General features: G+C 36.9%; 3 protein-coding genes across 31 annotated transcripts in view; 2 read left to right on the top strand and 1 right to left on the bottom strand.

Moving 5' to 3' along the window:
- LIN54 (lin-54 DREAM MuvB core complex component) overlaps positions 1 to 43,114 on the top strand; it is a 76,204-nt gene extending 33,090 nt beyond the window's left edge. For 6 of the 7 annotated variants that reach the window (XM_019932844.3, XM_019932841.3, XM_019932840.3 and 3 more), the window contains exons 5-13: positions 24,316 to 24,532; positions 29,466 to 29,539; positions 29,907 to 30,104; positions 31,501 to 31,592; positions 32,403 to 32,474; positions 33,473 to 33,575; positions 33,735 to 33,872; positions 37,398 to 37,600; positions 40,315 to 43,114. In XM_019932844.3, the coding sequence (XP_019788403.1) occupies positions 24,316 to 24,532; positions 29,466 to 29,539; positions 29,907 to 30,104; positions 31,501 to 31,592; positions 32,403 to 32,474; positions 33,473 to 33,575; positions 33,735 to 33,872; positions 37,398 to 37,600; positions 40,315 to 40,516 (1,299 nt within the window). In that variant the 3' untranslated portion in view covers positions 40,517 to 43,114. The other variant, XM_073805410.1, reaches the window with a different exon arrangement.
- A 3,459-nt stretch (positions 43,115 to 46,573) lies between these two features.
- THAP9 (THAP domain containing 9) lies at positions 46,574 to 69,063 on the bottom strand. 3 transcript variants are annotated; one of them, XM_019932839.3, is made up of 6 exons: positions 68,860 to 69,011; positions 66,448 to 66,542; positions 62,115 to 62,310; positions 59,821 to 60,124; positions 57,670 to 57,820; positions 46,574 to 50,299 (listed from the first exon to the last, which is right to left on the bottom strand). In XM_019932839.3, the coding sequence occupies exons 3-6, from the start codon at positions 62,256 to 62,258 to the stop codon at positions 48,319 to 48,321; spliced, it is 2,580 nt and encodes an 859-aa protein (XP_019788398.2). In that variant the 5' UTR covers positions 62,259 to 62,310; positions 66,448 to 66,542; positions 68,860 to 69,011; the 3' UTR covers positions 46,574 to 48,318. The 3 variants fall into 3 exon arrangements, with proteins under 3 accessions (XP_019788398.2, XP_004327291.2, XP_033713075.1); XM_004327243.4 differs by lacking the exon at positions 66,448 to 66,542 and having other exon boundaries at positions 68,860 to 69,063; XM_033857184.2 differs by lacking the exons at positions 62,115 to 62,310; positions 66,448 to 66,542 and having other exon boundaries at positions 68,860 to 68,991.
- Positions 69,064 to 69,193: 130 nt separating this feature from the next.
- On the top strand, positions 69,194 to 143,223 carry SEC31A (SEC31 homolog A, COPII coat complex component). 21 transcript variants are annotated; one of them, XM_073805403.1, is made up of 33 exons: positions 69,194 to 69,365; positions 69,828 to 69,947; positions 70,309 to 70,404; positions 72,047 to 72,120; positions 74,599 to 74,673; positions 89,371 to 89,453; positions 90,108 to 90,231; positions 91,518 to 91,716; positions 93,654 to 93,749; positions 95,020 to 95,160; positions 96,529 to 96,671; positions 100,791 to 100,890; positions 103,220 to 103,381; positions 103,582 to 103,734; positions 105,903 to 106,139; positions 107,037 to 107,111; positions 108,544 to 108,582; positions 109,078 to 109,155; positions 112,029 to 112,104; positions 112,537 to 112,715; positions 113,924 to 114,050; positions 114,999 to 115,144; positions 116,405 to 116,578; positions 118,463 to 118,636; positions 121,351 to 121,443; positions 122,139 to 122,265; positions 123,935 to 124,276; positions 132,116 to 132,154; positions 133,641 to 133,699; positions 135,196 to 135,459; positions 138,398 to 138,517; positions 140,948 to 141,019; positions 142,634 to 143,223. In XM_073805403.1, exons 6-33 carry the CDS (start codon positions 89,375 to 89,377, stop codon positions 142,811 to 142,813), a joined length of 3,798 nt encoding a protein of 1,265 aa, XP_073661504.1. In that variant the 5' UTR covers positions 69,194 to 69,365; positions 69,828 to 69,947; positions 70,309 to 70,404; positions 72,047 to 72,120; positions 74,599 to 74,673; positions 89,371 to 89,374; the 3' UTR covers positions 142,814 to 143,223. The 21 variants fall into 21 exon arrangements, with proteins under 21 accessions (XP_073661504.1, XP_019788385.1, XP_019788387.1 ...); XM_019932826.3 differs by lacking the exons at positions 69,194 to 69,365; positions 69,828 to 69,947; positions 70,309 to 70,404; positions 72,047 to 72,120; positions 74,599 to 74,673 and adding an exon at positions 79,161 to 79,291; XM_019932828.3 differs by lacking the exons at positions 69,194 to 69,365; positions 69,828 to 69,947; positions 70,309 to 70,404; positions 72,047 to 72,120; positions 74,599 to 74,673 and adding an exon at positions 79,162 to 79,291 and having other exon boundaries at positions 89,374 to 89,453.
- Positions 143,224 to 144,179: the final 956 nt, after the last annotated feature.

Genomic DNA, 144,179 nt, shown 5'->3' with positions numbered 1-144,179 from the left:
GTGATATTGGCCTGTAGTTTTCTTTCTTTGTGACATCCTTGTCTGGTTTTGGTATCAGGGTGATGGTGGCCTCGTAGAAGGAGTTTGGGAGTGTTCCTCCCTCTGCTATATTTTGGAAGAGTTTGAGAAGGATAGGTGTTAGCTCTTCTCTAAATGTTTTATAGAATCCCCTGTGAATCCATCTGGTCCTGGGCTTTTGTTCGTTGCAAGATTTTTAATCACAGTTTCAGTGCTTGTGATTGGTCTGTTCATATTTTCTATTTCTTCCTGATTCAGTCTTGGCAGGTTGTACATTTCTAAGAATTTGTCCATTTCTTCCAGGTTGTCCATTTTATTGGCATAGAGTTGCTTGTAGTAATCTCTCATGATCTTTTGTATTTCTGCAGTGTCAGTTGTTACTTCTCCTTTTTCATTTCTAATTCTATTGATTTGAGTCTTCTCCCTTTTTTCCTTGATGAGTCTGGCTAATGGTTTATCGATTTTGTTTATCCTTTCAAAGAACCAGCTTTTAGTTTTATTGATCTTTGGTATCGTTTCCTTCATTTCTTTTTCATTTATTTCTGATCTGATCTTTATGATTTCTTTCCTTCTGCTAACTTTGGGGTTTTTTTGTTCTTCTTTCTCTAATTGCTTTCAGTGCAAGGTTAGCTTGTTTATTCGAGATGTTTCCTGTTTCTTAAGGTAGGACTGTACTGCTATAAACTTCCCTCTTAGAACTGCTTTTGCTGCATCCCATAGGTTTTGGGTTGTTGTATCTCCCCTGTCATTTTTTTCTAGGTATTTTTTAATTTCCTCTTTAATTTCTTCAGTGATCACTTCATTATTAAGTAGTGTATTGTTTAGCCTCCATGTGTTTGTATTTTTTACAGATCTTTTCCTGTAATTGATATCTAGTCTCATAGCGTTGTGGTCAGAAAAGATACTTGATACAATTTCAATTTTCTTAAATTTACCAAGGCTTGATTTGTGACCCAAGATATGATCTATCCTGGAGAATGTTCCATGAGCACTTGAGAAAAATGTGTATTCTGTTGTTTTTGGATGGAATGTCCTATAAATATCAATTAAGTCCATTTGGTTAATGTATCATTTAAAGCTTGTGTTTCCTTATTTATTTTCATTTTGGATGATCTGTCCATTGGTGAAAGTGGGGTGTTGAAGTCCCTACTATCAATGTATTAGTATCGATTTCCCCTTTTATGGCTGTTAGTATTTGTCTTATGTATGGAGGTCCTCCTATGTTGGGTGCATAAATATTTACAGTTGTTATACCTTCTTCTTGGATCGATCCCTTGATCATTATGTAGTATGCTTCTTTGTCTCTTCTAATAGTCTTTTTTTAAAGTCTATTTTGTCTGATATGAGAATTGCTACTCCAGCTTTCTTTTGGTTTCCATTTGCATGGAATATCTTTTTCCATCCCCTTACTTTCAGTCTGTATGTGTCTCTAGGTCTTAAGTGGGTCTCTTGTAGACAGCATATTTATGGGTCTTGTTTTTGTATACATTCAGCCAGTCTGTGTCTTTTGGGGGGAGCATTTAATCCATTTACATTTAAGGTAATTATCGATATGTATGTTTGTATTTCCATTTTCTTAATTGTTTTGGGTTCGTTATTGTACGTCTTTTCCTCCTCTTGTGTTTCTGCCTAGAGCAGTTCCTTTAGCATTTGTTGTTAAGCTGGTTTGGTGGTGCTGAACTCTCTCAGCTTTTGCTTGTCTGTAAAGGTTTTAATTTCTCCATCAAATCTGAGTGAGATCCTTGCTGGGTAGAGTAATCTTGGTTGTAGGTTTTTCTCCTTCATCACTTTAAATATCTCTGCCACTCCCTTCTGGCTTGCAGTTTTTCTGCTGAAAGATCAGCTGTTAACCTTATGGGGATTCCCTTGTGTGTTATTTGTTGTTTTTCCCTTGCTGCTTTTAATATGTTTTCTTTGTATTTAATTTTTGACAGTTTAATGTGTCTTGGCATGTTTCTCCTTGGTTTTATCCTGTATGGGATTCTCTGTGCTTCCTGGAGTTGATTAACTATTTCCTTTCCCATATTAGGGAAGTTTTCAACTATAATCTCTTCAAATATTTTCTCAGTCCCTTTCTTTTTCTCTTCTTCTTCTGGAACCCCTATAATTCGAATGTTGGTGCGTTTAATGTTGTCCCAGAGGTCTCTGAGACTGTCCTCAGTTCTTTTCATTTTTTTTTTCTTTATTCTGCTCTGCAGTAGTTATTTCCACTATTTTATCTAACAGGTCACTTATCCATTCTTCTGCCTCAGTTATTCTGCTATTGATCCCATCTAGAGTATTTTTAATTTTATTTATTGTGTTGTTCATCATTGCTTGTTTTATCTTTATTTCTTCTAGGTCCTTATTAAATGTTTCTTGCATTTTGTCTATTCTATTTCCAAGATTTTGGATCATCTTTACTATCATTATTCTGAATTCTTTTTCAGGTAGACTGCCTATTTCCTCTTCATTTGTTAGGTCTGGTGGGTTTTTATCTTATTCCTTTATCTGCTGTGTGTTTTTCTATCTTCTCATTTTGCTTATCTTACTGTGTTTGGGGTCTCCTTTTTGCAGGCTGCAGGTTCATAGTTCCCGTTGTTTTTGGTGTCTGTCCCCAGTGGCTAAAGTTGGTTCAGTGGGTTGTGTAGGCTTCCTGGTGGAGGGTACTAGTGCCTGTGTTCTGGTGGATGAGGCTGGATCTTGTCTTTCTGGTGGGCAGGTCCACGTCTGGTGATGTGTTTTGGGGTGTCTATGGACTTATGATTTTAGGCAGCCTCTCTGCTAATGGGTGAGGTTGTGTTCCTGTCTGGCTATTTGTTTGGCATAGGGTGTCCAGCACTGTAGCTTGCTGGTCGTTGAGTGAAGCTGGGTCTTGGTGTTGAGATGGAGATAACTGGGAGATTTTCGCCGTTTGATATTATGTGGAGCTGGGAGGTCTCTTGTGGACCAGTGTCCTGAAGTTGGCTGTCCCACCTCAGAGGCACAGCACTGACTCCTGGCTGCAGCACCAAGAGCCTTTCATCCACACGGCTCAGAATAAAAGGGAGAACAAGTAGAAAGAAAGAGAGAGAGAGAGAGAGAGAGAGGAAGGAAGGAAGGAAAGAAGGAAGGAAGGAAGAAAAGAGAGAGAGAGGGAGGGAGGGAAGGCAGAAGGAAGGAAGATTATAAAATAAAATAAAAATAATTATTAAGAAAAAAATTTTTTTAAAGAAAAAACAAGCAAACAAAAACGGACGGATATGGCTTTCCTGATGGCGCAGTGGTTGAGAGTCCACCTGCCGATGCCGGGGACACGGGTTCGTGCCCTGGTCCGGGAAGATCGCACATGCCGCAGAGCGGCTGGGCCCGTGAGCCATGGCCGCTGAGCCTTCGCATCTGGAGCCTGTGCCTGGAGCCTGTGCTCTGCAATGGGAGAGGCCACAACAGTGAGAGGCCCGCATACCGCAAAAAAAAACAACAACGGACGGATAGAACCCAAGGACAAATGGTGAAAACAAAGCTATACAGAGAAAATCTCACACAGAAGCATACACATACACACTCACAAAAAGAGGAAAAGGGGAAAAAATAATAAATCTTGCTCTCAGAGTCCACCTCCTCAATTTGGGATGATTCGTTGTCTATTCATGTATTCCACAGATGCAGGGTACATCAAGTTGATTGTGGAGCTTTAATCCGCTGCCTCTTAGGCTGCTGGGAGAGATTTCCCTTTCTCTTCTTTGTTCTCACAGCTCTCGGGGGCTCAGCTTTGGATTTCGCCCTGCCTCTGCGTGTAGGTCACCGGAGGGCGTCTGTTCTTCGCTCAGACAGGACGGGGTTAAAGGAGCCGCTGATACGGGGGAGCTCTGGCTCACTCAGGCCCAGGGGAGGGAGGGGCACGGAGCGTGGGGCGAGCCTGCGGCGGCAGAGGCCAGCGTGAAGTTGCACCAGCCTGAGGCCGGCACAGGCTCCCCGTAAGGGAGGTGTGCATAGTGACCTGTGCTCGCACACTGGCTTCTTGGTGGCGGCAGCAGCAGCCTTAGTGTCTCATGCCCGTCTCTGGGGTCCGCGCTGTTAGCCGCGGCTCGCGCCCGTCTTTAGGGCTCCTTTAAGCATCGCTCTTAATCCCCTCTCTTTGCGCACCAGGAAACAAAGAGGGAAGAAAAAGTCTCTTGCCTCTTCGGCAGGTTCAGACTTTTCCCCGGACTCCCTCCCGGCTAGCCATGGTGCAATAACCCCCTGCAGGCTGTGTTCACGCTGCCAACCCCAGTCCCGAGGCTCAGCTCCCAGCCCCACCCACCCGGGCTGGTGAGTGCCGAGTCGGCACCTGTCCTCTGTGCAGGAATCTCCCCGCTTTGCCCTCCGCACCCCTGTTGCTGCGCTCTCCTCCGCGGCTCCGAAGCTTTCCCTCTCCGCCACCCGCAGTCTCCGCCTGCGAAGGGGCTTCCTAGTGTGTGGAAACCTTTACTCCTTCACAGCTCCCTCCCACTGGTGCAGGTCCAGTCCCTATTCTTTTGTCTTTGTTTTTTCTTTTTTCTTTTGCCCTACCCAGGTACTTGGGGACTTTCTTGCCTTTTGGGATATCTGAGGTCTTCTGCCAGCATTCAGTAGGGGTTCTCTAGGAGTTGTTCCACGTGTAGATGTATTTCTGGTGTATCTGTGGGGAGGAAGGTGTTCTCCGTGTCTTACTAGTCCGCCATCTTCCCCATCCTCTAAATCTTCCATCTTACTAGTTACTTTTTCTTTTTCCCATCTGTTTTTTTTCTTTTTTAAATATTTATTTGTTTATTTATAATTTATAAGTTTTTTATTTTGGCTGTGCTGAGTCTTAGTTGCAGCATGCGGGATCTTTAGTTGCGGTACAAGGACTTGTTAGTTGCGATATGTGGGCTTTTTAGTTGCGGCATGCGAGATCTAGTTCCCTGACCTTGGATGGAACCTGGGCCCCCTACATTTGGAGTGGGACCAGCAGGGAGGTACCTCTTTTTCTTTAATTCTTTTTCTGCCTTTTTTTGGGAGCAAATTGAGTATTTTTTGTGATTCTATTTTACCTGCACTATTGGCATATTATACTTTAATTTTTTTTTTTGGTTGCACTCAAGTCAAATATAAATTTTTGACTTATCACAGTTTACCTTCAAATTTATATCCCTTCGTGTAGGGTGAGAACCTTATATCGAGTGCTCCCAATTCCTCCCTCCCATCCTTTGAGCTATCATTATTAAACATTTTACTTTTACATGTTATAAACTCCATATGATTTTACTGTTTTTGCTTTACACAAAATTACCTTTTAAAATGATTAAAAATTAAGAAAAACAAATCCTGTGTTTATTTTCATTTGAACTGAATCCTACATATGCTTTCTTTATGTAGGCCCCGATCTCTGTCTGGTATCAAACTCCTCCCTAAAGAACTTTCTTTGATGTTTCTTTTAATGAAAGCTGCTTATAAGAAATTCTTTCAGCTTTTGTTTGCCTGAAGAAGTCTTATTTTGCCATTATTTTTGAAAGATATTTCTGCTGGGTAAAAGATTTTTGGTTGTCAGTTTTCTCCATACTTTAAAAATGTCAGTTCATTGACTTCTAGATTGCATAATTTCTGCTGAGAAATAATGTTGTAATTTTTGTCTATTTTCTCCCTGTATATAATGTCTTTTTTTTCCTTTTCCTAGCTGCCGTCAAGATTTTCTCTTCATATTTGGATTTCTGTCGTTTGACTATTATGTGTCCAGATGTCTGTTTTGTTGTTGTTCTTTTCTTTTTAAAATATATATTTGTCTTGATTTTAAAGCTTCTCAGACCTTTGATTTATTGTCTTTTATTTTTGGAAAACTTTTGACCATATCTCTTCAAATCTTCTTCTGCCTTGTTTTTTCTCTCTTTTCATTCTAGAACTCCAGTTTCAAAAATGTTAGACTGAGATAGTTCCGTAGCTCTTAGATGCTCTGTTCTGCCCCCCCCCCAGCCCCCGCCACTCCTTTTTCTTTGTGTTTCAGCTTGGATAATTTCTATTGACCTATCTTCAAATTAATTGTTTCTTTCCTCAATTGCGTGGAGTCTACTAAAGGGTCCATTGAAGGACTTCTTCATCTCTGATCATTGTGTTTATTCTATTTCTAGCATTTCCATTTGGCTCTTTTTTATAGTTTCCATTTCTCTGCTGCATTTCCCCTCTGTTCATTGCAGTTGTCTTCGTTTCCTACTAGGTCTGTTAACATATTAATCGTAGTTATCTTAAAGTCCTTATCTGATGGTTGCAACATCTAGGTTATCTTTAAGTCTGGCTTTCATTTTAGAATGGCCATCTAGGCTATTTTTTTTTTTTAAAGCTTATACATCTAAGGTGGGGAAACTATATTCTATGAAAGGTAGATAACTTAGCACAAGGAGTGAAGCTGGGCTGTTGATTCATATCAAATCTGATCAGAAAGACTTCAGGATAGTTAAACTTCTGGATAACTGAAGTTCAAAAATGGTAAAAGTCTGCAGAGCTTGGGTCCTGGAAAATTGGATTAAAGAATTGAGGGTTAGAAACCTCAAAACCCTTTCTTTCTCACTAATTTGGTCTTAGAGTAAGTAAATATTTCAAAATGTCAGGCCTGTCACACTTTATGTAATGTTGATGGGTTCTTTTTTTTCCTGACTATCTTTATAATGAACATGAATACGTCTTCAAAATATACTACTCTTTTAAGAGTCTATGCAAATTATCCTGGACATCCTTGAATACATCTTATACATACTTCTTGTCAGTTTTTCTCTTCTACCCAGGGGAGTGCTCTTCTTTTTTGGCCTTATTTGGCAAACAGATTTTTCCTGTTTGCCCTGCCTATGGTAAGTAATTGAATCATCCCATAGCCATTTAGGATGCAGAATGTACTTAACTCCCAGGGGAGGAACTTCAGAGCATAAGCTATGTGCAAATGGTTTAAGAAAAGTTTCTTACTTCTCTGAAATCTATGACCAGTATAACTTATTGAACTCTTTCTACTTCTAGGTCTTTTAGCTTGGGTAGAATTCTATAAAGCTTCTATAATTAAATTCTAGATTCAACATTTTACTATAGTTGCTTCATCATTTATTTATACATCCCTCTATCCAACTTTTTTTTTTTTTTTCCGCTGTACGCGGGCCTCTCACTGTTGTGGCCTCTCCCGTTACGGAGCACAGGCTCCGGACGTGCAGGCTCAGCGGCCATGGCTCATGGGCCCAGCCGCTCAGCGGCATGTGGGATCTTCCTGGACCAGGGCACGAACCCGTGTCCCCTGCATCGGCAGGCGGATTCTCAACCACTCACTGTGCCACCAGGGAAGTCCTATCCATCTTATTTTTAAAATGCATTTCAGAGTAAGTTGCACATGTTCAGTATATGTCTCCCCAAATATTCCATCAAGCATACCATTAACTAGAATTCACTACTTGTTTAGAGGGTTTTCTTTTTCCTTTTGAGGTAAAATTCACATATACTGAAATATGCAAATCTTAAACATTTGGATGTTTTCAGCTAAAATGCATATATCTATGCAACAAAAAAAACCTCTGTTAAGATAAAGAACATTATCACCTCAAGAAGTTAACAATTAAAAATTTTTTTTTCCTATTTCTGAATGTATTAGGGTAAACAGTGCACCTGTCATTTGATAGGTTTTGGTAAAAAGCCTTTATTACCTATTTCCTAGAAACTGAGAAGCAAACAACTGCAGATTATTAATTCTTTTGCTTGTAGTTCAGAGTTTCCCTTTTTTTTTCCCTAATAAATTGAAGGAGGACATAAGTAAGTTTACAGATCATTAAAAATAATTTTTGATGGTAGAATACAATGTGATTTTTGTATAAAACTCAGGATTTCCAGGTATTAATGTATATTATTACAATAAATATCCTTCTGTTCATATAAACTTATTTGTGAAAATAATGTTTTTCACTATTTATAAAAACACAGGAATAGAATGGATGCTGAAATGTCTAGTGATGTGAAGTATTCATTTATGGATACAGGAAGTAATCTTTTAAAATGAGTCTGATCATCTTATTGAAAGATGCATTTCAATAAAGTCTTTTTATATTGTAATAATCACAATTTGTAATATATTTGTTGTTTTAAGTATATACAATAATTGTATTATGAACTCAATCAAGACAAAATTATTTAACACTTAGAGCTTTACATAAATACATCTTTTTGTTTCAGAGAATTATGATAAAAGAATTTCAAGGATAAAAATGTTACACTAGAATAAAATTTTTAGAGGATATGGAATTCAAACACAAGTTCACAGAGTAAAAGGAATAATATAAATTTCTGACTGCTAAAGAGTTCTGTGTTTATATTTTTAAAAATATAATAGATACTTGTATCAAATCACTGTGTTGATTTGATTCCATTGAATGCATTTTAAAAAGTAATGTGACAGTTTTACTTTTTAAATGCTAATATTTATAATGGGCTAGAAATTACAATAAACTGAGTGAAGTTCTCAGTCTCCCTGAAGGTTATCTCCACTCCAGCCAACTGGAAGGGAAAACACATGGAAAAGCACATGTTGGGAGGCTTTTATGGACCAGACCAGATGGATGTTGCATCGTTCACTTCACTAACTAAAGCTCAGTCTTGTAGGCTTACCTTACTACAAGGGAGCCTAGGAAATATAATCTGGCTATATGCCTAGGAAGCAGAAGAGAATGTGGATTTTGGTTAGCAGTAAGCAGTCTGTAGTGTAATCATCCATATGTAGTGTAGTAGTGCTATATTAACAAAGGTAGTTGACATTAGTTAGGCAGGAAACTGGAAGCCTGAACAATAATGAAGATTTCCTGTTATAAAGAGTCACTTTTCCATTCTCCATTTTTGAGTGGCTATCAATATTTATTGAGGTCCATGTGTGCTATGTGCTGAGGCTGTGGGAACTATGGAAGAGCTTACAGTGGTTGAGCAGACAAAATTCAATGCATGTAAAACAATAATGAACAATGAAATAGATGCTAAGTTGTGTGGTATAGACAAGGTGGTATGAAGCTAAAGAGAAAAGAAAAAGAGAAGTCCTGACGTCCCTTCATTCACCACTCAGCAGTGCCTGCGCTGTGTTAGGGACTGTATTCTTTGGGGAAATAGAAGAGAGCAAAAGTAGACGTGTGGAACCTAAGGTCTACGGAGGTGTGGAAGGGAATGTGACAGAAATGAATTAAATGATATACAAAAATATAAAATTACAAAAGACATGTGATGTCACGAGATCCTATATAAGGGGATTCAACCACAGTTGGGATGATTAGAGAAGGCATCCCTGAGCTAAGGGTTTTTTATGGGTAGAATTAGAGTGGATGTCAGCCACAAGAGTGAAGGACTAGAGGTAATTATACATATGATGAACACATATGTATACGTATGAGAGTACATACACACAGAGTACTAAGACAACTACTCTGATTAGAATTAGTAATCCTTTGCAGGGAATGGAGAACATAAAAAGATATGTTTAGATCATGGATAATTTTCAAAAGCAAGCAAATTTAAACTTAATTTTGTCATTAAATGGAGACTCATGAAATGTTTCTAAGGCAACAAGAGATATAATAAGAGTATGAAAGTGAAGTTTGCAAAAAAATTACTTAGGCAGTGTTCGTGTGGTAGATTCAAGGCAGGTAGAGACGAATCATAAAGCTGATTTTGAATTTGTTTTGCAAATATCCAGGCAAGAAGTGATATGAGCAATGACAGTATTGGAAAGTTGAGAGTTAGAACAGTTTTGGGACAGAGGTTTCAGAAGTTGATAGCTTCTTCTTTTGCTGTGAAGCTCTTAAATGTTTGAGTTAGGGGATGGTCCAGTGAGTACAGTTTGAAGTGAAGGGAATCTGTTTTCCTGATAAACTTTAACACAGGTGGTAAGATTGATAAGAGTGAGAGTTGAGGTGACTGCAGGTTGTAAGGTCCCATTGATTCTGTCGCCTGAATTATTTTGTACATATGTAGCTTCTCATGTCAGCACCCATTAGCCAGGATAAAGGAGTAGAAGGAGTAAATGACTGAGAATTTACTTCTTTTCTATGTTATTATATTGTTTTTGTTTTTATGCTTTTATAATTATGTTGTTTGAATACCTGTGGGGTCCTGTTGCTGTATTAACAGCTTTTTTACTATAGAAATTTAAAATATATTTAAAAAGTTAGAATAGTAAAATTAACTCCCATGTACCCTTCATCCAACTTTGGAATTATCCACTTAATCTTGTTACCATCTTTAACTCTCTTCCCACTTTTTTTTTTTTAAAGTAAATCATGTCATTTTATCTGTAGATATTTCTTTATGTATATAAAAGATAAGGACACTTTTTTTTTAACTTATCCACATTCCTTTAATGCCATTAAATACCTAGTTAATTCACATTTCCCCAATCATCTTAAATTTTTACAGTGTGTTTGAATTCGGGATTCAGATAAGTTTGTGACTGATTGATATTTCTCTTACTTTCTTCATTTTCCTTTTTTCCTCTTGCCTTTAAAAAAAACATCAAGGGGCTTCCCTGGTGGCGCCGTGGTTGAGAGTCCGCCTGCCGATGCAGGGGACACGGGTTCATGCCCCGGTCCAGGAAGATCCCACATGCCGCTGAGCGGCTGGGCCCATGAGCCATGGCCGCTGAGCCTGCGCGTCCGGAGCCTGTGCTCCACAACGGGAGAGGCCACAACAGTGAGAGGCCCGCGTACCGCAAAAAAACAAAACAAAACATCAGGTTGTTTATATCCTGTAGTTTTTCATAGCCTGGAGTTTGCTGGTTGCATCCCTATGGTGCCGTTTAGTTTTGAGAATTTTTGGAATAGAACTCAGATGGCTCCTACATCTTTAGACCTTAGCATGTGTTTCGCAGGTATTTTCTCCCAGTCTTTGACTTGTCTTTTTATTCTTTTAACAGTGTCTTTTACAAAGCAGAAATTTTTAATTTTAATGAAGTTTGCCTTATCAACTTTGTCTTTCATGGACTGTACTTTTGGTATTGTATCTAAAAAGCCATCACCAAATCCAAGGTAACCTAATTTTTCTCCTATTATCGTACAGGAGATTTATAGTTTAGTTTTATAGTTTTAGGACCATGATCCATATGTGACAGATGTTAAGATTTGTGTTGAAATTCACATTTTTGCATGTGAATGTCCTGTTGTTCCAGCACCATTCGTTGAAAAGACTATCCTTTCTCCATAGAATTGCCTTTGCTCCTTAGAGATGAGTTGACTGTATTTGTGTGGGTCTACTTCTGTGCTCTCCTGTTTATCAGTCATTTTTAGTCTTTGCCAAGCTGATTAAAATATCTCACATAGATTTGTATTTTTAAAAATTGTTCATATTTTTGTGTCTTCTGGACTCCTCTTCTGAACTCTGATGCCCTTTGGGTGGTTTGTCTTTTTTTTTGCTTGCTTGACGTATTAAGGAAAGTACTCCTTTGTTATCAATGTGGTTACAAACATTTTTCCCAGTTGGCGTTGTCTTTTTTTTCTTGCAGACATTCTGCACATTAAATTTGTCAAAATAGTGTCTTCAAGTATGAATTTTGAGTTTTTGAGCTATGCTTAGATAAGTCTTCCTTACTCCAATATTTTAAAATATTTATCCATTAAAAAATCATTATTTGGTTTTACTTTATGTAATTATTTTACATATAATATTCTTTTACTACAAATTAAGTACAAGAACAGATAGACTTATTCTTGTTTTTTAAACTTCATGGAATGGTTCAATTAATATTAGCCTCTGTATCAGTTTGATCCTGACTGATTTTTATAACCCATCTTGCAAGGTGGGTATCTAATTTTTGTATTGTGGTAAAATAATGCAACATAAAAATTACCATCTTTATGTACATTTTTCAGTGTTCAGTTCAGTGGTATTAAGTGCATTCGTATCGTTGTGCAATCATCTCTACAGTCCATCTCCAGAGCTCTTTCCATCTTGGAAAACTGCAACTCTAAACCCATTCTTCGCTCTCCCTAGCCCTTGGCAGTCACTATTCTACTTTCTGTCTCTGTGATTTTGGCTACTCTGCTTCATAAAACTGGGATCATACATTATTTGTCCTTTATTTGTGATTGGCTTATTTTACTTAGCATAATGTCCTCAAAGTTCACCAGTCAGAATTTCCTGCCTTTTTAAGGCTGAATAATATTCCATTGTATGTGTATATTCATTTGTGGATGAACACTTTAGCTCGTGTGAGTAATGTTGCTATGAACATGAGTGTACAGATACCTCTTGGAGACCCTGCTTTCAATTCTTTTGAATGTATACCCACAAGCTGAATTTCTGGATCATATGGTAATGCTATAATATTTAATTTTTTGAAGAACCACCATACCGTTTTCCACAATGGCTGTACTGTTTTACATTCCCATCAATAATGCACAAGGGTTCATATTCTTCATATCCTTGCCAACACTGTTTTTCTTTTTCTTTTTGTCTATTCTCCATTTATTTATTGAAACTGGACTTTGGCGGGGGGTGGGAAATAGCAGTATTGAAAATGCCCTGGTTCTTTTGTTACATCCAAGAAGCTCTGCTAAGATACTCAGTGAGAGCATTTACGGATGAGATAAAGGGGGGCCTATGAAATCCTGAAATTGCAGGCTGAATTCTATATGCTTTTGTGCCTTTTCCTGGAGAAACTTCCATTGATTTAATTAGATTATGGGGAGTGGTGGGAAAGGGCAGAACAGGAAAGAAAGAGGGGAGGGAAAGAGGCGCATACATGGTGGGAGAAGGCAGCGCTGTGAGGTTAGGTTAGGGAATTCGCATCTGGATGCTGCGGCCCCAGGTGCGCGTCTACCTGCAGGTCGTGGCGCCATGCGGTGCATTCCTGCCCGCCGACGCTGGAGGGCGCGCCCGCGCACAGCCCGCCACGCACGGACCCCGGAGACGCTCAAAGGGGCCGACAGGGGGCGCTGTAAAGGACGGAGGGAGCCCAACCCGGAGACTCTGATCCCAGCCACCTTCCCGGTGGAGGGAGGCTCTGCGGCCCTGGGTCTGGTGGGCGGGGCCGGAGGGAGGTTTTCCTTGTGCACTGGGGGAAGAGACCCCACCTCTTCCAAATCCTGAGGTCGCCTTTTGCTTTGGGGGCACTGGAGGGAGCATTGCCCCGAGTCCAGTGACCTTTGCAAAATCGTCTCAGGTTGTCTCGGAGGCAGGTGTCCCTGGATTGCAATCTCAGCTCTTCACTTCGCTGTGTGACCTTGGACAAGGAATCCACCTCTCTGAACCTCAGTTCCTTCCACCCCTAAAATGGGAATAATGACCATGCCCAGATGGTACAGCCGGGGCAAGAATTAAATGAGACCCTGTGCCTGCAGGGTACCCACGTAGCAGGGCACCTGGTACATGGTAAATTCTCAAACTACTATCTTACTATTATTAGTATTACCTATCATTGTTACTACAGTATTACTATATGATTACTATTACTGTATTACTATATTATTGTATTTATACATTGGGCTGCAGTTTGGCCATTCTAGATATCTGTTTCAAAAGACCCATGCTTTTGGTTAGAACACGTAGTTCTAAAGCTTTTCAATCTTTTCCATTCTTAAAAGTTATCCAAGGGACTAAAGTGTTTCTGTTTTTGTGCAATTCACTCCCATGCCATTGAATTTCACCCCATTTAAATTGATCTGACCAAAATACCTCTGTGGGCAGAGCGATCAGATGAAGACTCAGGATTGCTGGCTTGAAAGATTCCTGCCAGCTTCTTGCAGGAAAGAGAAAGAAAAGCCAGCCTCTTCAAGGATAACCCCAAAGGCCATGTGGCCCAAAGGCCCCAGGCTGGGAGGCAGGCAGTCTGGGTTCCGATTCTGGTTCTGCCCGCGTGACTTCAGCAGGGTGCTCCGTCTCTGAATGTGTGCTCAGCTGGACACGAGGAGGTCAGTGGATTCGCATCCTTTTGGTTCCTGCAGCTGTGATGACCTGGCTCCTGGTTCTCCCTTACCTATTAGAAGAGTCTGGTATTTGCACGGATGCGTGGGTCCGAAGAAGGAGAAACCAGCCGTTGCCAACCTCAAGGGGAGGACATGGATTCACAAAGTCCTCTGTTGGACTTAAGTTCAGCCACTGCCCACACATGACCTTGGCAAGTTACTCCTTATTCCTGCCCCAGGGGTCAGCATGTGGTGACATTCAGGGTTGGACACGTGTCCTTCAACCTTCACTTTCAGCTGGAGTCCCAGCCCGAAGCCCTGCAGAGAGAGAGGTGGCCAGAGGGGTCCATCAGCTGGAGCTCAGGGTCACCAGGGACCATGTTATGAAGGGAAAAGTGCCCAGCACTGATTGAAGTCAGGCTCCGGTCAAAGGCAAGTCCACCTTCCTCTATGGAACTCTTCTCCAGCTGAGCAAGGTCACAGTGCCCTCTGCAAGGACTCTGGATAACCTAAGACTGGGTTCATGTCGAAGTCCATCCCTCTCTAGCTGTGCAAAGTTGATGTGATGGCCTAACCTCTGAACCTCAGTTTCCTCCACTGGAAAATGAGGGTGTTGATTCTCCAAACTGATGGCACAAACATCACCCATGGAGCACTCCCCCACCCCGCCCTCTCACTGTGCTCGGGTTTAGATGCTTCAGTCCTGGTGTTGCTTTCTTCTTCTCCGTAATCAGGAGAACTGATACATTCTGTCCACCATCAAAGCTGAAGGTCAGGAGTTTAAATTGTGAACTAAGCTCCAAGATAAATGTGTCTCTGCACCCCAATGTTCATAACAACACTATTTACAATAGCCAAGACAGAGAAGCAACCTAAGTGTCCATCAACAGATGAATGGATTAAAAAGATGTGGCACATATGTATAGTGGAATACCACTCAGCCATAAAAAGGAACGAAACAATGCCACTTGCAGCAACTTGCATGAACCTAGAGACTATCACATTAACTGCAAGTCAGACAGAGAAAGACAAATACCATGTGATATTGCTTATATGTGGAATCTAAAAAAAATGATACAAATGAACTTATTTACAAATTAGAAATAGACTCACAGACAGAAAGCAAACATATGGTTACCAAAGGGGAAAGGAGGGGGAGGGATAAAGTAGGAGTTTGGAATTAACAGGTACACACTACTATATATAAAATAGATAAACAACAAGGTCCTACTATACTGCACAGGGAACTATATTCAATATCTTGTAATAACCTGTAATGGAAAAGAATCTGAAAAAGAATCGATTCATATTATATTATATTATAACTGAATTACTTTGCTGTACACCTGAAACCAACACATTTCAAATCAACTATACTTCAATTTTTAAAAAGGATACAACACTTTTTCTGATAGTAGCCATCCTAATGGATGTGAGGTGGTACATCATTGGAGTTTTCATTTGCATTTCACTAATGATTAGTGATGTTTGAGTATCTTTTCATGTATTTATTGGTCATTGTATATCTTCTTTGGAGAATTGTCTATTCAAATTCTTGGCCCATTTTTGAATTGATTTGTTTGAGTTCTAGAAGTTCCCTATATATTCTGGAACTTAATCCCTCATCAGATATATGATTTGCAAATTTCTCCTATTCTGTGAGTTACCATTTTACTCTGTTGACAGTATCTTTTGAGACCCAAAGTTTAAAAATTTTTAGGAAGTCCGATTTGTCTGTGTTTTCTTTTCTTGCCTGTGCCTTTGGCATCATCTAATAAGTCATTGCCAAATGCAATATTGTGAAGCTTCTGCCCTGTGTTGTCTTCTAAGAGTTTTCTAGTTTTAGGTCTTACAATTAGGTTATGGATCCCTTTTGAGTTGTTTTTTGTATATGATGTTGGGAAAGGCTCCAGCATCATTCTTTTGCATGTCGTTATCCAGTTTTCCCAGCACCATTTGTTAAGAAGACTGTCTTTTCCACATTGAATGGTCTTGGCACCCTTGTTGAAAATCATTTGACCAGGTATGCACATGTTTATTTCTGGACTCTATTCTGTTTTATTGGTTTATATGTCTGGCTTTATGCCAGTATTGGCCTTATATTTTAGGTTAAATCTTTGACCTATTTGGAATTTGTTACAAGGAATGAGTTACAGGGATTCAGCTTTTTTTTCGTCAGACTAAATGGCTAATCCATACCATTTATTAAATAACTCTCATTCTCCATTGATGCCAGATTTCATCATGAACTTTTCCAATATATGGGTCCTTTTATCTATTCCTTTGATCTTTAGCACTCTGTTCCTAGGCTAATCCCATATTTTTTGATTTACCCTATTTTGATAGTACATTTTAATCCTTAGTAGGGCTGGTTTCTGATTTGATTTTTGTTTGTTTGTTTGTTTTGGCCATGCTGCACGGCTTGCGGGATCTTAGTTCCCCCACCACAGATTGAACACGTGCCCCCTGCAGTGGAAGTGCGGAGTCCTAACCACTGGACTGCCAAGAAATTCCCTGGTTTCTGACTTTTTTAAGGCTGATGCCTTATAGAGCACATTGTCTAAACTTGCCGGATATGGTCATTTGACCCTTTTCTTGAATTCTTCCATAGATACTAACACATCACTTTAAAATTACTTATCTTTGTCACTATAACTCATGACTATGAATAAAACATAAGTTAAGTTAATATCCATGAAAAATTTGCAAATGAATACCTTAACCTATTTCATATTATTTCACCAGTCAGTAAATCAGTGTTGAAAGTTCTGGTGCCCATCTCAAGGTTTGACTCTGTCTTTAGTCACATATATTTATCTTTTCTCATTTGTCTCTTTTAGCTTGAAAGCATTTTAAAACTTTCTAATTTGATTCTTGGTAGGTTTATTTATTTTAGTAACCTAAAGTTTGGGAATTAGGATAATATAAACATAGTTTTTCCATGAAGTTAAGGTCTATAAACATTCTGTCACAGATTTTTTTTAAAAGCATATTAAGATGGAACCCTATAAATTCCTGATTTCAAACTATATTGCAAAACTATAGTAATCAAAACAGTGTGGTATTGGTATAAACAAAGATAAATTGATCAATGGAACAGAATAGAGAGCCCAGAGATAAACCCACACATATGTGATCAATTAATTTGCAACAAAGGAGCCAAGAATATACAGTGGGTGTTGGGAAGACCAGACAGCCACATGCAGATAATGAAACTGAACCACTATCTTATACCATACACAAAAATTAACTCAAAATGGATTAAAGACTTGAATGTAAGACCTGAAACTATAAAACTCCTAGAAGAAAACGTAGGAGGTAAGCTCCTTGACATTGGTTTTGGCAGTGACTTTTTGGATTTGACACCAAAAGCAAAGGCAACAAAAGCAAAAATAGGTGGGACTACATCAAACTAAAAAGTGTCTCTATAGCAAAGGAAACCATCAACAAAATGAAAAGGCAGCCTACAGAATGGGAGAAATTATTTGCAAATCACATATCTTATAAGGGGTTAAAATTCAAAACATATAAAGAACATGTACAACTCAATTAAAAAATAACCTGATCCAAAAATGGGCAGAGGAACTGAATAGACATTTTTCCACAGAAGACATACAAATGGCCAACAGGCACATGAAAAAGTGCTGAACATCACTAACCATCAGGAAAATACAAATCAAAACCACAATGAGATATCATCTCACACCAGTTAGAATGACTATTACCAAAAAGAGGAAGAAATAGCAAGTGTTGGCAAGGATGTGGAGAAAAGGGAACCTTGGTGCACTGTTGGTGGGAATGTAACTTGGTGTAGCCACTATGGAAAACAGTGTAAAGTTTCTTAAAAAAACTAAAAATAGAACTATCATATCACCCAGCAATTTCACTCCTGGATATCTATCCGGAAAAAATGAAAACACTAATTTGGAAAGATACATGCACCCCAGTGTTCAAAGCTGCAATATTTACAGTAGTCAAGACATGGAAACAACCTAAGTGTCTATCTACAGATGAATGGATAAAGAAAATGTGATACACACAACACACAGACATAGACATATATACAGTGGAATATTATTCAGCCATAAAGAAGAATGAAGTCCTGACATTTGTGACAACATGGATGAACCTCGAGGGCATTATGCTAAGTGAAATAAGTCAGACAGAGAAAGACAAATACTGTGTGATCTCATTTATATATGGAATCCAAAAAAAAAAAAAAAGGAAGAACTCATAGATACAGAGAACAGATTGGTGGTTGCCAGAGGCAGGGTGTTTGGTCGAAAAGAGTGAAGGTGGTCAAAAGGTACAAACTTCCAGTCATAAGATAAATAAGTTCTGGGGATGTAGTGTACAGCATGGTGACTATAGATAAGGTTGTATTATATATTTGGAAGTTGCTAAGAGAGTAGATCTTAAAAGTTCTCATCACAAGAAAAAAATTTATAATTATGTGCAGTGATGGATGTTAACTAAACTTATTGTGGTAATCAGTTTGCAATATATACATATCAGGTCATAATGTTGTACACCTAAAACTAATATAATATGTCAACTATATTTCAATAAAAAAGAAAAACATCAGATCCTCTTATGAAATTATGCAGAAATGAGTGACCAGTTACTTAGCTCTAAAACCTAGTCTTAAGTCATATTCTATGTAGAAATGCATATGAATTGCAACTTTAAGAGATTTCACCAATATGACTTTCAAGGTGCAGGGTACTTAGGATTCATTGTACTTCTACCATTCTTTAGCACAACTTCTGTGAAAAACTCTTTCCTGTCAGGTGTCATTACATGATACTTTCTCTTGCACCAATATATTACATTCACATTAAAAAAAAAAAGAGAGAATCGTTTTCTCCCCAAAAAGCTATTGTTAAGTAAGTTTGGGAAACACCCTGTACCATACCCATCTAGGAGTTTTGTCATGCTCATTAGCATTTTAAAGACTCTAAGAATTCCCATAGCAAAGACCTAACTTTGTTTACCTCAGGGTTTCATAATTAATGTGACAGAAGTAGGTTGTTTCATGTAATATCTGATTTTGAAGAGCTTATGTTTAATGAAACAAACGCACTATAGTAAATGCTACCCAGCCAGCATATGATTTTCTAGTAGATTAAACAAATAACAACTTAATGTCTGTTCAGAACAGCAAAATTTGTGCAGGTGTCCTAAAGCAGTATGTGAATTTCATTTAGTGGTAATATTCTCTCCATACAAATAGAGACAAAATATAAAGAAGTGTTAGGTTGCTCGCCAGAATACATACAAGATTGAGACAAACTGGAACCAAAGCTCATATGTCCAAACAATGATGTCTAGGCTGTGTTTACAAACAGAACCAAATTTCAAAGTGTACTCCCAACCCCCCCAAAAAAAGCAAACATATTTATATGGAATCCCACAAATTCAGTGTTTGGATATTGGTTGAGCTGTCTGTCAATCTCCAACTTCACCAAATAGGAATCCTCATTTACAGAACAGGAAGAGTGTTTTATTTTTCCCTTTTTTTAAAAAAAATTACCAAAAAAAAAAAAAAATTAATTAAAAAAATTTTTTAGGTAAATCTTCAATTAAGCAAGGACTTCTGGTATTTGCTAATTGGAAAATAATAAAGAAATTTATTCCTGTATATAATTATGACATAAATGTGTAAATAGAAATGGCTTAGGAAATAGTACAGATTTTTAAAAAAATCTTTCAAGTCCACGTTTTTCTGGACAATTACCAATACATGTTAAATGTAGCTATTTTGAATTTAAATTAAGATATTTGCTTTTTAACCCAGCTGTCAAGGGTGTAAATCAGGAAATAGCAATAACTGAATATTTCTCTTGAATGTACATGAACTGTTTTTCTGGTAATGTGGTATGTTCAGAGAGGCATTCACATGGAGTTTCTCAGGCTACTTTACTTCAAGTAAGGTACCAACTTGTGAATTCTCAAAGCAGTTAAGTGTAGTATTCAAATGCTTTTGTCTTTTACAAAGTTGGTAGCTTTTATATGTTACTTAGTATTTTAGGTGTTAAAAAATGTGGTTGCCAAGAGTTAGGGTTATAATTATAAAGGGAAGTGCAAGAGAGTTTCTTTGTGGTGATGGAACAATTTTGTATCTTGATGGTGATGTAGGTTACATGAATTTATACAGTCTTTAGTGTACATCCAAAAAAAAGTCTGTATAAAAACTGGTAAAATCTGAATAAGGTCTGTTGTGTGGTTTAGTTAATAGTATTATACTAAATGTCAATTTACTGTTTTTCATAATGTCCTATGGTTATGTGAGATGTTTTTCTTTTGGGGAAAGTGTACATGGGAACATTGTATTAGTTTTGCAACTTGTGAAATCTAAAATTATTTTAAAGTTTAAAAAAATGCTATTTATACTTCTATTCAGTATACTAACCGATTAAAAAAATACTTTCATGTTTCTTAGAGCCAGATGTGCAACTTTAGTTTTTAACAGAGTTCTTGAGGACTAAATGCTATTTACTTATATTCAGTCATTTAGTAACTGTTCATTAACTGTCTACAGTTGGAGGCATTACAGTGTCTTAAGAAAATGGGCTTTGGAATTGGCTCTGGTTCAAATCCAGGCTCTGCTACTTTTAGCTGTGTGAACTTGGGGAAGTTACTAAATCTCTCTGAGCTTCAGTTTCTCCATCTATAATGGGCATAATGATAATGATACACACTTATTGAGCATTATAATACGTGATGAGTTATTATTTGCACCGTATATAATTTAACTCATTTAATCCTTATAACAATCCTATGAGAAAGGTGCCATTTTAACATTGTCAAATGAGGCAACTTAGGCACAGAGAAGCTAAGTTACTTGCACAAGGTCACTCAATTGGGAAATGCTGGAACCTAGATTAAAACTCAGTTGGATTTTCTGTTTTTGCTATACAGAACTAGCTTGTTGATGACCAAGTGTCCCACCAAGAACAACTAAAAAGAAAAATAAAATTTAATTAAAAAATTTGTTTGAAGGTTTTTGAGACCTACCAGGGGAGCCAGGACATTATAGGCCACCATCCTGAAGTCACGGGAAGCCTAGAGAAGTTGCCTGGTGTTCAGTGTGACCCTTCCCCTTAGGGCATTTGCTGATTTGTAAGTTGTGGCTGAGAGACTGAGAAGATGAGCAGAAAGTGGTCCCAGAAAGTTGGGGAGCTGAGCAGACCTGTCAGTCTTATAGACCTTGTAGACAAAACTTTGGGTTCAGGCGCCAACAAGGAGGAGGAAGCCTGGTAGATACTGGAGTCTTGGTTGGGGGAGGAGTGAACCAGAAATGGACAAGGCCTCCCAAAGATTGAAGCTCAGCTTCTAATCAGCTCAGTTTGTTATTGGTTTAGGGTAATCTGCCCCTACTCTTAACTGCCTGCCAGAAGCCGAAGTGAATGCTTTCTGGAGAAATATAAAATCATTCTAAGCCTCAAGTTATTTACTTAATTTTCCACAAACGAAGTCTGGCACTTAGTCAGAAATCATTAGGCATATCAGGCAACCAGACCAAATTATTCAAAACGGAGAGGTATAAGTAGTGGAGTTATCAGATTTGCTTTTTAAATAAGATTAATATATTCAGAAATTTATTTAACAAGATGAAGAACTTCAGCAGAGAATTAGAAACTATAAAAAGGAATCAGGTGTATATTTTCAAACTGAAAACTGAGATTAAGAATTCAGTAGATGACTTTATCAAGCAAAAGAGAGATTATAAAAAAGGATTAGACATTTTTTGAGAACCAAAGTGTAGAGAATTTCTCATTAGCAGACCTGCACTTAAGAAAATCCAAAGTGCGTTCTTTAGGCAGAAGAAAAATGATCCCAAATGGAAGCACAGAAAGGATATAGAAAGGACAGAAAGGGTAAATTTGTGGGTATATCTAAATGAATGTCTTATAGAGTTTAAACTATATGGAGAATTAAAGAATACTTAATGGTAGCACAAAGATGGGGCAAGAATAAATGATGTTAACGTTCTATGGTTCTTTTATTGTCTTGGTGATGTGTAAAGTACTAATTTAATTCCTACATTGAACATTGTAATCTCTAGGGCAACTACTATAATAGTAACATAATGTATAAATAACAAGCTACCACAGAGGAAATGAAATAATGAAACATTTGACACTAACGCAGGCAAAAAAGGAGAGAAAAAGGAACAGAAGAGGACAGGTGGTTCAAATAGGAAACAGTACAACGGTAGATTTAAATCCAAATAGTTAATTAACTATGTTAGATGTAAATAGACGTATACTGATAAAAAATATAGTCAGATCTGGTTTTGTTCTAAAAGAGCCCTGGCGGTCCAGTGGTTAAGACTTCGCCTTCCAATGCTGAGAGTGTGGGTTCGCTCCCTGGTCAGGGAGCTAATATCCCACATACCTGGCAGCCAAAAAACCAAAACATAAAACAGAAGCAATATTGTAACAAATTCAATAAAGACTTAAAAAAAAAAAGGTTCACATCAGAAAAAGAATCTTTAAAAGAGCCGGTTATTTACAGCTTGTAAGAGTTGTAGCTTGAAGTTTAGGATACAGAAAAGTTGAGGGAATTCCCTGGCGGTCCGATGGTTAGGGCTCTGCTCTTTCACTGCCGTGGCTTGGGTTGGATCCCTGGTTGGGGAACTAAGATCCCGCAAGCCGCACAGCATGGCCAAAAACAAACAAACAAAAAAGAAATGTTGAACGTAGAGTTGGAAAAAGGGTATACTGTGCAAACTTAACTAAACCAGCCCTGGTTCTTGTACCATGCTGTACCTAGCTCATAATTTGGTTGCTAGATTTAAATCAGATAATCTTAGAGGTTTCAAAAGCAATGTCCTCTGTATGTGTTAGGTACCCAGTAAATTTAACTATTACATCTGAGGCATCTTGTTTCTTTTTTTTAAATATAATGTTTTTCTTATTAAAGAAAATTTTCAACTGAAGTATAGTTGATTTATAATGTTGTTAGTTTCAAGTGTACAGCAAAGTGAGTCAGTTATACATATATATATTCTTTTTCAGATCCTTTTCCATTATAAGTTATTATAAGATATTGAATATAGTTCTCTGTGCTATACAGTAGGTCTTTGTTGTTTATTTTATATATAGTAGTGTGTAAACTCCTAGTTTATCCACCCCCCTTCTCCTACCTTGTTTCTTAAAATAGTATTCTTTTTTCATTTTGAGTCGATAGACCAAGGACAATGTCTCTTGTACCATTGTACGCATCTGACTCATAGGTTGCTTGATTTTTCAGTAGCTTCCATATATACACATTTTATCCCTTTTCAAGTTTTATGTTTTCATTTAACTCACCATCACAGCTGTTATCTCTTATCTTTATTTAAAATCTATTCTGTGGTGCCTCTGCCTACTGATAATGTATGAATTATTTTATGCTGAAGTAATCTACTTTGAGTATTATCTATAGAGTTTCCAAACAAATGACATTCTTCCTTTTTTCCCCTGTACTTTTATGAAAATGTTCAAATTCTTCAGAATTATTCTTTTATAAATTATCATCCATATAATGAATATAGGTTTCCTCAGTCATGTCACCTGTCTTTTGGCATGAGGGCTTTTTGAAGAATAGGTAGTCGTGTAATTATTTATAAAATAATACCATAGAACTAATTAGAGAATCCTGTCTGGATCTTTGCTTTGTATGACAGTCTGTCGTACATTGGTTAAACATCAATTGGAGACATCTTAAAAGGCTTTTGTTCTGTTCTGCTTTTGATGTTTCATTTAGCTTTCTGGGAAGTCACATTGCTTTTTGTTGGACTGAAGGAAAGGATTAAAAATGATTAAAATGATTATATTGAGTCAGATCTGAATTAGATCTGAATCCAAAATTAGTTTCCCTAGAAAACCAAAACAGTGGTAATTTTGGATTGAATTTGGCCTTCTCCCCATAGGTTAGTGGGTACATTTGTATCTGTGGAATATTATAAGCCTTTCAGAATTGGCTAGACTTAATGAGGGCTTTTCTTTGGGGTTTCTTCCTCTTTTAGGACATGTGAAAATGAAATTTGCCGTAGTTAATTTGGTGGATAGCAGTAAAACCAAATATCTGTGTCCTTTCTTTCTGAATATGAGGCTTAATACTGAAAGTTTTAAAATAACCTTTTTCTTATAAATTTTAACTGATGTTAACAAAACTGTGTGAGTTTTTGCAATTTAAGTAATAGTTTCTTCATAGCAAGTCATCTGACCTGGACTGTCAAGGAAGTTAACTACTAGGGATGGTAGAACTCATTAATTTTGGTTTCACTCCTATATTTATTACTATTCATTTCTCTTTGAACAGGTTGTTCCTTTCAACAGCTTTTGATGAAATTCAGGAACATACTTTTTTACTTGAGCAATTGTCATGAGTAAAAATGAAGTAGGAAAATAAAATCGCAGATTAATGAGAGCCATGTTGTATTGTTCACTAGGCAGTGAAATCAGCTGTGCAGACCATCACTGTTGGAGGAGTGAGCACATCACAATTTAAGACAATTATTCCTCTGGCAACTGCTCCCAATGTCCAGCAGATTCAAGTGCCTGGAAGCAAGTTTCATTATGTCCGACTTGTTACTGCCACAACAGCCAGTAGCTCAACCCAGCCAGTTAGTCAGAATCCCAGTACAAACACTCAGCCTCTTCAGCAAGGTTAGTAACCATTTTTTTAAAAACAATAATTAATGCTTTGAACATTATTATAGAAATTGGTCCTTTTCTTGCTGAAATCCTGATTAAGTATGGCATTTCAGCTGAGTATGAATCAGCAGCTGTTGCAGAAGGCAGTGAAATAGAATCCCAGTTGTATATAACTATAGTATTTTGTTCTGCTAGAAACTGATACACAGTGTGCTGTAATACCAGATAATCATACTTAGTCATCAATTTGTGGGTAGCCATTTTATTGCTGGTTTAAAAGCCTACATTATGCCAGTGGGATAGTTTAAATGGAACCAAATGATTTATCTTATTTTCTAAACTACAAAGCCGTCTAAACTACACAAGGTTTGGGGGTCAGTTGAAATGACCAGTAGGCAAGGTATAAATGATAAGTATGAACTTTCATCCTTTACTTATTTTGAATCTGTAATTGCTAATGAAAATCAGTTAAAATGTTTTTATTTTACTCATTGGTATTTTTCCTGAAAAGTATTCCTGTTTGTAGTCCTACTTTGTTTGTGTTTAATCCTTCCAGCCACCTGATATACATACACAGACTCAAACACATAACCTTTCTCCATATTTATCTACTTGTTAAAAAATTGAAACTGTGAAAGGATGAGGACAGTTTATATCTGGGGCCTAATTTTTTTCCTTGGAAGACTACTGCATATTCTGTCAATGTCAAAATGACGTGGCAAGTGAATGATCTATTGTTTGCTGGATGTAAATAGATGAATTAAAGACCATTTGTTTGCGCCTTCAGTTTTGTTAAGGAATCAGAGGGTTGGAGCTGTCCATTGCTGATAGCTAGTTCATCTAAGGGAAAGTGGAAGAAAAATCTTGGATTTTAAATTACTGATGGGAGAAAATGGAGGGTGCGTGAGGGAAACAGTATTTTAGTGTGTATTCTATTAAAATTAGACATAATTATGTAAAATAGTAATTATATTTTCTATTCCCTCTTTAAACTGATTTTGAAAGGAAATCTTTTATTACAGTGTTCTTAATGAGAGGAAAAATGAAATTTGCATGTACTGCTGACTGAGGAAGTCAAGTGTATATTCTCTCAGTACTTAGCAAGTGCTACTAAGTGCTACAAGTCCAATTTGCTTATATATCATAATGATATAAAGCAGTCATTAGATATAGTTGGTTATATTTTATGTGTATACACACAAATGCTGAGTATCCATTTCCAGCATAACGTTAGCACTGATTTACTCATTATCAAGCATAAGCGTTTGGTATGAGTAGAAGAGGAAGCTGAAGATCCAGGAAGAGTGGAGGAGTGGGTTGGACATTTCATAATTCTAGTGTATTTACCATTTCCTTCTTTTCCAACCTTATGTCTGTCTTTCTGCTTCTCTCTACTTCGCTGTTCTCTTTGCCTCCTAGCAATCCCTCACCCCTCTCCTGCTTCCCTGCTGCTTCCTTTTTTGCTTTCCTTCACTTTCCCTCTCTGTTCTCCCCTCTGTCTCTCTGGCTTCTCCACCTCCCTCTGTATATTCCCTCTTCCCACCTGCTCACATACATATGCCACCCATGCTATTTCCCTCATATCCACCCATATTTCCCTATTTTTGTCTTGCTCTCCTATCCCACAAAAGATCTGGGTATATGTAAAATATATTATTTCATAGGAATAATGAGTTAAATTTACAATCTTCTTTAGAGATACACTGAATAGTTGCTGTAGTTCATAAAATGTATTGATGTGTTTTTCTAAAGGCTTAATTCCCTATGAGGGATTTACTTAAATGCCAAAGGGAATTGGGCTCATCTTGTACATTTTCCCATCAAAGCCATACAAACACCAGTATTCAAACGTTCCACCATATTAATTACTGGCTGGATGGCAGGTAGCACAGTAAAAGGACCCAGAAGATTGCTTGGTTAATCTCTTTAGAATATAATCTACAATCTTGGTTAGGGAGGAAATCAATTTAAGAAATTAAAAACCCTCAAACACTTGCAGGTATGGTTTCTAAAGTTTCAAAGGAGACTGTTCTGAAAGGATTGTTCAGAATTGCTATTAAAGACCAAAAAAATTAAAGATTATGCCAGCATCTATGAAAACTGTAGTAGTGGTAATGTGGGACCATGCTCAAAAGTTGAGGAGGAAGCAACTATGCCCCAGTTTAAAAAAAAAAAGTTGAGGAGAAATCCAGACTATTGACGTAGTTATATAAGTATGACCCCCTTCCCATGTATATTTTATACTGTTCTTTTTTCTGACCACTACGTTTTCTGTTTTCTGCATTCCCCAGATTTCAGTTAAAACGCAGCATGCGTATGCCAAGCTAATGTAAACCCAGAATTCCCCAGTTTTCTAGCTCTGTGTGCGTGCGTGCGTGCGTGTGGACACTTCCCTGTCCTATCCTTATGAGAATCATCCAAGTCTCCCATGGGATGTGGATAAAGGCAGGACACACACTCCTTCCCCGTCATTTCACAGACCACCAGGAAGTTCCTGCATTTCTCTAGCTGTGCAGTTACTTCAGAATTGCTGCTTGTGTGCTCGTGAAACAGTGACTGTCATTGCCTTGTCAAGGAACAAAGTGGTATAGGGTGTCCTCTCTTCGGTGTCCCAAGCACGAATTCAGGCTTTTAATTCCTTATAGTATTGCTACAGTGGTTATTATAATCAAAACAGAACAGGAAACAATTTCAAATCGGGTATCAGATGGCATGGCACTGCTCCTGTAATTCATGGTCATACACTCTTTTTGTATAGCAACTTTATTGAGATACAGTTCTCATCTACCATAAAATTCACCCTTGTTAAATACAGTACAGTTTAGTAGTTTTTAGTATATTCAGAGATATGCGATCACCACCACTGATCATACGCTCCTTCTGGAGGTCTCCCACCTTCCCACCTACCCACTTCTCCCTAGTTTGTCACCTTGCTGCCAGGGCCTGCTCCCTTTTAGATCTGAGTACCCTCTCTCTAATGTTCTTCCAGGGCTCTCAACTTCTCGTCTTCAGCCATCAACCCTTCCATCCCCACCAGAAGTAAAAAAAAAAAATTGTTAACATTATTAACAGTCTTTCTATCCAAGGAAGTCTGTTCTTTTTCTTTTATTGTTCAGAACAGTTTGTTTGATTCAGTGTTCACAGCAGTTTAGATCCCGTTATCTCAACCTCTCTCTTTCATAGCAGGCTCTAGGCCTTTTGCATAAATAAGACCCGAAGGGATGTCCTTTCAGTCTTCTTAAATCCCTCCTTTAGACTGAGGAAGTGGCAGTAGGCAGTATTAGAAATGGTACTTCTTTTGATCCAAACATACAGGTCTAGTACCAACCTGTTTCCTGAACTTCATCACTGTATTTCTGCATGTCAGGTTTCATCTTCCCTTTAGATCAACTCATCCTTGAATTTTAAATTCTAATAGCTGTCATTTTCCCATTCACTTGAAAGCTCCATGATAACCGATTTTTTTTCCCTTGTACCTACGGTTCCTGCCGTCCTTTCACCTCCACCCTGTCTCTTGCAGCTGTTCTCTCCTTTCCATTCCCAGTGCCATCACCGCAGATTAGACTCTCATGTTTTGTACTCTTCTAACTTTCTTTGTTTCTTGCAGCTCTGTTCTATTTTACATACTGCTGCCGCGTACAGTTTCTTTTTGTGCCATTCCAATGATGTTTCCGGACATCACAGTCCTCAGAAACTTCTCATTGCCTGCTGAATTAATAATACAGATTAAATATACAGATGTCTACCCTTACATTCAAGGCCTTCAACAAAACAGCCACAGTCTGCCTTTTTTTTTTTGCCAGTGCTTGCCTACTTTAACCCTAGGTTCCAGCCAAACCGGTCTGTCCCGTAGCACTTTGTGAAGTGCCCAGCATCAAGCCTCCACTTCTCTTGCTCTGCCTCTGTGTGAACTGCCCTCCTCCAGTCTGTATGCCCACTCTGCAGCCTGACCATTGGTCAGGACTGTCTCAGACACTGTCCTCTATGCAGCTTTCCCCGTTCTCAGCCCCTGCCAGTCAGATGTATGTTCTGTCTCCTTTGCTCTCCCACAGTGCTTTCTCTTTTTTTTTTTTAATAATGTTTATTTTATTTGGATACTCATCTAATCTGCTCTACTTGAATGTAGTCTCTTTGAGCAGGTGTCTTGTACTATAGTTTCCCTGGAACACTGTCTACAGTGACATTTATGTAGCAGTAATGGTTGTAATAACAACAAGAACAATAACAGTAATGGGAACTAACGTTTATTGAACACTTACTATCTGTTGAGCACTGTTGTAGTAAATTTTCATGAATTAACATATTTATTTCTCTTACCCTGTAAGGGAGATACTATCCCTATATTGCAGATGGGGATACAGGCAAAGAGAATTTAAGTAGTTAGAAAGCAGCAGAATTGGGATTTGAACCCCCAGGGTCTTATGATTTAGGAGACTACATTCTTTTTTTTTTTAGTTTACTTTTTATTGAAGTATAGTTGAATTAAGGAGACTATATTCTTAACCTTGCTGCTATGCTGCCTTTTAGTAGTACTCTGTAAATAATGAATTGTACACAGAATTAGAAATAGTATAGAACAGCATTGTTACCCAAGTTCCTGAATGGCAGTTTTTAATTTATGCATCATTTCATCTCACTGGATTTAGTAGTGAATATATAAAGCATCTGAATACAGATTGAAGTATTTTCAGTAGAATATCTTAAATGACAGACATTCTCTCATAAAGTGGATAGACTATAGCTACCTTAGATATAAGTTCCCTAGTTAGATGGGTTAAAGAATTTTGAAAGTAACTGTCTTGATTAAAGATTCCTCCAAATAGGAAACCAGTGGAATTCTTTAAGCTGTCTCATGAGGATATCCTGAGGGAACTAAGTATCTTAAATGTTTTAAATACTATTTTCTGTAAACAAACTGTCCTTTTCCTCCCTCCTTTTTACAAAGCAAAGCCAGTGGTCGTTAATACCACCCCAGTGCGGATGTCAGTGCCACTTGTCTCAGCGCAGACTGTCAAACAAGTGAGTATCACATCACTTCTTCTCTCAGTCTCTCCCAAACAGACAATTTACTTTTAAAATTGAAAGTTAAGATTTACGTTTAAGAGATTTATTTATTTATTTATTTTTATTGAAGTATAGTTGATGGACAATATTATATAAGTTACAGGTGTACAATATAGTGTTTCACAATTTTTAAAGTTTACACTCCATTTATAACTACTGTAAAATATTGGTTATATTCCCTGTGTTGCACAGTATATCTTTGTAGCTTATTTATACATAATAGTTTGGACCTCTTAATCCCCTACGTTTAAGAGATTTATACTGAATTGAGAAACTGTGAAATTTATTTTCGTGGTCATTGACATACTTCCTTTCTTTTTAGGTTGTTCCGAAACCAATCAATCCAACTTCCCAAATAGTCACCACCAGCCAGCCACAGCAGCGGCTTATCATGCCTGCCACGCCACTGCCACAAATCCAGCCAAACCTCACGAACCTGCCACCAGGCACTGTGCTGGCACCGGCTCCAGGAACAGGGAATGTAGGCTATGCGGTGCTTCCTGCTCAGTATGTGACTCAGGTATGGGCAAAAAATTAAGTCATCGCATTTCAAAAAGTTTAATTGGGTCTAAGATGTCTAGCATTATCACATTCTAAAACTATTCAAAAACATCTAACTCAGTGTTTAGACTGTTTCCAAAACCTTGAATTGTTAATGAAAACTTCTGAGTTTATTTTTATATATCTTTAGTATTTAGAAATATACAGCACAAGTCAAGTATACAAGTCAGGCAATTTGGAGCTGAGAACAGTTTGGTAGGAGGGCAAGATCATGTAGATATAAGAGAAAATACGTTGAGTTAAAATCAGCAGAGTCCCGGGCTTCCCTGGTGGCGCAGTGGTTGAGAGTCTGCCTGCCGATGCAGGGGACGCGGGTTTGTGCCCCGGTCCAGGAAGATCCCACATGCCGCGGAGCGGCTGGGCCCGTGAGCCATGGCCGCTGAGCCTGCGCGTCCGGAGCCTGTGCTCCGCAACGGGAGAGGCCACAACAGTGAGAGGCCCGTGTACCGCAAAAAAAAAAAAAAAAAAAAAATCAGCAGAGTCCCAGTGAGTTTAGAAAGCGCTGTGACTGTAATGGAGTTCCTCCTCACATTATGAATACGATGCCGCTCACCTGTTCTTGGAAAATAGACTGTGAGATGCACTTCCAGGTGACATATCGGTAGTGATCTGTCCAGATCTGGTCATCTTTAGATGACATCTGGTTATCTTTGGAATCAAAGCCACATATTATCCAATTGGCTGGCTTGGGTTAGGAGTGCTGCTTTCTAGGAAGAAGGTAGAAGTTGTTTTCTTTTTCATGTAAAAATCTAGCAAATTAATTAGCACCATATTCTAAGCTGTTGAGTTGATCTACTCAAGATTATAAGAGAGACAGAAACCTGTGTACTTTAAAGAAGTGTACTTTGGAGTATGTTATGTGGCTACTGATTGAAAAAATTAGTGTTCAGTATTTTTATCATTAGCATCTCTTTTCTTATGTTTAGAAATCAGTGTAAAATAGAAACTTAATTATTACGTATGTAACTTCTCATTCTCTATAACTTGTGATAAATGATCACATTTTATTTATTTTATTTACAAGTAGACACATTGCATTTTTCTAGCCAATACAAATTTTACTACAGTACTTTCAGGACATTCATCTGGAATTTCCTAATTCTGATATCCTGTGAAAGAATTTCTTACATTTATGCCATGTAGTACTTTAAAATGTCCACATTGTTTTTACCTCTGGTATTAGTTTTGGGTCTTTAGAAGAGCTCTATGAGGTGTAGTGAGTATGTTTGTATGAAATTCTCCGTTCTGTTTTTCCTATTTTAATAGATGAATTTGTGCTTCTTACCGATCATTATATTTAGGAGTATTGTCTATTTTTGTAAATATGGTCTGAAATTACCTTTCTTTATATGTAGCTACAGCAGTCTTCCTATGTGTCTATAGCAAGCAACTCTAACTTTACCGGAACACCTGGTATCCAGACCCAAGCAAGGCTTCCGTTCAATGGGTGAGTGAGTTATTTGAATATATGTAAGTTAAGTTGTTTGATCAGGTTAAATGCAACATCAAATATACATATATATTTCAAAATACATGTATTTAATTTTTTTCCCCTCAAAGCCATGTGAGTGTGCCTCTGCGGTACTTTTTATTTTGAAATACTTTAAACAGAAAAGTTGCAGGAATAGTCAGAGAACTCCCAAATTATCTTTTACTCCGATTCACCAGTTCTGGTACAGGTGATTTGTTATTTTCTCTCTCTTTTCTCTTTTTCTCTGTCTCCTCCTTAATATGTTTTAAAAATGATATTAACTAGTTTTTAAATTGTTATTTAGGTCTTTGCTTTTTCTTTTGCTTATTTGTTTTTTAATCTGTCAATTGCTGCCTTTGCAGTATTGAGAAGCAGTGCTTTAGTTAATTACATGGAACCAGTCTACCTCTCCTCTCCCCTCCTAAATTCCAACTTCACAAACCCTTTTCTACTTACTACCTTTCATAATTGAATCCCAAAGAGTTTAGAGATTTCAACTTTAGTGCTCTTAGAAGAAAGAGTATATTTTGTGGAATGTTCTTCAGAAACTATTGATAACTTCCTTTTCTTTTTTTTTAATCCATATCTTGGCTCTCTACCTTTCTTTTCATGGTACAGCTTGCTTTTCAACTTAATGTAAATGGAACAACATAAACTTTTATTAGAGATGGGTACATTTGTTAAAGCTTTATTTTAGGAGGAATTTACAGATTAGAGACTTTTCTCAGTTTAAATAGTTACCTTTAATTGATTAAAATGTATATCTTTTTGTTTGTGTCTGTGTAGCATAATGCCATCAGAGTCTGCCAGTCGGCCCAGAAAGCCTTGTAATTGTACAAAATCGCTGTGTTTGAAATTGTAAGTCCTTTTGCTGCTGTTTCCTCATTTGATATAACTGAAAATGCTTTTAAAAGTAAGTGGAGTTGGGCTTCCCTGGTGGCGCAGTGGTTGAGAGTCCGCCTGCCGATGCAGGGGACGCGGGTTCATGCCCTGGTCCGGGAAGATCCCACATGCCGTGGAGCGGCTGGGGCCGTGAGCCATGGCCGCTGAGCCTGTGCGTCCGGAGCCTGTGCTCCACAACGGGAGAGGCCACAACAGTAAGAGGCCTGCGTACCGCAAAAAAAATAAAAATAAAAAATAAGTGGAGTTAACTAAAAATTCTTAACAGACCAATTTCATAAGTCTAAGTAATTAAACATATGAGTGAATGAACACATACGACGGTGTAAAAAGACTCTTTCATTTATTCAGAAGGAAATAATTTTAGAGTCTTTACTACAGATGAGGCACTGGAGTAGGGCTTAGGGATCCAGCTGCATGAGACAGACATGATCTCTGTCCTTACTAATAAATGTGATCTTATTTAGGACCTTTATATTTGGTCTCTTAAATGAGATGATACTCTGAGTAGTTTTTTTTAACTTGTTGATTAATTTGCTTGTTAGTACTGAAGAGATTTGACGTGAAACAGTTAAATAAAAAGCAGTGGTCTTATGGGGGTTTAGAATCCAAAGAAACGTGACAGTAGTTCACGTGAGCAGGTTCCACTAATATAATAGAATATAGCCCATGTTTTTCCTTTTTGTGATTTTGAAATAACTTACTTTTGGGGTGCATAAAAATCACATAGCTCTTGTGTTGACAGCTGTTACTACTGGAACTAAGTTTCTAAACCAAAATTCTAGGAGCTGGTGACTTTACTTTTGGGCCTTGTCAGTACCTGTTGTTAACTCTATAAGTTGGTGGCTCTGAATACATTTCTAAAATGCTTTACTGCATATATAATGATAATTTCTAGTTTTGTTTCTCTTAAAAATGACTTTTTTATATGACTTACAATGATTTTTATATTCCAGATACTGTGATTGCTTTGCAAATGGTGAATTTTGCAACAACTGCAATTGTACTAATTGTTATAATAACTTGGAACATGAAAATGAAAGGCAAAAAGCAATAAAGGTGATTATTTCTTGTTTCATTTAACTGACAAAAGTTTACAATTTCACCTGTTTTTTTGTTGAGCTCAAGTATTTTATGAAGAAAATTAATTCCCTTTGCAGAATTTAAGTTTAATCTACTGTGATTTAACATCACTTGATATTTGATCTGTTTTGATAGGCATGCCTTGACAGAAATCCAGAAGCTTTTAAGCCCAAGATAGGGAAAGGAAAGGAGGGAGAATCAGATCGACGTCACAGCAAAGGATGTAATTGCAAACGATCAGGATGTCTTAAAAACTACTGTGAATGCTATGAGGTGAGTTGAGGTTGGGAAAAATAATCTAACCATCTTTTGAAAATAACTTCAGAAAGTGCATACAAAAAAAATTTACTTGTAAACTGGGAAATTACTTTGCAATTGCAGTTTGAAAATATTGCAGTTTGAAAAGTCAGCCCAAGGGCCCTAATTTGAGGAAGACCTACCTTCTCGCCTCCCAAGCAGGGCTTCAGAGTAACAGTACCTTTGTTTTGTCATTACAGCTTGGGGTCTCATTAGCAGAGTTACCAGCTCATAACTTCGTGGTCATTGTACCTGAAAGTATGCAAACCACAGCACCAGTTTGTTGATTTTCAATAACAATAACATCAAAGTGGACTGGACACTCTGTAGTAGTGGTTCTCCACTGAGGGGTATTACTACCCAGTTTCTCCCCTACAGACTTTTTGGAAATATATACGGATAATAGCCTGCATTTCAGGGTGCAGTCCTGAGAGTATAGTCTTATCTTGTTCCAAATGCTAGTAGTGCCCTGTTGAAGAACACTGCTCTGTGGAAAATTAAATTATGTTAGAAGGTTTGCCTTGTGAGCATAAAAATAGGTAAGGAGGAATATGTAATTGCTGGATGAGGTTATTGGCTACTGTGAGGTGACTGCATCCATTTTACCATCTAATCATCCCACTCAACTGGCTGTTTTTATTTATGGGTCAGGCAGCATCTTTTCTGGAAAATGTATATTGAAACTCTGCTTTGATAGATGCCGTGTAAATGATCCACTTGTTTCAGACAAAGTACTATATAGTTTGTTATTTTTATTTTCAAAGCTTAAAGAAAGCAATCTAGTCATACCCAAGATTAATCCAAGGTTACTACAATTGGTTTCTTGGTGCGTCCGAAACTCATTCCTACGGCAGTTGGCTCTTCTCATCTGTTATATTTTCATTCGTTCAGATTTCATATGCAGAGGGAAACCTTATTTTAGTTTTGGCCAAAGGCCTGGCCTGGTAAAGTAATACCAGCAAGTACTGCACTCTCCCTTGGCCAGGTGTGCTCTGCTCTAGGAGCGCGTACCTGCAGCCCAGTGCCCCACCCCCATACCAGGTGTGTCGTAGTAAAGATTTTGTGTACTGTATTCTCTCTGTAGTGAATTCTTAATTTACATATTTCAGAGGTCAAATAGTCCTCTCAAAAACTACAGTAAAGCAACATTTTGTTAGTCCTAAAGTCAGTAGGAGTGAAAATTGCACATAATCAAGATTATTTTTGAAAGTCTCTTAAACAGTGTCGCAGAGTCCAACAAGCCAGTTTTTCATTCACATTGGGAAAGACTGACTCTTGTTTGCACACCTGATGAGATAGGTGGCTTCTGTTCACAGACCGTATCATACAAAAATTGTCATGAATATGTAAGCATGTAAGCTATAAAACCAATTCCACACACAAAAAAGAGAAAATGGAAACTGTTATAAAGCTGGGTCAGAAGGGCAAAGAAAGCCTTTCTTGCATATGGCATTGAACAATCAATACATGCTAAGCATATGAAATTCAGACATACATGAACTAAATAATTGAACTGGTTGACAATTCTGTGAACTAATAGAAGTAGAAAAGGCAGTGGACTGGTTGAAATATGTTAGAAGAGAGAAAGCTGCTCTATCTATTTTGATAAAATCCTTGACATTCAGGACATAAACAATGTCTAATAACTAACATGTTGTTCTAAAAGACCAAGCAATGGAAAAACTTGGAATACAGTGAACTCTGACTAGCAGTGGCCAGTTGGCTCACTGTGAATTACTTATGATGTTGTCTGACAGTTTGTGTTGTTCATCTTTTGAACTGACTTGGCTTTTTTGGTCCAGTTGGTCTGCATCTGGATAAGACATTGATGTCCCTTTCACACGCCTTTCAGGGCTTGTTGATTGAATGAGTGACTGTCCACATTATTTAAGTGATTGTGACTTTTCTTGTGACCTTTTCCCCCCTCCCTCTTTTTTTTTTTTTTTTTTTTTTGGCTACAAGAGAAGTTGAATTAGCAATGCTAAATGGATGACTTGTATTTGTAATTTCTCCCTCCTGAGTTCCTATTAGACATTATTAGTACCTTTCTTATAATTCTTAAAACTTAATCCAAATTACCATTATCAGTATGTCTTCTTCCCCCGGAGGTTAGGAATTTTATCTCTTCACCATTAGATACTTATTATGTATTGCTTCAGTTGGATCCCAGACTGGCTCCTGGTAAATAAGCCGGTTAACTCAAAAGGTATATCCATTTTTTTTTCCCTTTGGTAAATGGAATTTATTAGTGTATTGTAAAAAAGGAGCAGGGTAGGTGTGTTCATAATATGATCCATTTATCTTACTGTCGAGAGGAAGGACAGTAGGCTTGTTTATTTATTTAAATTGATGTGGGTTTGCTCAAGAAAAAGTAGCCAACAAAAGATACTAAAATTTACTAGGAGTCTGGGAAATGTAAATTAAAGAACGAGATCTCACTTTATTAAAAAGAGCTATAGTATACATTGTTGGAGGGAATGTAGGAAAGGCTTCCTTTATCCATTGCTAATGAGATGTGAGGTGTTAACAGCCTTTTGAAAAAACAATCTGGCCACATCTATTAAAATTAAAATACATGTACCCTTTGAGCAGTGAGCCCAATTCTAGAAACCTAGCTCATAGAAATAAAAGCGTAATATATACAAAAAAATGTTTTTATGCATTGTTTGTGGAACTCAAGAACTGGAAACAAAACAAATGACCATCAGTAGAGAAGTGAATGCCCAAATAAAATGTGGCACATCCATACCAGGGATTAATAGCCAGTCATTAAACAGGATGAATTCAGCCTATGCCAGATGACTTGGAGGGAGGGATTTCATGAAGTATAGTGTGAGAAAAGGAAGATGCAGAAAAGTGGGTATATGATTATGTAAAACAAACAAAAAAAAAGAAAGACTTCTGTATTGGTGAGTTAATATATGTACATAAAGCCTGTGTTTTTCATAAATATACATATAGTTTATATATCTTTACATGAAAGGACACACTGGTTTAATACGGACTGTTGAAGGGTTTGGGGACTCTGGACAGGGGATTTATTTAGGGAGGGGGAGGTATTCATAATAAAAATAGTGTCTGTGAAATTCCTTTGATATGATACTGCGTGTGTGTTTGCATAAGTGGGAGGTCACCAACATGTTAATGGTGATTTGATTGAGGTGGCTGGATTCTGAATGACCCTTATTTTTGAATATTGTATCACTCATTTTTTAATAAAAGAACATTTGTTATTCATATCAGGAGGAAAATCTATAGTGGGGGAAAATTGGCGTGGAAGGCCTCAAACAAACATAGTATAGCCACTTTCAGAGTGGCCAAGAATACTGGACCTATGCACATGCATAGCTGGCCCCTTTGGTGTTTGTCACAAGAGATGTTTCCATTTTATCTATGTCAGTTGACCAGCTAACTCTGTCACCTATTGACTTGATTGTGGAGTCTACTATAGTGATGTCTTTTGGTTTTGATTTGGAAGCTTTTCTTTTGTAAATCTTTTAGGCAAAAATAATGTGTTCCTCAATATGCAAATGTATTGGCTGTAAGAATTTTGAAGAAAGCCCAGAAAGAAAGACATTGATGCACTTGGCAGATGCAGCCGAAGTAAGGGTACAGCAACAAACAGCAGCAAAGACTAAGTTATCCTCTCAGATTTCGGACTTGCTTACTAGGCCAACACCAGCTTTGAATAGCGGAGGAGGAAAGTAAGTCAATATTTGAATATCTTTTTATAGTATGATATATTCATTTTTGGTGAAGTTTCTTTTTTGGGGCAAAATTGGGCTCATACTTTTGGTTGTTGCACACCTGACTTTTGCATTTTCTATCTTTAATTACTTGTAAAGGAATTTAAAAGTAACAGAAAAATCACTGTCAGATATATCGTACAGTTCTAAAATGCACAGTAGTGTATTAGGTCACTGTGCTTAATTTAATTGGATTTCTCCCTAATAAGATGAGGGAAATTTGAATAATTTGACAAAAATTTGAATAATTTGACAAACCTTGAAGAAAACCAAAATTTTTATACCTCTTACTGGTTGTGTTGTTATGCACATTTTTTCACATTCTTACCTTCTTACCTTCCCGTGCCCATGTGGCACTTTCCCCACCCTGTTGGAGAGCCTGTCACACACTGTGTTATTGTACCTCCTTATTTCCCTAGACTGCTGAGCTCTGGAGTAGGAAAGCTGGAGCTTTACAGTCAGGCCGACCTGAGTTTAAATCCTGTCTGTGCTCTGTTGTAATTTGTGATTTTGCCAAGCACTTCACCTCTCTGGGCCTTACCTCGGTTTTCTTATCCTTCACATCACCCTTTTCACGTGGCTCTGAGGAGTAAAGCACAGCTTGGCAGGGCCCATTGCACATAGCATGCTGACTTGAATTTGTATTAGAGAGTTTGTTAGAGGTTAATCTGAGGAATTATTAAATGGAATGAGCCTTGAAAATGGTATTTCATTTAAAATGCCAAAGTTGAAATAAGATCCAACTTATAAAACTTACAAAAGTAAGGCTTTTGTACAAAATATTTCAGATATTAGTTCTAAAGAACTCTTTCTTGTAACTGGAGTATAATCAGCAAAAAGTTCTTGATTGAATGAAGTGGAAATGGACAGACACCTTAATGAGGGGTATCACAAAGGGTCCTTTCTGGTCATCTGCTTTCAGTAAACCTTAGGTTATTAAGTCTAATCTCTATGAGGAGAGTAAAGATATTGCTACACTAAAATATTTACAATTAATTTTTCAACTTGGGAAGATATCTGTTATTATGAAGTGTGAAAGAACACAAAATTATGCACTGTTATCAAAACTAAGTATAAAAAAACTGTATTAAAGAAGTCCTACTAGCGTATTAACAAGCTTTTGCCTTTGAGTGGCAAAAATTTGATTTTTTTTTTCCATTTTCTTTCCTGTAGTTTCCAAATACTATATAATGAGGGCTACTGTTATACACTATTAATTACTTTTTCAATATTATTGTAATATTAACTTTATTGTAATATTTTAATATTATATTTTCTAATTTAAAATGCTTTTTATATTTTAAAGATTTCTATACAAATGTATAGCAGCCTAAATCCTGTCACCCTATCTTGTCATAGTGGGCCTTAAGTTCAGACTTCATTCATTTTGTTGTTGTTCTTGTTTTAAAATTTATTTATTTATTTATTTTTGGCTGCGTTGGGTCTTTGTTGCTGCGCACAGGCTTTCTCCAGTTGCGGCGAGCGGGGGCTACTCTTCGTTGCGTCGCGGGCTTCTCATGGTGGTGGCTTCTTTTTGTTGCAGAGCACGGGCTCTAGGCACGTGGGCTCAGTAGTTGTGGCTCTTGGGCTTAGCTGCTCCGCAGCATGTGGGATCTTCCCGGACTAGGGATCGAACCCTTGTCCCCTGCATTGGCAGGCAGATTCTTAACCACTGTGCCACCAGGGAAGTCCCAGACTTCATTCATTTTGTTTTGCAGTTTCCTTCTATCAGTGACTGCTTACTTACAGGTTGTTGAGTTACTGGTTAGATTAGGTTACCTGGTTTTGTTTCTTAGGCTCTACGACTTGGCTACATATAACTAGCCTCGGGATGGATTCCTCTGCTTTAACACTCAATAGTTCAGGTCTTTATGAATAAACTCCATGTACAGAACAGCATTGGGTGTCCCTGTTGTTTCGTTTTTGATATCATGGAATAATGCAAAATTTTGGTGCGCTTTTTTTTTTTCCACAAACATTATATGGGACTATGGGAAAGTGCTTTATTTTCCATGTTGTCCAGGAGATAGTGCTTTCAATTTCCAATATTATTCATTCATTCAGCAAACATTCATGGGGTGTTTCTGTGTCAGGCACTGTTGTAGGCAGTGCAGAAACAACAGTAAATAAAACAAAAACTGCACTCAGAGCTTATATACATGAATCAGGAGGACTTTTGTTATAGCAGTATCCAGTTAACATGTAGAGTTACATTTCTGTTAACTAGGTAACTTTGTCTAGGTTATATGTATTTTACGTAAAACGTTATATATAATTTTTTTTTTTTTTTTTTTTTTTTTGCGGTACGTGGGCCTCTCACTGTTGTGGCCTCTCCCGTTGCGGAGCACAGGCTCCAGACGCGCAGGCTCAGCGGCCATGGCTCATGGGCCTAGCCGCTCCGCGGCATGTGGAATCTTCCCGGACCGGGGCACGAACCCGTGTCCCCTGCCTTGGCAGGCGGATTCTTAACTGCTGCACCACCAGGGAAGCCCAGGTCTAACTTTTTAAAAACTCTCTGGGATGTGCTTTTGTTCATCGCACATACTGTGATGTTCAGTGTGCTTGCTGAATCGTGAAAATGTCGACAGAGATTTCTAGGTGAAAGAATGTCAGCCACTCTTGCTGTTATTCAACACCATCATCATCTCTCTCTTTCTTAAAAATCATTTCAGATTGCCATTTACGTTTGTCACTAAGGAAGTAGCTGAAGCCACGTGTAATTGCCTTCTTGCCCAGGCAGAGCAGGCAGACAAGAAGGGGAAATCAAAGGCAGCAGCTGAACGGATGATACTTGAGGAATTCGGGCGATGTTTGATGAGCGTCATCAACTCTGCAGGAAAAGCAAAAAGTGACCCTTGTGCCATGAATTGCTAACTCTTGCACAAAAGACTGATAAATCGAACTGTACAGAAAATTGAAGGTGCAGGGACACTTGATTTTCTGGAAGATAGTTTAACAATTATTGTACTGTTAATTCAGTCTTGTGAGACCTGAAATTATAATATTGAAAGAGGAGAAATTTTAAACGAGGAAATTACATTTTAAATCTTAGTTAAATCTGCTTATGCCCCTTCTAAATTGAATTTTTCTTTATTGTATTATATGGATTTTTAATTTGCTTGGGTTTCTTAAGAACTAGATGTTCTGTCCTTCTCATTCTATTGACAAAGAACATTTATAAATTACTATTATATAATTTATAATGTATGGCGTTGTATGACTTTGTTCCAGTAGAAAAAGCCAAAGAAGCACTGGTATTACCCGGTCATTCTTTGGTACTAGATCTAGAATATAAGCAGATATTATGTCTACATAAACGATGTCTTATGAAACATATTCAAATGACATTTTGTGTTTAGAAAAGCACTATCTTTTTAAGAAAAATCAACATTTTAGGGTGGATTCTGGAATATATCCTGTTGTCACTTTGGGAATTGTCAGAAGGGGAAGTACTCTGTAGGCACACTTTAAAAAAGTTATTTTGTTTTTTTAAAAAACATATAAAGTGTTAACGGACAGAAAATAATTCTCAAAGGGCAGACAATTTGTTTCTATAATAAGAAGTGACTAAGAAATGCTCTGGGATGTTTCCATTTTCTTTCAAGGAGGCGGTATGTATTTGAAATAATAAACTGTCAGTGATTAAGGGGTACTATTAAAATGAGCGGTGCATATGAATAGAAGTAAACATTGTGATTATGTAGTGATAAAATAGAACCTTACATAATTACCAGTTAACAAATTTGGCTTGGATGGAGAAATAAAGAATATTGAAGCTCTAAGAGATGAATTTAGAGAAGGAGTTTTCATCTATACAAACAGTTCTTTTTATAGACTTTTGAACTAAGATGTTTCAAACCAATCTATGACTCTTACTTGATTTACTGAAAGGGGCCTCCTAACAAAGCTTTCAAAATTGTAGTGGGATTTCTTTTTATAAGGGAAGCTTATTATGGCATTATTTTTAGCCAGTGATTTGGTTAGCTAAAGGAATGAGTGTTTTCATATAATTACTAAGATAACCTAAATCATTTTCAGTAATTCAGAATTCAAAAGCTTTATGAATTTAAGAGCCTGTTATAATAGGACTCTGGATTTTATGATGAGAAAAAAACATGTTGGAATTCAGGCATTTTGCTAGGTACCTTAATCCTCAGTAATTAGTAGTATATGATTATTACATTTCCTACAAGGAATCTATAGTTGTATGTATTAAGTGTGTATATATGTTCATATGAACATGCAAGATATAGGCAATAGAAATTAAGTAATCCAAAAAAGATTCCGTTATTCATTAAGCATCTTCCTTTTAAAATTTGGATTTATAAAATTATAGTGCAGTAACTTTAAATGTAGATAGTGCAAACATTCTTAGCACCTCAATCTAGTATGTTTAATTAAAATTTGTAAAAATGTAAACTAGTGTAAGAGGATAAAATAATATCTAATCAAGTTATTTTTCAAAAGATTACAGTACCTTTTTTGTCTAAACCTAAACTTTGTTCATTCTGTATATATTCTGTGTTTAATTCTAATTGCACCTTTGTGATGTGTATTTATATACAGTGTGCATAAAATGTTTGTGAAATTTGGATTACAGTTGTAGATTATGTATGATGGCATTGCTTGAGAATGTTTTGCTTGTAAAAATTTGAAGGTGCAATCAAATGCTACTAGTTTTTCTGATTTTCAGGAAGCTATCTAAAGTATTAAGACTTTTCCTTCCTGTGTAGTACTTACTAAACAACTTTTTGTATTTAGGCATTTGCATCAAATTGCTGAACAAGATTAATATCCACATTAATTCAACAATTTTAAAAGACTATTTGGGGAGGGTTGGGTATATAATTTTTTAGCTCTATTTACATCCCAAAGTAGAAAGATTAAATTTATATTTACTAGAGCTATTCAAAGAATACACTTTTCTATATTGTAAAAACAGGACAGCAAAGTAAATCATACAGAAAATAAACATTTATACTATTCTGTAAAAAAAGGGTTTGCATTTTTTCTTTAATAACACCACTTTTAACCATTTAAGATGCAAGAAACCTTTTAAAATATCTGCTATTAAGTAAATTTGACATTACTTCTGAAAGCACACAACTAAAAAATAAATCTATCATTTTGCCCAGTTATCATTAACTATAAATTGCTTTGAAATGAGAATATGTCTTGTCTTTTTTCCACTGTTTCTTTTAAGGGCAGAAACTCTTTTCTCTTAATGTTTGATGTTCTTATGATGAGCACCTTTCTTAATTTCCTTTTCTCTCAAGAACTAAAAGCAACCTGTAGGTCTTACCTCTGGACTATTATGGGAAACAGAAACTTAATGTTACAGGTAAAAAAAACAAGCGGAGCAGTGACCTTGGGGGAGAGACTACTGTTTTGGCTTCCCCATTCTTTGATATGGACAACTGACATTTTCTCAGTCTTATGTAAAATGTGAATAAAAATACCTTTAGAAAAGTTTTCTATTTTTATTATTTTATAACACAAATAGCTAAGAAAATGAATGCTTCTTATGTAAATGCAGCTTCAAACCAGGACCTCCAGCCCTGTGATCATATTGCATCCCTTATGTGTTTTATAAAGGAATTCTGGAGCAGCAGCCCAAAGGAGAGGGAAGCCAACCAGCTAGAAAGCCTTGACTATTGTAGTTATTTTTCATTATGTAAATAACTTAGGACTTTTTTTTCCTTGTTAGGGCTTCTTTAATGCACATTTTGTCCTTATCTATAGACCAAATGTGAGCTTTTTATAATCCAAGTGATTTTATAAGATGTTAAGATATAAAGGCTTTAATTAAAATTTTGTTTAAAAATTGTCTTATGAAAGCATTTAAGGCATTTTTAGTTTATTCAAAAGCCATAAGGGTATATGCAGGGTAATGTTTAAAGCCACAGACTTTAGTGTAACTCTGTAGTTTAGTATATTAGTAAATGAAATCTGGCAATATGTAAAAAAAAAAAAAAACCATCATGACTAGGTTGGGTTTATCCCAGAAATAAAAAGTTGACCCAACATTCAAAGAAATCCATGTAGTTCAGTGTGTCAGCATACAAAACAAAAACTACATGACCATCTCAAAAATTGCAGAAAACCACCTTTTGAATATACCAAGTACTACTAGATTATATGCTTTAAAAGGGTGAATACTGTGGTATGTAAATTATCTCTCAAAAAGTTTTTTTTCCAAAAAGGTGCAGAAAATCCTCTGACAAAATTCAACACCCATTTATGATTAAAAAAAAAAAAAAAAGCTCTTCAGCAAATTAGGAATAGAAGGGATCCTCAACCAAAAAAGCCTACAGCTAACATCATATGAATAGTGAAGACTGAATGCTTCCCCCTAAGATTGGGAACAAAACCCTCCTCTAAAACGTTGTGTCTGAGGTCACTGTACAATAAAATTTTTTTAACAAAAATTATAGATTGGGAATGAATAAATATGACAGTATCTATTTGTGGATGGTGTGATGTGATTGCCTATATAGGAAAGTCAAAGGATCTTAATAAAAAGGTACCAGAACTAATAAGTGGGTTTAGCAACATTAGTATGCAAAAGTGTATTTCTATGTAGTAGCAATGAACACTTAGAAACTGAAATTCTAAAATTAGCATTTATAGTAGCACCACAAAACATGAAATGTACAAAAATATGTATAAGATCTGTATGTGAAATGTAGAAAAACATTGATTTAAAAAAATCAAAGACGACCTTCAAAAATATATACATATTATCGTATTCATGGATTGGAACATTAAATGTTATTAAGATATCATCTCTCCCCAAATTAATCTATAGATTCAACGTAACTCCAGTCAAAATCCCAGCAGGAATTTTTGTAAAAACAAGCTGATTATAAAATTTATATGGAAAGGTACTAGAATAGCCAAACATTTTTTTAAAAAGAACAAAGTTTGGGCTTCCCTGGTGGCGCAGTGGTTGAGAGTCCGCCTGCCGATGCAGGGAACACGGGTTCGTGCCCCGGTCCGGGAAGATCCCACATGCTGCAGAGCAGCTGGGCCCGTGAGCCATGGCCGCTGAGCCTGCGCGTCCGGAGCCTGTGCTCCGCAATGGGAGAGGCCACAACAGTGAGAGGCCTGGGTACCACAAAAAAAAAAAAACAACAACAAAGTTTGAGGATTCCTACTTGACTTCAAGACTTATATAAGGCTAATCAAGATAATGTGGTATTGATGAAAGATCCATGGATCAAGGGAACAGAATAGAGAGCCCAGAAATAGATCCATATTTATGTGGTCAGTTTTTGACAAGGGATCAAAGGTAATTCACTGGAAAAGGATAGCCCTTTAACAAATGGTGCTGGGATACCATCAATATGTGAAAATATGAACTTATACCACACACCAAAATCAACTGAAAATAGATCATAACCTAAATGCAAAACCTAAAACTGCAAAATATCTACAAGAAAACAGGAAGAAAAATCTGTGTCCTTGGTTTAGACGAAACTAAGAAGTATGATCCCTAAAAGAAAAAAGAGTCAATAAATTAGACTTATCAAAATTAATGTCTGTTCTTCAAAACACTGAAAAAGTAAAAGCCACATTATAACCTTTAAAAATTGTGACCCACTATGTTGTACACCTTAAACTAATACTGTACATCAACTACACCTCAGTAAAAATAAAAAGCCACAGACTGGGAGAAGGTATTTGCAGAACTCATTTGATAATGCACTTGTATCCAGAATATATAACTAACATTCAATAAGAAAACAACCAACCTTCCTTAAAATATGGGGAAGAGACTTGAACAGACATTTCACCTAAGAAGACTGTGAATGGCACATAAGCCTATGAAAAGATGTTCAGCATCATTAGTTATTAGAAAAATGGAACTGAAAGCCACAGTGACGTATCACTGCACACCCATTAGAATGGCTAATTCAAAACAAAACCCTGACAATACCAAGAGCTAGGGAGGAAGCAGAACTAGAACTTTTCATACATAACTGGTTGAAGTACTGCATGGTGGTACATCACTTTGCAAAAAAAACAGTTCAGGCAGTGTGTTATAAAGTAAAACATACACTTACCATGTGACCCACTGTATGGGTACAACACATTTTTTATTTACCCATTCATCAGTTGGACATTTTTTAGCTATTATAATGCTGCTATGAAATTTGTACATTTCTCTTGGGTGTATGCCCCTTGGTAGAACTGCTGGGTCACATGGCAATTCTACATTTAACTAACCTTTTGAAGAACTGCCAGGCTGTTTTCCAAAGTGTGCATTCCCACCAACATTGTATGAGGGTTCCAGTTTATCGACATTCTTGCCAACACTTGTTACCTGTCGTTTTTATTACAGCCATCCTAGTGGGTGTGATGTGACATGTCACTGTGGTTTTGTTTTGCATTTCCCAGACGGCTAATTTTATTGAGCACATACTCATGTATTACAGGCCATTTGTGTATCTCCTTTGAAGAATAACTATTCATATTTTTTACCCATTTAAAAATTAGGGTTATTTGTCCTTTATTATTGTTCTTTGTATACTCTAGATACAAGTCCTTTATCAGATATATGATTTGCAAAAATTTTCTGTGTGTTGTCTTTCACTTTCTTGATGGTGTCCTTTGAAGCACAAGTGTTTAATTTTGCTGCACTACAATTTATTTTGTTTTGCTTGTGCTTTTGGTGTCATATCTAAGAAACTATTGCCTAATCCAAGTCTCCAAGATATACTCTATTTTATTCTAAGAGTTTTACAGTTGTACCTCTTACATTTGGGTCTTTGTTCCATTTAGAGTTAACATCTTTGCATGTGCATATCCAGCACTATTTGTTGAAAGTAAGAAGAATAAATTTCTGAAAGGAATGTTTGTTTTCTCCGGGGAAAAAAAAAAAAAAAGAACAAGGGTGCTGAGTAGAAATTGTAAACTAAATTACCCTAATCAAATATGAACAAATAATTTATTTAAAAAATTTCACTGTCAAGCATATCATACCAAGTAAATCTGACATCACACTTGTACCACTTCACTAGGGCAAGAGCAATTAACTGTGCTAATGGCAGTGATGGAAAGATTCTTGTCTTCAAAGTTTGTCCAATTTATCCAGCACTTAAACAGCGCAAAACACTATTTTAAGAAATTACAGAATATATAGGACGTGAGTGAAATGTAACAGCAAAGAACATAAGACGCTACAGATATGAACCTAATTTTAAGTAAAGATCAAGTACAAAACTTGGATTCATATAAGCAATAAGATAAAGGTGGTGATCTATAAACAGGCTTCCTTTAAATAAGATTTATCCCAGCGCATCTAAACTCATTCTATTGCAAACAAAACAAAACCCACAATATTTAGACTTCTCAGCAATAGCCCCTTATAAAATGTAGTACAGTACAACTCTGGTTACATTTCAGAATTGAAGCCGTTGTTTGAGGTAGAACCAGCAGAAATATATCAAAATACACTATTTAAGGGGAATTTCAACTAATAAAACTAAACTTTCACCTACTCATTAGTCTTTTACAACTTTAAGTTTTCATATTAACTGTACTTTGTGAACATTCACTCAATGACAATAAGAGTAGATATTTTACATACACAGGCGAAAAATGTGCTTGTTTCTTCTTTTTCCATTAAAATACTCCCATTTGTGAAACAAATGTTTTTCTATTTATCGTTTCAGATCTGGGTATTAGAGAATGGAGAATATCGTTCTTAGTATGTTTCCGTCTTCAGATTATTTAAGCTAAATTTCTGAAAAAACTCATTATGTAATTAAGACAAATTTTTTCACTCTCATTGACTCAACTGACCATCTTTTTCCAATTTATTAATCACATGCTATGAAATGCCATTATTCAACACTGAAAATATGTTTCATTATTTTCCTCTTCAGAAAGAGAAGTTGAAATAAGGGCTTCTTTTCATTCTCTGATGAGCACTGCGCTCCTCCAACAGGAGTCAAGTAAGTATCCACTCTATTTTATTACTTGAAAGTAGTATTTTGAAGTCCAGAGACAATGGACTGTGAAGATTACATCTCCTATGTATTCCCCAGACAACATTTCCCAGCTTGGTTGCAGCACAAGGAATCATCTCATGGCTCGTGTTTACCTTCTGCCTGATAAAGCACAATGATTTCTATTTTAGGGTACCCCAGCAAAAGGATTTTGATGGTGGTGGTGTTTGATGTTTAATTTAGCCTAATTTTCATGTGTAAGTAAAGATTATATTCAAGGTTTGGTAGGCATTCTATTTTTTTTCTTTTTTTTTAGTGTTAACATTCTTAAGAGCTGAAAACCAAAGCTCTTTTAGGGAATGTAGTCTTTATAAAAAGGGTCGATGTTTTGGTGACTCCTCGTCATTATTCTCCCTTGTTTTCGAAGTATGTCCAGTCAGATTACTCAGTCGTATAACAGTAAATTCAAAGACAGCACCTGTTGGCTAGTCTGTTCCTACTGACTGACTTACTGCTTTCTACATTTTGGGTAACTCTGAAATGCTTGCAAGCTCCACCAAAGTCCGAGCAGATTTGATAATACGCATGATAGAAATTCCTAAGTCGGAACCACAAACTTGTCCACTCTGCAGAATGGTCAATTTGAAAAATATAGTAAGTTGAATTTTAAAGTAAATGTTGACCAATTGTTTTTAATAAAAATTTTAATATATTTTAGGTCCTTCATTTGAACAGACAGCCGTCGTTCCTTAGCAAATGCCTGTATTTATTGGTATTAGCAAAACTTGAACATTTGTAATTCTGTAAAGATGACCAGTGTTTCCTTGACAAAGTTTTCGTTTCAGTTCTTTCTGAATGGTGTTTTAAAGGGTACTGAGTTACACCTTTAGCTCTGACCTTTAAGAAACAGATTATGATGTCCTTTAGTAACTTTACAAAGTGATTGATGGCACACACTTCTCCATCAAAGAGATGCTTATCTAAATCTACAAAAAGATAAATATGCCCGGAAAGCTCATGTAATATTTTTTGCTGAAGATAAAATTCCCTCTGTTTAGGAAGTAGTAGTTCATAAACTGCCATCCTTGAATGGGTTCTTACGACTCGCTCACAAATATCTATGACTCGGCACAAACTTTCTGAAGGGAAATGCAAGCCATTTTCCTTTTTAACACATAACAGTGATCCAATTTTAGAGGATTTGAGATCTGATGCATATAGTGCACTGATGCAGTCCTCACATGTTAAAAGAGCTGATAACTTATTTGCAATATAACTAGCACACCAGGTAAGATTTTGCCTATGATCTGACAGGTCTAGTAATGCCTCACTTAGCGAACAGTCAGACCAGTCTTGGCAAATATCCTCTTTGCGAAAAAGAGTCTTTATAACGCTGATACCATACTGACGCTGAACTGTCCAAAGGGCCAAGTCCGTCCTTCGAGCAACTGAAATGTCAAGGATGCTTACTTCACCTAGAAAAACCTCATCTTGTAATCTGTATCTGGTCTCCAAATTATGGTAAGCTTTCTGGAATGCCATGCAGGTAGGGTTAGAACTGGTTACCAATACCTGTCTAAGCATCTTTAGAAATAATTCCAGATGATCTTGACTGAATTTGTAAGTCAGAAGATATGGAAAAGGCATGACTTTTGGGGAAACGTAATTTTGGTAGAGCCATTTTAAGCTCTCAGCATTAAGCAAAAATCCCAGGAATCCCAGTTTTCGCTTACCTTTAATTATTTGATTATTGCTAATGTCAGATAACGTAACAAAAATAGTCTTGGCTTCAATTAACACATGGTTGATTTTATTAAAAGTTTCGGGTAATAGAGGTCCTTTAAGTCCCTTTCCATAATAGTTCCTACTATTAAAGATGTCAAACAGATTGTTAATTAAGCGTAAGAACTGGATGGTACCAATACAGTTTTGAAAAGGAGGCAGGCCTAATGACAGCAAACATTCTAACGCGCTGGCCACGCTCTCACTGAAGAGTTGGGCAGCACAATTCATTTTCAGTATGTGGTTCTTCAAATTTGCAAGTTTTCTTGGGATTCTCTCCATATTTGATAATTCCTGTTCCTCTAGTGCTGCTAACCCCACAAGGTGCTGCCAGTGTGCTGTGCCATTAATGAACTGAATGCTTTGAAAATTCTGAAATGCATTTCTTATTAATCTAAGCAAGTGGCAAGAATCAAAGAAGTATGCAATCTGTTGACTAGAAGATGAAGGATGCTGAAATGTACACTTCATGTTGTCTCCATCAAGATGTATCCCCAATGCTTTTGCCATCTGAACACTGTGAGCTGTAGCATCAGACGTGACAGCTAGAACTGTGATCCCTATGTCACTCAGTTTGCCAATCGTCAGACGAAGCAGCTGAGCTTGCAAATATCCAGACGCCCTGTTTACAAAAAAATAACCAAGAGGTGTCCTCCAGTGACCAGAAATACCCACTGCCATAAGCAAAATAGTTTCTGAGGCAAGTGGCGTTTCATCAGCATCAAGTTTGCCAAGACCAAAGTCCATAAACCCTAGCAAATGGTGACTGCTGGGGTCCCACTGAAGTTGTTGCTTGAGAGATATACCTTTTATTATCAGTGAACAATACTGATATAGCTGGTCTCCATTCTCTACTTTTCGTTGAAGAAAAGAAAAAACGTTGCTGCTGAAACCTGGACCGGGTTTGCATTTGGACAGCCATCTAGAAAATGTAAAAAATGAAAAACATAAAACACAAATGAAGAAATTAAAAAAGGGAAAATGCCTTAAATGGCATTTTCTACTAAAGTAGCCTCAAATCGCTGTTGAAATAAAGCCAAGTATAGTAGCCAAATTCTATCAACATTTCAAGCATATATTCATAGTTATGATAAAATAGATAATAGAGAAACTTAGAAACACAGAATAGCAACTGAAGATGCAAACATACCACATTTTTAACTTCTTACTCACTTCTTAATAAAAATCAATTACCCAGTTTGTTCTCATTGATGTGTTTGTAATTTAGATCATAAACCAGTCTTACCTGTACATTCACTGAGATGAGAAAACTGTTGAGGGGGAAGGAAACTGAGAACAGCTAGTACATCTACCCAATTTTATAGATGAGGAAACTGGGAGGAAGAGGGAGAGGTTAAGTTGCCTGGCCCATGTTGTGCTGCTAGTCATGCACAAATGTGAAAACCAGCTTTCCTGAGGCCCTTGTTCAGTGCTTTTTCTCACTGCTCTTCGAATTATGCCCTTTGGGGCAATAGAGTGTCTGCATCTGTTTGCTCCTATCCAAAGTACCTACACTATTATCTTTATCTTAGGAGTTCTTTCATAGTATTTCTTTGATCTTCCCAAACTGCTGATTATTCTTTTCTATTTCTGTTAGTGTCTGTCACTAACAGAATTCTTTTCACTCAGTTCTAATTTACACTTTCTAATTTGTTATAGATCAGGAAAGGAAGTAGCCAAGTTTAATAATTGTCTAAAATAAGACTAAATGGATTCTGAGGTAGACTGAAGTGTTCATCTTCACTGAAGTTTACTTTTATAACTCAAATGACTTTTTTTTTTAAGGTTGAATTTCTGATTTTGGGGCTATATTCTAGGCTGCCAAGGTTTCTTCCTGGACAGCCATCTCTATTTAATAGAAATTTTAATGTACTTCCAGAAGTATTTCAGGACAGGGCTTTCCAAATATTTTGCTGCAACCAAGAAGTTTCATGAACACAATCTACCCTTACTATATGCCAGGTACAAATATACGTGTGTATATAAATGTATATACAAAATTTAATGCCACTTATGACCCACTAAATTGATTTCAAGATGCACTAACAGATCTGAAAAACACAGTTACAGAATGCAAAAGACATACTCTGACTATTTAGGAGACAAAAGTATTAATCAGTTGTTTATATTTAAAAACAGGGCAAAATAATAAGACAATGAGAAAACAGAATAGTGGCTCTCCACCAGGGTGCTACAGCTCACTAGTACATTGAAAAGCCTTTTCAAGTGTGTCACCAAATTTTAATCAGTTGTTTAAAATTTATTCTTTTGCAGTAGGATTCTCGAACACTAAAGATGCTAAATGTGTTACATATGCAGTAAGTATCTAATGAAACTACTTAATGCTTCAAGGTAAAAGTTCTAGTTTAAATAGGTTAAAAAAGCTTATGTTCCGGTGAGCTTGCTTTTTAAATGAAAATTAAATGGTATCTTAATATCCACAACTACTAGAATGATGTTTCTCAGGCAGAAAAATATGTGGACTTGTTGATTTTTTCTTTTTAAGTTTTTAAAACTGAGAGTAGAAACACTCAAACCAAGTTTTTAGTGTTGTAGGGAAGTGACTGATTTCTCTCTCAAACCAACTTTTTTCCCCCACTCAAAATGAAAAAAAACTTTTTCTGATTGTATAAAATGACACATCCATTTTTTAAAATACTGAAAGAATATAGTAAAGTGCAAAAAAGTAAAAATCACTGTTAATACATGAACTTATTTACAAAACAAAAATAGACTCAAAGACATAGAAAACAAACGCATGGTTACCAAAGGGGTGGCACGGGGTGGGGGCCCGGAGGGATAAATTAGGAATTTGGGATTAGCAGATACACACCACTATATATAAAATAGAGAAACAACAAGGGCCTATTGTATAGCACAGGGAACTATATTCAATATCTTGTAATAACTGAAAATGGAAAAGAATCCCAAAAAGAATATATATATGTATATCTAAATCACCTTCCTGTACACCTGAAACAATATAGCATTGTAAATCAGCTACACTCCAATAAATAAATAAATAGATATTTTTTAAAAATCACTTAATATTTCAGGGACATTCTTCCAGATCTCTTTATGTATACATAACTAGATATAATTTTCAAAAATTATACTGAACCTATTTTTCTTTACTATAGTAATGTTATAGACATACTTTTGCATGTTCTTAACTACTGACCTACAGCAATATTTTAAGTGTACACATAGTAAAACTAAAGCATAAATAATTGAACCAACCTGTATTGAAGGACACTTAGGTTGTTTCTAATTTTTAAACAATACAAAGAGCAACACAATGTGTGTTTGTGGGCACACATACACTTATACATATCTATGTCATTTATGCAATTCCTAGGAGTAGGATGCAGGGGTAAATTTACTTATGCATGTATTAGAATAAATGAACTCAACTTTTAAAGAAGTTTTGGGCCGCAGGTGCACATAATTGAGTCAATTTAAATATAATTCACATTCCCAAATTGTCCTTCAGACAGTTTATACCAATTATAATTGACATACTCATCAATATATTTTAAATTAAACATTAGCTTAGTTATGGAATAATTAGAGGGAGTCACTTGGGTAGCTTAAAGCTCTGCTTAGGAAAAATATTGTGCTGAAGAGCCATAATGCTGAGCTGGGTGTTCTTTTTTAAGACTATTAGCTCCTCCCACTGTCTTGGTTATTTCTGAAGCTCTCACATCAACTCACCTATACAGGGAGCTAATTTACTAAACTGCAATGAATACCAAAATAGAAAATTAAATTAGAAACAGAAAAAATCTACTAAGATCATACTAAATGTATCACTATTATAATTAGGAAAGCTGAATGTGCTATGACATTATTTCAAAGGAGTTGTGAAAACAAACTACCTTAAAGACCCAAAGCTCTGGAATTATAAGAAGCAGAGCCGTGGGAAGGTTCTGGACATAAAGAATTCAAGGGAGAACTGAAAAAGGATCCAACTTCAGTACAGAGAAAATTAGGGAGGTGACTGATAGTAGCTAAGAACTGAAGAAATAGTAGTTAGAAATGAGTGAGTGAGGTACCTATCTAACTGAATCAAGGGTTTTTTAAAATGTAAGTCTGGCTTGGTCTGTCATCCATACAATTGTTTCTCCATTATCATGGAGGGAAAAAACAACTATTCATATTTTCTCTTTTCTCCCAGACTTCTAATGCTTCCTTCCCCAACTCTTAGCTATTAACTTCATGTCACTGAGAAAATAGAAGCAATTCGATAAACACTCATTTTCTTACCACCAAATCTGTTAACCTGTTGCATCTGTATCTCTCTCTTTTTCCTGTTTCGACGCATGATTTGTCCCTGCTCCTAATTAAGGCCAGACCTCCCTCTACAGCAGTGTTGGATGTTGCCCTCCTGCAGTTATCCTTTCTGTTGGGCATCACTGATTTTCTTATCTGCACTAGATCACTCCCATGAGCAGGCAAACAAGGTGCAGCATCTGCTATCTCATCAAATATCCTCCCCTCCATTTATGTTCCTTCCACTTACGGACACATTTCTCTTTTCCTTTCACAGCAAAACTCCTTGAGAGAGTCCATAATCACTGTCTCTGCTTCTTTGCCTTCCAGTATCTCTTGATTCCACTTCAGCCAGGCTTATCTCTCCATCACTGTAATGCAACTGCTTTTATCAAGGTCATCACTGATGTCTCCATCTTGCAAAATCCAATGGTCAATTGACTGTCCTCATCTTACTTGATCTCCAGCAGCATTTGACACAGTGCAATACTATCTCCTTGAGATACGTTCTACACTTGGCTTCTAGGCCATCACAATCTCCTGGTTTTCCTCCTGTCTCACTGGCTGCTCATGATCAATAAATGTTTCTTGAATAAATGAATATTCAATATGATTAGACATCTAATACTTAAGCACAGATGTGCTGAAAATAGATATAAACAGGGGAAATGAAGGGAAATGTAATCAAATAAAAAATTTTGACCATTCAGATTTCTCAGTATAAAATCTAGGTATTTCTAATATGCTGGAATAATAGATGGCCATGAAAACAAAATTTGGGTGATGGATAGTTTTTTTTTAAAGTCTGGGAGAATACATACCAAATTGCTAACTGGTTATTTTGTGGGATTAGGGGAATGGAAGTATTATAAATATTTTTCACTTTCTGGTATTTATATACTTACATATTGTTTCAATGTTTTATACTAAGCATGTATTACTATCACATTAAACAAGGTAACTTAGTTTCAGACAAAGTATCCAAAGAAATAAGCAACCCTTTGAGTACTAAAATTGTAAATCAAAATAATGACACAGCAAAGGTTACAAAATGAAAAATGACATGAAGAGAAAAAAGATCAGTGTGAGCTGGAATTACCAGAGAAGACTTAATTCAGGAGTTGATGCAGAACTATAGAAATGAAGAAAACCATGGGGGACGGGGTGGGGGGGAGATGAGAAGTCGTATGGAATGTCTCACATAAACCATAGTGTAAAATCAGTAACTAATGCTTTAAAACCAGTGCAAAGGAGAGGACTTGACTAAAAAACATGTGGAAGTGATAGCAACATAGTGTCTATAAAAATGTCCCCTGCTTACCAGAAAGTAGACGTTTATAAATAAGTGTAATATCTGGCCTAAATGGTAAAATCACATATGGAAGAGAGTGAATCAGCCTATACACAGATGTTCATCTCAATATACAAAACAGCAGTTACAACCAAAAAATAAAAACAATATAAATGTCCAATAGTTGGAGAATGCCAAAGTTAAGAAGGGTACGACTACCTGATATTCTGCAGCTATTCAAGATCATAACTATGTAAAAAACTAGTAAATCTAAGCACAGAAAAAAGACTGGAAGAAAATTCCCTATGTTAATAGTAATTGTTTAAATATAACCTAGAGGAACAATTAATGAATTTTCCTCCTTTTTCTCTCATTTCTAAATTTGTTAGTAGTAGTATTATGTTAATAGTATGTGTGGAGGAAAATTCTCATTCATGTTTTTTTTTAAAGGGGATGTGATGTACATCATGGTGACTATAGCTGATAATACTGTACCTATATCTGAAAGTTGCTAAGAGAGTAGATCTTCAAAGTTCTCATCACAGACACATAAAATTTGTAACTATGTGTGTGATGGATATTAACTAGACTTATCTTGGTGGTCATTTTGCAATATATACAAATATCGAATGCAAATATCAAACGCATAATTACATTGTATACCTGAAACTAACATAATGTTATGTGTCAATTACATCTCAATTTAAAAGAAGTTTCCCCCCAAGTGGGAAAAAAAAGAACCCTCATAATAACAAGGTCCTTCCTCCCACCAAGCCTCAGTGTCCCCCTTCTTTAAAATGAGGGGGTTGGGGCTTCCCTGGTGGCGCAGTGGTTGAGAGTCCGCCTGCCGATGCAGGGGACACGGGTTCGTGCCCCGGTCCGGGAAGATCCCACATGCCGCGGAGCGGCTGGGCCCATGAGCCATGGCCACTGAGCCTGCGCGTCCGGAGCGTGTGCTCCACAACAGGAGAGGCCACAACAGTGAGAGGCCCGCATACCGCAAAAAAAAAAAAAAAGAGGGGGTTGGACTACATGATCTCTAGGAGTTTCTCCAGCCCAGAGCCCCTATGAGTCTGTTTTAAAGTTGAAGCAATAAGAAACCAAGAAGCACCTTCCAGGAGAGAAGGCTCCTGCCATTCCTGGGCGGCCTCTGCCCCAATAGCAGTGGATTAAATGAAGTGCTGCTCTTAGGCAGCGATTTGAGGTCCAATGCAATTCTTCTTTACATCTGTTCAAAATCCTAAACAACCATCCAGGCATCCTTTCATTCCACAAATATTTATCAAGAGACCATTGTGTTCCAGGCACCCCTCCAGGGCAGGAGGTGTAACAAAGAACCAGACACAGACCTCATACTTGGGCAGCTCACAGTCTAGCGGGGAAGACAGTGTTAAGTACTAAGATTCAGTTCCACATTATGTGCACAAGAGGGTACCTAGTCCAGAATCGGAAGAATGGCAGGCCAGGATTCAAAAAGGATGTGATATCTAATCTGAGCCTGAAGGGTGAGGACCAATCTCCAGGACTAACAGGGAGAATGGGCATTTCAGGCAGATGGACTAGTAAGTCTCGAAGGGAAGGAAGCAGCAAGAAATGCCTTACAATAGGAACGTGGAATCTAAGAGGGCAGGGAGAGAGGCAGGAGATGAGCCGCAGAGTCCAGCAGGAGCCACATCACATCACAGAAGCTCACTGAGCCACAGGAAGAAGTCTATGGGTAATGGGAGGCTTGGGCAGCAGGAAAGTGACTGGTATGGGTTGACTTGTGTCCCTCAAAAAAGATATATCATAGTCCTAATCTCCAGTACCTCAGAGTGTTATCTTATTTGGATATAGGGTCTTTACAGAGGTAATCAAGTTAAAATGAGGTCATTAGGGCACACCCTAATCCAACATGACTTGTGTCCTCATAAAAAGAGGAAATTTGGACACAGAAACATACATGGATAATGGAAGACGATGTGAAGAAACACAGGGAGAAGGACCACCATCTACAAGCCAAGGAGAGAGGCATGGGACAGACCCTTACTTCACAGCCCTCGGAAGGAACTAACCCTGCCAGCACCTTGATTTTGGACTTCTAGCTTCCAGAACTGTGAGGCAATAATACATTTCTGTCATTTAAGTCAAATAAGTAAATAAATAGAAATAAAAGAATCTGTAAATCCTGTGATGAAAAAAACAGTAAAAATTGAGTATTAAATTTATAAGGCATTACTATAAAAGTCACTGTTATTTGCTTCCCACTAAGAGAATATAAATATAGCTATGTATTTTGACCATAAATTCTAAAAAATTATTTTTCATAATCTGGTCTCTGGACAGCCTGCATTGGCACCAACTACAGTGCTTAGGAAAAATTCAGATTTTTGATTTTTGCCTCAAACCAATGGTATCAACCTAGATACCAATCAATTGTTCTCGATTTTCTAGATTAGTCACATATTAAAACTACTGAAGTGTCTGAGAAATTCCAATATTTCAAGATTTAGATTTTACCACCCAGAGTGTCTCTACCAACTGAAAGATGCAAAAAAAATTGTCAGCCTATATGTCTTCATTCTGTGGGTGAAATATCGACTGTGATAACATGCAAATACCACCTAGAAGTTTTTAAAAAGAGAAAGTGGACAAAAGGAGAGTATGAATACTAATAGCATTAATGTATAAACTACAGTGAAAGAACAAAATGTTTATTTTATTTAATATCTAAAATGTAATTCACTTACGTTCTGAGGATAGAAGAATGAGGCAGTTTAAGTATCTTTCTTACATAATCATAGACTTTGCTACTGCACAAGTAGAGTGTACACGCAAATTGCTTCATTTCTGTGGAGTACTCAGCTGTTTCTCTCCAGTTACACAACTCCCACTTAAAATCTGTTAAAATAAATTTATTCTTTGTGATGAAAAATGTGTACAGTAACATTTTCAGGCATAGACCATAGCATTTGGATATAAAATGTGATAAGCACCAAAATTCAAATAGTTACATTTTAACTGAGTTTGTTCAGAGGTTACTATCCAATCTTAGAGACTGTTAACCAATTTATCCTGTTCATCTTGGATCATTTCACTACAAAGAGGGACAAAAAATGTGTCAACTTCAGTCGTTATGTTTTACTATTCACTGGCAGCCTGAGTGGAGATTTTTAGAGGAACAGGGAAGAAAATGAAATAAATGGATAAATTAAGTCTCTGGATTATGAGGACATTTATCAGTTTTAGTTTGTTCCCTGGTCATCATTTATCTGAGAGTGAAAATTAGACACAAGAAATATTTTGGGGGATAGGGAACTATTCAGAATGAACAATCTTCCCTACCACTGAGAGAAAAAAAAAAAACCTCTGTTCCTGGTGCAGACCCTTATTTATAACCTATATTCCCCTCTTGGAAAAACACAAAATACTCTCTTCCATTGGAGATACCTACTCTTGTCTAGAAAAGGACATGCTTCTTTTACCAGAATGCAAATCCAAAATCTCTGCTGCTTTCATCAGAGAGTAAGTTGGCAATTCTTACTTTGCCCCTCTTCAAATATCCTGGTTCACAAAGAAGACTAGGTAGTCTTTCAATGAACATATATATACTCTATAGAGTATTACAGAAAAAAATTTGGAGACTTAACACAATTTTCAAACTCAAAGGGATTTTGCAAATTATCTAGTTCAACTCACTGCAAAAAAAGACTTTAGTGATAAATTATCTAGCAGTTAAAATTGTTTACAAAGAATTTGCAGTGACAAGTGTGTGATTATAAAAAGTGAAAAGTAGGGACTTCCCTGGTAGTCCAGTGGTTAAGCATCCATCCTTCAATGCAGGGGATGCCGGTTTGATCCCTGGTTGGGGAACTAAGATCCCACATGCCACAGGGCAACTAAGCCCACGCACCACAATTAGAGAGCCTGCATGCCACAACTAGAGAAGCCTGAGTGCCACAACGAGGAGCCCATGTGCCGCAACTAAGACCCGAAGCAGCCCAAAAAAATAAATAATAAATAAATAAATTAAAAAAAAATTTTTTTAATATTTTTAGAAAGTGAAAAGTACAGGGCTTCCCTGGTGGCGCAGTGGTTGAGAATCTGCCTGCCAATGCAGGGGACACGGGTTCGAGCCCTGGTCTGGGAAGATCCCACATGCCGCAGAGCAACTAAGCCTGTGCGCCACAGCTACTGAGCCTGCGCGTCTGGAGCCTGGGCTCTGCAACAAGAGAAGCCGCGACAGTGAGAGGCCTGCGCACCGCGATGAAGAGTGGCCCCCACTCGCTGCAACTAGAGAAAGCCCTCGCACAGAAACTAAGACCCAACACAGCCAAAAATAAATAAATTTATTAAAAAAAAAAAAAAAAGTGAAAAGTACAATATATGGTATAAACCATATGATCTCATTTCTGGGTAGTAGGATTATGTGTTATTTTTATTATTTATACATTTCTTTGCTTCTCCTGTAATAAACATATTACTTTTACCTTTTTTTTTTTTTTTTTTTTTTGTGGTACGCGGGCCTCTCACTGTTGCGGCCTCTCCCGTTGCGAAGCACAGGCTCCGGACGCGCAGGCCCAACGGCCATGGCTCACGGGCCCAGCCGCTCCACAGCATGTGGGATCTTCCCGGACCGGGGCACGAACCCGCGTCCCCTGCATCTGCAGGCGGACTCTCAACCACTGCGCCACCAGGGAAGCCCAAACATATTACTTTTAAAATTGTAAAATCATAAAAGGATTTTGGTGATTATTTTTCATTCTTCTTGCTTATGCTAGAGACTTTTCACTTCTCAGCTAAAAGCATATTTCCATTGGCAATACAAAATAAATATGTAATGATATTTCAGAAAAATTAAGAGCTACATTGTAAGTATTACAGGTCATTAGGGAAGATACCGGAAAATTGTGCTCGTAGCAGACACTCTGTTTCCTCTGAAAGTAGCTTCTCTTCTACAAGTGCATCAATTAATCGTAAGCCCTTTCTCTTCTTGATCATCCTGTAGTTTTTTGCGGAAGCAAGTCTTTTTCGGGACACTTGTAGCATCTGTTGCACCTCAGCCAATTTCTCTGCTCCTATTGTGAGAGGTCTCTTTAGACTGTAGTTATGGTCCTCAGTAGCAACCTCTTGAGAATTATCAGGAAGTGGCTGTTTTAGGATTTTCTGTCTTGCTTTACCTTTAAGGTGTACACCTTGGAGAACCTATGACACAAATAGAAAGTGAAGTTTATTTTAGAAATTATCACACAATGACTATCTATAAAAATACCACTGAATACAAAGCACTCACCTGGTTGCTGTGGAGAGTTAGTTATGAAAGAAAAGGTCATAATCTCTGACTTTTTAAAATATATGATCTCTGGGATAATGTAAACAAGTTTTGGGATTTTTGTTTTCGTTTTTGTTTTTTTTGGCTTCTATACAGAAATAGTAACATGATGCTGAAAGTTTCCGAAATGATTAAAGTAACTAGAGAAAGGTGGTGGTAATTTGGGAAGGTTTCACAGGAGTTTTGAGTTGTTCTTTTTCTTTTTTCTTTTGTTAAAGAAGATGTTGCAGGTAGGAGTTTATTAATTAATTAATTAATTTTTGCTGTGTTGGGTCTTCGTTTCTGTGTGAGGGCTTTCTCTAGTTGTGGCAAGTGTGGGCCACTCTTCATCGCGGTGTGCGAGCCTGTCACTATCACGGCCTCTCTTGTTGCGGAGCACAGGCTCCAGACACGCAGACGCAGCAGTTGTGGCTCACGGGCCCAGCTGCTCCGCGGCATGTGGGATCTTCCCAGACCAGGGCTCGAACCCGTGTCCCCTGCACTAGCAGGCAGATTCTCAACCACTGCGCCACCAGGGAAGCCCCTTGAGTTGTTCTTTGAAGGAGTAATAACATGGTTTAATGGAGGGGACAGGGAAGTTATTTGCACAAACAGGAAGGCACAGGACAGAGCATGGGCTTTGGAATTAACACTCCTGGCTCCCCTCACTTGTTAGCTGTGACTTAACATCTATAATCCTTTATCTTCTCACTTATAAAATGTGGATAATAATACAGAGTTGTTTTAAGGATACAATAAGATACTTTACGTAAATCGCCTAGTGCAGTGCCTGGACCACTGTAGGTCCCAATAAATTGTAACTATTATTGATTTTAAACGAAAGCATAAAAGCAAGTCAATTTATCATATATACAGAGGGTAAGTACATGTGGTTCAAAAAGAGAATTCAGGGCAGTTAGAGATGCACAAATCAATTAACAGAAAGCTCTTCGAACTTATGAGTTTGGATTTGATACCAACAATATTCTTTTGAAAGAGGGAATAAGGTAAAACAATACCGAAAGAAGGAGACTCCAATGAATAAGAGGAAGGTGAGGGTAGAGTAAGGATAGAACAGTTGGATGACTATTTGCAGACTGCAGACAGTGATTGAGTCATATATGAGCATGTGGCTAAGGGGTAAAAGGATAAAATAAAAATAATCAAAAGAAACATAAGAATGTAACACCAATACTGGTGACTGGGATAAAATAAAAGCAATCAAAAGAAACATAAGACTGTAACACCAATACTGATGACTGACTCATAGAAAGTCTTCTATTTTCCGTATACCTCTTTCTGTATCAATGCTAACAATTAGGTATGTTTTTGGTCAAGATCAATAACATTTTTGGGGAGAGCCAAAAAAAGGAGGGGGTAGATAATTTCAAAGTATTGTGAAAACTGTCTCATACTTAAACAAAAGCCTGAATTCTAAAGCTGTTTATATCTACTAGTTGATTTTTGTGATCAGTTTAGTAACCTTTATGTATATCTAGACATATGGTTTACATTTATACATTTTATTTATTTACTTTTTTGGCTGCACCACATGGCATGCAGAATCTTAGTTCCCCGACCAGGGATGGAACCCGCACCCACTACATTGGAAGCGCAGAGTCTTAACAACTGGGCCGACAGGAAAGTCCCGTATATGCTTTATTTCTATTTTTTAAAAAGCTCCAAAGCACAATTACTAATATTACATATATTTTTTTTAAAAAAACTAATTTTCTAGGCATTTAAAGTGTATTATAGGATTTATTTTAAGTCCTAGGTTTTTGGTTTTGTGTTTATCTCTGTAAAATCTAGCTATAATGTGAGCTGTCTTGATTTGTAAAGGCTCTGTAAAATTTAATATTGTTTACACCTAGATTTAAATACCTTGTATAGAGAAACAGAAGGCACAGCTCCTTTTTTCAGCTTTCTTCTTATGCCATATGACTCAAAGTCACTTTCTTGAAAGTGTTTGGAACATAGCATAGCACCTGGTCCTGGAATCCAAATCTTTTTGCTTCTGGGGTCCATACGATTAACAGCCCTGATCCATTTTGAGCGCTGAATGGTATCAGTTGGAAATCTACAGCAATCATATTAAAATTCCATTAACATGAAAATATAGTAATACTACAGTAGTATTTATTATATAAACCGATTTATTATTTAACTGCTTTACATAAACATTAAGTCCAGTTAAAGTTTAATTCACTTGATCTGATTTCATTTTTCAAAGTTCTTTGACTTTTTAAATACAAAAGCTCGGGCTTCCCTGGTGGCACAGTGGTTAAGAATCTGCCTGCCAATGCGGGATACACAGTTTCAAGCCCTGGTCCAGGAAGATCTCACATGCCGTGGAGCAACTAAGCCCACGAGCCACAACTACTGAGCCCGCGCACGCCTGGAGCCCGTGCTCCACAACGAGAAGCCTCCGCAACGAGAAGCCTCCGCAACGAGAAGCCGCCGCAACGAGAAGCCGCCACAATGAGAAGCCCACGCACTGCAACGAAAAGTAGACCCGCTCGCCGCAACTAGAGAAAGCCCGCGTGCTTTTTTAAATTTACTGAAATAAAATAAATTTAAATCCAAAAGCTCAATATCTAAGTGATCTCATCTGTTTCAATTTGTATGTGGACAATTCTCCTATTAAACACCCTGCACATTCTATCTTCATAGCCTACACTTAACAGAATCTGCTCAAATTTAATATGTGTGTCTTTCCTTTCCTGTGTCAATTTCTTTTTTAATTAATTATTTATTTTTGGCTGCATGGGGTCTTTGTTTCTGCGCGCGGGCTTTCTCCAGTTGCGGTGAGCGGGGGCTACTCTTTGTGGCGGGGTGCGGACTTCTCATTGCAGTGGCTTCTCTTGTTGTGGAGCACAGGCTCTAGGCGCGCGGGCTTCAGTAGTTGTGGCTCGCGGGCTCTAGAGCGTAGGCTCAGAAGTTGTGGCGCACGGGCTCAGTTGTTTCGTGGCATGTGGGATCTTCCCGGCCCAGGGCTCAAACCCATGTCCCCTGCACTGGCAGGTGGATTCTTAACCACTGCACCACCAGGGAAGCTCTATGTCAATTTTAAACGATGTCCACAAATTCTTCAGTACTCCTCCTTTCAAGGAGTGGAACCTAATTCCCCTCCCCTTGAGTGTGGGCTGGGGTTAGTAATTTGCTTCTAAGGAATATAAAAAAGCAGACGTGATAGTGGGCATTAAACAAGATCATAAAAAGCACTGAGGATCTGTCCTTGCTCTCTCTGTTGAATGGTTTTTCTCTGGGGGAAGTTACCTGCCATGTCATAAGGAGCCCTAAGGAGAGTCCACTTGGCAAGAAACTTGAGTTCTCCGGCCAAAGGCCATGTGAGGGAGCCTTTCTGAAAGTAGATCCTTCAGTCTCCGTCAAGGCTTCAAATGACTGCAGTCTTGGCTAACATTTTGACTGCAATCTTATGAGATACTCTGTAACATCCACCTTATCCACTCCTCAATTCCTGACCCTCAGAAATTTGTCCCCTCTTCTCCTTCCTTTTTCTGGGCCACGCTGTGTGGCTTGTGGGATGTTAGTTCCCCAACCGGGGACTGAACCCGGCCCCTCAGCAGTGAAAGCACGGAATCCTAACCACTGGACTACCAGGAATTCCCTGCACCCTCTTCTTTGATTTATTTTGGAGATAGATCTATAGGTAGCCTATGACTTTTATATATTTTAACTCAGGCTTTAAAACACATAGTTGTTAGAAATGAAACTGGTGAAAATTTTAATTTCCTTAGCTACTTGTTAGGGAAATGATATGACAGTTATGATAAAACTTAATTCTGAGATACTCTCTCAATCACCTTGAGAAAGAACACTGAATTGGTAAACCTCTAAGTCTCAATTCCCTTTTACTAGCCATGTAGTATTAGATACATCTCTCAATCTGTCAGCCTCCTCCAGGGCGATAGTAAGAGTACCTGAGGATACAGATGCGTTCAAAAGCACTTTGTAAATGGTAAAGTACTATCCAAGGTTTGTTCTTTCTTAGGAACAACTAATTCCACTTTCGGAACTTTTTATTTTATTGTCCCAGGAAGATGATGCTACTTGATCAAGAGAGAATGTACAGAGAATTATTTTTCCAATAAAGATGAGGCACACCTTTCTGTTTTCACTGGACTCTTTTCTTAACTGATGGCACGTGTTTGTGAGGCCACATTTCTAGACTGGGTGTAGTCTCTAACCATGCAAGGGACCATCAAAAGTTGACTAGTCCACCAAGTTACATTACCAGCCTGATTCTCTGATGCAAAGCTTCCCAACTGGCATGCCTGCTCAGTACAGTTATCAATCCCCTTAGCCCATGGAGTGGGCCTGGGCCACCTGGAGCCCTTGAAGTAGTTACATCAAGCTAGTCCCAAACTGCTTTGTACGTGTGCCCCAAAGTATTAAACAAATATTTCCAATTTTCAAAAAGACATGAAAAGGGTTGGTAAATACTGCAGTCTAACCAGCATGACTGACTAATTTGCGTTCTGGACAAAATTAAATTGGTATTAACAATTGATACCACTTTTAAAGCATTTACCTTGTGCTATATATATATTTTAAAGACTTAGTTTTGGTCTTAAAAAACTCTGCAAGACAGGTTTTTATCCTTTTACATAAGATGAAACCAAGACTGGAGCAGCCAAGTTTAGCTACCAGTAAATAGTCAATTAAAACTGGAATTCATGTCTCCCTAGTCTAAAACCACCTCTGGCAGAAGAAAAATCCCAAATCCATCACCATCTCATATACACAGTAATGAAATGGCTTACACTGTAATACAGAATCCATTTTCTTCCTCCTATCGACTATGTCTTTTTTATGCTATTAGCAGAGATTTACTTCTTGTATCCTGCACATCAAATATTTTCCAGAAAAGTGGCTAACAAAACCAATTCTACTGTGGTTACATCTAGGGAGGGAGAGAAATGATTGAGGGGCAAGGCTTCAACTATACCTATAACTTAAGTCTCTTCTAAACAGAACAAAAGCAAACATGTTAACATCTGCTTATTCCTAGTGATGGGTAATAGGTGTTTGTTATGTATAAATAGAAGTTTAAAAATAGAAGTCATTACAACAATTAAGGCAAAAACTCTTCCAAATGATCATGCATAAATTCCTTGGTTATGAAATAAATTGAATTTCTTAATCTTTTTATACCTACAAAAAGGGAATGAATCAAAGGGACACTTTAAATTTTAACTTGCCAGTCCCACTTTGTATTTAGCCATTTATGTGTTTGACAGAGCACCAATATTCTCATAGTAACAGTTTCCACACTTGTGAGTCATTTTGATTCAGGCTTTTCAACCACAGCGCCTTGCTTATGTCCTTACAACCTCTTTCACGACTGTGGTGATGGTGCTGGGGATGCTGGGAAAGGCTTCAGATGACATAGTATCTGAGCTAGAGCTGAAGAGTCAATAGGAGTTTGCCATGCAGAGTGGCCACTCCAAGCAGATGCAAAAGACACAGAGGTATGAAATGATTACTTGGAACTTTCTGGCTGATAAAGCTTGGAAAAGTAAACTAATTCGGAGGCTTGAAAGGAGAGTGCAGAGGTAGCTGGGAGTAGTTATAGATGGGAGGTAGCTAGAGGTCAGATCACAAAAGGTCTTGTATGCCTTACATAAGCTTTTGATCCATCCTTCAGGTCAATGGCCACCATAGAAGTCTACACTCATCTATTGAGAGTTGAAGAAATTATTAGAATTCATTTTTATAACTCTTTGCCTCATCTTCTAATTTTTGTGTTTCATAATATATATTAGTATATCACTTCATATATAAATTTATAAATTATTATAAATCACTATCCATATATCAGAGGCATGTATTCAGGTTCTTTGTTTTTGTTTTATTTTGTTTTTTATGGAAAGAGCTCCAGGATCACATAGCTTGAAGATGGAGGCTTCAGGCAACAGCAAGTTGACTAATTCTCTCCTTCTCAGATTACCTTTTTGCTGAGCCCTTACTTCAGATCAATATTACCTTGTCACCAGAACTAACACCATAGTATTCTAACTCCTTTTCCTGTCTCTATTCTTTCCTGCCTTGCTTACAACTTCCTAGGTGTCAAGAAGACAGACGATTCCGTGTGTTTAATTCCGCACATATGGATTATAAAATAATAGAAATATATTTCAGATTGGAAGAAAGGTGTATGAGGAAAGGATTCACAGAGGAGCCTGGACTCTACCTTGTAGGCACTGAAGAGCCCAAGGGATTAAAATCCTTCCTTCAGGGAACCATCATGATAAAATTTGCATTTTTAGGAAAATCATTTCCAGAAATCTAGAAAATGGAATGAATGGGGAAGAAATCAGGCTGGAAGAATCATAGCAGACTACTGTAATAAATGCATCACTTTTTTTTTTAATTAAGCAGGTCTTACTGTGGTTCTCAACATATAAAACAAATAAAAGCAATAAGCCAGTTCTTCCCTATTTGAAGAAACTAAGAAAAAGGCACAGGAAAAACAGAGCAGCAAAAAGTTGAGAAAGAAATTAAAGAAAAGGGAGAGAACGAGGGAGAGAGTGTCAGTACAGCTATGGGAGATGAGAGTTTCAAGGAGGGGTCGATATGACTGAAGGTTAAAAGAGGTCAAGAGAAAGATTTTACAAGCGCTTATTTAGATTTGGCAAGATTACCAATGACCCTCAGTTAGTGCTGTTTCATTATAGTGGTGATAGACATCCGGCTACAGTAGGGTGAAAAGGCAACAGGACTTAGGGAAATAGGTGTATGCTTCTGTTTTGAGGAACTTGGTTATAAATGGAAGGGGAGGGTAGTGTAGAGGTGCACAAAGGTTCAAGAGTCTGTGTGTCTGTGTTTAAAAGTGGAAGTCATGTGAACATGTTCAGTGTTTTTAGGCAAGTAACCAGTAGAGCAATTTACAATAAAAAGAGGACAGGAACTAATTGATGGAAACAAATCCCAGAGAAGAAAGGATACAATTATAACAGCTTAGGTGGAGGAAGCAGCCCTACTTAAACTAAGCAATACTACAAATGGCCTACCATATATAGTTGAAACTACTTAACTTGACATGTTAAATTTTTTTAGATAATTTGTCTCCAAGTTACTTTTCCCACTCTTCTACATTACATCTTCACTTTCCATCCCTTTATATTTTTCCATGTTATTCCTATTTAAATGCTATATTCCTTCCGCCCCACTCTCCAATCTAGGTAAGGTTCAAGGTCCAACTCAAATACCACTTGTCCCACACAGCTCTTTTTGATTTTTTCATAAAAGTCCTTTGTCAGGGGTTTGACTCTCTACCCCTCATATTGCCTTAATAGGCTACCACTTTAAAAAAACACTGTACATTTCTTTTTGTCTGTGAGTATCTATTCTATGCACTTTTCCACTTCTCATTGATCTCAATGACCTTTACTAGACTACACCACAGATGTGGGTTCAAATTAGATCGGTCTGAAAATAAGCCCCACTCTTGTGCCAAATATAATTTCCTTGCATAACCAGTTACAGCCAGAGTCGGACCAGGCTTGCAGAGCTGGGCTAATGATACTGAACAACTGGTAATGACAGTACTGGTGAAAATCTGAAACTGAGCAGGTCCCTTCAGGGCCCTCCTGGGTACAAAAGCCCTCTGTGTCTCCCATTTTGTGTCAAAAAAACAAACAAACAAAACCCAAAAATATTCAGTCTCCTAGGCCTTCCCTGAATTCCAAAGAGTGGACCCAAGCAACGACTAATTAGGGAAGTTAGGGGAGTTAGGGAATGGGTAGGGGGTAGGGGGGAAGCAGTTAAGCCAGATAGCCTGAACAATAGTTCAGTGATAAATAGAGTCCTAGTTCCTCCTCAAGGGATATACAAAACAATCTGATGGCATATCTTTGGGTAGTTCTGCAAAAACTAACCCCTCAACCTGGTGGAGGATGGTGACTACCTGCTGACCACAAGTACTTAGACCTCAGACTGGCTAGAACCATAAGGCCAATGATTCACATCCTCTAAACACCAGACTGTTACCTTACCCCCCATTCAATCAGAATGTCATGCACCCTGCAGCCCTCACCCCAAATGCCTGCAGCCCTCACCCCAAATGTTGCTTTTAAAAGTCCTAAAAGCCATCAGGGAGTTCGGGACTTTTCGGCACCGGCTGCCCATTCTCCTTGCTTGGCACCCTGCAATCACCACTGGACTTTCCTTCACTACAACCTGGAGTCAGTAAAGTGGCTTTCCTGCGCGGTGGGAAAGGGGACTCCAGTTCAGTTCCATAACAAACTGATCTGTACTCATGCTCCTGAGCAAGCCACACACTCTAATGAAAGCGCACGCCTTCAGCAGTTCTTCTAAACTTCCTTCCCTTCCGGTCTCCCGAAAGGAAGCAAGACTCCTTTCGAGTAACCCCTGCTAAAAGCTAATGGAGAAAGCAAGCACTTTGGAAGCAAACACTGAGCAGGAAGACGAGGAAAAGCGTTAGCCCTCAAAGTTGCCCAATTCCCTCCCCCGCCCCCACGCTACGCACGTCACGTCACGCCACGCCACGCCGATGGCATGGCGCCCCACCCTCCCCGTCCCAGCCAGCCCTGCCTCCCGCCTCGCCGTGCTGGGAATTAGCGCGGAGGCTGCTCTCACGCACTGGTGGAAGGAGAGGCCGCGCTCCCGGCTCAGCACGGTATCCCGGGTGCTGCAGCCCACTGCCGAGCAACTTCGGGTCATCTTCTTGCTACGTGGGACTCCACCGTCGGTGTTCCCGCGACAGCATGAATCCTCACAAAGTTAGCTCCGCCTGCAGACACTGTGTCTATGACCTTTATTTGTCGAGAAAAGCGGGCTCTTAAGGCGCAGGGTTCCCACCCTTTCTCTCCGGGGGCCCTGCGGCAGTCTCTGTGGCCAATCACAGACCACGTCGTGTCGCAGCAGCCAATCGGAAAGGCCAGGGGCATTAAGACGCGCATTGGGCCGCCCCTCCCCGCTTATTGGAGGGTGGTTACTGGATTTAGCTAGCGTGGGCTCCTTTTCGTCCGTGCTCTCTGGTTAAATCCAGTGCCATCGCGCTTCTTGTGAGTCCCAGCGAGAGAATGCGAAGGGGCGAGGCAGGACCAAAGTTGAGGCGAATCCAGTGGCATGCCGATGGGTCTCCAGGTGCGAGCTCTGAAAGTGACGGGAGGATGTGACGGGAGGGACAGGAGGGAGAGGGGTAAACGCAGCGCCTTAGAAATATTGAAGACAAAATTGGACCCCGAATAAATGATTTACTGGGAGGCATGTCATTTCCTTGCATTTTATTTTCTTATAAATTTATTTATTTTTGGCTGCATTGGGTCTTAGTTGCTGCGCGCAGGCTTTCTCTAGTTGCAGAGGGTGGGGGGCTACTCTTCCTTGCAGAGCGCGGGCTCTAGGTGCGTGGGCTTCAGTAGCTGTGGCGCACGGGCTTAGCTGCTCCAGGGCATGTGGGATCTTCCCGGACCAGGGCTCAAACCCATGTCTCCTGTATTGGCAGGTGGATTCTTAACCACTGTGCCACCAGGGAAGCCCCTTGCCTTTTATTTTGTAGTTCTCTGATGCAGAGATAATGTAGGGGCTATTGATATGGTTGACTGTTAGGTATGTGACCTCAGAGGAGCTTGAATGAGAATGTAATACCAAGATAAGTCGACTTTCAATTCAACTGACTCTTTCCTGCAATATCCTTTGCCGCAATGGGGGAATTAAGAAGGGAATAAGGTAAGAAGGTCTTCAGGGTTTGGGGGTAAGCGCACGGTCTAGTTTGGACTCATCAATAGCAGTGCTAGGAGGGGCAGGAGAGAGGGCCAATGAAATGGTTTTGGTTGGGGTGTGGGGCATCCTGGATAGCTTTCAGGGTGAGAAGATCTTAGAACGATGTCTTCGTTAAGCTCTTTATGTTTACAGTATAAGATTTAAGTTTTCATAGAGGAAACAAAATGGGGCCAAGGTAGGACATAGTTTTTATTTTGTATCTTTGAAGAGGTCCTTAGTATATATTATGTGGCATCTTTCCTGCTTAACTGTAGAGGCCTATTTTAGGAAACAGAAATGTTCCTAACTTTTTTGTTTCTATCTCCAGCTGGCAAGAATGAGTCAGACATTTCCAAGCAAGATTGTTTTTTTTTCCCTTTTTGTTTACTTTATCCAGACTCTAGCCAAAAAGATTCATCTCAAGGTATTACTTATTCACGATTGCTTTCCATTATAATATGCTTATATCTTATTTGAATGAAATTAACATAGCTTTTGCTTATGTAGTTTTGTTAAAAATCACAAGGTCTAAGGATAGTACATAAATGGGGGAAATTGGTTCATGGGGGATGTACTTAACTTGGCTGTAAGATGTGCAAAGGGTAGGACCTGGATTTAAATCACTGTCAGCTGGTTAGACTATTAGAAGCTTTTTTAGCACTCAACCAATTAAATCCTGAATAAGGGTAAATAGAAATAAATAAGTTTTCAATTAAAAATTGGTTGCCTTATTTTTTTTGGCAAGAGTTTTATTGAGATATAATGCATATGCCATACAATTAAGCCATTTAAAGTGCACAATTCGATGGGTCTTAGTGTATCATGAGTTGTGCCACCATCACCACAATCAATTTTAGAACATTTTCATCACCCCAAAAAGAGACTCCCTTTTCATTAGCAGTCACTGCTTACATTTTCCCTCCTCCAGTCCCTGGAAACCACTAATCTTCGTCTGTGTAGATTTGCCTATTCTGGATATTTCATATAAATGGAATCAGAAATTAGTCTTTTGTGACTGGCTTCTTTCACTTGGAATATTTTTAAGGTTTATTTATGTTGTAGTACCAGTACTTCATTTCTTTTTATTGCCAAAAAATATACCATTATATGAATATATACCACATTTTATGTGTCCATTCAGGTTGTTTTCCTTCGGGGGCTGTTACAAATAATGCTGCCATGAACAGTAGTGTACGAGTTTGTGTCGGGGCATGTGTTTTCATTCCTCTTGAGTATATGCCTAAGGGTGGAATTGCTGGGTCATATGCTAACTCATGTTTAACTTTTTGAGGAAATGCCAGACCTTTTCCAAAGTGGCTGCCATTTTACATTCCCACGAGCCATGGGCGAGGGTTCCAGTTTCTCCACATTCTCATGGGTGTGAAGTGGTATCATTGTGGTGGTTGCCCTTTTTTAAGGACTCAAAGTTTGTAAGAAACTTGCTAGAGGATGCTCCTTGAGTGCAGAGACAATGTCTGAGGTGAATTTGTGTTTTCAGTCCCTGGCGCGCAAATAGATACGTGTGTTTCTGCTGCATTGTTTCCTGATAATATGGCTCGCACATTATTCTGACAATATTCTTCTAATTATTAATTACAGATGAATTACAGAAAACTGCTATGTTGCAGAACTGATTTACTTAAATGTAGACCTGCTAAATGAAAATAACCCACTTACTTTACAGAAGCCACAAGGGGTCGCTGCTCTTGGTATTCTTAGTGTACTTTTGGATAGGGAAGTATGCAGTCCCTTATAAATGGAATCATTGATTTTGAGTTGTATTTATGTATTTTTACATTTGCTTATAAGTTTTACATGCTTTTTGTTGCTGTTTTTTATTGTTTTACTGGTGACATTGAAGTTCTCGATTTAATCATTTGATTACATCTTTGCTTCCTTTGATAACTTCATATCCAATGATTAAACCTTTTTACTGCTGTTCACATAATGAACTGTTGTGATTACTGCATATGTAAATGAGGATATGTCAGCTGTATTAAAGATGTTATTTGTCAAAAGCATTGACCAGTGCAGAAAATAATTTAAAATAAAATATCTCTTTTCAGGAATTATATTCTTGGAGATGTTGGGAAAAGATTCCTGGGTCTTGGAAGATAATTACTAGAAATATGCAGGGGAGGTAGTATATCTTTCTTTTTTTGATGTATTAAGTATTCCTGGAACGAAAGCAGTGAATTGGAAGGGGAGGATTGTCCAAGTAAAAAATGGATTTATAAAGCCTTGAGTGAAATCTAATTTTCTGTTTTATGGTATAGAATCTCATTAATTGGTTACTTGGGGGAAAAAATAGTAACAGCTAATGCTTATTGAGTGGTTACATGTAAGACATTGTACTAAGTGTATTATACACACAGTTTTTTGTTTTTGTTTTAAACACTTATTTCTCTCAACAACCCTATGAAAGTAAATAGACTTTTTGCCTTGTAGGATTGGTATCATTCTTATTTGAATACCTACCTTTTTGTCAGATTTTTAGCTAGTTTTACATTTGTTTGTCATCTTGATATAATAAAATGTATTTCTAGTGACTGACATATTCTTGCTGAATTTTTCATCCTTTTAATTCTCTGGGGTTTTTTCTGCTTCAGAAAGCCTTGGGGTCTTGAAATTATTGGTGATTAAATATAAAGACAGTTCTGAACCTGGTCCTTTCCCAAGAATTTTAGACCTTTAGAGCTAATTTATAAGTTGTGCGTTTTAGTTTTTGGATATGGATTGTGACCTTCTGTGTTAGTTGTTTATTGCTGTGTAACAAATTACTCAATATTTGGCAGTTTAAAAGAACAAACACTTACGGAACATTGGGGAGAGGAGGTAGAAGAGAGACAGCAGCTTCCAAACTGTCTCATTTGGCAAGCCTGTGTTCCCTGATGGCTGTTGGCTAAGGGCTTCAGTTCTTCTTCATCATGTGAACCTCTCCATGGGCTGCCTGAGTGTCTTTACCGCATGATAGCTGGCTTTCGGACACTCGTCCAAGAGAGAAAAGCCAAGATAGAAGGTTGTCTTTCAATAGTCTTGAAAGTGACAAAACACCAACAGGACCCTATCCTGTTGGTCCTGGTATGGTATAGATGGGCACTATACAAAGGTGTGACTGCCAAGAGGTATAGGATCATTGGAGACCATCTTGGAGGTTGACTGCCACACTTTAGTTAAATACTTTTTTTAAAAAACTGTTTCAGTTTATTAAATCAAGAGATTTAATCTTTGACCCTCAAGTCAGATGAAGTATGAGAGCATATGATCCAAATGAGTGCTCTCTTTGCTATGGTGCATGGTTTCTTTCTCGCCTATGTATATATAAACTACTTAAGTGGTGCTACGTTCATTTTGGAAAATTTCTAAGGAGTTTATAAGAAAGTTCAGGGCTTCCCTGGTGGTGCAGTGGTTGCGAGTCCGCCTGCCGATGCAGGGGACACGGGTTCATGCCCCGGTCCGGCAAGATCCCACGTGCCGCAGAGCGGCTAGGCCTGTGAGCCATGGCCTCTGAGCCTGCGTGTCCGGAGCCAAAGAAGAAAAGAAAGTTCAGTTTATAGTCAGAATCTTCTCCCTTCATTAAATATTGTTTTTCTCGGACCCATTTCCCCTCTCCCAATTCCTCCGAGGTGGAGGCGGTTAGAGAAGCTGGTGGCACTAGACTATAGATAGAAATTGTGTGTCCCCTTCCTCTTATTATTTTGCTTGGGGTTCAGATTGACTTGGAGGAGTTGACATTTCTGTTTAGAGTTTTTCAAGGAATGTAGTCCAGTTACTTATAGGCAATTACACAAATATTTGACATAGAATGGAGTAAAGATACAAATATGCAGCAGCAGACTTAGAGCAGTTTGCCCTTTTCCCCAAAAGCTTGATTTTTATCCAATAGGGTGAGTATACTTTCTTTTCTTTCTGCTACTTTCTCCCCCACCGTGGGCTCTGTCCCTCTTAATGAGCAAAACAGACCTTGTCAAGAAGTCAGAATGTTCCGAATTGGCAGAATTCTAATTAGTTCCTGAGATTTGTAATCTTTTGAGTCTTTTCCCATTATTACTGCTTAAAAGTTCTTTGTTAACAGAGATGACTTTGCCCCTTTTCCTTTAAAGCTTTAGTGCTTCTGATCATTGGAAACCTTGTCTGATAACAAAAACATTACATATAAAGCAAGGCATAACCAGTTTGGGAATGTATTAATGTATAGTTACCCTTCCCATATCAGGCTTGATCTTGAGAAGACGACACCTCCAAGTTAGCATAAGGTAACCTGTGCAAAGTAGTAAATGATATGCTTGAAATTATCTTTGTTATGGGTTTTTTCCAATCATAGTAAAATTGGAGGTCTTATCTGTTCTATGTGAGAGAATTTAAAACTATAGAAATGTGCATTTATTACGTATTTTTTAAAAGGAGCTAAGCAATAAAAACTTTAAGGCTAGAGCTTAAGTTGAAAATAAGAAGAAAGTATAAATGTCCAATGATTAAACTTTTCCACTGCTGTTCACATCATGATTTGTTGTGATTAATGTATGTGGATGAGGACATAATGAAAAAAAATCATGAGGCTTATAGATAAAATGTGGTTTTTGTACATTGACTTGCCTGTAAATGTTTTTCATTTTAGGAATAAAATTGAAGGGTGTTTTTCTTAGAGAACACCATTTGTCCGATTTATCAGGAATTCGAAGATTTATATAAGGTAAGAGGTTTATAAACTTTTCAGTTTTGACAAAAGAAGACAAAAAATCAAATCTGAGCAAAACATTGGATATTGTATTCATTATATATTGAGCATAATGTGGATATCATATTCAATTAAAATTTTTCCTTATTTTTTCAGCTTTCAAAGAATACAAATACTATTTCAAAAATAATATAATTTTCCAAATCCATAGATTTAATACAGCATAGGCAGTTGGGTGGGTGGGGGGTAGGACTTTTAACCTTGACAGTCATCTTTTCTTAAAAATAATACAATTCTTTCAGGCCCTGAATTAGAGATCATATGTTCTGGGATTTAAATTTGCTGAATTATTGGATATTCTGTACATAATTGTTTGGTGTGCCAGTGGATGACCATCCTATAACTTCAGCTTTCTTCAAGAATAACAGATAGGCCAGTGGTCAGAAGCTAAGAATCTCAAATCTAATACCAGATTAATCTGTCATTAATCAGGCGTGTAATCTTGGGGTGTTTTTCAAATTGGAGGAATATAAAGCGGGAAAATTTTTGTGAATACTCAATGTTGATTTAAGTTAATTTTCTATTTCTTAAAGTTGATATAAACTTTGTTTATTGCCCTTAATGAAAAGATTTACAAAATAAATACATTCGAAAACAAAATTTAAACATTAACGGGGTGGATGCTACTGTTTTGCAGAAGTAAACATAGTACTGGCTGCTATCCAGTAAATTTTGTGCCTTGTGCCTTGTGATGATTGTAAAGTTTTACAATCTGGACAGCAGTATGGTTGTCCAGAACTTTACTCTTTTGCAGACCTAAAGATTATTGAAATGAGGGAAGGGGGCCTAAATTCACAAAAGGATGTCTTTGGACTGTCTGCAAATCCTTATTTGAAGAATTCTATATTATATTACTTCCAAACATTCTTCTAGCTCCAATGAGTAATTCAGAGTCTTGGAATTAACATTCTTTTGAGAAAAACTGAAGTTTTAATTTGATCTAGGATTTGGCTTGGCTAGTAGTTAACTAAATTGGGTTAAAAGTTGACTGTTTTGTTAACTACCAATACAAGTTTTTCTTTTTAGATACAGGTAGTCCTTACTGTGCACCATTTCACCATGCGTGAATATCAGTTTTCACAATGTAGTTAAACAACAGCTGTCCCACAACAACACAGCTGAACTTTTAGTTGTCACAGTATTAACTGAATTATTGCATAAACTTTGCTACTGGCTCTTTATTGCAAAATCATTATGCAAAGATGTGCATCATGAACAGTAACAGTTACATCACTTCTTTCAAAGTCTTGGTGATTGGTCACTGAACATCTATTAGTTACACACAGATAGTAAAGCATATAGTTGTGTTGCCTCCTTGTCTCCTAGGGATAAACCCATGTGAGATTTTGCAAAAATAGAAAATCAGAAGACGGAATTGGTCAACAAATATGACAGAATAGCAAAGAAATGAAAAGTGATAATACTGGAAGTGAAATTAGATGTGGTTAGATTTGAAAATGGCCACAGCAAAGCAAAGATAGGATGAGACCTAGGCCTACATGAAGCTACAGTACAAGCCCCATTTTAAAAGTCTGATGAATACAAAAACAATGTAAAGTTGCTTCAGCATCTTTTCGTTTAAATTGTACTAGGAACAGAAAGCCGCTGATGGTTGAAATGGAGCATTTACTTCTTTGGATTGAGGACTGTAATCAAAAACAAATCCCAGTCAGTTTGGCATTGAAGTTAGTTGCCGCATTGAAGGAAAATGGTAATTACAAGGACATCTATTTACTGCCAGTGAAGGCTGGTTTCATTGTTTCAGAAGTCAACATGAATTGATTAATGTTAAGCTACCTGGTGAAGCTACAAGCTCAGATAAGGATGCTACTGTGAAATTTGCACTCAAGATTCCAAGAATTACAGGCAGTCCTTGCTTTGCACAGTAGTGAGAGACTGTACTATGCAAAAAACTGCAGGATTTGGATGGGATGTAAATGGAGTTAGAAGATAAAGATGATCCTGGGAATGTTGACACTGGTGCCATTCAAGAAATAGTTCTAGATACGCAGGAGGCAGAACTTAGTGAAGGCAGATATAAAGTTTTACGTGAGTAAAGCAGTTGTAAAGGATGAGCGTGTCTCAGAAGTCATGCTGTTGAAAAACTTCACATTGAAGGAACTTTCAGAGATGTTTCATGACATTGACGGCACAAAGGATAAAATTTTGGAAGCTGATTCAAACTTAGAAAGGAGTATGACAGTTTGCCAAGGCAGAGATAAGATGCACACTCCATGTTATAAGTCATATAATGTGAAGAAAGCAAGCACTTTTCAAACTACTTGATACATTTTTTATAAAGAAATAAAACATTATAATTTTCAGTGTTTCTAGTGGTTTGTTTTGGGGTTTTGTTTGTTTGGGGGGGGTTGTTCGATTTTGGGGTTTTTGGGTTTTTTTGTTTTTTGGCTGCGCTGCGTGGCTTGTTGGACCTCAGTTCCCCTACCAGGGATTCAATCTGAGCTCCAGCAGTGAAAGCGCCAAGTCCTAACCACTGGACCGCCAGGGAATTCCCAATGTTTCTAGTGTTTTAAATATTAATTTTACTATATTACATTTATAACCAACACCAGAGGGTTTTTAATGTTTTGGCAAATTTTAAGGTTACAGAATAATCATAGATTGTTAATCCCATAGATTAAGACTTTGCAGAGTTTCAGCTTGCATAGTCAAAGCCAGAACCGCCTGCATTTAAAACAAGCTAAGGAGTCTTTGTATTCAACCAGATATAAATACATCAAGTTGAGAAACCACTATATTTTAGCCTTATAACCATATATATTATAATTGACATTTTTCACATTGTCTTTGTATGCTACTACATCAAGTCTTTGAAATAAAAATTTATAATACTAAATGTCTCATTTGGACTTTGAGCATTAATCCATTTGTAGGTAAAATCCTGTCTAATAGAATAGGGGTTGGCAAACTTTACTGTAAAGGGCCATATAGTAAATATTTTAGGCTTTGCGGGCCATATAGTCTCTAGCAAATACTCGTTTGCCCTTGTAGCACCAAAAACAGCCATAGACAATAACAAACCATTTAGCATGGCTCTGTTCTAATAAAACTTTGTGGATACAAAAATTTGAATTTCATGTAATTTTCTCATGAAACTTTTCTTTTGCCATTCTTAGCTCACAAGGGTCTACAAAAAGGGGGTTCCGGGGTGGAGAGGTTTGCAGTTTGATTTATGCAATAGGGACATGTAATTGAACTGTACGATTGTATACCAAAGAATGTAACCACTGCTTGCATCATTGAGTTTTGAGAAAGTTGTTCTTATGAATACTTTTCCATACCATTGCACACTTACAGGTAGTAGGGTGGGGGATCTTTGGGGAATGGGGCAGTAGGAAATTCAATGTTTCTTTTCACTTGACTCAAATGATGGTCCCACTTTTAAGTCAGGGATTTTTACTGACACCTTTTTAGGTAAACTAGTCCTTGCAGCGGTAAGTAAAAATGGAAGGCTTTTTAGAATTCTAGAAATTAGCAACTCTAGCCTAAGACTCTTGAGCAGGTCTACTTCAGCCCTACATAAATAAATTTGCTTTTTAAACGGAACCAGAAGTATAAAACGCTAAAAGGGTGTTGAAAGGAGTACAGTGAGTACAAATGTGCCTACTGTCTTAAATAAGAGTGTTTGCTATATTTTGCTTTGTGTGTGCAAAAAAGAGATACTACTTCCAGTGAAGGTGTTTAGAAAAGACCCTTGACTGGTGTAATGGGAAGAGAACTATACAGGTTCTGTACTTTAGCAAGTGATTTTCCTCTGGCTTTATTTGTTCGCTGTGAAATAATTCCTCCGTAAACTAGAAACAACATCCAGGCAACGCACTAATTAGATGCCAGGCTCTGGTGAAACTAGCAATAGTTACAGTGACTGAAGGCAAATGCTAACAGATCTCAAATAGTACCACAGGATACTAACTGGAATACCTTATTTACCCCAGTATGCCTCTTTAGAGTAACAAATCAAGTACGTCCACAACAGCCTTTGGGTATAAACAGATCCGTTTGGTTTTAAAGAAGTCTCAGTAAGCAATGCCGTAGAACCAAGTAAGCAATTTTAAGAGCCCAGTCACAGTTACAGTTGTTGCAATAAGGCCCTTGCAGCCCGATTTTCGGTGGCTGGTCGCGTTGGTAGTGTCGCGGGGGCTGCTGACGTTTCACAGGACCAGTGCTACGTGGCGTTCCTGCGGGCCGGGGCCGTTCTTCCGCTAGGCAGCTACGCCCAGCAGGATTTTTCTTTTTCGCGTCGTCCTGGTCGCCACGGCACGCCACCTCCGAGAACCGATCCTTAACCTCACGGGGGCGCGCGCGGCGCGGGAGCGAGCCCCCTCCTCCACCATCGCTCCCGGAAGTGCCGTGGCCGGCCGCGCGCCGGGGCGGGCGGGGCAAGGCGTCGCTCCCGGAAGCGTCGGACAGCCGGCTGGGCGGGGTTGCGACTGCCACGTTGGAGCGGAACGTGGAGGTGGCCCTGGGCAGGAGGAGGAGCGGCGGCGAATGCTGGGAGAGTCCGACGAGCGCGGCGCTACTGTAGGAACTGGTCGCCGGGGGTCCCCGCCAGGTGTGTCCGCCTGTCCCCTTCTTTCCTCTTTGAGGGCCCAGGCCCTTCAGGGAGAGCCTGGGCCAACGCTGGTATCCCGGCCTCGGTCTCCGCTGGTCGCTGCCAGCCTGCGGCCCGGCCTCTGGTGGAGGCGCGCCCGGGTCTTCGTTTCGGGCCCGGCGGGTCAACGCCTGGCGTCACGGCTGCTTTGGAGATCGCCCGGTCCGCATCCGCCGACGTTTCCACTGCTGAGCAGAGGCGCCCCTGAGACTTGCGACAGGGTGTCCTGCCGGCGCCCGTAGCTGGCGTCTGAGGTTAGGAGACCTTCAGATCCTTGTGCACAAAGAGGTGCGGTCCCCAAGGGCGAGGGAAGGAAACAAACCTCAGGATTACTTTGGTTGACTTTAGTTTGGTTGGGATTTTTTGTTGCTCTTTGAACTGTTGCCAGATTTAAAGGTTCGTAGGTTTTAACTATAGGCTGTTGTCATTTAACCAGGATTGGATTATTTTAAGGGCAGTAGTCGCCGGTCGCAGCCTATACCTCGAAGGAAGTATCATTGAGTGTTGTATGTTTTTGCTAATAAGTTACTATTATACGAGGTTAAATTACGGGGCAGGTGTAAAATAAATCAAAATATTGCCTGGGCTTACGAGCATTATAAACTTTTCCGTGAGCGCAAGGAACTAATTTTACCTAGGTCATTCTGAAGTTGCATTGATGGTGACAAATCCTTCCTCCTAAACTGTCTTTCTAACCACAGAAAACTGAAATTTGATTGTCTTTGTGGGCAACTGTAACTCTATTTAATCAATAATTATGAGCCTCGTCCTTGTTTCATGCTGTCTTAAGTTTTCTGAACATAACGATTGTTCTAGAGTTGGCTAAAGTTTACTTACCTTTTCTTAGTGGTTCTTCTGTGCTCCTGGTTTCTCATTGTCCCTTAATTACAGCTCTGGGAAAGTTTCGTAGACTCTAAGAACTTTTGGATAAGTTGAACTGTTTTTGTTGTTGTGAATTTCTGTTACACACATCTAAGTTTACTTAGGAAATGTGAGATTTTGAGTGGATTTACAATTATATTCCTTAATTGTATATAAGCAAGTTCTTTTCTGAAACTGATAGCATAAGAACGGAAAGAAATTTTTGTAGACTGTAAAGAGCAATGATTCTCAACCTTTTGGGATTCCACTCTTTTAAGGATCTGATGAAACCACTGGATCATCTTCCTAAACAAATGCACATATACACACGGATAGGATTTTCTGTATATTTTCATGAGGTTTACAAATCCCAAATTAAAGATTCTTGTAAGTTGATATTATTAAATTGATTTTTCAATTGTCTTTAGAAGTGTTGTCATTCTTAAATAAGTTAATTTCAGCTCAGAAAGTTTTGTTTATTAAGACTGCAGATAAGCGTGACACCATTTAGTTCAGTTTTGTTTATTAAGACTGCAGATGAGTGTGACTCCATTTAGTTCACCAATGCACAGTTGCTTCTTTGATTTGGTTTTTGTTGAGTGAGATGAGCCTAGAACATCAATAACATTAAACAAATTCTCTAGAACAAATGTGCCCATCCATAATGAGGTATTTTGCCCACACAAGATGGATTTTTACTAAAGACAGTGGCAGCTAGGGATTGTATTCCTGGTTTGGGAGTCAGAGTTTCCAGTTCTGTTACCTCTTGCACTTTTTACTTTCTGGTTTAGGTCAGCTCTATATGTAGCCTTGTAAGGTTGGTGTTTTTTTAGAGAATAGTACTGTTGGGTTTTAGTGTTGCTTCACAAAATTAGCGTTTAGAAAATGCAGAAAGAAAAAAAGTTTTCACTTAACTGCACACAATTGCTGTGGAGACAAACTTGGATGAATAAATAAAAGTTTTCTGGATCATATATTTTCTTCAGTAGATGTATTCTTTTGAAGATTCACTGGGGTAAACATTTTAAATTGTGACTTTTGTATTAGCTGCCGTTTACAAGCATTGATTGACCAGGTGCCAGGGACTGTTCTCTGTGAATTCTCACAACAAACCTATGGTGTACTTTTATTACAGTTATTTTACCAAATGGTTAGCCATGACACACATAGATAAAGTTACATGCTTAAGGTCAGAGCTAGGACATGGTGAAGCTGGGATTTAAACCGAGGATGTCGGCTCCAGTCTCCATACTTTTAACTGCTGTGCTATAGATGTTGTCTTATAGGGGGTATATGTAAACAAACCATTGTCCTCACAATTTTCTTTTAATATTTTCACAACTATGTTCTGTGTAAAATAGTCTTGAATGAAACAAATCTACATAGCATGAATTCTAATCACATACAATATTGAAAAAAATTACACAAAGTTTTTAAAGCAAGTCTCACTTGGGAAATACGCGTTTTAATCTAAGACTTCTTTCTTCATATTTTCAAGAAAACTAGTTACAACTAAGTGGTCATTTTTAAGAGGAAATACACATGTATCTAGATGAAGCTGTATTTCCATAGTATTCTTAATAGTTTTGAGAATGATATGTAGTCTATGGTATTCTTGTCTAATTAGATTCAGACTGCTTAATGTAGTTCTAGGCTATTTGTAGTAGAGTGATTTGATGTTTTTTTAAACAATGGTATTTAAGCCTTATGTTCAGTACAGGTTCATAAGTGGAACTGCTTCTGGTGGAACATTGAGTACTAAGGCCAAGAAATAGACTTTATAAATGCTTTGAATTCCTACTTAACCATTTTATGTTCTTGTGAATTTGTCTCTCTCTCTCTCAGTAAGTGTTACACATTAACTAAGTGTTCATGAATTCAGTAGCCCTTGTTGTATCTTTAAAAAACTTTATATATATGTAGCTATTTTGTTTTCACTTTTAGAAATTATTCTAAAGGCACTTTAGTACTTTCCCCTATTTTTTAAATAAGTTAAGTTTTAAACAGTGAAGAATTTAAAAATTAAATATTTTACTTGAAATTGGTCTTTCTAGCTCATCAGTCTTTTTGTATTCCCATAAATACAGACATTCAAAATCAATCAAGCAAAACTGTGTATCTCAGTCTGTGCTAAGCAATTTTGAGTCCAAAAAGGGTAAAAGCTGTAACACTTGATTGAAAAAATGACAGTATTTGTCGATTTGGTGAGACAAGATGACATATAAAACAGTTGGTAAAACAGGCGATGGGAAAATATGTACTAATAGAATGTTAAAAAGTTTTATTAAGATAAATAAGACACTTTATTGTAAGATGCTTGAAGTGTGGTACAGACTAATGTAAAGATTTAAGAGACTATTTAGATCAGTGTGGATTGGACCAGTAGGGCAGATTTCATGAAGGACCTGGGATTTGAACTTATTATTAAAGACAATTGGCTGAGAAGAAAAAGAGGGCATTTCATATAAAGAAAATAGGCCTCTTTTTCACTTCTTAGAAAATTGGGATTTTTTTTTTCTTCACAATAATCTTAGGAAACTAGATGTGCAGTTTTCTTGATTAATCTCATGATAGTAATAATCTTTAAAGTAGTTAGCATATTAAAACACATTTTAGGGCTTCCCTGGTGGCGCAGTGGTTGAGAGTCCGCCTGCCGATGCAGGGCACACGGGTTCGTGCCCCAGTCCGGGAAGATCCCACATGCCGCGGAGCGGCTGGGCCTGTGAGCCATGGCTGCTGAGCCTGCGCGTCCGGAGCCTGTGCTCTGCAATGGCAGAGGCCACAACAGTGAGAGGCCCGCGTACTGCAAAAAACAAAACAAAACAAAAAAAAAACACATTTTAATTTGTGTTTGGACCTCTGTAAAATACATTATCTCATTTCAACCTCACAATATCCCCTAAGGTAATCATTCTTAACCCCATCTTACAAAGGTAAGTAGGAATTGGGGCTCAGAGAGGTCAAATGATGTGTCGACGGTGTCAAAAGTAACAGACCCAGTATTCAAGTTGAGGATTAACTCCAGAGGCCCTGCCTCTAAGCTATGTAGTTCAACCTTCTATCCACTTTTGCCTAAACTAGGCTGTTTCTAAAATACATGTCTTCTTCCCTTAATTTCATCATGCATTGTAGTTTCTTTGCCATTCATTATTTCTCTTAAATGTTAATATTTCTTCTATAATTAAAATTGAATACTTGAGCTTGTTGTAATAACAAGTAAGAGCTTGGACTCTGGAGTTAAACTTCTGAGTTCAAATCTTGGCTCTGCCCCTTGCTAGTGTGTTCAAATTATTTAATCTTTCTGTGCCTTCATTTTATTATCTGTAAAATGTTCATCAAATATAAACAATTTGGACATGTAAGACTCAGGGCATGTTTTTAGTCTAAGGCCCTCTTAAGGAAACTGTTAGAGGATGAACTTCATCCTCCAGAGATGAGTAAGAAAACTGCCAAGAGTACTGTTGGAGAACATTGAGTATATTTAACTACAATAGACCTGAGGCTAAAACAAAAGTAGGAATAAGGAAGAAAGAATAAAATGTACATGTTAAATATCTGATGATGTAGGAATTGGTCGTAAAAGTAAAAAATTAAGAGAACTGGGAAGTAAGAAGAAAATTGGGTGTAGAATAAGTTTGTGGATTGCCTAATCTATAATGGCTAGGAGTCAAAGAACATCATTTAAAGCTGACAAATCAGTTAGTAGAAGTATAAGCATATTTAACAGTACAAAGGTAAACACTGAGAAAGATAATACTGTGATTATAACTGTGTGATGCAAGAGAGGCAGTAAGATTATATAAGCTAATTTTGTTAGTGCTCATAGTAGTTAACTGTGTAAAGAAATAGAGGATTAATAGTACTAAGTGAAATTATTTAAAATTATAGTAACAAAGATGGAACCAGAAACATATACTAGAACAAAAATACAAATCACTCTAATTATCAAAAAAATTAAAAATACACACACAAAAATAGATAACAGTGAAAGACATTTTTTAACATTATAAAACCAAACATAGCAGACTATGATAGAAATGAGAGTAACCATTTCTGTCATATCAGTAAGTTTTAAATACATTTATTAGCTAATCTATTAAATTTTTTTCAAATTGGATCACTAAGCAAAACCTGATTTTTTTTCACTGTATTCAAGATAGCCAGGGAAAACAAAATGGTTCAGAAGTTGAAAAGGCCAAAGAGCACACATAAAGGCAAATAAAAAGAAAGCTAGGCTATTGATCTCAATATGAGACAAAGTGAAATTCAGGCCCAAAGGCATTATTTAAGATGAAAAATATCCTGTAAAGCTAAAATATGTATTTGACAGTGAACATTTAGCATTGTGAATATCTGTCTACCTATGTATTCAATATGTAAATATGTAACTATGTACTGAATAACAAAGTAACTTTCATAAAGCAAGTTTTAGGAGATACCAGGAGAAATAGGCACAAATGCACTAGTAGCAGGATACTTTTAATTTGCTGTTCTTGATCCAGGACAGATCAAGTGGGGAAAAAAATAATAATAAGGATATAGAAGACTTAAACAATTAAGTCAGTAGGATAGACTTGATTAACATATATTGAACTCTGAAAACAGAGCACCCCTTCCTTTTAGGTCTTCTGGAACATTCACAAAAACTTGCATAGGCCCCAAAGAAAACTTACATAAATTTCATAAAGAAGAAATAGTACAGAAAAATCACAATGCAGTAAAAATAAAGGCCCCTCCACTTGGATATTAAATTCAAACTGTTGTATCAATGGAGAATACAAATGGAAATTGTAAAATGGGTGATCATAATGATGAAAACACTAGTAATGTATAGGATCCAGTTAAAGCAGTGTGCAGAGAAAATTCAAAGCCTAAAGAAATAATAAAAATGGGTAAGTGAAGCATTTAACTAAAAAGTTAGAAAAAGAACAAAGTAAACCAAAAGAAGGTACAAGGAAGGAATTAATAAAAATAAATGCAGAAATTAATGAATTCAAAAACAAGAAAAGTAGAATAAGTAAATCCAAAATTTGGCTGTTTGTAAATACTCAGTAAGCAAGTCAGTAGCTAAGTTAATTTTTAAAAGGAGGGTAGGGGAAAACAAAACACATATTCTTAATAAATAAGGACTAATCACCATACACAGCACAAATTAAAAGAATTATGGGGAACTTCTCTGGTGGTCCAGTGGTTAAGACTCTGAGCTCCCAATGCAGGGGGCCCGGGTTTCATCCCTGGTCAGGGAACTAGATCCCACATGCCACAACTAAAAAAAGATTCTGCGTGCCGCAACTACAGATCCCCCATGCTGCAACAAAGATCCCACATGCTGCAACTAAGACCCAGCCAAATAAATAAATATTAAAAAATAATAACATTGGATAAAAGAATCATGAGTCTATGTTTGAGTCTAAACAAATAAATTAGAAAATTGTAAAAAAAATAAAGGAATATCATAGGAAAATGTAATTTACAAAAAATGACCTTGAATAAAGAGAATTCAGGACTTCCCTGGTGGCGTAGAGTTTAAGAATCCGCCTGCCAATGCAGGGGACACGGGTTTGAGCCCTGGTCCGGGAAGATCCCACATGCCACAGAGCAGCTAAGCCTGTGTGCCACAACTACTGAGCCTGCATGCCACAGCTACTGAAGCCTGCATGCCTAGAGCCCGTTCTCTGCAACAAGAGAAGCCACCGCAGTGAGAAGCTTGCGCACCACAACGAAGAGTACCCCCCACTCGCCACAACTAGAGAAAGCCTGCGCACAGCACTGAAGACCCAATGCAGCCGAATTAATTAATTAATTAATTTTTTAAAATTTCAAATAGATCAATTATCCATAGAAGAAATAGAGAAAATTACCAAAGGAGTACTTTCCCCCAAAAAGCACCAGACCCAGATGTTTCACAGGAGAATTCTGTTAAATCTTTAAAGACCCAGTAATTCCAATGCTGTTTTTGAAAGTGTTCCAGAACATAGAAAAACTCCCACATTTGTTATGAAGCAAGTATAACATTGATACCAAAACCTGACAAAGACTGTACAAAAGGAGAAAACTATCGATTGAATCTCACTTAAGGCTCTAGGAGTGAAACTTTTAAACAAACAAAATCTAGCAGCACAGTAGTAGAACAATACATCATGGTCAAGAGAAGTTTATTCAGCATATGAAAAGATGGTTCAATATTAGGAAATCTGTTAGTGTAATTTGTTTTATTGGTAGACCTAGGGAGAAAAATCATATGATCATCTCCAATTACCTAATGAAAAAGCATTTGACAAAATTCAACACCCAGTCTTTATGAATAGCATTCAGTAAAACAGTAATCATTGGCCATTTCCATATATATATTTGTGTATATATATATATATATATAGTACAGATATAAACGTGTATATATATGTATATATACACACAAAAATATATGTATGTATATCTCAAATTCCAAAACCATGCTCAGTGGTGATACAATAGGCTTTCTCACTGAAGAACAAAACAAGAAAAAAATACCGCTGTTATCACTACTCTTGAATATGGTACTATTAGTACTGGCTAGCTCACACAAGAGAAAGATATCAGAGGAATGACAATTTGAAATGAGGAAATAACTGTCACTGTTGGCACATGGTATGAGTGTATATGTGGAAAACCCAACAGAATCTACTGAAGCACTACTTCAAGAAGAGAATTCAATAAGATAGCAGAATTAAAAATGAATGTAAAGAAATCATTAGCCTTCGTATAACAATAAGAACATAGACATTGTAATGGAAGGGAAAAAAGCCACATTTACAAACAAACCAAAAGAAAATACTTAGGAGTAAGCAAACCCAGTATATCAAAAAAATTTCAAACGATACTGAAAGATAAAAAAGAAGGCTTAAATCAAAAGACACCAAGTTCTTGATAGGAAGATTCAGCATTGTGTCAGTTCTCCATAAATTAATTTACTAATTTGGGTACAGGTTCAATAAAAAACACTAACGTTCTTTTTTTCTTCTAAAAACTAAACTAAAAAAAATAGTTTTTCTTCAAAAACTATTCTGAAGTTTAGTTTTAAAAAAAAAAGTAGGGTTTCCCTGGTGGCGCAGTGGTTGAGAGTCTGCCTGCCGATGCAGGGGACACGGGTTCGTGCCCCGGTCCGGGAAGATCCCACATGCCGCGGAGCGGCTGGGCCTGCGTGTCCGGAGCCTGTGCTCCGCAAGGGGAGAGGTCACAACAGTGAGAGGCCTGCGTACCGCAAAAAAAAAAAAAAAGAAGAAGCAGCCATAAATGAATTTGCTAGAAGAAAACTGTTGATGAATGTCTTCATAACTGTAGCATGCAGAAAGCCTTTTCTAACTAATCAAAATTCAGAAACCAGTTTTTTTAAAGTGAGAAATTTGACTGTAAAAAAATAAAAATGGTACACTGATACATTGGAATATTTTTTCAGTGCTAAAAAGAAATGAGCTATCAAGTCACAGAAAGACGTTGAGGAACCTTAAATGCCTATTGCTAAGTGAAATAAACCAATCTGAAAAGGCTACATGTTGTATGATTATAACTAAATGATATTCGGGGAAAAGGCAAAACTATGGAGACAGTAAAAAAGATCAGTGGTTACCAGGGAGGGAGGGAAGAGGAGGGACAGAGGAAGAGAGGGATGAATAGGTGGAGCACAAGAGAGTTTTTAGGGCAGGGAAGCTTCTGAATGATACTAAAACGGTGGATTATACATTTGTCAAAACCCATAGAATGTACAACACAGAGTGAATCCTAGTGGAAGCGATGGACATTGGTTGATAATGATGTGTCAGTGTTGATTCATTGATTGTAACAAATATACCACTGCGCTGTACAAGATGTTGATGAGTGGGGAGGCTGCGTTTGGGAGGCAAGAAGGCAAGCGAGGGAGGTATGTGGGAACTCTCTATACTTCTCACTCAAATTTTCTGTGAACCTGAAACTGCTCTAATAAATAAAATCTATTTTAAAAAAATGGAAATTTTGTGAAAGGTAAAAAAAAATAAGCAAAATCAAAGATAAAGTCTGATAGCTTAATAGAAAAATGGGCAAATGATATAGACAAGAATAGACAGAAAAGGTGACAGAGAAGGAAATATGGATGACCCATAACCATATAAAAAAAGATGTTCAACGTTATTTATAGTATGAGAAATGCAAATTACAACTATCCAGAGCTAACATTTTTCACCTATCATGCTGGTTACCCTGGAAGGTCTGTAGGGCAGCAGCTACTTATGGATTACTCTTGGGAGTATGAAAAGGTACAGTTGCCATGGAGGGCAACTTGGGAGTATCCATCAAAATTAAAATTACTTTTATCCTTTAACGCATCAGTTTTACCTCTGGAAATCTACAGCTTTCCTTGCCCATGAGTGAAATAACATGTATATATGGCCATTCATTTCAGCATTGTCTGTAAAAATAGCAAAAGATTAGAAACAGCTCAGGTGTTCATCAGTAGCAGGCTAAGTAATTAAATTATGGTACATCTTACAGTGGAATAGTATGCCATGTGAATGCATTTATGTAAAATAACAAATTTTTTTTTTTATGCTATAGCACAGTACCTCCTGAATTTTTCTACCAGAGTAACTTTAACAGAGAATATATAAAATAATGGCGTGTGGGTTTGTAACTTGGAGTGACCATTCAAAAAAAATTTTCTGCTTTATCTTTATCAAATCTGTGGGTTTGTTTTATTCTCCTCTGTGTTAGTCTGTTTTAATTTAAATTAATTTTTCAAACTGCTCTTATTGTTGAGTAATTGTGCTCCAGGAAGATGCACTTTGTTTATTATGTGCCGTCTCTTACCTCTGATATACTGCCACCCATATTGTCTTGTCTGAGAAACATATTGTGTACCAAGATTAATTAACCAAATACTGTCCCTGTTTTTGTAGGTTTCTTTCCAGACTGATTTTTCAACTGAAGAGCTATAATCTGTAAACAGTTAGAATAGCCCTATATTTGTCTCAAAATAATTTAACAAGTTTCTCTTCTTTCTAATATTGAACATTTCCCAACAAATGATACGTAGACCAATTTGACTTACTGGCATTCCAGCACTACTAATGATGTATTGGTTTGTCTAGTATATTTCTATGTAAAAAAATGTTTCTTTGTTCCATATTACATGTTTATTATATTTCTGTGTGAAATATTCTCTTTAGCAGGATGAAGTTAAAGGAAATAGATCGTACAGCCATGCAGGCATGGAGCCCTGCCCAGAATCATCCCATTTACCTAGCTACAGGTAAGTTCAACAGAGAGAAGATAGTATGAGTCACCTAATTCCTTCTCTTCCGCATCTGACTTATTTACACTTGTCCTTTAAAATTCAGTTCAAGCTTCATCTCCTCTAGAAAGTCTCTCCTTCCCTGGCGAGATAATGTCCAACCTTTGGATCAGCTGAGTTCTGTGCTTGTACATCATAGCGTTAATCATGGTCTGTTACATTTAGAGTGTCTTCCCCACTTCATAGAATTGTGCTTTATCTTTATTCCTCCAGTATTAAGCACAATAGATAACATGTAAAAAAGTTAATAAAATATCAGTTTGAATGAATGAAGAACAGTTTTGATGCTAGCATTTTTATATAAAAAGAGTTGGAGTTATATCATATGTAACTATAAGCATGGGGCTGTTTATACAGAGAGGTTTTAAAATATCTATAGGCTTAAAAAATTATCTTCACTACCCACTCGTACAAACATCATCTCTGAGCCTCGCATCAGAATCTTATTGCTATAGTAATTTAAGCATCTGCTCAGTGGTATATGTGCTGAGATTTCAACCACTAGTGCAGCATTCATGAGTGAGATAATTGAAAAGCGTGCATTATTTTGTATGGTTTTCTCTGAGTCTTCTATTTTTGCATGTGTAGTTACCATGAATGTATTTTCTGTAGGAACATCTGCTCAACAATTGGATGCAACATTTAGTACCAGTGCTTCTCTTGAGATATTTGAATTAGACCTTTCTGATCCATCCTTGGATATGAAATCTTGTGCCACTTTCTCTTCTTCTCACAGGTATGAGATTCAACCTTAAATTCACATGATTATTCAGTTATATGTTGTGGTTGATGCCTAGTGTGTCTACAAATGTTCCATTATTAGAAACTGTAAGGAATACTATCAATGACGTGAAATACTTTGTGAAAAAATATGAGTGCATTTCTACGGAAGTAAAAGAAGTGTCTATCTGTTTTATTGAATTTTTTACTACTGACTGTTATGTGTAGGATAGGAAGGAGAGGCTCTAGTTTCTAGTATTTTTTTCTTATGATACAGTAGAGTTACTTTCTTTTATCTCCTTTTACCTGTTTACAAAAAAAAGGTAGGTACGACTAGAAAAAGGAGTAGTTGGATGAATATTAAGATGTTAATAGTGATTTTCCCTGAATGGAGGTTCGTTTTTTTTTCCCCTTGTACTTATCTATATTTAAAAATACATTTCACAGAGAATTTTATTGACATGATTTCTGATACAATAGGTGTTTAGATCACCTTTCCAAGTACTTAAGCTGTATTATAATGCAGAGAAGGACACTTTTCTTTGAGTAGTAAAATATGCTTTATTGCCTTAATAGCTTGGCAAGTTTTGGGGAAGAGTTTTACCTTAGCTAACAATACAGTTCAGATGATGGAGTCTCATGGGACCTCCCATAGTCTTCCAAGCCCTCCCACTGTGATGGGAACCCCAGATACCTTTTGTCTAGCAGTTTTTCTCCTCACCACCATTTGTCTTGTATATCTCCACGCTGCCACCTTGCCAAACCATAATCTTTTATTCTCCACCAATGGGGTACTTGTCATAATAGACATAATTTTGATGTCACTTTTCTTTTCTCAGAATACATTATTTTTCTTAGAAAATTTCAGATGACTCCCTTAACTCCTTTACTATTTAACAAGTAATTTGTTAGTGACTACTTCTGTAGTCAAGTAAAATCAGGGAGGTGGTTGATTAGCTCTATTTTATAAATGAACCAAAGTAACTGGCTTAGGGTCTCACAGATTCTAAGTGGTAAAACCATTCTTAAGCTCATATCTTTTGACACACAAATCAAGTGTACTTTGTCATATTAGCTCTACAAAAGAGTTTTTATACTCTTTAAGATTACAAAATGAAACATGTATGTATGAGTATAAATAAAAACTAAAATGCCATTTCACCAAGTTATGCAGTTACCAGAAATAGAGGAGAAGCAGTGTTTTTGAAGTATTTATGAAAACAATTAAATGTATAATTTCAGATTCTTTTCTACATTTATTTGACTTCAAAAAAGAGTTATTTTGCTCATTTTCTCTTAAAGGTACCACAAGTTGATTTGGGGGCCTCATAAGATGGATTCCAAAGGAGATGTCTCTGGAGTTCTGATTGCAGGTGGTGAAAATGGAAATATTATTCTTTATGATCCTTCTAAAATTATAGCTGGTGATAAGGAAGTTGTGATTGCCCAGAATGACAAACATACTGGCCCAGTGAGAGCCTTGGATGTGAACATTTTCCAGGTTAGACTTTTGACATTTATTCTTAATTCTTGAGATAATGTGCTGCTTATTTTATATAAGTATATGAATCTGCTGTGCCTCAGTCTTGAAATTGAAAGCTAAAACTGTGCCTGTGCAGATTGATGAGTGAGTGTATTTGTTTGAAGAATGGAGGGTTCAAGGGCTTCCCTGGTAGTGCAACAGTTGAACATCTGCTTGCCAATGCAGGGGTCACGGGTTCGATCCCTGGTCCGGGAAGATCCCACGTGCCGCGGAGCAGCTCAGCCTGTGCGCCACAACTACTGAGCCCATGTGCCTAGATCCCGTGCTCTGCAACAAAGAGAAGCAACTGCAGTGAGCAGCCTGCGCACCACAACGAAGAGTAGCCCCCACTCGCTGCAACTAGAGAAAGCCAGCATGCAGCAATGAAGACCCAACACGGCCAAAAATAAATAAATTTTAAAAATAAATAAATAAAGATCTTGAATTATTAGGATACTTGAGTATAACCAGAAAATGAATATTATCTTTTTTTTATTTTTATTTTTTTTATTTTTTTGCGGTACGTGGGCCTCTCACTGTTGTGGCCTCTCCCGTTGTGGAGCACAGGCTCCGGACGCGCAGGCTCAGCGGCCATGGCTCACGGGCCCAGCCGCTCCGCGGCATGTGGGATCTTCCCGGACCGGGGCACGAACCCGTGTCCCCTGCATCAGCAGGCGGACTGTCAACCACTGCGCCACCAGGGAAGCCTGAATATTATCTTAAGAAAGTTTAAAATAGTTATTTTTCTTGTATTATAAATAGATACTTTGGGTATAGAAATATAGAAACCCTAACTTCTTCATTTCTGCATCTACTCTTTAGATTAGATAGTTAATTCCTTTGTTAATTGGATTAAACAGCTGCTGATTTTTGGTTAGTGTCTTGTATCATAGGTGGCTACTACCAGAATTCCTCTGTTTTCATAGTTATATGTCAGTTGTTTATAGAAGTATTAATGAGAGTGAACAGTAAAGGATGAAAGTCAGTATATGAACCTCATTATCTTCCTGTACTTCATATCACAATTTTAGGGTCTTTTTGACCCTAAAATTGTGCCACCAGGAACTAGATTGAACATAAATGAAATGTAACAAGATTGAGTATAAATGAAATATAAATACGTGAGGACAAACATAGAAAACAAATTTATGGTTACCAAAGGAGAAAGGGCTAGGGGAGGGCTAAATTAGGAGTTTGGGATTAGCAGATACAAACTACTTTATATAGAATAGATAAACAATAAGGTCCTACTGTATAGCACAGGGAACTATATTCAATATCCTGTAATAAACCATAATGGAAAAGAATATGATAATATATATATATAACTGAATCACTTTGCTGTACACCAGAAACTAAAACAACTATTTTTTTTAATTGAAGTAAATCAACTATACTTCAATAAAAGAAATTTTTTAATAAATAAATATGTGAGGATTTAAGACAAGAGATTTTACTAGCCCTATCTTGGTCCAGCTCCAGAGGCTGGCTTTGAGGTATCCTGAGATAGATGCCATTATTTAGGATTTGGCTATTTGTCTGAAGCAATAATTGGTGACTTATTTTTGTCTCCCACAACAGGTCCCCTTCCAGAGATGCAAACCACAAGCAGTAATGCCCATATAGTTGCATAATTAAGAATTTATCCATGCAATTACTTTTTAATGTCTTATATTAAAATGTCAGTAGATGTATTGTCTTTTTAGTTTAATAGAATTTTATAATGTTTCTTTAAAAAACTATATACATTTCAGATTGTTATGCATAGTTTTTAGGAATTCATGCATTTTGCTTTTTTAATTAGAAAAATTATATGCCTTAAAACAGACAGGTCTTTCCAGCCCTGAATTGGATTATTCTGAGTTCTCTTAATTATTTGTAAGTGCTATTTAGTTGTTAATTGTTTCTTATTACAGACTAATCTGGTGGCCTCTGGTGCTAATGAATCTGAAATCTACATTTGGGATTTAAACAATTTTGCAACTCCAATGACACCAGGAGCCAAAACGCAGGTATTACATTGATTTCAACGTAATCAAAAGAACCAAAATCAGTTTTTCTACACTTTGTTTTTTTCACACAGAATATATTTGTTTAAAATCAGTTTTTAAATGTCACTGATTTTCCTTCAACATAGTAAAGTATTAATAAATATGTTTCTTTAGAGTATCAGTGAATCCTTCAATAGTAAATATTTATTTAGCACTTACCATGTGCCAGACACTGTTTGATATACTAGACTTACGGTAGTAAATAAAATAGACAAGTCTTTAATAATTTTCTTAGGTATAATATTTTATATAGTTGAGTATTTTATATAATATGGTATCTTAACAATATCCAACCTTATAATAAAAATCATAGACTAGAGAGGAAACTTATTTTTAAAAAAAACACTCAACCTGTTTCTTATGTAATTCTAATAAGTTGAGAAAGAACAGTCCTCCCCCTGCCTCCTTGAGTTTCTTTATGTTGTATAGACCAGTGGTCCCCAACCTTTTTGGCACCAGGGACTGGTTTCACAGAAGACAGTTTTTCCACGGACTGGGGTGGGGGGGTGGTTTTGGGATGATTCAAGTGCCTTATATTTATTGTGCATTTTATTTCTATTATTATTACATTGTAATATATAATGAAATAATTACACAACTCACCATAATACTGACAGGAGGTGGAGCTCAGGCAGTAATGTGAGCAATGGGGAGCAGCTGTAGATACAGATCAGAGGAAGCTTCGCTCATTCACCCGCCGCTCACCTCCTGCTGTGTGGCCTGGTTCCTAGCAGGCCGTAGACTGGTACCGGTCCGGGGGTTGGGGACCCCTGGTATGGACTACTCAATATGAGTGGCCATTATAACGGGCCCTAACATTTTGGCGATCTGAAAGGTAGCATAATAATAGTGTGTGGCCTACCATTTATTAAAGATAGTTTTCTAGGTCTAGGTTGTAACTTTTGCTCTGCTTAGATGTCTGTCATATTGACCAGCATCTACTTTGTGGTCTGTTATCTACCTTGGAGCAGTTGCAAAGTAAAGAAACAGTGCTTGGTTTGTAACAGGAGCTTAATAAATGCCTGGTGATAAACAAGGTAAAATACTTGAATTGGCATATACCTGAGCCTTAAACTCTATTGCATGATGTTGAGAACTTAAAAATATAAAAATAAATTTTTGGAATGAATAGATCCGATTTTTAAGTAATCCAGTTTTTAAAAAGAATTAGATTTTGTAGTTAAATTTGATTATTATTGAGAAATGGCTTTTAGTAGTTTATTCCTTATAGCCTCCAGAAGATATCAGCTGCATTGCATGGAACAGACAAGTTCAGCATATTTTGGCATCAGCCAATCCCAGTGGCCGGGCCACTGTGTGGGATCTTAGAAAAAATGAACCCATCATCAAAGTCAGTGATCATAGTAACAGGGTAAGTTTGTGATTGATTTGTGACAAACATGTTTTATTCCTGCTGTAGCTATTCCTATATAGTTTGTCAGAGTAGGCAACAAATCAAATTTCTATAAAGTCAAATCCTGTCTTTTTATGGACCAATCATGTTGGAATGAGAGGTTTCTTCCTTTGGGGAAAATAATAAAATTCCTACTAAACCGCACTGGATATATTAATGATGAAGAAAAAGATTGGTTAATCAAGGGGGTTATTCCGTGATATACTGGTTGTTTTGCTTTGCTAGCTGTTACAAAGCATTATAGCAACTTTTTAATTCATCTTTAGCTTTCTCAAGAATGTAAAAATTTTCCCTGCTAGTAATTTTATGACTATGAAGCTGTAGTTTCCAGACTCCTGGCTTCATCTTTTCTGATTAGGCACTGCTAAAGTGAGCTGATGTTCTCCCACTTAACACAGTATATGCTGTTGTATAACACATTACATTTTCAGCTTTATAGATTCATTAATATTATGTCTTCATGTGCTATAAAGTAATTTAGACACAGTTTAGGCCTTGTCTTGTTAATTTGTTTTTAATTACATTGTTTAGTTGGACATTTAAAAAAAAACGAGTTTGCCTAAATCAGAGAATACATATATAACTTAAAAACAACAATAATAACAACAAAAAAAAAATTTTACAAGTATGTTTCTTCAGGGTATTATTTTTCAGTGAGTCAAAAATTTTAAAACAAGTTTCAGTGGAATAAAGTATACAATAAACATTTCAGTCATCTTTTGGAATACTTAATAGGATCTGAACTTCCAGGTAGTTCTCAATAATAATGTTAATTTATCCCATGTGAAAATTGAAATAGTAGTTGTTGCTTTAGACACTTTATCTTGATTTTTATGGTGAAATAGAGGAAAGATATGAATTTTTTTGTCATTTAAATCTTATCTCTTTTAATTTTTCTGAAAGTATTAAATTTTAAATTTATATAAAACTTTTCCCCTAGTTACAATTTTGACAGGAGATCTCATTTTTGGTATAGAATTATTCTGGCCCAGAATGATTTTATGTATCAAAGGGTTGGCTGAATTGAAAACCTTTAAACTTTTTATGTTTAATACTACTGTTTAAGAGTGTTTAATAGAATTTAATAGCTGTATGGAGCTTTTTAATAAACTGAAATTTTAAATAAATAGAAATAGATTAAAATAATGATTAAATAAATAAGAATTCTTTTTTTTAATATGCCTGAGCTGATGTTTGGTACTGTTTGCTTTAACAAAGGCATATTCCTCCTGTTCATTTTGGCTTTTCATAAAATAGTATGACTAAAAATAAATAAATAAATAAAATAGTATGACTGATAAAAATGTGAGCCTTAACTATGTACAGATGCATTGCTCTGGGTTGGCGTGGCATCCTGATGTTGCTACTCAGATGGTCCTTGCCTCTGAGGATGACAGGTTACCAGTGATCCAGATGTGGGATCTTCGCTTTGCCTCCTCTCCACTCCGTGTCCTGGAAAACCATGCCAGGTATCTTGCTGCTCTTCCAAAAACACTTAATTTGTGTATTTTAAAAAATGTATTTACTTACTACTTTGAATTATCAGATAATTTTTTTTATTTACTTATATAGTTAGTTATTTTTGGTTGGGTCTTCTTTGCTGTGCACGGGCTTTCTCTCTAGTTGTGGTGAGCAGGGGCTACTCTTCATTGCAGTGCACGGGCTTCTCATTGCGGTGACTTCTCTTGTTGTGGAGCACAGGCTCTAGGTGCGCGGGCTTCAGTAGTTGTGGCACACAGGCTCAGTAGTTGTGGCTCGCGGGCTCTAGAGCGCAGACTCAGTAGTTGTGATGCACGGGCTTACTTGTTCCGTGGCATGTGGGATCTTCCCGGACCAGGGCTTGAACCTGTGTCCCCTGCATTGGCAGGTGGATTCTTAACCACTGCACCACCAGGGAAGTCCCAGATAATTTTTTTAAATTAGGGAATCTACTTTGTCTCTGTCTTGTAAAAGTCAATGTAAATGGTTTATTTTTATTTTAAGCAATAGTCATCTGATATTCTATACCAAAAAATGGTAATCAAATCATATCACAAAAACATGAAAATGTGTTAATGGATTTTCCACTACTTATTTCAAATAACAGTTAATAGATCAAAATTCTAGTATATCACAACATTTTGGGACAACTCATGACCTTATACAGTTTGATCTTTATTTGGTTCATCATACTTATCAAGAGTCTTCCATAACATTAAATGTCAAGCAACAATTGAAAAGTTTGTTTTATTTCTGAGTGTTTATCTTTTTTTTTAACATCTTTATTGGAGTATAATTGCTTTACAATGGTGTGTTAGTTTCTGCTTTATAACAAAGTGAATCAGTTATACATATACATATGTTCCCATATCTCTTCCCTGAGTGTTTATCTTAATTTAAAAAGCAAACATTTTTGAGAAATTAGGTGGTTCATTCTGTCTTTAATTTTAATAAATGTGTGGATGCTCTAAAAAAGGTATGAGAATTGTCTTGTGTTAGTTTTAGTAACATTAAATTTAGTTTGTGGGAACTCGCTGCTGGTCCAGTGGTTAGGGGTCTGTGCTTTCACTGCAGGGGACACGGGTTCCATCCCTGGTTGGAGAACTAAGATCCTGCAATCCTCGCGGCGTGGCCAAAAAAAAAAAAAAAATTTAGTTTGTAATTACGCACATTTCCTATCATTAATATTCAGGTACCCAGGGAGTTCATGCACATTTGTTCAATGTTTTTAAACGAGAAACAAATCCCTTTTAATGTTATAGTACTTTCTAAGTACTTTGGGCTTTTTTCTTCTCTCCTGTTTGGGGATATGTAAACTAAAATTTTAAATCCCTTCACGCCCCACCCCCCCACCCCCGCCCCCGCCCCCGCCCCATAGTGGAATTACACACTTTGAGAAGTCTTAAGGTTTGTGACCTCTCCTTGAGCTTCTTATAAAGGAGAAAAGAGTCTGGTCAGAATGTAATCCTGTTTAGATATTATGCTTCAATAAGCTCTTTGTAAAGAAAAGATGGTTCTGAGGTGTTTTAATATTTTTCTCACACTGGGTAAGGTTTTATTTATTCATTCAACACTTGCTTATTGAACACGTACTCTGTACCAAGCACTGTGCTAGGATTCAGTAATATAACAGACAAAAATTCCTGCCCTTTTATTACAGAGTATTGAGCAGAGTTCCCTGTGCTATACAGTAGGTCCTTGTTGGGAATCTGTTTTAAATATAGCAGTGTGTATATGTTAATCCCAAACTTGCAAATGTTAGCTTGATTTAGGCTCATAACAAACCTATGGTGTAAATACTATTATCCCATTTTACACATTGGAAATTGAAGCTTGGCAAGGCTAATAAGCTTGGCTTAGGTCTCAAAACTAGTCAAGTGCTGACTTCCAACCCATACATACTGATCCTAGTATCTATGGTCTTAACATTACATTCTGCTGCCAATTTTAGGAGTGGTCATAATTTAGCAAGATAGAATACCATACTGGGTGCCAGGAGCAAATCAACCTCACTAGTTCTCAATTTTCTCCCTCTAGTAAATGCAAGAGTTGGAGTATATTATGATTATAATATGATCTTTAAGGTCCCTTCCAGTTCTACAATTCAGTGATTTTAATACTTAGTAAGAACCTAAATGTTCCTTAACATGTGATATTAAATATGATATTGATTTCTTTAAAAGGCTTTCTTGACATACCTTGAAATTTTTGACATGCATGATTAGATTCTAAAGAGCGGAGACAATAAAAGTTCATTATTGCTACAATTGGGGAAAGTTGAATATGGACTCTAAAGTATTGCATATAAGTGATAAATATTTTCAGTATGTAATTGTATTTTGATTATATAGGAGAATGTTCTTATCCCCAGAGATAAGTGTAGAAGTGACATGTCATAATAGCTGCATTTAACTCTCAAATGGTCAATATATAGAGAGAAAGAGAAAGACATAAAGTAAATGTGGCCAAATCAGTGAATCTAGGTGAGGAGTATAAGGGTGTATATCACACTATCCTTATAATTTTTACAAAGATTTTAATGCTTAAAAAATGTTGAAAAAAAATAATAAAATAAAATAAAACGTTGGAAACAAAAGGCATTCTTAAATAATTTGGGTCCTTTTCCTATAGCGTATTTTCCTGATTCTGAGAGGACTTAGATTGTAAGAAATATCATCAAATTAAAAACAACTTTTGGGGAAAATAAAAACAATATATACTTTGATGATAAAGTTTATCTGTATTTTGGAAATTGAAAAACTGTATCTTAGAATTACTGTAATGTTTTCAGGAAAATTTAAGATTATTAATTTGTATGTTTTTGTTTTAAGAAATACACAAACGTAATTCTAGTTTCTAGTGTTTTTCTAGTCCCTGTTATCTACTAGCTGTATTTCTACTATTTTCTAGTATCCAGTATTTAAATTGTAGTTTCTAGTATTTTTCTTCATGGTCTGGTAATGTTAACTTTCCTTCTTTCATCTCTAAACAGCAGAGGCATGAATGTAGAAAAAACAAACTATTATATAGCACTTTTTTCTGGATGGTGGGATAGAGGGGTTTTTTTATTTTTACAGGGGATGCTAATCTGAATTTTCAAAATATCTACCAAAAATACTACTCTGTTTATACTTAGTATAAAAAATCCAAAGGATATTAAAACACAAAAAGAATTATAAAATCAAATCTTTAGTATTTAGATCTGTAATATTTCTTTGTGAGGCAAATTTAAAATGCTTCCTTTCAGTTAAAAATAACTCATGTAATAGGAGAACTACTCCAGTAACGAAAAGTAGAAAGTTAGTAAACAAAGAGTAGAAAACATGAAATAGATTTCCTACCCATCCATAGGTAAAACTTTTATTGTACATATCCTTATATATACATAACCCCATTTATGCAAGTATTTAATGTAATTATATGTTTTATACAAATTTATGTACAGAGTTAACCTTTTTTCATTGGTGAACAGTGTATAATAATAAGAAACAGATTTCTACAGCATAATTTTTTTAACATCTTTATTGGAGTATAATTGCTTTACAATGGTGTGTTAGGTTCTGCTTTATAACAAAGTGAATCAGTTATACATATACATATGTTCCCATATCTCTTCCCTCTTGCATCTCCCTCCCTCCCACCCTCCCTATCCCACCCCTCTAGGTGGTCACAAACCACGGAGCTGATGTCCCTGTGCTATGCAGCTGCTTCCCACTAGCTATCTATTTTACGTTTGGTAGTGTATATATGTCCATGCCACTCTCTCACTTTGTCACAGCTTACCCTTCCCCCTCCCCATATCCTCAAATCCATTCTCTAGTAGGTTACAGCATAATTTTTAACTACATATTTTCTCCTTAAAAGATGATCTGCAATTTATTATTACTCTGTCCGTGTTATTGGGCATTTGTTTTCATTTTTTGCTGTCATACACTGCATACTGTACTGAGTATCTTTGTAATGATCAAAGAGCATACACATTGCTAAGTTGCTTTCCAGAAAGATTATATGAAATTATACTTCTCTTAGCAGTGTGTGTCTCCAAAACCTAGAGAAAAATAATTTGGTTTTCTCAAGATTAAAAATTTCTTCATCTGTGTTTCTTATAGGGGGATTTTGGCAATTGCTTGGAGCATGGCGGATCCTGAATTGTTGCTGAGCTGTGGAAAAGATGCTAAGATTCTCTGTTCCAACCCAAACACAGGAGAGGTATGGGGAGGAAATGTTTCTCAAACTTACAGCTATTATAATATTTTATCTCTGGTTGAATAAGAAAATTTCCATATGAATTCTTTAGTACATGATTAAAATTAAGAACGTGAAAGTAGACGGAGGTGTATGTGAAATGTAACTCTAGCAGAGATTTTATTATGAGCATTATCTAAGCTCAGCTGTTTCATCTGGGGATATCAATCATTGAAATAGTGTCTTTGAACCTAGTAATCACCCCCCACCCGCCATTTCCAATCAAAGGTGTTTAACTAGACTCAGAAATACTTGGTTTGATTTATTTAATGTGTTTTCTGGAAATAAGTGTCCTCAAAGTAGGAGTGTTCAAGGTTTGGGTCTTTTTCTTGCTTTACCTTTCCTGAAGATCCTCTTTGATTTTTGGAAATCAGTGGATGCAGGTTTTTAATCTCTCTTCTGAACTCTACAGCAAGAATATAATACTTTATAATAAAATATTTGTCATATGTTCTACCCATGGAAACTTAGATGGGGAATTTTACCTTATTAAATATAAATATTATATAAATATAATTTCATTTGCTTTGGGTTGTGGGCTAAAAATCTCTTTTACCTAATATTTTTCTTCTTCTTAATGGTTGAATGGTTTCCCTCTCTTTCACTAGGTGGGCAAGGCACCATGGATTCTAATTACAGCTTTTAAACTTTTATTGCAAGTGCCTTCCTAGTTGCCCTGATGGTATGCTAGTAAAAATAAGTATCTTTGATGGGTATTTTTTTTGTTTTTAATTAATTAATTTATGTATTTATTTATTTTTGGCTGCATTGGGTCTTTGTTGCTGTACGCAGGCTTTTCTCTAGTTGTGGCGAGCGGGGCTACTCTTCGATGCGGTGTGCGGGCTTCTCATTGCTGTGACTTCTCTTGTTGCAGAGCACAGGCTCTAGGCGCGTGGGCTCAGTAGTTGTGGCTCGCGGGCTCTAGACCGCAGGCTCAGTAGTTGTGGTGCACGGGCTTAGTTGCTCCGCGCTATGTGAGATCTTCCCGGACCAGGGCTGGAACCCTTGTCTTCTGCATTGGCAGGCAGATTCTTAATCACTGCGCCACCAGGGAAGCCCTGTTCGATAGGTTTTAATCTGTAACATTAAAATTAAAGCAAGCACTTTTGTTATTTGATTTGTGGTTTAAAGTTTTCAGTTGCAGTGATGTCTGTAAGAATATAGAAACATTAATGTTAGAGGAGACAAGAGAAAAAATAATAATTTTTGCTTCATAAGATTTGTAGACCAAATAATGAAAGTGTTTCATTTTACACTGCTTTCCCAAGTGAGTTCAAAATTCATGGAAATTACTGTTCTTTTTCAACTATGTAATTTGATAAAATGATTTTTTGCATATGCTTAGTTGTGTGTGCTTGGACTTTGAAGGAATAAACTTTTAGTGCATGCTGCAACTAAAAATTGTAATAGATTTTTATTCAAATGCAAATTAGGAATAGACAAGTGATTCAGATATCAAGAAGCTAATAGTCTTATAAATCAGTTTAAGCATCAAAGAGGAGCAGGCTAAATGCCTTTTCACTTTATTTTGTTGTCTTATAAAATAAAACATTATTTTAAATGTCAAGGAAGCCAAAGTTAAGTAAATTTGATTCATTTCTTAAAGCCATAAAACCTGTGCTCCTAAGAGCATCAGTTACCATCACACTGAGTTAGCAACAATTATTACATTATTACATTGTAAAGTTAGTAAACAATTATTACATTATTTATTTATATCAGCCATTTTTAATAGTTTTTCTATATTATTTTCCTTCTAAAGAAAACTGGTAATGCCAAATTCTCCTTTGATTCTGCAATAATAAGAATGATGTGTACATGTTTTCTCACTTGACAAGAAGCCAAACTTCTCGGTGAATTTTTCCTTCTCAAGAATTTTTTTTGAAATTTGATCTTCAAATAATCTAAACGTGGTTCTTTGGATCTTGGCAGGCAAAGTCGGTTGGCTAGGACCCCATCGATCTTTTAGAGTTCAGCAAGTTGACCCTAATAGAGTATTCTGGTCTTTCGGGTGCATCCTCTAGTACCATTTCAGTAAAAACAGGAAAACCTCATTTTTTAAGATGTACTTATTCCAAATCTGGTCAAAATTTTGAGCAGCATTTCTTTTTTTTTTTATCATAATGAACTTTTCTTGTACTTTAAAGAAATTTTTACAATTGTTTTTCCTGGCTGGATACTTTGTAAAAGTAAATGTTTAATAAAGTTGTATTTGTTGATCATATTTATTCAGCTATTTTGGCTATAAAGTGGCTATACTTTTTTCTGACTTTTTTTTTTTTTTGCGGTCTAGGTGTTATATGAACTTCCCGCCAACACACAGTGGTGCTTTGATATTCAGTGGTGTCCCAGAAATCCTGCTGTCTTATCAGCTGCTTCCTTCGATGGGCGTATCAGTGTTTATTCTATCATGGGAGGGAGTGCAGATGGTTTAAGGCAGAAACAAGTTGACAAGGTAATAAGAAGTGTTAAGGTTTTTTATTATAACACCTGAAAAAAATCATCTTACTGTGTAATTATTTTGAAAATAACTTTACTGATCAATGATACCAATTAATTGGATAATTGTGATAAAAAATTTTTTGGATATGACTTGAAAACATGTAATATAGTCTTGCATAAGTTTCAAAAATCTCACTTTATTTTATTTTTTAGCTTTCATCGTCTTTTGGGAATCTTGATCCGTTTGGCACAGGACAGCCCCTTCCTCCGTTACAAATTCCTCACCAGACTGCTCAGCATCGTATAGTGTTGCCTCTGAAGAAGCCACCCAAGTGGGTCCGAAGACCTGTTGGGGCTTCCTTTTCAGTAGGTGGATTTGCTTTTATGGTCCATAAACACAAAGGACTTACAGTAAAGTGTTATTATAGGATCACTCAGATGGAAGAGGGCTGAGTTTGAGATATGTTTGTGAGTTTTCATCACTCAGAAAGGTTTCTCGGGAAAAGTGAAACCTACTCCCTTTTTTTCTTTTTTCTTTTAAATTGTAATAAAATATACATAACAAAATTTACAATTTTAACCATTTTAAAACTTACAGTTCAGCAGTATTGAGTACATTCACCTTGTTGTGCAACCTTTGCACCATTCTCCCTACCCCACTTTATTAAACTTGTTTTCCTTCTCTATCTCTCCTTCCTTCATTCCTTCTTTTCTTTTTGAGAGGGTCTACATTCTAATTGTTACAAGGTCCACTATGGTTGGACATCTAAACTATAGCCTCTAACCTAGCAGCACTTACGACAGCACTAAAGCTGATATTTTGATTCTCCATCTCTCGTACTGGGTTCCAGACTCACGTGGGGAAGAAAGGAGTGTTATTTGTTGTCTTTATAATACTTCAGTATTAGTGAGTGGACATGCGCTTTTCATTCCAAAGATAAATATATAGTGAACATCCTTTGTTTGTCAGGTACCACTTTAGGCACTGGAAACATACCTGTGAACTAGATAGAGTCTCTGTCCTCAAGTAGCTTATATTGGGGGGCGGGGAGGCTTTTCTGTACAGTTTGATTTTTCTTTTAAACCTTGTCCATACATAATTTTATAATAAGTGTTTTATTATAACTAACTAGATGGATGGTTAGGATTCAGTAAGTAAAGTGGAAAGTGATAAAAGCAAAGATTCAAAGGCAGGAGAGCAGATAGTGGAGAAGACCAGACAAGAGGGATGAGAGATTAATTAAATCCCAAAGTGATGTAATCAAAGGTCTATTATTTAGGAAGATGAGAGTATGTAGTATGGTTTGGAAGGGGGAAAGACAAGAGTAGATGTGCAGTCATACAGCAGTTCAGTGCAAAAAGAATTAGGCAGAAAAATAGCAATGTAAAAGAAAGAAATCAAGAGATTTCAGAAGAGATCAATACCTAGACCTGAGGAATGAATTTGAGAGGCCAAAGGAAGAGTTCTGAGCCTGCTTAATAGGAGAATGACAGCAAACATGTACCTGGGAGCCCCCCCATAGAGAAATGAAGACCCCAATGAGTGGCAAAACCTAAGTGCTTATATGCTAGGTTGAACAAAGAATGGCAGTTGTGGAACAGTAACTAAAATATGTAGAGACTGATGGAGATAATTTTTATTTAACAAGGTCTGTTTGTATAGAGTTCTCCCATCCTGGACTCCCATATCTGGTGATAAGGATGTATCTTTCCTCCTGGTGTAGGGAGAGCAGCTCTCACATGTGAGTTTCATCTCCTGCTTTCAGAAAGAAAAGAGGAGGTCAGGGTGCCTTTCTTGCTCCTGTTGTTTTTCAGTATTCTTCAGCTCAAAATAATCCTTAGGTCAAATGGCATATTTTGTAGCAGCATAATCCACCACCTTTTAAAACGTGGAGCCTAGAGTAGAAAGGCAAATACGTACAGCTAATAGTTGAATCAAAAGAGAGAGATAGGGCTTCCCTGGTGGCGCAGTGGTTGAGAGTCTGCCTGCCGATGCAGGGGACACGCGTTCGTGCCCCGGTCCGGGAAGATCCCACATGCCGCGGAGCGGCTGGGCCCGTGAGCCATGGCCGCTGAGCCTGCGCGTCCGGAGCCTGTGCCCCGCGACGGGAGAGGCCACAACAGCGAGAGGCCCGCGTACCACAAAAAAATATATATATATATATATGTATATATATATATACATATATATATATATATATATATATATATATAAAATATACTGAGGGTGTCTGGGATGGCAGAGGTGACATTTGCCCAGGCTTTGAAGAGGAGTAGCATTTAGTATGTGGAAGTTAGTAAAAGCAAGTAGGTGAGAAATTGTGGGGCACAGCAACTGGGACCTTTTATGTAGTAGGTGGGTGGTGTGAAGAGGAAAAATAATTGAAGGCTGGGGTCAGATTGTGGAGTAGGGGAGTGTATCACCAATTGCATCCAGAGCCAGAGTTCTTTTCCTTTAGCCGGTTTACAGTCAGTACGTTTGAGGGCCACATCCTTGTCGTTGGAACTGATTTTGTTTACTTGTTCTATTCTAGTTTGGAGGCAAACTGGTTACCTTTGCGAGTGTCAGAACACAGCCTCAGCAGGGAGCTGAGCAGCAGCTGCAGCAGCACCACGTGCGCATCAGTCAGGTCGTAACAGAAGAGGAATTCCTTAGCCGGTCAGCCCAACTTCAGCAGGTCGTGCAGTCACAAGGATTTGTCAGTTATTGTCAGAAGAAGATTGATGCTTCTCAGACTGAGTTTGAGAAAAATGTGTGGTCCTTTTTGAAGGTAAAGTTGGTGTTAAGCAATTTTATTTCATTATCTGCAAATTCAGCTATTTCCATCATATTCTAAATCTGTCTTCCTGTTGAAGAAACAATCGAGAGAATGTGATTTGGGGATCTCCTGATGAAATTAAACCATATGGAGAGTACATGACCTAACACTTTATGTCAAGAGTTCTTCCTTCTCTGCTGTGAAAAGCCTAATATGAAATACTTTTTTAATAAGTAAAAAATAATATAATAGCTATTTTTAAGTGAGAGAGACATAACATTCAACAGACCTATTTTAAAATTAGAACATAGAGCTTAGTATAATAAAAACACAGAGTATTTAATTTTTGTAGTAGGTCTAATTAAGGAAAATGGGGAAAGAGGGAAAAGGTATAGGGGAGAGAGGTTGGAGGCATTTCTCATTCCTTTTACTGAGTTGCATTTACGACAGTAGAATAATAGAATTTTCCGGTTTGTCATTTTGTCTCCATGGGAATATCTATTTCTCAATTCTGTTTTCCAAAGAAAAGAAATCTTGAATGCAATCAGGTTAAATTTATTTTTATATTTTGTGAGTAAGTATTAGTTTTAAGAAAGAGTTTTAGGACATCACATGTTTCACATAATGTGAGTTTTGCACTCATGTAACCTTTGGACATGACTTTGTTTTTACAAAAATTAGTTTAAATGTAAGTTTTATTCAACCTGGGTAATTAATTACTAGTAGGCTTACTATTTTAAAAAATAACTTCTTTAGAAAAACTTCTTTGGATTCTCTTATAAACAACCTTTTGGTTGATATAGTAAACTTTAGGTAATTTTAATAATTCTGCTTGGAATTTGAGCAGTTAATTAAAAATTAGGCCTTTAAATGCAATTCTTTGTTTCAAGAATATGTCTTCTTTTAAAGGTAAACTTTGAGGATGATTCTCGTGGAAAATACCTTGAACTTCTAGGATATAGAAAAGAAGACCTAGGAAAGAAGGTAAACTTTTGGAAAAGTTTAAAGGCTGTGCTTACACAAATAAAATATTTATGTAGCAGAGGTGTTTTTATTTTTTAAAAAGTTCAACACAGATTGTTTCAAATCATTCAGTAAACATTTAATAAGAATTTATGCTTGGTTGCCAAAGTTTTTCATACACGTTGTTAAAGGTGAAACTCCTCATTGTACCTGAATTTAGAAGCTGCTAGAACCACCTTTAATTCAAACTGGATTTAAAGAGCTGTGTCAGGGAGAATTGGGCCTTGAAAGAAAAGAGGCTATGAACCTCAAACACTGCAATGACATTTAGTTTTTTAAGAGGAGGTGTAGCCAGCGGCCCTGGAGGAAAGAGAGGGGGGAAACTTAAGAGATCACCCTGCATTCACTACAGCTTAAGTGATGAAAAAGAGGGTACTGTTTTGCACCCCCGCTGTTTATGCCTTCAGCCCACAATTCCCAAACTGTTTATTAAGTTGGTCCAGCTCACAAGTAACTAGTAAATATTTTGGAACAAGGGTGTTTTATTCTACTAAACCTGAATAAACAAAAAGTCCAAGTGATTTGCTTAACATTTTAATGTAAAAAAAAAAAGATTACTTTTTAAAAAAGGAGGTTATATTCCAGTTTTATAGTTTTCTTCTCAGAGCGGCTTAATAATTATTCCACAATGTTGACATAAACAGCAGTTGAAACACTCTGACTTTGGAAACCTTGAAGGATATATTTAGAATTCTTTGTATAATTTGTATTAACCCTTTGTCATTCTTTGAAAATGACTGAAGTCTTCTATAGCATTGCAGAATTATCGCATATGCGGAACAGGTTGAATACTGTGCACTCTGGGCAGTCAGTGCTGAGCACATTGAAGATTAGTCCCCTTTAATGTCAGATAGACCTGAGCTCACATCACAGCTCCGCTGCTTACTGGTCATGTGTCTTTCCTCACTCCTTTAGATTTTTTATATTTAACTTTATTATTAGTCTAAACTTCTTGATGCTATAACTTGGTTTGCAAGAGATTAATATGAAAGTTTTACTGCAAACCTGTTAGCAAAAAATGAGGAAATAAAATTTGATTGTCAAAATACATCTAGTAACAGTTCTTTCCATAGTAAGTCTCTGAAGAAATATTTTTTTAAATTATAGTTATTTTATTTAAAACAAAGTAGACGAAAACATGCTTGTTTTGAGGTTAGTTTTACAATTTGAATAGCAGAGTAAGATGACGTGTGAGCAATAAAATAGATCCATGTAACTGAAACTAGCACCATTGAGAATCAGTTCTGCAAAAATTTTATTCTTTTCTTAAACATGCTACCCCTGATCTGAATTTTGGATTTTTACCAATGACAATGGAGTAAGAGGTGAACATTTGCTATATGCCTTGAAATAGAATTCCATTTGGTAGCTGAGTTGTTGTCTTTTATTTCAGATTGCTTCGGCCTTGAACAAAGTGGATGGACCTGATGTGGTAAGAGAAGGCCTTTAAAAATAGCTACCTTCTAAAATTTTGGTTTAGGTCATAAAGAAGAAAATATAATTTAGGAAATTTGTTTTATTGCTTTACAGTTTAAAAACAAATGCTTATTGTAGGCATTTTAATACATGAATAATTCTCTTTAAAATAGCATAAGTTATAGCTAGTAGAGCTAGCTATAGCTAGTAGAAATTCCTATGTTTGAATTTCACAACAGAGGTAAAATGAAATCAGTGACTGCTCAGATACTTAACGTTAAGCTCTTTGTTGCTGAGGGACGTTTGGCAGGAAAGAAGTGTTAGGTCTTAGCAGTAATGGCTCCCTGCTTTTCCTCTAATGTTGTTCCTCAAATAAATTTACTTAGTGTTGCTTCTTATGATTAAACTAGCTCTGAATGTTGTTGGTTGGGTCTTTTGTCTTCCTTGTTCACTAATAACCTTTTAATGCTACATTCTTCACTTTCCTCTGTCATTGTTTTGTGTACCAAAGGCTCTTAAAGACTCTGACCAAGTAGCACAGAGTGATGGGGAGGAGAGCCCTGCTGCTGAAGAGCAGCTCTTGGGAGAGGTACTTATTTTTCTCATTTTTAAGTACATTGGGAAAATATGTGATATTTGTTCATCTCACATTGAAATATGGAAAATTTTCTTGACTACTTGTTCCAAAATAAAGCTGGAGTTTTCTTAGAGATGCTTAAGGTAGAAGTCTGTTTACTAATTTGATAGAAGTATCATCTCTAAAATTTTTAGTTCTCTGACCTAGCTTCTGGATTATATGGTTTAAAATTAACAGCTGATGTGAGATTGACTTAGTTTGGTCAGATGCATATCAAGATGTCAAATTGAAAAGATACTTTATTCAGAAATCCACATTGCATTGCATGTAAAGGTAATGTTTTTTCTTGACACATTAATATTTACAACTCACTATCAGTGGCATAAGCTTCTGAATTAATCTTGAACTTTGAGTCCAAGTAAAGAATATTTCACTAAATAATCTGATCATCCTGATTCACTATAAATGCATCCTGAGTTGTAGTGACAATTTTTATAACTAGGTAAAAAGAGTCCTTGAAAACAGAGTTGTATCATTAATTTTTTTCTTTTTAATTTTCTGAGTTTTTTTAAGCCACTAATATATAATTCTATAATTTACTTTTCTTGCTTTCTAATTATATTTCATCTTAGAAAATTAATCAACAAGTTCTTGTTTCTCATCTCATATTTGACTTTTTCATTGTTCTTTGTGATATGGGGATATTCTGATTATATAAAGTTTCTTACAACCTTTTACTAAGTTATAATTCCTCAGTAAACAGACTATTACAAGATGATTATTAAAAAATACTTTCCTTAGAAGTGGACCTTCTAACATTTATTTAACTCAGGAATACAGGATATGGGTAAAATCTTGCTGAAAATTTGAACTAATTTTGGGAATACATAGAATTGTAGGATACATTAAAGAAACGTACTTTCATTTATATACAACTGGACTAACTATGTATTATCAAAGAGAGGGCCATTTGTAAATACACTCGTGAATTAATAGGTAAATATATATTTAACAGAACAGTAGTCATCAATGTGTGCTTTCAGAATATTTGAAAAAATGTTGTTTAAGGTGGTAATATCTTCCCCTTTATCTTGATGATGCTATTATTATGTAAAATAAAACATAGTAGCTTACACACTAAAGATAACCAGCACATAATAAGTTGTGCATTTTTTCACTTTATGTATATTTCAGAAGTCCATATATAAAAGTTTATTAGTTGCTTTTTGAAAGCAAATTTGAAAAATTGTTAAAAGATTTTTTTGATAAGTTTGTTAGTGAATATAATCAGATCAGTATCTGATTTATTCCTCAGTATGAATAACAAGTTTTACAATTTTTTTTTTTTTTTTTTTTTTTTTTTTTGCGGTACGTGGGCCTCTCACTTTTGTGGCCTCTCCTGTTGCGGAGCACAGGCTCCGGACGTGTAGGCTCAGTGACCATGGCTCACGGGTCCAGCCGCTCCGCAGCATGTGGGACCTTCCCGGACCGGGGCACGAACCCGTGTCCCCTGCATCGGCAGGCAGACTCTCAACCACTGCGCCACCAAGGAAGCCCAGTTTTACAATTTTTTAATTTCAGTTTTTAAATTCTAAAATGCTTCTCTTTTGTTGGGGAGAGAATTAAGGTTATAGTTATTCTCCTGTAATAGTATTAACTAATTAAGCATTATTAACAGATGATGCTCTACTGTGCTCTACACTAAAATTATCCAATTCAAAAATGCTCCTGACTTTGAATTCTAGGCACTAACATTGAGATGTATAGGTAACATGAGCACAGAAGATAGATATTTTATCTCATGTAAGACAGATGTGTTTTTTCTTTTAATTTCTCTATAATCTCTGACACATTTTATTTTTTGTCGTCTTTTGAATTTTTATGCATAGAAGAGAAAGCATTTAAAGTATTTGCCAGCAGTATGCTTCCATTATATTTCTTTTCTTCTAAAGAAAGAAAATATTGAATTTATTTTTACTCAGTCTTACAAGTAGTTTCAGAAATCTGTAACAGAACTGTATATATTTTTACCAGACCAACCTGCTGTTCCAGGTGTGACTAATTTAAAAGAACGCAAAATCTCTAATTGAATTTTAGTATATTTATAAATAATCTGTTTATATTGCATTTATATAAGGACGCCAGGTGGTTTTCTTTTTTTCACGACTGAGTCAGTTAAAACCGAAAGACTCTTATAACTATACCTATTAGACAGAATTTTTAGATGTGTTGAAACAAGATGTGTTGAAACCTTAAAACAAGGTTGTTTTAAGATCTAAATTAGAAAAATGTAAAAAAAGATCTAAATATAGTATAATTTAAAACATCTTGTAGGACTTCCCACAAGTGGGAAGTGGCTAAGACTTTGTGCTCCCAATGCAGGGGGCCTGGGTTCAATCTCTGGTCAGGGAACTAGATCCCACATGCTGCAACTAAGAGTTCGCATGCCTCAACTAAAGATCCCTAACGCAGTAATGAAGATCCTGTGAGCCGCAACTAAGACCTGGTGCAGCCAAATAAATAAATAAATATTTAAAAATAAATAAATAAAACATTTTGTGTGTTTCAAGCTACTGTTAGTTGAGGTATCTAAGAAAACAAAAATTCTTCAGCTTCAGTATCTTCTGAGCTCCCAATATGGATATGTACACTTAAGTTTGTTTAACGTTATTTCTGAGGACTTTGGATTTTATTTATGATTGTATAATGAGAGTTAATACTTAAGGAAATCATAGTTCTTAGTTTAAACTTGGATCTGAGAAATTTTCTGGGATAACTTGGCATGTTATCTAGTCAGTAAGTGAATAATCATATTTAAATTTTGTTTTGCTGGTAATTTATTCCAGTTTCATCTGGCTAAATTGCTGCCCTTTTCATCTCCTTAGCGCATTAAAGAGGAAAAACAAGAATCTGAATTTCTACCATCAGCTGGAGGAACATTTAACATCTCCATCAGTGGGGGTAAGAATCTGTTGGTTTTGATTTCTAATTTCTTTTAACCATTTGAAAGCAAATAGTCCCTGAGTTTAAGTTAGAAACATTTTGTCACAGGTGGTAGAGGGTTGAAAAGAACTCAGTTATCATTTAGTACATGTAATCACTACCTTAAAAATGATGGTATGATCTGAAACCTATGTGATAGAAACTGTAAATGATCTTTATTATTACATTTTAGGCAATCTGGAAAATATGTTATTTTACCTGATTTTACTTATATGTATCTCAGTATATTTCCATAGATATCAACAGTTTGTGTTAGAAATTAATCCACCAGTAATATTCAGAAATCAGCATTGTGTTCTCCATTGTGCGTGTATGTAAAAATTCATAGGTGTAGTGTTTTTTTCTTGTAACAAAAAACTTTAACTTGGGTGTGTTATTTCTTTATTGCAGATATTGATGGTTTAATTACTCAGGCTTTGCTGACGGGTAACTTTGAGAGTGCTGTTGACCTTTGTTTACATGATAACCGCATGGCTGATGCCATTATATTGGCCATAGCAGGTGGACAAGAACTCTTGGCTCGAACCCAGAAAAAGTACTTTGCAAAATCCCAAAGCAAAATTACCAGGGTATGTTATTTTAAAAATAAACAAACAGCAGCATTTGTTTATAAAAGCAAAGCACTCTTATTATAGATAATTGAGATTCAGATAACAGTAAAGAACAAAAAACCCATCCATAATTCCTTGACCCAGAAACAGTCATTGTTGATAGCTTGGCATGATTATCCCAGTTTTTGTTGTTTACATATATAATATTTTAAATGAAATATTTTTATTGTAGAAAAGTTAGAACATAGAAAATGTTAAAGATAATAATTTTAATACCCCCTAATTCTTCCATCAGATTGGTACATATCCTTTTGTATCTCTTTCTATGTATTTGTAGAATTTTTAAAAACAATCAATTATACAGGTATATATGTGTGTGGTTTTATGTATAAATATTGTCACTTACATTGTAATCATTTTCCTGTAACATTTAAAGATTCTTACAAAAATTTTTAAATTGCTCTATAATATTCTATAGTAGGGAGTTATTATTTCTCTTATTTGGGGATGTTTAGGTAGTTTCTAATATTTTCCTAATGTAGTTGAGATAGCAGTAAACATCTTTGTTGTGCCTAAAGATTTGTGTGAATTTCTAATTGTTTAATGAGGCTGTAGTCCTAGGAATGGAATTTCTGGTGCAGAGGGTCTGTACATTTTTAAGCCCCTGCTTGATGATATTAAATTTCTTTCCATGAAAGTTGTCCCAGTGTTCAGTCCCAGCAGCTTTGGTTGCTGTCGGTGTCCCCAGCCTTGTCTTGTGTCACTCCCTCCCCTGTTATCTTTTAGCCACACTGGCTGCCTTTCAGTTCCTTACACACTCCATGTGCCTTTCTCTCCCAGGACTTTGCCCTTAGTGTTCCATTGGTCAGCAGTGTTTTTTCCTTCTCGATGAAATTAATTCTGACTTCATATCTTAAATGTCTATATGCTCAGAAAGCTTTTCCTGATCCATCAGACTAAAAGGCATGTCCTCCTGTTAAATGTTTTGGTAACACCCTATAGTTCTCCTTCTCAGCATTTTATAAAACATGTTAGTGTGATTTTGTTGTTGTTGAGGAAAATATCTTTTATGTCAGTTGGTTTAAGGATATACTTCGCTTTGCTGCTACTTTATTTTTCATGAAATACTGTGAGTAGTAGTTTTGAAAGATTGATTGATTAGCCAGAGTTAATTTTTATCAATATACCAAAAGCTTTTAATTCTCCTTTTGTTTTCCTTTCCTAAGCTAATTACTGCAGTAGTGATGAAGAACTGGAAAGAGATTGTCGAGTCTTGTGATCTTAAAAATTGGAGAGAGGCTTTAGCTGCAGTATTGACTTATGCTAAGCCAGATGAATTTTCTGCCCTTTGTGGTAAGAAAATGAGCTTTATATTTATATTATGTATATGGCGTGGTATATTGTAAATAAAATTAATGGCAGATTTTATTTAGAAATTTTTGTAAACCTACTAATAACAGATAAGAAAACGAAGCTCTCATTTGAATGCTTTTCTCAGTTATTATTAACTGCGTTGCTTCTCCATACCTACTAGTCATTTTTTAAAATAATATTATTTAATGATATTGGTTTCAGACAGACCAAACTGAGACTCTTGCTTCTGCCACTAACTAGCTATATGACGTAGGAAAAATTAATTTCTAAGTCTTATCATATGTAAAATGGCACATAATCAGCTCTCACTTAATAAATGTTAGCTTGATAAAATTAATAATTATAACATTTGAGTAGAAATTACCATTAAAGGCCATGACTGAACTGATGACTAAGGAATAGTATTCATTATGTACAAGAACAGAAGCTTTAGGCGGCTAGTATAAAAATGAACAACCTTGAAAGTTTTATGAGAATGTAAAACTTACAAGATATTAACTTTCTATCATAAATAATTTAGAGTAGTCTAGCTATCATTGATGTTTATTCCAAATGTGCCATATTTTAGTCCACTGCTTACAAAAGCACCAGACATGATGAAATGCAGTTAAATGTTCATTAGGATTTTTCTGTTCAAATATTTTTCCCACTTTTAATTTTTTTCTAATATAATAAATATAAACCCATTCTGCAGCTAGGTATAGAATCTTGTGAAATTGTTTATTATATAAAATTTGTCACTCATTTTCCACTCATTTAACAAATAAATATTTACTGAACATTTACATGACAGTGATTTTATTTCTGCCTGCTACTCATTGGTTATGAAGTTTGATCCATACCTCTGAAAATATTATTGGGCTGCTCATGACCTCATATACAGATTGCCTTGTATATAATCTTATTTGTTTTCCTCTTGATCTATAGATCTTTTGGGAACCAGGCTTGAAAGTGAAGGTGATAGCCTCCTGCAGACTCAGGCATGTCTCTGCTATATTTGTGCAGGGAATGTAGAGAAACTAGTTGCATGTTGGACTAAAGCTCAAGATGGAAGCAATCCTTTGTCCCTTCAGGTTAGTATCTTTGAAACAAAAGGTGCTTCCTTTCTAGTACTGTCTTTCACCCTATTTATATTCTAGAGATTGATTTGTTCCAGAAGTTCATTGCTTTCACCCTACTTAATTATGTTTTAGAATCTCTTTTGCTGGATAATTATGTGTATTTATTGCTATGTTTGGAGAGGCAGAGTTTGAGATGATGGGATGGTAAAATGGGAATGCAACTGTTTGTGAGAACCAAGTTGTGATATGGTAGTTACTGAGGGAAGTAGGTGGCAAGAGCATGAAAACAGCCATAGAGTTTACCTCTTTTCCTCCTGCTCCTTTCTCTGCCTCCAGTGATCCTGTGTGCCTTGGGCAAAGAAACGGTGTGAGGTAAGGAATGGGAGGGGTCCCCAGTACCAATGGGCAGTCTTCATGGTTCGGGGAAAATGAAAGTAAGAGGTAAATGGGATCCCGTGCAGCACTAAATACATGGGCAAGAGAGGAAGTGAAAAATGTGGGGACTATTCTCTGGCGCTGAGTAACTATATATTTAGATTTTTTTATTCCTAAGCAGTTAGTCAGCAGTCTCAAGAAATTTCAGTCTAATGTTTCTTTTTGCCTCTGCAGAGAGATTTTCTCAGTATGGTTGTTGCTTTAAAGATCACTATTGAAACCAAAAGTCTTGTAGGAATCAAGGTTTTTCCTTCTAAGTGCTTCTGAGAGAAAACACACTTGTTTTCACACTTCTGGATTGGTGTACTTATGAAGGGCAGATGGGATACTCTTGTACTTTATACCTGAAGCATAGCTCTCTAGTGTTGAAAGAATAGGTATTGAAGAGCATTATGAGAAACTTCGGGTTGAAATGCTAAGCCTGTTTGGAGGCTTAGTAGTACTATTTTTATAGTATACATAGTATAATAGTATAATATTTCCTCTTATATATTCTGGTAACCCTGTTTCTGCCTTCAGACATCAGCCTGTCACTTTCACTTTGGATATTTGCCTGTTTTAGCTCAGGAGACAAGTCTCTGGCAATTTAAGGATGTTTGGGAGAAGATGGTAACCTATTCCTTAACCATGAGTAGGAGACCTTCCTCCTCGCTTTTTCAGTTACCTAGATGGTGGTCAGCTCTTGCAGACCTTCTTAATATTGGTGATAATAGGTACCGTACTTTTGGTAGGCTTTGGAAATCTTAGTAACTCCTTCTCTTTTCCTGCTTCCTCTCAGTATACATCTTGGTATCATTGTCTGTTTCTCCTTCACTCTCCTTTCTTTTTCTCATTTAGGATCTGATTGAGAAAGTTGTCATCCTGCGAAAAGCTGTACAACTCACCCAAGCCATGGACACTAATACTGTAGGAGTTCTTTTGGCTGAGAAGATGAGTCAGTATGCCAATTTGTTGGCAGCCCAGGGCAGTATTGCTGCAGCCCTGGCTTTTCTTCCTGATAACACCAACCAGGTAATTAGAACTGGCCATTTTTCTTCTTTGAATATGTGAGTAAGGTGAGTTCAGTAGATAGCACTCAGTATGAAACATAAATGTACTAGTAGGTGGAATGATTTGGAGCAGTTGAATTTCTGTCACCTAATAGGTGAATATTATTGACACGTCTTCAAGGGTAATTTCAGGTATATTCAAGTATTCAAGGCAGAGAAAACTACATCATATTCCTAATTTAGTGTCCTTATTTGGTGTGCAGTGAAACTTGGGCTTTTTCATGATACTTGTTTCAATTCAATAAGTGACTGAATATGTAGTGATGAATAGGATTGCCAAGATCCTTTCCCTGAGGGAGTTTCCAAACTCAAAATGATAACAAGTATACATGGGATTCCAAAGTGATAAGGACAATGATAGAGGTAGTGGGAGCACAGAAGAGGGAAATCTAAACCCAATAGTGCAGCATGGGTGGAAGCTGGGGTGGGGAGTGAGGAAGATTTTCCACAAGTAGGATATTTCTGCATTGTGTATCTGCTAGAGCTTAATTCGGAGGCTTTTCTTATTTCTGTACTTTTTGTTCTAAACTTTATTCTGTTTTTGACGCAATTTTTTAGTTAATTGTTTTCAGTATTTTGTCTGTTCTAGGGAATTGTCAGTAAATTTCATTGAGTAATTTCATTGAGTAAAAATACTTTTATCTGTGTTCCAGGACTGTGGAGGTATGACTCTCTAGTTGGTTTTGTATACACTTATATGTAGGATCCAGCTCATGTCTTTCCGAATTGTTAATGAGAATATTAAGTAGAATAGAGACAAAGTCTTTATCTTTATAATGACTTTGGTATAATAGTTTTATAGGATTTTTTACTTAATAAGGTCTTATTATTATATTGAAGTATAAGACCCTTTATCTTAAGACTAACTTACTCTAAGACCTTTAGACCTTCTGGCCTGAGAATTAAACTCTTTATTTTTAATACTGTTTATAATCACATACATTTTCTATACATTATTCTTCATGCTTTTCTTTGGACTTTTAAAGAACAGTCTTTATGCAAAACTTGTAATTTTGACGTTACTTCCACCTATATATCTCAGTATACCCTTAGTGTTTTCTGGGGAATATTTCCTGAGACTTTGTAATATCATTATAGTATATAGTTCCCCTCCATAAAAGGCAGGTTTACCTAAGTATACCTACAAAATTTAAATGGTGTGTTTAAACCTTTAATGAATTTATAGAAATGTATAATTTTTCTAGATATTAAATGAACTCTTGCTGAAACATTTTAACACGTTGCTTTTTTGTTGTTGTTTGGTAATAACTAGAACATGTATGTGGTAAACTCATACTTACTATAGATCTATATAATTATAGATCTGTGTGAGCTACCCTGAGTTTGACATCTTAACTCTTTTATTTCAAGCATCTCTTTTTTTTATTAATTTTCATGTCTTTCATAGATCACCATTTTCTTCCATCACCATCTTTAGCAGTTGATTCTCTTTTGGAGCCTTTTTTCCCTGCAGAGAAACAAAGTTGTATTTTTTCAGCTGCTTTTGTGATTTGTGAGCATTACTCAACTACAAGAGAAACAGCAAAAGAGCAGTGATGATAAGTGACATTGATCTTGCATACTACCATGTGGTAGGCATAATTCAAATCCCTGCCTCAGTTAAATTACAAGTTACACTGTATATAATGGACCTTTGGTGTCAGTCTTGAGTATTAGAAACCATGATGTCAGACCCTAATGTGCCAGGGTTTATTGCATAATATCCAGCATATGAACAAAAATCATATGAATGATCAAGCTTACTTTAAGAAGATCAACATGCTGTCATATATAGTTGGGTGAACTCTTAACAATTTGCTTTGCTTTCTTCCATTGCTTCTTATAGCCAAATATTGTGCAGCTTCGTGACAGACTTTGTAGAGCACAAGGAAATCCAGCAGGACAACAGGAGTCACCTAAAATTCCTTATGAGAGGCAGCAGCTGCCCAAGGGCAGGCCTGGACCAGTTGCTGGCCACACACAGATGCCAAGAGTTCCAGCTCAACAATATTATCCCCATGTGAGTGATATGGTCCAGATTAAGTAGGAACATTTATATATTTCAAATTGGTGGTTTTAGTTTCTTGAGTAAGAGACCAGTGATAAAACTAGACAATGTATTATTTTAATGGTTATAGTTTTTCTGATCTTGAAAATAGCACTTATGATGTTTTTAAAAATTATCCCTTTGATCTAGTCAAATAATTTACAAACTAGGTAAAATTAATTTAAGCTCTCTGGGGAGATTTCTTCTTATTTCTCCATCACTCAAACTTAAATTACACATGTACATCTGTTCTTGAAATTTTTACAATTTGATTCATCTAACAAACTGTGAGTAAAGTAGTGGGAACAATTTTGTGGGTAATTTGGTCAATTTTTTTAAACGTTTTTAGAAAATAGTCTCTTTTTAAGTATTATTTTCTGAGTCATTAGTGTGGTTTTACTATGTCTTCTGTATCAGCACAGTAAAGAGTATCCAGAATACAAACATTTTTTTGGACAACTTTATATTAGAGAAAAGTGAGTGACCAAAGGTATATGAAGTTGTAGGTCATGGGGAATGTAAAGATGATTAAATAATTTTTATTAATTAACTAATTTATTTATTAAATTAAAATTGCCAAATGGTTAGTGGCATAAAATGTGACCTCTTATTGTCTTTTACTATTTCATGTAGAAACTTATATTTCCAGACCAGCAGATAACCTTCATGTTCTTAAATAAAAAGTATATTTTCGTAAGTAATAAATGGTCTTGATCGATAACAAAGTTAGTAGGTACTCTGCCCATTTTATTTATTTATTTATTTTTGAGATGAAACCACCTCGATGGCAGTCTCTCTTATTTATTTATTTATTTATTCATTCATTTATTTTTGGCTGCGTTGGGTCTTTGCTGCTGCGTGCAGGCTCTCTCCAGCTGTGGCGAGCGGGGGCCATTCCTCGCTGTGGTGCCTGGGCTTCTCACTGTGGTGGCCTCTCCCAACGCGGAGCAGGGGCTCCAGGCACGCGGGCTCAGCAGCCGTGGCACCCAGGCTCAGCCGCTCCGCGGCACACGGGATCCTTCTGGACCAGGGCTTGAACCCGTGTCCCCTGCACTGGCAGGCGGGTTCCCAACCACTGCACCACCAGGGAAGTCCCTCTGCCCATTTTAAAATAGAACAAATTGCTGATAGAATTGATGGGGTCATTTTTACATTTTGTAGCAAAAGTAATCATAAAACCATGAAAAACTAAATTAAAAAAAATTCATGCTCTTTTGTCTATTATGCTTTTGATTGCTACTTAATCAGTATAGATTACATTTGAATATAATTATAACTGTACTACTCTCTGTTTTATTTTTTGGTTCATTTGACAAATATGAATTTAAGGGCCTGTCTTTATTCTCCCTGTTGAGGGTATATTGGTAAACAAAACTAAATTCCCCACTCTTGTTGCTAGACTTAGGAAGTGTATGACATGGATAGGGCAAATCAGGTGATGGCTGGGAAACTGAGAGGTGGAGAAGTCTAGCGACTAACCAGAGTTTTAAGACATAGAGCTTGAATTTGTCAGCATGGCTAGTTAATGGTTAACAGGATTGGAACTCCTAAACTAAGCACCTTGAGCTTGACCTCACTGTGTCAGAGCACTGAAGTAAGGCATTCTCTACATTGGGAGAAGAGAATATTTACTCCTTATGTCCTTGGGTTTAATCTATCTTTCTGGGAAAATGTAAAAACCTTGAAAGACTTTTATTATACTGTGACTTAGCAGTCTCATACTTTAAGAAAAGGAAAACAAATTCAGTCATAAATTACACAGTGATTTTTCTTGATTAAAGCTTATGATATGTTGAATGAGGACAGTGGCTTGTGGTTTTAAAGACATGCTTATAGGCAGGAGTAAAGGGATTTCTGAAAGGGAAGCCAACTGAGTAGGAGTTCTCCTCCTACTACAACAGCACATCTTTGCTATTAATTGTTTATATGATAGAGTTTCTTCTACAAAGATTTACTTGACAAAAAATATTCTGATGGCTTAAAAACATTTTTTTTGAAAACCTCTGGACTCCAGGGTAAGCAACATGGTGTAGTGTAGCAAACACTGGCCTGGGAATCAGGAGACCTAGAATCCGTCCTAGCTCCATCATCAACAAGTTGTATGGACTTCAGCCAGCCCCTTCATTTCTCTGGGCCTTGGTTTTCTCAATGGTAAAGGGTGGGGATTAGATTGGATGATCTTTAATATGCTCTGATTGTATGATTCTAAGCCTCATATGGAACTAACATAATTTTTGTGGCTCTAATGAAATCCGGAAAAGGGAGCTTATAGCAATATGTTTACGGATCTAATAGTAGCATGAATACAATTAGTGCTTCAAAAATCACTTTTTTACTCAATTACCTTTTTTTTTTTTTTCCAGAATGTCTTCTTTCCTTCCCTACTTACAGAACTTACCTTTTCCCACTTACTCTTGACACTTGAACGGCATTGTTCTTTCTGCTTTGATTTAGTTTTCATACTGATTTTTCTACTACCTCCCTTCCCCTGTTCTGTTATGAAAGGTGTTCTTTTCTTTTGGAATCCCAGCTACCTTGAAAGCAATTGCCTGGCTAATGTGTGCTATCTTGCTGTTCTTATTTTTTGCTTTGCATCTGGCTATTAATGCCTGTTGGGTTTTTTTTTTTCTTCTTTTAACATTTTCATGTTTTATGTTCTGTGATTGGTATTTCTTTGTTCAATTCAGGTTAGAATTGCCCCCACTGTCACTACCTGGAGTAACAAAACTCCTACCGCCCTTCCCAGCCATCCACCTGCAGCCTCTCCCTCTGATACACAGGTATATCCTTCATTATTCCTCTTTGAGCAGAATTCTGCTCACCTAAATATATAGTTATATATTCTCTACCCACCTCCCTTAAGTTCCCCTCCCCCCATCTGTCTATCTGCTTATTGCATTTTAGTGCCTTTAGGATGCAAGAAGCAGTTTTTAGCACAATTAATTTATTTTCTTATCACTCTCCTCTTCTTTTGCAGTTCTAAATTGACTTGAACTAGAAAAACATCAACCAAGGTTCTATCAATGGTTTAAATCTGATTTCACTGAATATTTTTTCCTTTCTTCTTCTTCTTCCTCCTCCTCCTCCTCTTCTTTTTTTTTTTTAGCATCGTAGAGAAGATAATATCTCCTTGTAGCATTTATACTTAATATTTTCAAAGCATTAGTCGTGGATGGACTTCAGTAGAGATGGAAAATCCTAGTGACTTACTATAAATATCATAGATCCTATTTTATGAGGCTGTTAGCATCTCTTGCCATTCATTGTTATTATTACTTTGGACCTGTCTAATCTTTAAATCACACAAAATGTGTTGCTCAGAAAATGTGTCTTGAAGAAGATAGTATGCACAAAATGTAATTTTTTTACACAAAGTTTTTTTTTTTTTAATTACATTTCAAAGATTATAAATCCATCTGGTAAGATTCTTGGTTCCAAATGTAATCCTCCTTTTTACCATATTCTCATTTCCTAGGGAGAAAATCCTCCACCTCCAGGCTTCATAATGCATGGGAATGTTAATCCAAATGTTGCCACAGCTCAGCTTCCCACATCTCCCGGTCATATGCACAGCCAGGTACCACCTTATCCACAGCCACAGCGTAAGTAGTGTGACCCTGAAGTCCTGTCACAGCAGCATGTCTTGTCTTATCTAGTGTAGTAACTGTTTACTTTGAAGCTCCAAAGCCATGATCAAATCAGTTTTAACAAGTAAAGAAAGAACCATTCTGTGTAGGACTTGAGTCCTTGCTATAGCAAAGCATGGTTTCCCTGGGAGGCATCCTGAATCAACATGCTAGGAAACAGCTCCTGTGTCAGTCCATTCAGAACAGTTGGCTCTTATTCCTGAGCCTGTTAAAGCGAGTCAATTGTCCCATGATTTTGGTATAAAAAAATAGAATTTTAGAAATTATTTAGTACATATTCTTTTCCTTTAGGCAAGATGATGCAAACCATTTTTGGAAAATTGGTTCCAAGGGGCATTTGTTGTCGTCTTCCATTTATTTAATTTTTTTAGGAAACAGACTATTTTTTAGAGCAGTTTTAGGCTCACAGCAAAGTTGAGTGGAAAGTACAGGAAGTCTCGGTATACCTCCTGCCTCCGTGCACAGCCTCCCCACCACAGACATCGTGCACCACGGTGGTCTGTTTGTTACAGTCAGTGAGCCTACACTGACTCAGCATTTTCGCTCGGAGTAGTTTATCTTAGGGTTCCCTCTTGGTGTCAGACACTCTGTGAATTTTGACAAATGTATAATAATGACCTTTCCCCTATTGGCTTTCATTTTTTTTAAGAAACTACACTTGCAAAGTAAAACATCACCTCTATTTTAAAATTTAAAATAAGCAAAAATGCAAACCTCAGAGTGGACAGTTATATGACTGAACAACTACTATAAAACACGAGGATGTTACCTAGCAAGATCTAATCTTAACGAGCGTGTTCTGTGCTCCTAAGATGTGTGTTCTTACTAAACATGAGTACAAATTTGATACAGCTTTTCACTCAGTACTCAGCGTGAAAGTGCTGTCTTCAGAGTAGGATGAGCACAGTTCTGTTAGATTCCCTCTGCAGAGGTTCATATTCTACCCATGGTCACACAAAAGGTAATGGTATCTGGGTTCAGGTCTTTGCATTAAAACATTAGTTGGCTGTCTGATTGCTTATTAACCAACTTTGTACAGTGTAAGAAATATAATAATTGTGTTGTCAGGGATCATACAGAGTTGCTTATTAATCTGGAACTGTGCTCAAACCCAGAATTTGAGTAGCTGATGATTTTACTAGATGTTGGAGAAGGTATCTGATTCATAACAATAGTGCTCACCCTACAGTTGTTATGGTGGAAGAGGTCTTGAGCTGCCACCAAGCTCCCTTAACTTTTACTGTAGAGGGGACTGCTTTGGATGTGTAATTCCTGCATGGCTCCATCTGATGGCTAGTAGGTGTCAGTGCAGTCTTCACAGGAACAGGATGTCTCAGAAAAGGGTCAGTCTTCTGGTTCTTGGGTCTGATGACTGAAAGATTTTCATAGCCAGCAGCAGTCTGGAGATGTCAGGGTTCAAAGACTGGGTCCAGTGACTTTTGGTATAGTTAGGGCATCCAGACTATCAAAAGCATAACCTGTTTTAAGTGGGTAATGTTTGGTTGTAGCTTATTATTAGAAGAATTGAAAATAATTTCCATAGAATGAGATAACTTTGGGTTTCTGTTGCTGTCTGAATAAATTAGTAACTAATTAAAATTTCTGTTTCTTCTCCTTGGTGTAGCTTATCAACCAGCCCAGCAGTATTCCTTCGGAACAGGGGGGTCAGCAGTGTATCGACCTCAGCAACCTGTTGCTCCTTCTGCTTCAAACGCTTACCCTAACACCCCGTACATATCTTCTGCTTCTTCCTATTCTGGGCAGTCTCAACTATACACAGCACAGCACCAGGCCTCTCCACCTACCTCCAGCTCCACTGCCTCTTTCCCTCCTCCTCCTTCCTCTGGAGCATCCTTCCAGCATGGCGGACCAGGAGCTCCACCGTCATCTTCAGCTTATGCGCTGGCTCCTGGAGCAACAGGTACACTGCCTGCTGCCGGCGAGCTGCCTGCATCCCAGAGAACAGGTCTGCGCTTGAAAGGGACTTGGTTTGGCTCCGTCTTTCATTTTTTCGTGATCACGTGGGTGGATGGAGGGGAATTATTTCTAACTGTAAACTGGGCAATGTGAGGTATTGATTTAATTGTATAACAAATTCTAAAACTATTTCTAAAAGTGTGATTTTCCCATAATGAACTTTAGTTGCTAAATGAGGAAAGCTTTAGAGCTTTAAAAGGGTAAGAGCATATAATCTGCCATTGAATTTAAAATAAGCGGTAAGAAATTAGTTGGCCAGATAAGTGGGGGTTGGAACTAGATTTAATTGACACTAATTTCTTTGCCAGAGTAAAACGATGCTCTGTGTTCTTCCTGAATTTTCAGATTTTAAGAAATGAGGCTGTACAAATTTTGTAATTATGTTTGTTTGTAAAGGTGAGCAAGGATCTCGACATGTGTATTGAAAGGAAAAAAGTGAAAGAATGCAACTGTGACAGAATCTCTAAGACAGCAGAAAGTATACAGTAGTGCAGGGATTCTCTCCATTAGGACAATTCTACCCTCACAAACATTTTGGAAATTTCTAGGCATTTTTGTTGTTGTTGGCAGTATAGTTCTGCCTGAAATTTTCTAATTAAAATCATAATTTAAAATTATTTTTATAGTAAACACATATTTTATAAATTCTTTTTATCTTTCATGTTACAATTAAAGCATTCTATTAATTTTTTATAAGTAGGTAATATTATCTGATTTTCATGTTAGGATTGTAAAAGGGACCTCAGAAGTATTACAAAAAGAGATCAGTGAATCAGGGCAAGAACCACTAACATAGTAAAGAATTCAGACTTTGGAATCAGACTTCCTGTGTTTGTATGACAGCTTCACTCCTTTCTAGTTATGTGACCTTGAGTAAGTTACTTAACTTTAAGCCTCAGTTTCCTCATAATAATAATAGTATGTACTGATAAGCTTATGAAGAGATTGAATGCATTAGTACATTGAGAGCATTTGGGGACAGTGACTGCAAAGTTAGCTGTGATAACACATCGCTCAAAATTAGAGCTCTGTTCCTTTTTTTTTTTGTCCCTGCTTTAATGTATACTTGTTACTAAGGGTATTTGAAAATAGTTTCCTTTTCAGATTATAATTGATGGTTTTAAACTAGAGGGGCAAAACAGGAGTGAGTCTTGCTTTCTAATACTGAAGTTATTCCTGGAAGTCCAGTATATGTTGTTCTCTTTTTATCTGCTAAGTAGTAGCTTTAATAACTGAAAACACTGAACATATAATAGGATTTATTGAGGAAGTACTTTTTTTCTTGGAAGTCTTATGGATCCAGAATTATACACATATCTCCTTCTCTTTTCTTTGATATATAATATTAAAGTCCAAAGTACCAAAAATCATACACACAACATGTATCAGCCTTTACTGCACAAATAAAATTTGTATAATTTTCAATACAGATATTTCAATAGGTTGATATTTAGAGAGGAGTGTTAATTCAATTGTAGAGTTCAAAAAATTACCTTTTAAAACCTGGATGAGTGAAAGCAGTATATATTCTGAATAGTTGGGTAATAGCTTGAGTGAAAGATGGATTCAAGTAAATCCCCACATAAGAAAGTGGTACAGTGAAGTAGGAAAGTGAATTATCATTTATTGAACATACATTGGACATGTACCAGCACTGCCATATATTTTCTTTTTTCTCATAACCATGAGAAATAGGAATAATTATTTTTTTAAAAATTGCCATGAGGAAGCTTGAGTTTCCTAGGGTTATGTATAATGTTTTCATGATTGCACAGTGATAGTCTCCAAGTTGAGATACAACTGAGATACCCCAGTCTCTCAGTCTTCAGAGCCCATGTTCATTATTCTTTACCAGATAGTCTAGTCCTGATGAAAGGGGTAGAAATAGCTAGCAGTGTTGGAATTACAGAAACATTTAGCATCACTATTTTAAGCATTTGTTACTTCATCATCTAAGTTAGATATTTGCATGGGTATTTTTTTCCTCCTTAAGCTAAAGGGCATTTGGCCATATAATAAAGTCTTTGCTTATGTACAAAGTAACAGTGTTCTAACCTGGCTGAGAAGCAGAGTAACTAATAGGAAGATGAAGCCATACATTTTTCAATATTCAGCATGCACTAAGCTAGCTGCTTTGTTACCTCTTGCATGTTAGTAGTCCCTGTATTTTAATTAACAGTTAGAGCTTTACCTTATTTTTATTTTTTGATTTCCTAAAAAGTTTGCTTAGGTTATACAGATAACTGTGACTAAAAGTTTTATCTTTGTCCTAATATGTCTTAGATTATTATATCATGGTTTTCTACGGGACTTGGAAATTCCTCTTATCCGGTGGATTCTTCTTGATAGACAGTAGGATTTTCAAGCCCTGTAACTATTAGTGAAACAAAAAATTATGTGCCCACTGCTCAGAGAAACTCATGTTGCAATCATCAAAACATTCATTCAGTAAATTCTTAATGAGAATCTGTTCAGTCTATAATCAGAATTATTCTAGGCACAGGTAGGAAGGCAGAAAAGTACAGTACATTTCTAGTGAACAGCACATAGCTTTGTTGTAAGTTGGAACATAAAATTTGTATTGGGGCCAAATTTTGGAAAACATTAAATGTCAGGGCAAGAAATTTACACTTCATACAGTAAGAAGAAAAATTCTAGTGGAGGAGTTTGAACTACTGAGAGGCATGGTCAAAGTGGTACTTTAGGGAGGTTAATCCGGAGCTGGTTCTGCAAAACAGATTGTGAGCAGCATGGCAGAATCAGAGGCAAGGAAAAGAGGCTGTCTCCAAGTTCCATGTATAAAGTGCTAACAGCCTAAGTTAGTATAGTGCAACATGTTTCAGTGGTGGCAGCACAAAAAGCAGGAAGTTTTCCTAGCTCTACTGTCCAGGATAAGTAAGATACTGCTGGTATCCCCCCACCTTTTTTTTTTGGTCCCTGGTTTAATGTATACTAGTTACTAAGGAAGAGCACTTTCAAATGTGAAGGCCCAAGAAGTTTACTTAGAAAAATTTTCTGATAAAATGACAAGCTCTCATGAAGCTGTTTTTGAGTAAACAGTATTGATTTCGTTAAACAATGGAAAATTTAATTTGGGTCTATATATATATATATATATAGTCTTGTGCTCCTTCACATAGAAGAGTCTTGAAGGGGCATAATATTGCATATTTTCGTGAAACAGTGTGCTGAAAAGAAAATTTTTTTTTTAATTTTCATAAACACTCCGTAGTCAAACTATAAGTACCTGGTTTTTAACCCTTTAAACAAAGGAAAGGAGCATGATAGCCTTCCTTATTTTTCTTTGGATAAATCTGTTTTATCTCATGTCATTGGAAAATGACCTTAAGGATTCATTCTTTCTAAATTTAAATTTTTAATTTTGTGATGCCTTTTTTAAAATGTGACGTGTGAGGCTAACGGGGAAGGAGGAGGTATATGATTAACAAGGATGCTGTATTCTCTCCGTCTCAAATTATCTTTTAGCCAAAAGTCTCCATACCATTGGCACTAATATTTTTCTGTGAATCCACTGAAAGTATCTTAGCCAGTGCCTAGATCCTACCGTTATGCAAGGACACCTTGAGAAGGTTCCCAGTGAGAAGTGAGATTGAAGTAAAGATGGTAGCAACTCCACTTCTGTGTGTGAGACCAAGCGCTTCTCTCTTCCTTCCCTAAAGACCATGTGGAGGACTAATCCCTACACTAAGGTGGATAAGGGTCTCCAGAATCCAGTGACATGCCATATTCAGTTTTTAAGTTAATGTTCCCTTGATTTTTATTAATTTTTTATTGTAGGATTTTGAAAGACCTCAAATAGTATAGAGAATAAAATTAAAATTATCTGTAATTCTGCCACCCATATATAACCACTAATAATTTAGGTGTATTTATTCCCTTCATACACATATATGCACACATATATGTATGTATGCATGTATTAAAGTTCTTTTAATGTTGAATATATATAACATAAAATTTACCATTTTAATCATTTTTAAGTGACATCAAGTGCATTTACATTATTGTACAATCATCACCGCTAACTACGGAACTTTTTTGTCATCCCACACTGAAATTATGTAGCCATTAAAAACCTCCTGTTTTCCCCAGCCCCTGGTAACCACCGTTTTACTTTGTTTCTATGTATGTATTCTAGGTACCTCATATAAGTAGTCATACAGTTTTTTCTTCTTGTAACTGGCTGTTTCACTGTCTTTAAGATTCATCCATATTATAGCATGTATCAGAATTTCATTTTTAAAGCTGAGTAATATTCCACTCTAAGTATGTACCACATTTTGTTTATCCATTAACCTGCACATGGGCATTTTGGCTGTCGTGAATAATGCTGCTGTGAACATGAGTATACAAATATCTATTCAAGTCCCTGGTTTCAGTTCTTTTGGGTATATACCCAGAAATGGAATTACTGGATCAAATAGTAATTCAGTGTTTAATTTTTTGAAGTGGTGGCACTATTTTACATTTTCACCAGCAATGCGTAAGGGTCCAATTTCTCCACATCCACACCAACACTTGTTGTTTTCTGTTTTTTTGTTTTTGTTTTTAATTCTCGCCATTCTAATGGGTGTGAAGATAGTAGTATCTTATTGTGTGCATGCATTTTTAAAGAATTGAGATCATAACTCGCACATACACTCATAATTTACATCTTACTACTTTCCTTAATGTTACACCATGAACCATTTTTCAATGTTCTTTAAAGTTATTGTCATGTTTAAAAAGAGTAAGAAAGAGATTTATGCCCATTTTTAAGGTTTTTTGAAAAGGTAAAAAAGATTATCTTCCCTTACTAGTTTTATGAGAGAATTATGTCCAAGATTAGTCTCTGCTATGTTTTTTTAAAAATATTGACCAAGAGTATCATTTTGCACATCCGTAATGAACCCCCACAATACTGTCTCCTGTAGATATTCATGTTCTTCATTTAGTTTGCTTTACCTAGTGTTGCTATTAAAGTGTGTCTCAATAAAGTAGAGGTCAATTTAATTGTGTTTTTAAAAAGTCATATTTAAACAATTTAAAGATATAAAAGCAAAACTATTGAGGGGTTAGAATCATAGCTAAGATAAAACTGTTAAATTGATCAGAGATTTGAACAAGGATTTTTCTGGGCTGAAATAAAACATATTGCTAAATATATTGCATGGTTTGAGGTTAGGAGGGGCCAGTTAGGCATATATTTTGGTGGGAACTTTGATTATTTTACAATCGTTATTTTCAATTCAACAGGCAGCCTACCCTCAAGTTATGAGGGTTAGCCAACTGGCTATATGTTCCTGTTGAAAATCTTTTTGTTTCTTATTTCATTCAGTTTTACTCGTAACTTTCAATTTAATTTGATTTCATTATAACTTTGGTGTCATTCTACCAAAGGGTTATATGAAATTGTTCCACATACTTTTTTGTGCTGCTAATAGTTGGTGAAATCAGGATACCCCCTCAGGCTTTAATATCCAAGGCTAAGATCACTGCCATGAGAGGTTAGAGGAAAAACTGGTCTCACCTTCTGCTCCCACGTTTCATAGGGCTAGAGAGGAGGCATGTTGTTGAGACTGCTCCCTGAAAAAACTGATCAAGGCCAGGGTACCTCCAGTACTTTTAGATTTTTCACACCGTCGACTCCCCCCTGCCCCGCCCCAATACCAAAATCCAAGGATGCTCAAGTCCTTTATATAATGTGGCGTAGTATTTGCATATAACCTACGCACATATACTTTTATGTCTAGATTGCTAATAATACCCAATACAGTGTAAATGCTTGCAGCAAATTCAAGCTTTGCTTTTGGGAACTTTTTGGATTTTTTTCCTTCCTGAATGGTTCCCCCCCTCCCCCCCCCGCCCCCGGTACGTGGGCTTCTCACTGTTGTGGCCTCTCCCGTTGCGGAGCACAGGCTCCAGACGCGCAGGCTCAGCGGCCATGGCTCACGGGCCCAGCCGCTCCGTGGCATGTGGGATCTTCCCGGACCAGGGCACGAACCCGCGTCCCCTGAATCGGCAGGCGGACTCGCAACCACTGCACCACCAGGGAAGCCCCCTGATTGTTTTTGATCCTCAGTTGGTTGCATCTGCAGATGTAGATCTTGGGGATGCACTGTATATTGTCCCCCTCAGCCCAGAAGCTGAAGTCTGGTGCTAGAGAGTACATCAGTAGTTGCAAATCAGGTCTGTCGTCTGTCATAATGCACACACAGTGACTCCCAGGGATTTATTAACTGTAGTGCTATGAGGTCATATCTTGCATGGGGAGTTAAATTGTAAAGTCGTCATTTAAGACAAAAATAAATCACTTAGAGTCAGTTATCTGTGATCACCCCTTTCTTCAGTTAAGCCCTCATGAAGAAGTTGCTTGTGGTTAGAAGCCATATTGTATGAACAACATCTATCCTTAGCTCCATACAGTGAAATTTCAAACTGTGGGATTAGTTCTCCCACCTCACAGTTCCTCTGGGGCATGTGCTTCTTGAGTAGAGCTCAAACTGAATTGAACTCACTAGTTAATGCTACATTCTCTTGATTCCTCTCTCCCCAAGTGAAGATAGTTGAATTCCCCTAAGTTGCGTGTTCATATGATGTATCTACACTGCATGCTTTTGATTGGAGGCTGGACCTGGACCAATCCGACAATTTTGGAATTGCTGTATTAGTTCTCAGCCTTCTTTCCTCTTGTCCACTGCCAGAGACTTCAGTTCTTTTAAGAGAAGTAGTGATTTCTGGAAGATTTGTGCTAAACAGTCTGTAAATCTGTATATTCTTATAGAAAAGACCATATGGGATGGTTACATATTTACTGGGCCTGTTCCCATTTGTGCTCATACTCATGGTGTGACCCCAGAAATTAGTTCCTCCAGAATGCAGATCCTTGGGGCCTCCCAAATCCAGCAATAAAGTAGCACCTCCTTGTTAAGATTGTCTAACATGCTTATTATCTTTAACAATGTAGTGTTGAAGTCCGCACGACAATGTAGAAATCCTCCCATTTCTCTTTAAAACCCTACTACTTAAAGAGGATTTGGACCAGCAGCATTGGCATTACCTGGGAGCTGGCTGAAGCAATAGAATCTCAGGCCCTACGCTATACCTAGTGAATTAGAATCTGCATTTTTACAAGATCTTCACCTGATTGGGATTCACAGCTTTAAAAAATACTAAAATGGACACAGTTATAATATGTTAGGAAGTGCTCTCAGCCCTCCCCGCACCATGGTATTACTGAGCTTCATTGATCAAATAGTAGAAAAATCATCTGTGCAAACAATTAGGGAAATAATGTTGTTTTAAATAGGAAGGAACAAAATTTTCTCTTAAAAGAGACAGCTGGCACAGTGAGAGAAAAAAATAGTGTTTAAGAGTTAATTGGATCTGACACATTTAAATGAATTAGCTTTGCCCACAAACTGATTACTCTCTTAATTAGATAGGAACCATTTCACGTGACTTAATTAAAAAGTAAGTTCTATTCCCTTATAAAATTAGTTCTTTCTTGGGGTTGATGGAGGGAGGAGAAACAATTATAAAATGAGTAGAGTTTACAGTTTGCAGGGCAGAAATAGAGACACAGATGTAGAGAACGAACGTATGGACACCAAGTGGGGGAAAGTGGTGGGGTAGGGGGTGGTGGTGGTGGGATGAATTGGGAGATTGGGATTGACATATATACACTAATATGTATAAAATGGATAGCTAATAAGAAACTGCTATATAAAAAATAAAATAAAATTCAGAAATTCAAAAAAAAGTGAGTAGAGTTTAGAATGTCTTTGATGATAATACTGTTTAAGTCACTTTTACATTTTGTCTACAGAAAATCAGTCTATGCAAGACCAGGCATCTATGTTGGAAGGTGAATTAGTTACAAAATATATCTTTGGAAATCTTTGAATCACTGACTCTAATTAATGAGTGGATATTCACAATTATGCATGTGAACTTTAAAGCCGATAATATTCCTAAATCTGATCAAATCTTAGAACTGATTGAATTAACATAGTGACACAAATGATCTTGAATCATAAAAGTTGTCTGTTATACAGACTGAAAGACAAGGCTATACCAAGATTGTCTTAGATATAAGAAAGATTAGAAGGTGATGGGAGAGATTTGAATGATTAGTCTGTGTTTAATGAGAACTTTAAGAATTTGTTAAGCAAATAGCATCATGTGGTTTAATATTTTGTGATTAGTTCTTGAGTGTTTTGAGGCTCATTTGGTGCTCTGTCTCCTAGTCACGTAGAAAATTAATTCTACTTTTAAAATCAAGGCAAATGAGTGCATGCTGGTTAGGAGAAGATCTTGTTTTTAAAAAATTTCTATGACATTATGTTCTTTGGTTTGCTAAGCAATTTTGTTGTGATTTAATATCGTGGGTATCAATAAAACAAGCAAAAGTATAATACTGAAAGAATGTTTAATTTATTGAAAGAAGAAGTTGTTTTTGCTTTTACATATACACATACACAAAACCTAGTAAGATGTAAAATGATTATATTTTGATTTAGTAATTATCCTATCTCTGGCATGTTTTATTCCTTTTTTCTTTAAAGATACAGGCATTTAATAAAGATGTTTAAAAAATTTTTTTTTAAGATATAGGCATTAAGTACCTTAATGAGTTCTGCTACCTATGTTCATTTCTCACTTTGAGATGACAGGTTTTGGGAGATTTTGGGGGGGAGGAAATTTCCTAAAGGTGACAGTAGTTTAATTTTATATTTACTGCCAGCCTGGAAATTTTTTGTGTGTGTGTGGTATTAAAAAAAGAAAAATCTTACCACAGATATTTGATGCCTTTTTAGGTTGTTCTTAATGCAAAGGTGATAAAACATACTGGTGTTGCGTAGTTGGGCTCTGTTTGTTTTTTTAACAGTGTTTCTACCATGTGGATGATTTGGGTATGCTGAATTGCTCTCTGGGAAAATAGGAGATTGCTACTTTTTTTCTTTTTTGTGTGTGCAATATATCAGAAGGCTTTTTTTTTTTTAGCAGACTCAGGTGATTTATTTTTTCTTTATTAGGAGAGAATTGTTTGAAGCTTATATACCAATATAGACATAAAAACTTCACTATCCTTAAATTTAGTACAACTCTTTCACTTTAAAAGGAAATAATGTCAAGATATGCTGCTTTCTAAGCCAAGGCCCTGTGATTATTAGAGGTAATGAGTTTGAGAATCCAGGGCTACATAGTGATCCCAGCAGCTCAGCTGGTAAAACTTTTGTGACAGTTATCTCAGGGTGAAAGTAAAGTTTGAAGGTATTATATGATGGATACAGTTTAGTTTTCTTTTTTTCAGGATTCTAAAGGAAAATGCCTTCTATTATCTGTTATAGGTTCTCAGAATGGTTGGAATGATCCTCCAGCTTTGAACAGAGTACCCAAGAAGAAGAAGGTACTAGAAAAAGATGTCTATTCAGTTGCCTACAGGTGTCCTGTCAATCATGTAGCCACCTGAAGCACACCACACTTCACTGTTCCTTTAAAGGCAAAGCTGACTGACTGATATACTTAATATGTGTATTTCAACTTACATCTTCTAATCCATGAAGGGAAGGAAAGAAAGTACAAAATAGTATGGTGATAAGAATTAAACCCTTTTTAAAAAACAAGATGTAAATTCCCAGCACATCTTTTTCAAAGAGTAGGAAACAAAATTTCATACTTCTCAAGTGGTTTTTTTTTTAGGAGTTACTTTGGTTTTGGGTTCTAACAGTAATCATGAATTTGTAATTATATTTTAGACTATTTTTGTCTATCACATATAATATGAAACGAAATAGCCTTGTAGTTGAGCATCATTTAGATGTTAGTAACTGTTGAGAGCTTGTTAGAGCATAACTTAAGATTCTTCTTTTACCCCAAGCCTTTTTTTTTTTTTTTTTTTAACTCCTAGTGATTTCTATCCCCCAAGTATAGTAATGAGAGGCCAGAATATAAAATTGGGAGATACTAAATGAGCAAACCCCCCCCCAAAATTAGGTCAATGATAATCAGAAATTTAATCTACTACTTTGAGTGTGATTGATCACTAAGTAGGTATCACTTAATGATCTAGGAAAAAGGTATTACATCTGATCACATTAAACAAACATATTTGGCATATCTGATCCCAGTATGGCTAGATATAATTCTCCAGACTTTGACATCCTCTTTCAAAAACACCATGGTTTTGGCCCATTATGGGATAAGTGTGGAAGGTAAAGGAGAAACAAAGGTCCAGGTTTGAGCTCTCAGCCCTCTTAGCCAGATTAGCTTTACTTTTTATGTTTTTCTCTAAAATTCTGCATAAAATTTCATTTTAAAAAGTGTTCTCCTGTTATTTAAAAAAAAAATTTTTAACCATGGAATAGTCTAACTCCCTTATTTATTTTTTTAAATTTTTTTATTGAAGTATAGTTGATTTACAGTGTTGTTAATTACTGCTGTACAGCAGAGTGATTCAGTTATACATGTATGTGTATATACATTCTTTTTTAAATATGTTCTTTTCCATATGGTTTATCATAGAATATAGAATATAGTTCTCTGTGCTGTACAGTAGGACCTTGTTATTTATCCATTCTATATATAAAAGCTTACATTTGCTAACCCCACCCTCCCATTCCAACTCTCCCCCAACCCCCTTGGCAACCACCAGTCTGTTCTCTATATCCCTGATTCTGTTTCTGTTTCATAGATAGGTTCATCTGTGTCATATTTTAGATTCCACATATAAGTGATACCATATGGTATTTGTCTTTCTCTTTCTGACTTACTTCACTTAGTGTGATAATCTCTAGGTCCATCCATGTTGCTCCAAATGGCTAACTCCCTTATTTAAAGCTGAGGAAATGTTGTCATCATACCATTTTTTTCCTTACTCTTGGTACCTTTTATTTCTTTTAAAAGATGCCTGAGAACTTTACGCCTCCTGTTCCCATCACATCACCAATCATGAACCCCTTGGGTGACCACCAGTCACAGATGCTGCAGCAACAACCTTCAGCTCCAGTACCACTATCAAGCCAAGCTTCATTCCCACAGCCACACCTTCCAGGTGGCCAGCCCTTCCATGGCATACAGCAACCCCTCAGTCAACCAGGCATGCCTCCGTCTTTTTCAAAGCCCAATATTGAAGGTGCCCCTGGAGCTCCTATTGGAAATACCATGCAGGTAACAGTAAATCTGTGGAAGTGGGAGATGGCTTTATTTCGGTATGTTTTCTTAATGTTTTAACTTTTATGGTTATACCTTTATTATTATCTCAATTTGATTTCAATTTAGGCAACTTAAAAATAATAACTTTTTTTTAAGATTGTTCATGTATGTATATTATTTTTCAATGACAAGGCCACATACAAACTTCCCAGAAGGAGCTTATGTATTTACTAGTATATGTTAACAGTAACTTGGCAATTACAGTATTTCATTTGATCTAATCAGTAGCCACAATTTAAGATCAGTTGAATCCATATTTGCATCCAAGGTTGCTAAGCAGAAGCTGTTTCCAAAGGTTTTTTCCTTTAAAATATAAAATAAAAATGTAATGAGTTATATATTTTCTTGTGTATGTGTAAGAGCTAATAAGAGAGCCATATCTTTAGTTGGAGATATAAATTTGTGGTTGCTTTTCACATACAAACAGCTAGTTGGCAAGGCTCTAGATGATGAAAAGTCTACCATATTTCCATATAACTGACTTAGACATACAAAGATAAACATTTTGATCTATTCATGAAAAGTAAAGAGGTTGGGTCACAGTTCAACATAAGATGAAATAAATTCCTGCCCAATTATAAAACTAGCTCTTCTGTCTGTTATTGTCTTTGACTCTCTAAAGTCAAATTTGTAAAGATTATATCTCTACCACAAGAGTATGTTTTGCTGTTAAGAGATTTCTGCCTAAGGAACTTCTAAACATTAACAGTTGCATTATAAAAACAAGTGTTTTGATGGAGGTGGGAGGACCTTCTTCTTTCCACAAGAATATATAAAATTATAAAGATGCACTGTTAATTTTTATAATTACAAGTCTGTGGTGTTTGTGAAGCCATTCACTTTTGTTTAGACCTGGGTGCTCATGCTATACTCATCTGACCAGAACCTCAGTTGCCACTGAAAGGGAGAGCTTCATGGATGTGTGTGTTCAGCCAGGCCATAATATCCACCTTCCTGTCCACTTAGATGTCTCTGAGACACCTCACACTTAACATATCCAGAATCTAATTCATAGTCTTCCTTCCAAACCTAGTCGTCTTTTGGTGTGTCCTGTTTGAATTAATGGCACCATAATCCTTCCTATTTAATCCAGCCAAAAACCTGGGCATCATCTTTATATTCTTCTTCCTTTAACCTGTTTTTCAGAGCTATCCCTAAATCTTGCTATATTACTTCAAAATCCCTCTCAAATCCCTTCTCTACATTTCCAGTCTAGTCCATGCTACCTTCATCTCCAGTCTCAAGCAGTGCAGGAGCCTCTAGTTGGTCGGCCAGCATCTACTTTCACCCATCTCTTATCTGGTCTCATCTCCTCATTGTTTAAAACGTTACAGCTTCCCATTGTTTGCAGGATAAAGACCAAAATATTTCACATTGTCTGGATTCTCTCAGCTCATACTCCTCCTTGCTGTCTCTCTCTGCTCCAGTTACAGTGACCTCCTTTCAGTCCCTTGTATCATGATCCTTCCTGTGTACACGTTCTTCTGTCTGGAATGCATTTCCTTCACCATTTAACTGGTTAACTCCTACTTATCCTTCTGATATAACTTCCTTAAAGAACCTTCCCCTCAGTTAAATCCCAATTATATTGTCTCTTGGTTCTAGTGATGTTAACTTAACCACAGTTGCTATTTTACATACATTTATGACATTTTAAAACTTTCTCTTCCATCAGCCTGTAAACTCCCTGAGGGATGAGATCATTTCCGTATTGGCTCACCAATACTTAGCCAATACCTAATACATAATTGCTTAATGTTTTCTATGAATGAACTAATCAGTCAAAACTTTAAACACTTATACATTCCTTCTTTGTTTTCCCATCTGTACATTCAGTAAGACCATGGACTCTTCTATCCTAACCTTTGATTTAATCTTGCAGTTTGATAATAGCCCAGTTAACACCCTCCAAGAGTAAACCAAAGAATAGAAGAATGTCAGGATAAACATATCATGAGGAACCTAGGGGTAAGACAGGAATAAAGACACAGACCTACTAGAGCATGGACTTGAGGATATGGGGAGGGGGAAGGGTAAGCTGTGACAAAGCAAGAGAGAGGCATGGACATATATACACTACCAAACCTAAGGTAGATAGCTAGTGGGAAGCAGCCGCATAGCACAGAGAGATCAGCTCAGTGCTTTGTGACTGCCTGGAGGGGTGAGATAGGGAGGGTGCGAGGGAGGGAGACGCAAGAGGGAAGAGATATGGGAACATATGTATATGTATAACTGATTCACTTTGTTATAAAGCAGAAACTAACAACAACAAAAAAATGTTACCATAAAATGCTTTTAAAAAAAAAAAGGGCTTCCCTGGTGGCGCAGTGGTTGAGAGTCCGCCTGCCGATGCAGGGGACACTGGTTCATGTCCCGGTCCGGGAAGATCCCACATGCCACGGAGCGGCTGGGCCCGTGAGCCATGGCCGCTGAGCCTGCGTGTCCGGAGCCTGTGCTCTGCAACGGGAGAGGCCACAACAGTGAGAGGCCCGCGTACAGCAAAAAAAAAAAAAATGAGCCAACAAGCAAAGCAAGCAGCCACTCCAACCAGCCAACTTTGTAATTGCCTTGTTCTTTTTATTTTCTACTGGCACAGGTCTCCTTCCTATCAATTATATAAAATAGTGATCAACATATGTTCCATAATTAATCAAATACTTTATATCCAATCCTATTTTTGAAAATAGAAGCTGTAGAAGGAGTACCTGTATCTTCTACTGAATATCTGATTTTTATGTTTGCTTATCCCAAGTGATTTCACATGTTAATTTTTCATTTGATTTTGAATAGCCTATCTACAAGGTTGTTGGTTTCTCTTTATCACATATTCAGGGCTTTGTGTATAGGTAGCTTCTGGTCATTTTTAGTCATTTTATGGTATTATTTATTCCAGCATGTGCAGTCTTTGCCAACAGAAAAAATTACCAAGAAACCTATTCCAGATGAACACCTCATTCTAAAGACCACATTTGAGGATCTTATTCAGCGCTGCCTCTCTTCAGCCACAGATCCTGTATGTATTTTTTATTTTGCTTAATTAAAAGAATCCCTTATGGAGCGCTTCTATAATGATTGCTTAAAGTCTTACAAGATGTATTTTGAAAGTTTATGCAAAAATTGTAAAGCTAGCACTTATATATAGTTTGCTGTACATATAAAAACACATTCAACTGCTTTTTACATATAACTTTAATCCTTAAAACAACCTCATGGTAGGTAGGTTTGTCATATTTATTAACAGAGGAGGAAATTAAGGCAAAAAGCATTTACATAATAATTAAGGCAGAGCCAGCATTCGAACCTAGTCTGGCTCCAGAATTCATGCTTTCAACCACTATGCTGCCCTGAGTCTCATCGGCAAACCTTATGCGTAGCACAAAAATACAACAGAATGGTGAAACTCAGATTTGGGGGTTCTTTCTGAGCTTACATGAAAGCTTTTAAAAGTAGATAGACAGTCTTTAACTTTGCAAAGACCTTAAAAATAGTTAAGTGCTTTAGATATTGGAGTCATATTCATAGTCAAAGTAACTGATTTTACTCAGTTTATTAGAGGATGACTGTATGGGCAACAACAAAAATTCCACAAAGCCAGTTTTGTTTTAGGTGAAATGTCACTTTCTGCCAACAAACATTGAATATGTTTATTTAGTCACTGGCCAGTTGTCTGCTTGAAAAACAGCTTCTAGAATTTGTTGTTTCATCAAACATTGAGTAGTAATATGTACAGCCTTCTGCTAGTCTTTTGGAAAGCAATTCCCTGTACTGAAAATGTCAGGAAAGCAGAGGCAGGGGAAAGTTAACATAAACCTTAGCGCCTGGCATTCTGGGAGTGATGGAAGGACGAAGCTAGGAACAGAGAACAGGTAAAACTGTTAAACAGGTAAGTGTACAGTGTCTCCTAGGCAGAGAGGTCCTCATCATACAAAATGGAGGAATCATAATAAAAATGTGGGAAAACTCCAGTCTTCCTTCAGGCATGAGTTAACGTAAACAGAGGTTGGGAGGACACCTCGTACATGGCCTAGCTTAATAAATTTTTGTTGAGCTTCACCTCCTCTGGGTCACCATATCACCTCCCTTCTGGTTACCCAGGACCCCTGGGCAGAAGAGAAAGACAAACTGTTCCTGTCACTAGTTGGGGAGGCAGTTCAAATACTGCCCAGGACTCCTGCTGGTAGCTAGGTGGGATTAACTTTGAACCCTCCACAGAAGTCCATTTTAATCAATACTTGAAATCATTTTTATAGTATGACTTTATTCTTATTTCCACTTCAGTTATGTCCAAACAGCACAAAGTAATTTTGCAGCACAACTTAGTTTGTAAGGTTATCCTCGATGGCTTCACCTCTTCTGCACTCCTCTTCAGACACACTGACATGCCCTCCTCAAACATACCAAGAATGTGTCAGTGTCAGAGACTTTGTACCTGTTGCTCCTTCTGCCTGGAATTCTTCCTCACAGAACTGCAGAGCTCTTGCTCACTTGTTCCTGGTGTCTGCTCAGATGTCCCATTAGCCATCAGGACTTTCTTACCACGTCATACTGCCAACACTGCTGACCCCCTTACCCTGTTAACTTTTCTTCATGGCACACATCACCATCTGACATACAATATATTGTTTATTTAGTATCTTTTTCCCACCCAATAGAATATGAGATCCATGAGACACAACACTGTCCCAGCATGGCACGTAGTAGTCCCTCAATAAATATTGAAAAGCAGTGTCACTTTTAAGGCTGTTGCATAATGTAGATATTAAGTTAATCACAGTATAATTTTAAACCTTTACGTTTAGGATAGTTTTCTCTCACTACACTTAAAGTACTAGGATGAGGGTAGGAGGACTCCTTAATTTAAGAACTCATTTTAACACTTCCCTCTTAATAATCTTAAGTCACCAAAAGATAATTTTCTCCTTTTTTTGGTATTTTAAAGGCCCAGAATAAGACAGGATTAAATGTACCAAATGTGACTGAGTGTATAAGTAGTACTTTTGAGATTCCACAGTTCACCTGTATGTTTGCCTTCTGGCTCCCATAATGTTCATTTTATTTAATTTACAGTAACTGTTAGACCTTCTTTTCTGTAGTACACTGACCCATTGCTGCCTCCAGATGGCCCTTCCTGTTGCTTGTGGATATAGTGTAGATGGACACTCACACACCTCAAGTGAGTTGCAGTCCCTGTGGAATCCAGCCAGTGCTCCATTTTGCACACTAGGAGGAAGGGTCTCAGTTTCTTGCCCTCCCTGCCTTAATAGATTACTGATCTCTGTTCTAATAATCTGTCCAAGTTCATCGGTCTTAGCTATCTCCATTTCTTTATAAAATGAAGCTCTCCAACATCATGACTGTAAGGTTTAGTGAAATGAGATAAGGCAAGTTCTTGGGATAAAAGTTATTGTTCATACATAACATACCTGTTTTTTCTCTCCTGCAGCAAACCAAGAGGAAGCTAGATGATGCCAGCAAACGTTTGGAGTTTCTATATGATAAACTTAGGGAACAGACAGTAAGTTTGTGGGGAAAAGAAGGATTTACGATAATCATGTATTCCTGGTTGCTAGTAAAATAAGTGTCTCATCAGCACTTGCATGTAATATAGTACGCGTGGGGACAAAATGATCATGAGAGTTCATAGAATGGGGTTTTCTCTGTCTAAATCTTACATTTCAGTCACCGGGGATAAGGGGATAGGGCAGTGTGTGTGTGTGTGTGTGTGTGTGTGTGTGTGTGTGTGTGTGTGTGTGTGTGTGTGTGTGTGTGTGTGTGTGTGTGTGTGTGTGTGTGTGTGTGTGTGTGTGTGTGTGTGTGTGTGTGTGTGTGTGTGTGTGTGTGTGTGTGTGTGTGTGTGTGTGTGTGTGTGTGTGTGTGTGTGTGTGTGTGTGTGTGTGTGTGTTTAAGAGGGAGAGAGAATTTTTAGCCTTTTTTTATAACAAAGGGCAGATATACAAACTGGCCTGTACTGGTCCTACGGTAACTGGTCTTCTATTCATTTTTATATGTCCCTTGAATTAAGAAATCAGAGAGTGGGCAGCTACTCTGTTTTCCAGAGACCAAATCTGTAATCTCTCTCATAGTCTAAGACTCTGAACCTTTTCTTTTAGAATAGCTATTACACAAAGGCAAAGCCAAAGATAACCACAAATTGAGCAGATCAATGTGTATAACTATGAAGATGGTTGGCAGTAAGGAGTAAATGCCCTGTGTGTTCTGTTCTCTTGTCCCTCCCAACCTCTGCATTCCTTTCTAGAATTGTTTTGTTTTATTAATGAAAGCACTAGGAGAGAAAAAAAGAATTGAGACCTTTCACATTTATGCATTTTAGCATTTCTCTTCCCCATTCCCCATATCAATGCCATCAGCTAAAAATAACCATTTATCTCATGAGAGCCAAACCAGAGAAAGTTGATATAACAGTGGAAGTGGCGTGGCCCATGGACTGATCCAAAATAAAGTCTTCTCTGAAAAGTATGGACATGTATGCCAAGTAATGACATGGGGGGAAAAAAAAAACTAGAGGTCTTATGATTTTAAGAGATGACAGGATTATGAAAAGCAGTTAAGAACTGGCAAATTGAGTACATGGTGAGGACTGTTGCCCTCCTAATGGCAGTGGACCAGAAGTGCAAGGTTTCTATTGTCCACAAGGTTTTAGAGTAAATTGGGCCCCTACTTCGAGATGTCATGATTAAGAATCTTTAAACTCCTTCATGTACATAGGAAAAATTTTAAAAGGTGTGAGACAGTATCTAAAATAATTTAGTTATTTAAAGTAGTTAAGTTATCTAAAATAATAAGAATTAAAACTCATAAGTGGAGAGAGACATTAACATTTCAACTTGGGGAAGGAACTCTGGCTTTTCTGTAAGGAAATACCTGGCTTATCATACATGTATAATTCGTAAATAATTCCTTACATAAATCATTTTGTCATGGTTCCATTTTATAACTTAAGTGTTGGTTGGTCCGAGAAGCTTTCTGGAAATGCTCACCAGTTTATACATTTTTTTAATAATGTTTATTTCAAGCTCCTCTTAAATATCAGGGTTTAATGTTTATAGAGGGTCTCATGGAAAATTCTTCCTTAATTTAATTCTCTCTCTCAATTCCACCTTTATTTCAGCTTTCACCAACAATCATCAATGGTTTACACAACATCGCAAGGAGCATTGAGACTCGAAACTACTCAGAAGGATTGACCATCCATACCCACATAGTTAGCACCAGCAACTTCAGTGAGACCTCTGCTTTTATGCCAGTTCTCAAAGTTGTTCTCACCCAGGCCAATAAGCTGGGTGTCTAAAGGATGGCTTCACTCTCAGCCACTATTGCCATTTTTCCAAAGAAACATGTTTTAAAAAATGATAAGATGTGGACCAGTCCTCATTAGCATGTTTCCATAGCAGCCAGTCAAGAACATTTACATTGTTTCTGCAGATATACTCACCTTAGACCTGCTCAAAGCCCTGGTGCTTTCTTTTGTTTTAATCTTTTATTGCCTGTGATGATTTTCCTATTCTGCAAATAATGTATTTCCTGGATTACACATAGTATGCTTTCCTGAAGTATTCTGATAAAATATGGTTTTTGAAACCTCAGGTTTACTTTTTGGAAAAGGAGCCTTTGGTTATGTGTAAAGCAGAGCTGAAACTAAATTTCTTTCACGTCCTCCCTACTTCCTCCCTGTCAATCAGATTAAAGTGTGTAATCCTATTTATGTGTACGTAGTCTTTTTTTTAAACAGCTACTCACAGTTTAGTTTAATCTCTATTTTTTGTGGCTTTGGCTTCACTTTGGTCCTGAACAAATAACTAAATCTACAGGCTGCTACATAGATTTTAGCAAATATTAATGAAAAGTGGGATCACTAGTTTTAAGTATCTATAGGAAAAGATTGAGCATTTTCATTCTGTAGGATGCATTGAACTTTTTTCTATTAATAAATGTTTTCAGTATTCTGTTTGAGTTTTAAGACTGAATTGTCTCCATTTTATATTTAGAAATTTATTCATCCATTTTTTTAAAGTTACCTATTTCTCTGAGGTTTAAGTTCAGAAAGAAAGCTTTAACTTCTGTCAACCTCCTGAATCAACATATTTTCAGACGGTATTTTCGTCAAATGATTTTATTGTAATCTGTCTTAAGAACAGTGTAGTAAACAAAAGATAATGGTCCCCATAGAATCTTGAGGAGAATTAGATACTAATAATTTTCATTGTTTAAGCAACTTTACCTAAGTGAGTTGGAAAACTAGAAGATAAAAAGTATGACTGCTGTGAAGACAGGTGCTGTTTCAAGGACTAAGTGTAGTTCATCAGGCATTTTGCAGCCTAAGTGACATAGTTTACAAGACCCTCTTAATTTCCTTTGCTGGGATTCCCTGCTCACCAAATAAAACACCTCTTTTAAAAATAAAAATAGGGACTTCCCCGGTGGCACAGGGGTTAAGAATCCTCCTGCCGATGCAGGGGACACAGGTTTGCGCCATGGTCCACGAAGATCCCACATGCTGCAGAGCACCTAAGCCCGTGCACCACAACTACTGAGCCTGTGCTCTACAGCCCGCGAGCTGCAGCTACTGAGCCCACGTGCCACAACTACTGAAGCCCGAGTGCCTAGAGCCTGTGCTCCACAACAAGAGAAGCCACCGCAGTGAGAAGCCCGGGCAC

Source organism: Tursiops truncatus, chromosome 5 (assembly GCF_011762595.2).
Source record: "Tursiops truncatus isolate mTurTru1 chromosome 5, mTurTru1.mat.Y, whole genome shotgun sequence".
Taxonomy (NCBI): Eukaryota; Metazoa; Chordata; class Mammalia; order Artiodactyla; family Delphinidae; genus Tursiops; species Tursiops truncatus.
This window is presented reverse-complemented; position numbering and strand designations above follow the sequence as displayed.

What these genes read in the sequence shown, in the direction of transcription:
- SEC31A (XM_019932819.3), top strand. Translation starts at nt 88,036, where the DNA reads ATGTTGATGAGTGGGGAGGCTGCGTTTGGGAGGCAAGAAGGCAAGCGA. An exon ending in CTCAACAATATTATCCCCAT is followed by an intron (nt 118,637 to 121,350) that starts GTGAGTGATATG and finishes TGTTCAATTCAG; the next exon opens with GTTAGAATTGCCCCCACTGT. An exon ending in CCTCTCCCTCTGATACACAG is followed by an intron (nt 121,444 to 122,138) that starts GTATATCCTTCA and finishes CTCATTTCCTAG; the next exon opens with GGAGAAAATCCTCCACCTCC.
- THAP9 (XM_004327243.4), bottom strand. Translation starts at nt 68,939, where the DNA reads ATGACCCGAAGTTGCTCGGCAGTGGGCTGCAGCACCCGGGATACCGTG. An exon ending in CGCGGCCTCTCCTTCCACCA is followed by an intron (nt 62,311 to 68,859) that starts GTGCGTGAGAGC and finishes TGATTGCTGTAG; the next exon opens with ATTTCCAACTGATACCATTC. An exon ending in CTTCTGTTTCTCTATACAAG is followed by an intron (nt 60,125 to 62,114) that starts GTATTTAAATCT and finishes TTTGTGTCATAG; the next exon opens with GTTCTCCAAGGTGTACACCT.